The sequence below is a fragment of the Bidens hawaiensis genome, unplaced genomic scaffold, assembly GCF_021521415.1.
Source record: "Bidens hawaiensis isolate Kalapana, Puna unplaced genomic scaffold, B.hawaiensis_p1.1 tig00021644_1, whole genome shotgun sequence".
Lineage (NCBI taxonomy): Eukaryota > Viridiplantae > Streptophyta > Magnoliopsida > Asterales > Asteraceae > Bidens > Bidens hawaiensis.
This window is the reverse complement of record NW_027493362.1, coordinates 148808-292986: the sequence shown is the minus strand read 5'-3', so window position 1 is coordinate 292986 and position 144179 is coordinate 148808. Positions and strand designations below refer to the sequence as shown.

General features: G+C 39.1%; 1 protein-coding gene across 1 annotated transcript; it reads left to right on the top strand.

Annotated features, from left to right (window-relative positions):
- Positions 1-134843: 134843 nt before the first annotated feature.
- Positions 134844-137740, top strand: LOC143563917 (glucan endo-1,3-beta-glucosidase 11-like). The gene is made up of 3 exons (XM_077051343.1): positions 134844-134925; positions 135408-136447; positions 137294-137740. Exons 1-3 carry the CDS (start codon positions 134859-134861, stop codon positions 137363-137365), a joined length of 1179 nt encoding a protein of 392 aa, XP_076907458.1. The 5' UTR covers positions 134844-134858; the 3' UTR covers positions 137366-137740.
- Positions 137741-144179: the final 6439 nt, after the last annotated feature.

The window sequence follows — 144179 nt, the reverse complement described above, 5'->3', positions numbered from 1 at the left end:
GTTTATGGAGTGAAATGATCTGTGGATGCTACAGGGAAGCAAGCCAAGGATCAAACCCACCAGGAGGCAACTACACCGCCTATATCGCCATAGAAAAGTGTTAAGGATCCTATCATCCTCGAAGACACCCCTCCTGGTAAGGGTGAACCAAAGGGGGCTCCAATCAACTTCAAGGAGCCTCTCGTCTCTTCGCCTCCTGAGTCCCCTTCTCACATGGCTGGTCAAGAGCGACCAAGTGTAGTAACTAGTGGTCCTCATGCTTCCACATCCCATCGTGAGGAGGATCTCCTGGTATACCGCCCGCCATGGTCATTGCTTCCGGATTCCACGTTTGCAGATACTGACGTATGTCATGAGTATCTGCTACGAGGAATTCCTCCCATGGAAAGATAACGCCAACGCGGGCGCCCTCACTCTGAGCTAGTAAACTCATATGCCTATACCCTAGTGAACTCCATATCTACCAGTATAGAAATATATCGAGACTGGCTAGGTATGAATGACGCCTGGGAAGACTTGGAAGCTAAAGCGGTAGCGGCAAAGGAATAGGCGGAAGAGGACAAGAAAAAAGCTGAAGAGACTCAAACTACTCTCCAACAGCAAGTGAGTGAACGCGACGGGCTTATGTCTTCTTATTTGGAAGAGATAAAAACTTTAAAAGGTGAAGCATCCGCCAAGGATGAACGCCTAAACAACCTTGTTGCCAAAGGCAGGGAACAAGCCTTGGAATGTGCTGGGCACAAAATAGAACTTATCCGAGCCAAGGCTGGCAAAAGATGGTTAATGGTGGAAGGAGTTCCCCAGGTCAATTCTTTCCCCTTAACTCTTCTTGTAATGAATTCTACCTTTTACTGTTATCTTATATTTCCCTTGTTTCAGGTTGTCGAGCACATTCGTGAAGGTGCCGAACTTGGGAACTGTCTCGCAGCCTTGCTTGTTGCATCTTCACAAGCTGGCCACCAAGCAGGGTTCCATGAAGGCGTGAAATTCGCTGAGGATAAATGCCCAGTTGAAGAATTAGAGCTTATAGGCCTAGATACCGCCAAGATATACGCTGAATAGACAGAAGCTTTCGACAATCTTAAGTTTCAGATTGAATAAACTATGTCGGAGCTTGCTGATCAGGATGATGGCGTGGATCTCTTGAAGGCCTATTTTGCCTAAGATGATAAAGAGAATCAAGAGGATGAAGACACGGGTGGGGATAGTGAAGATCCGCCTTTGTAATTTATGTATTTTTGTAATCCACATGTATTCATCTTTCTTGTAATTGTAATCACGTTTGACTTAAATATAAGAAGTATTCCTTCACACTCTGTCTTATGTATATAATATAAGTGTTAGACTTGTAGGATCTTCTTAGTTGTCAATAAAGTATTACATGTATTCTTGTTAAGGACATGCGGGTCCTTTATGGTACGTGGACCAGGAAGTGCTTGTTGCTCAGTAATTGTAGACAAATGTAGACAAAGGTTTTTTTAATAAGGAAGGCTGCAGGCCAACATATTACAAACTTGTGACATTAAATGTCTTTCAACTAGTCTACTTGGGCGCGCAGGCGAAAATAAAAAATAACTGACAACAATCTTAACTCAAATGTAACACTTTTTCAACTGTGCAACATTCCAAGCTCTGGGAATCTCAGTCCTATCCAATTTTTCTAACTTGTAAGAACCCTTGGACAATACTTATTTAACTTTATAGGGGCCTTCCCAAGTTGCGGCCAACTTGCCAGGGGCTCTTGGCCAGATGCTTCGTTATTACGGAAGACGAAGTCTCCCACATTAAAAGTGCATTTTTGGACCCCCGCGAGTTATAATACTTTTGTAATTGACGCTTGTAGTTATGCTCGCGAATCAATGCTAACTCTCTCCTTTCTTTAAGGAGGTTCAGGTTCATCTGCAACTCTTTGTCATTGTCATTGATCATCAAAATTCGTGCGGATGGAACCCCTATTTCAGCCGGGATCATGGCTTCAGTGCCATAGGTTAAACTGAACGGCGTTTCAGAATTGCTTGAATTCTTCTGGGTGCGAAACGCCAAAAGAACATGAGGCAATTCATCGACCCAGCCTGTTCATTTGATTCCTAATTTGGCCTTAATCCCTTCTTTGATTGTTCGGTTGGTCCTTTCTACTTGACCATTAGCTTGCGGATGAGCTACAGATGTGAAAATCTGAGTGACTTGAAGCTCTTTCAGCCACTCTTGCAACCCGCTATCCGCAAACTGAGTCCCATTGTCACTCACAAGTTCTTGCGAAAGGCCAAATCGACAGATAATGAATTCCTATAGGAATTTCTTGACACTTGATGCCGTAATGGATTCGACTGGCGTGGCTTCCACCCACTTGGTGAAGTAATCAATGGCCACAATTAAAATTTTGACACGTCCCGGGGCTTCTGGGAAAGGTCCCATGATATTAATAGCCCACTTTTGGAATGGCCAAGTGGACGTTACAAGTACCAGCTCGTTCTTCGGACGCAGCGTATTGGGAGCATGACGCTGGCAAGAATCGCATTTTCTAAATTCTTGCATAGCATCCAAGTGCATCCCTGGCCAATAGTATCCAACGTTCATGAGTTTTGCTACGACCATTCTTGGGCCCGTGTGTAGACCACAGATACCTCATGAACTTCCCGTATCAAGTAATTCGCATCCTCGGCGTCTACGCATCTCAGGAGTGGGCCGATGAAGGATCTTCTGTACAAGACACCATCTTGAATTTGGTAGTTCAAGGCTTTGTGTCTTATTTTCCGAGTCGTGGTCTTTTCTTCCGGTAGAGATCCTAATGACAAGTAAGCCATGATTGGCGTCACCTAGGATTCAACACCTGTTTGAATTACTAGCACTTGATTCTGCGAGAGGGATGGTCGATCCAAGACTTCGACATGAATGTCTTTATCAAAGTGTTCAAAATTGGTTGAAGCCAACTTGCTAAGAGCATCTACTGATTTTTTTTCGCTTCGTTTGATGTGAATGACTTTGCATGAAGATAATTGAAGGATCAAGTCTGCCACTTGCGATAAGTACGAAGCCATTACATCGTTTTTTGCTTCATACGTTCCATTAATCTGTCCCGTGATCAACATCGAATCCACCCGCGCTTCCATGTGTTTTACCCCAAGCTTCTTAGCTATCATTAGGCCTGCTAAGAAGGCTTCATATTCTGCCTCATTGTTGGTACATTTGAAGTCTAACTTAATGGCGTAAGTAACTCATGACCTTCGGGATTGACTACCCTAAGGCCAGCGCCAGATCCCTCGTTGCTCGAAGCTCCGTCAGTGAACAAAGACCAAACTTGCCCTTGTTCAGGAGGTGCTTGGGGTTGCTATTCAATTAAAGATTCTTCTTCTTTGTGTTGCGGAACTTCTATGACGAAGTCCGCCAACCCCTTTGATTGATGTTCTGGGTTAATATTCAATTTAATGTTCTCCCAGTTCGATGGCCCATTTCACCAATCGCCCGGACAATTCTGGCTTGCTTAACACATTTTTTAGTTTATACCCTGTCAGCACATTTATGGGATGGCCTTGGAAATATCTGCGGAGACGCCTGGCAGCATAGACCAGTGCTAGAACCAGGTTTTCAAGCATTGAATACCTGGTTTCTGGCCCGGTCAGCGTCCTACTGACATAATAAATAGGAGTTTGAACCTTCTTTTTGTCTGTCAGTAGCACGGCTCCAATGGCGATATCAGACGCTGACAAGTATAATGTAAGAGGTTCCCCCACTTGTGGTACTATTAGGGTAGGTAACTCCATTAAACACTATTTGACTTCTAGGAATGCTTGTTCAGCCTCCGTGGTCCATTTGAAGTGTGCCTTCTTGAGGCAATTTCTCAGAGTCGAGACAAACGGGTGAGACTTAGCCGCATGATTGGCTAAGAATCCGTTCAGTGCCACCAGCCTTCCATTGAGTGTCTGTACTTCCTTGAGAGAGAAAGGTGAAGGCATGCAGGCTACTACCTGAACCTTATCTGGGTTGGCTTTGAAACCTACGCCTGTTACAATGATACCCAAAACTTTTCCCTCCTCCATTCCAAAGGAGCACTTGGCTGGATTCAACTTCATGTTTATCTGTTTGAGGGTCTCATATGTTTCCTCAATATCTCGGAGCATCTGATCTTCCTCAACACTCTTAATTACCAGGTCATCCATATACACCTCCAGGTTTCGCCCAATTTGTCCCTTGAATGCTTCGTCCATCAATCGTTGATTCGTAGCACCCGCGTTTTTCAAACCAAAGGGAATCATCTTGTAACAGAATGTGCCTTGGTCTGTGCGAAACGTTGTCTTGTCCTCATCACCCGCCGCCATGCGGATCTGATGGTAGCCTTTGTAAGCGTCGAGGAAACACTTAAACTTGAATGGGGCTACCGCATCAACTTTGAGGTCGAATTCCAGGAGTGGATAACAGTCTTTTGGACACGCCTTGTTCAGATCCTTGAAATCTATGCACATTCGCCATGTCCCATTGATTTTGGGGACAATGACTGGATTGGCGACCCAGGTCTGGTATTGGATTGGGCGGTTGATTCCTGCATGTAAGAGGTCTTGAACTTGTTCGTTCATTGCTTTGGTTTGTTCTGGACCCATCTTACGCTTCTTCTGTACAATTGGAGTAAACGCTGGGTTCACTCGCAATTTATGCTCTGCAATCCTCCGCGGGACACCAGTCATGTCCGCGGGTTTCCTTGCAAAGATGTCTATGTTCCTCGTCAATAGTTGCTTCAAGAACGTCCTCACTATCTCAGAGATAGCGGGCCCAATCGTTACAGTTTGATTCGGGAACATCTTATTCAACACCCATTTTTCTGGCTCGGTCCTTCGAACTTGCTTTGGAACTTTACGGGGTTTTGAACTTTCTGTCGTGAAGTAGTGGCTATTAATGCAAATGATTGCCACACTGGTGCGAGTCGGAACTCCCACCGCACTGTGTGTTGTAGAGGGATGGTCATTAAAGTCACCAATCGCCTCACGACCTAAGATGATGTCATGCTTTGATGTCACCGGTAGGACCAAAAATTCGACATCCTCCGTTCTTGAATGAATCCCATCACTAAAAGTGATTGGGAACGATATTACACCCCGCGGATGCATCACTTCACTTCGAATACAGACACAGGTGCATGAGTCGGTTTCAACCTCACCTTGTCATCTTCGTCCAATTGCTCAAAGCACTGTTCGTACATTATGTCTGAGGTGGATCCCGTATCAAAAAAGATGTAATGCGAACGATAATGGCCAATTAGGGCGGTGATTATCAAAGGGTTCTTGTTAGAAGGTCCTCCTTCGATCCGCGGAAAGATTACTGGCACATTTTTTCATTCCTCATCATCAAATTCTCTTCTCTTTCCTCCCACTTTGTATCCACCTTGTATCATATGGACATTCAGGTCTTTAACTTGTTTCTTGGGCGGGCCCTAGCTATCTCGCGAGGGAGCTTTACCAGTCCCTGGTCTTGCACCTTTGACCAAGTGTCCAAGTTTTCCCTATTTCACAGCCGCCTCAATTTCATATTTCAAAGCTATACACTCATTCGTATTATGACCTATGTCATCATGAAACGAACAGTGTTTCATAGCATCAAGGAACGATCTCCTTGTAAGTGGTTGCGGTTTCCTAAAGTTCAAGTTTTCCTTGGTGCGGATTTCAGCAGGAGTCTTCGGCAGTGGGGTCCAGTTATTATTGACCCGTGCTGAAGAATTTGCTTTGTTTTTGTTGCCAATCAAAGATCTGGTATCGAATTACTTTGATGATTCTACAGAGGCTTGGAGCCTTGACCAAATCGTCCCTTTGGCTTGTCTGTTTGGTCGTGGAGTTTGAAACTCCGCTTTTGACGTTTGTTTCAGATTTACAGAACTCAAATTCCTTTCGGTTCTTGCATACAACTCTGTTGCGGACATTATCTCGTCCCATGTTTTGGGCATTCCGTCCTTGCCAGTCAGTGTTTGGATCAAACCATCACTTTTAACATTTTTGCGGAAGGCTCCTCGCAGCATATCTTCGATGATTCCGCCGATATTGAGACTTTCATTATTGAATCGAGTTATGAAGTCCTCGATGGATTCGTTGTTTCGCCTCATCACGTCTAATATCTCGGAAGTATCGCGAGTATGCTTCTTCTACTGACTGAAATGCTGGGAAAATCTGGCTACAAAGTCATCCAAGTTCTTAATTTTCCCGTCTGGCAACATCTCAAACCACTCCCGTGTTGTGCCGGTGAAGTTTAACGCGAACATGTGGCACCAGTAGGGAACAGTCCAACCGCTGACTCCTCCTACAGCCACAAAGTTCAGTAAGTGATCGCTGGGATCAGTCATCCCATCGTATTTCCCTACGGATGTTGAGATTTTCGCATTGAATGGGAATGGGCATTTGCAATACGTTCAATAAACTTTGATTTTTCAGCGAAGGCTGCAGGACGATACGGCTTGGTAAAGTCCTCCTCCGCGTCACTATGGTATTCAGCATGGCAGACTGTCGCACGCGGGCTACTAATCCCCTCCCAACCATGGAGTCTGCTGTCTCTGCTGTAGGAGCTGACCGTACTCGGTTGATGACGGATCGAAACTTTCCAGTTCTTCTCTGTAGGAAGGTGGACGTGTAATCATGAGAGGATAAACACGTCCTCTCCTAGTCAACTCATCTTCCAGAAACCCCTCAGTTTGAAGGCTTCCTCGTATTTGGCGGCTCCTCAAAGTTGTAGGAGAAGAAAGGGATCTCCTAGGAGATTCATCATAATTCAGAGTACGAGCACGAAGTCGTTCTTCACGCACCATGCGCTCATACTCTGCTACAGCATTCGCCTGCTGAACACGTAACCATTCATCAGGAGAGAGAATTCCTTCGGTTCTGGAATTACGATGAGGAGTTCTCACCGACCCAGAACTATCGGGTTCGTCTTCCAAACCCAATTCTGTACGGGTCCGGCGAGTCTCCACCGTGAGACGTCCTAAGTCACCTAGAGTAGGACCTCCAGGTTCTGTGACACGTCCCAAGCCACCCGGAGTAGAGCCTCCAGGTGCTTCAACATCAGCAGTACGTCTAGCAAACACAAAAGTTTCCATCGGTCCTTCCGGAAGCTTACTCATATCATACGAACCAAAAACCGAAAGAAAACTATTGCAGTTCTAACACCAATACGGATGGTGCCAATGAAGAAACAGTGATCCAATCCCCTTAACGGGTCCTGGATCCAATGAGTCCAAAGGGTAGGATGCAAATAACAACCAACTACGATATGAGCACAACCTCCAGGAGTCCAGTGACAGAAACCTGCAAAACAAGCACGTGAGCTCGTTACGAGAAGGACAAGAGGGGGGTCTTCCCGTAACCACCCTCCGGCGTGAGAATAAATACAGTTCTGATGGAGAGAAAATACTTAAGTATTTTAAGTAGATACTGGGGAGTGAATATGTTACCTCATGAAGATTGTGAAGTATTTATAGCCGAAGAGTGTGGGAATGTGATTGGGCCAGCTGTCCCTTTCTAGAAGATGCTCTTGTAACCGCCTGGACATGTGTCCTTATGTGATAGGTTGAGCTATACGTCCCATGTACATGGTTATAACAACCTGGATACGTGTCGTTCTATGATAAGGCAAGATATATCTGGCCATGTGCACGGTTATAAAACCTAGCCAGCTGTCCTTTATTAATTGGTTGATGGGTCATGTATTCTCCAAGAAAGGATCTTGGTAAATCTTCTAGAAGGTAGTTAGTTAATTACAGTTGTCCTATGACACTGTTTTCCGGTCATCTTGGTGGGTTAGGATACTACCATGCGGATGACTTCTGAGGGTGCCGGGATGCTTCCGAACATAAACTCAAGGACGTAACCTTGTTCTTCCTTTACTGAGTCATGTGGGTGATTTGTTTGTCCCGTGGGTAACATATAAGGAGTTTGACTTTGACCCGCGAGTGACTTAAAGGTATTTGGGTATTTTTGTTATCATACCTCTATAATAGTGAATCGGGGGTATACCCATCATCTAACAGTTAAATATCATATTTATCCCTTTTAATTTATTTCGTTATAAACAAATTAAATATGACCACTTTACTCATTTATTTAGAGATTATGTATATACACACATTTAAAACTTTCGTATTACGTCTAACTCCACCACATCATTCTCAGAACCACAAACTCTTGATTCCGTCATAATCATATGCGAACCTATTGCAAAAGTGTTGTTCATTGCATATCATTTACGGTTCTCAAAGGTCTAGCCTATGTTGTGTTGGGCTCCGACTCAGTAACTTCGAGCATCAATAAAAAAATGAATGGCAAACTATGGCGAATCTGATAATGCGATCGGATATGATGGCTAACTGAGTGGTTTATGGACGATGTGTCAGTTGGTTCGCCACTTGTAAATTACATGGCATATTTATATTCTTTTATCCATAAACTTAATATTGGCTGTGTGTTACCAACGCCACACACCTTCAAAATGGGATGAAGTCCCTTTAAGTGCTAGCTGAGTAACGCCAAAGCTCTCACCATAACAATCGGTCTTACAAAACACACTGCCCCAGACTTGGCTCCGGGTCGTGTGCCACGGGTTGATATTACACAACACAGCAAAAAGAGATTAAATAGCTGAAATCTTGATTTAAAAGAAAACCTAGCGAGTTCTAAATTTCATGAGCACAACTCAAAAATTCAATGCAAGTAAAAATGATTGACACAATTTACAGATTTAACAAATAACATTGTACTCCAAGAATAGTTAATGTGATAGTTACATGTTATTTGAGGAATCTTAATGCATACTTATCTATATTACATTATAAAACATATTGACAACTTTTCACCTTCCTATACTCTCTCTCTTAAGACGCCGTAATATTAATGGTTCCCCCACCGGTCTGCAACTTCATCCCTTCTATCCTTCGGTAACGTATTATCCTCCGGCGACTTTCATTGCTCCTTTAATTTTCTTAATTGCTCCTTCAATTGTTTTCAATCATCCGTTCACAATGATTGGCGACTTTCATTGCTCCTTTAATTTTCTTAATTGCTCCTTCAATTGTTTTCAATCATCCGTTCACAATGATTGAATCCTCCATTCAATAAGGTTCTTCAATTAACATCAAATATTACACTCCATTCCTACATAATACATACCCCCACCAGTCAGTCATTAGTATTAGTTTTCTTTCTGTAGGGTTTTAGTTCCTGCCTCAACACCACCCACGAACAACTGAACCGATTGATTCACGGGTAATAGGGTTTTGTGGGTCCCTCTTTCCATTTAGAATTATGTTTTCTTCATTGAATTTTTATTTGTAAGTTATCAATCTGTAATTCCCCTAATTTCAGTCCATGAATGCAAAATTTCAGTGTACAGCTTTTCAAATTGACCATTTATCTTATTTTGTTGTAGGTTGAAACAAGTTATAGTGTAAGACTTTTGGTGTTTATGATTCATATAGTGGTAAGAAAATTAATTACATTTACAACAAGATTTTTTTTATTTTTATTTTTGTAATTTCAAGTATTATTTCGATTGAAATCACAAAACATTCCTAATGACAGTTTATTTAAACATGTTAATTGTGTCATATTGTGTTGTGTAACCCGTTTATTAAACATTCCCAATGACAGTTTGTTTAAACATGTTAATTGTGTCATGTCGTGTCTAACCAGTTACGGGCCAGTATGAAACAAATCATTTTTAATACGGATCTACACCCTTACAACCACTCAAATTTTGACTTTATATAATTTTCAACCCTCGTGACTTGTTTCTCTTTTATCTATTTCTTAAAAAAACTAACTTGTTTAACACAACGAATCAAATGGGCCCTACTTGAAACGGGCCATTTTTAAGTATGGGTAATTTGTTGGTACAGGTCGAATTGGGTTGACTGGTCAAAGCGAGTAACACTTGATTCCATAAGACATTTGTTCTAATTTTACAACTTTTTAGAGAGTCGGTTTATAAAATACGATTATGATAATGATCTTTTTTCCAAGTTTAACGAGGCAGACCACCTATATATAGAAACGTATTTCTTTTATTATTTAAGTATATTCATAATACTTAAATAATATATTTCTATAACAATGAATAATCTTATCTTTATATATATATTCATATATATATATATATATATATATATTATCTTTCTTTTCTTTGTTATATATTTCTTTCGTTAATCGAGAATAATATTAACTTAGGGTATTGAGCCCTTTCAATATTTTATTATTATTTTGGTCGGGCATTATGCCTACCTTGCTTAGCTTGGCAATACCCTAGACACTTGGGCAGTACTTCGACGTCGCTTGCTTATCAACTTCTACTTGATCAACACCTTCTTACACTTGGCACGCTGTTCGAGACGTCAACACCTTTGGCACGTACTTCGAGAAAATTACCGGGTCTTCGGGCAGTACCTCCTTCTTGTTCGGGATGTCGGGTAGTGGCACTTATATCGAGGTAATGGGCACGGAAAACGAGGTTTGGGGCACGTTTATCGAGATGGATCAAGGGCACGCTTTACGAGGTAGTGTGAGAGTTTAGAGAGAGAGTATGTGTGTGATTTTTGAGGTGAGAATTGCATGAACCCGTAACCCCTATTTATAGTGCTGATCTTGGGCCCCATCGCGGTGCGCGATGGGTCTCTGAGCTGGACCGTAGCGTACCGCGACGTAGGCCTGGCGAGTCAGACCCCTAGACCTGCCACGTGTCAACACGTGGCAGGCGCCGCCACACGTGTCAACACGTGGTGACACGTGGCAGCAGACGCTGCCACCGTGTGCCACGTGGCACACGTGTCAATCCGTATCAGACATCCCATCGCGGTACGCGATGGGTGTCTTTCTTGACCCTGTCGCGTAACACGATGGGTTCGGAAAAAAGAATTTACATTTTAGTCCCTGGAGTTTGGAAATTGACAGAATTGGTCCCTTGACTTTGGAAACTTGACATTTTTGGCCCGAAATTTACGTGATGTTACATCCTCCCCACGTTGAGATAAATCTCGTCCTTGAGATTGCTTACGAGTATAAGTGGGGATATTTCTTTCTCATTTCAGACTCGAATTCCCAAGTATGCTCGGGTCCTCTTCGGGAATCCAATCTTACCTTCACTATTTTCAATGTTCGTCTTTTAAGTCTCTTTAGTTTTGAATCTTCGATTTGGATGGGACGTTCTACAAATTTTAAATTCTCATTGATTTCTACGTCTTTTAAGGGCATTGAAAGAGATTAATCGGCTAGACACTTTCGTAGATTTGAAACATGGAATACGTCATGTATCCCTTGCATTTCATCGGGTAGCAGCAAACAGTATGCGACGGTACCAATTCGTTCAAGTACCTCGAAGGGTCCAACGAATCGAGGACTTAGTTTGTCTTTCTTTCCGAATCGGACTACGCCTTTCCACGGCGAGACTTTTAAAAGAACTTTGTCACCGACATTAAACTCTAACGGCTTACGACGGACATCGGCGTAACTCTTTTGGCGATCACGTGCTGTCTTAAGTCGTTCACGAATTTGAAGAACCTTGTCGGTAGTTGCTTGAACTATCTCGGGTCCAGATAATTGATTATCTCCGGTTTCAGACCAGCACACGGGCGTTCTACATTTACTACCATACAACGCCTCGAATGGTGCGGTTTGAATACTCGCATGATAGCTATTGTTATACGAAAATTCCATTAGGGGTAAGTGGTCATCCCAACTTCCACCTAAGTCAATCACGCAAGCGCGGAGCATGTCTTCCAACGTTTGGATTGTCCTTTCGCTTTGCCCATCAGTTTGTGGATGATAGGCGGTGCTAAGGTTTAGCTTTGTGCCGAGAGCTTGTTGGAAGCTTTTCCAAAAGTGAGACGTAAAACGACTGTCTCGATCGGAGATTATAGACAGCGGTACTCCATGCAACACAACAATGTTGTTTACATAGAGACGTGCTAATCTATCCATTGAATACGACTCGTTAATAGGTATAAAATGTGCTGACTTTGTCAAACGATCCACAATTACCCATATTGCATTGTGTTGTCGAGTCGTCTTTGGGAGTTTGGTTATGAAGTCCATGGTTATTAATTCCCACTTCCATACGGGAAGTTCGGGTTGTTGAAGCAATCCCGAAGGCCTTTGGTGTTCGGCCTTGACTTTCAAACAAGTAAGACATTTCGCCACATGCGAAGCGACATCCTTCTTCATTCCGTTCCACCAATAATTCGCTTTAAGATTTTGGTACATTTTGTCGCTTCCGGGATGCATCATATACTTGGACTTATGGGCTTCGTTTAAGATCTTTTCGCGCAATCCTCCAACGATTGGTACCCAAATTCTATTATCAAATCTTAGGATACCATCGTCACCCTTGACTAGTGATTCAATGGTGCCGTTTCGTTTTTCTTCAGAGATTTGGTTTTTGTTAATCGCTTGAGTTTGTGCGGATTTGATTTGGTCAATAAGATCAATTTGAAGTTCTAGCCTTAACGCTCGGACTCTTTTTGGTTTTTCGTGCTCTTTACGACTTAAGGCGTCGGCCACGACGTTGGCCTTACCTTCGTGATAGACAATTTCGCAGTCATAGTCGTTTAGAGTTTCCATCCAGCGTCGTTGGCGCATATTTAGCTCTTTTTGATCGAATATGTGTTTTCTACTTTTGTGATCAGTGTACAAGACAAATCTTACTCCATAGAGATAGTGCCTCCATATCTTAAGTGCAAAGATTATGGCGCCTAACTCTAGATCGTGAGTTGTGTAATTCTTTTCGTGCACCTTAAGTTGTCGAGAGGCGTAAGCTATAACTTTCTTGCGTTGCATCAACACACATCCCAATCCGGAATGTGACGCATCGGAAAAGACCACGAAGTCTTCAATACCTTCTGGGAAAGCCAGTATAGGAGCTTGGGTAAGCTTTTGTTTAAGTATGTCAAACGCCTCTTGTTGCTTTGTTCCCCATTCATATTTAATGTTTTTACGAGTTAGAGAAGTTAAGGGAACAGCGATTCGGGAAAAATTTTCGATAAACCTTCGATAGTAGCCGGCCAATCCCAAGAAACTTCGCATCTCGGTTGGCGACTTTGGAACTTCCCACTTTGAGATAGCTTTAATCTTAGCGGGATCTACTTGAATTCCGTTAATGTTTATTATGTGACCAAGAAATTGCACTTCGTGTAACCAGAACTCGCATTTTGAGAACTTGGCGTACAACTTCTCGGTTCTAAGGATTTCAAGTAAGGTTCGAAGGTGATTCTCGTGATCATCCTTAGATTTAGAGTAAATAAGTATGTCGTCGATTAAAACGATTACAAATTTATCTAAATAAGGCTTGCAGATACGGTTCATCATATCCATAAATGCGGCTGGCGCATTAGTAAGTCCAAACGGCATGACCGTGAACTCATAATGGTCGTACCTTGTTCGGAAGGCAGTTTTAGGAATGTCTTCGGATTGAACCTTAAGTTGGTGATAGCCGGAACGAAGATCAATCTTGGAAAAGTAGCTAGCACCTTGAAGCTGATCGAACAAGTCATCGATACACGGAAGTGGATAACGATTTTTGATGGTAACTTTATTAAGAGCTCGGTAATCAATGCACATCCGCATGGATCCATCTTTCTTCTTTATGAATAGTATCGGCGCTCCCCACGGTGATGAACTTGGTCGTATAAAGGCTTTCTCGAGGAGCTCGTCGAGTTGTTTCTTCAGTTCCTTCATCTTAGTTGGCGCGAGGCGATAAGGTGCTTTAGCGATCGGAGCAGTTCCAGGAATAAGATCAATTCTAAATTCTACTTCACGATCGGGTGGAATGCCGGGAAGTTCATCAGGAAATATATCGGCATAATCAGAAACAACAGGAACGTCTTTTATTTCTTTGGGTTTCGATTCTTTGGTGACGTAGGACATGAATGCTAAGCATCCTTGATTCAAACATTTGTTAGCCTTTATCATGGATATTAGGCTAACTTGGTCAGTGTCTTTGTCCCCTTCAATTCGTATAGTACGTTTATCAAGGGCTTGGAGTTCAACAGTCTTGATATTGCAAAGGATACGTGCATGATTGTTGGATAACCAATCCATACCCAATACAACATCAAAACCAGCAAGAGTCATGGGTAACAATTGAATAGGCAAAACATAACCGGCTAACAAGATTTTTCCGTTTTCTAAAGCTTCGGAGATTTTAACAATGTCGCCATTACCGGTTTCGACGCTTAGAGTTTTATTAAGTTTGATTAAAGGTTCGTTTAATAGACTACAAAATTTATAATCTATAAAACTTAAATTGGATCCTGAATCAAACAAGACTCTAGCATAGGCGTTGTTAACAAGAAACGTACCGGTTATAGTTTCCGGCATGTCAGCCGCTTTCTTTGTGTCAAGGACAAAGACTCTTGCGTTGCCCTTCTTGGGCTCATTCTTCTGACCGCTACCACCCTCACCACCAGTCGCGGGTTTATTTTTAGGACACTCGAAGCTAAGATGTCCCATCTCTTTGCAGTTATAGCAGGTCATCTTCTTTTTCCAGCAATCGGTCGTGGCGTGGCCGGGTCTATTACACGATTCACAGACTCGTGAGGCGAAGTTGCATCTACCCCGATGATACTTCTTGCAAATTTTGCATTGAGGGATGCCGAGATTGGAGCTAGGCCTTCGTTGGTCAACCCCTTTACCCTTGAAGCAGGTATCTCCACCTTTTCTCGAGACATGTGCTGGTACAACCTTCCTATCTTCTTCTTTATTGCGGATCATTCCGCCCATCAAGTATCCTGCTAACTCTATCGCGGAATCAGCAGTTTGTGGTAAGTGTGATCTTACCATATCACGAATTTCGCGAGGTAGTCCCCATATGTAACGTGTAACTTTGTTAGACTCGGGTGTGACTAGTTGGGGCACTAAACGGCAATACTCATGGAATTTTGTGTTATACTCACGAAGATTTGTTCCGACAACCTTGTGAGCTAAGAACTTGGTTTGAATTTGATCTGTCTCGTGCATCGGACAGAACTTCGACATCAGTAACTCTTTGAATTCGTTCCATTTCAAACTATACATTGCTTCTCTTCCCCTACTTAAGAGTAATGCGTTCCACCATTCGTGTGCTTCGCCTTTGAACATCAAGGCAGAGTATTGTATCTTTTCTTCTTCCGTAAACTTGCTCATGATCACTATTGTTTCCATCTCTTCGAGCCACCTTACGGTATTGATGGCTCCTTTGTCACCGTAAAACTCTTTCGGTCCGTAATACTTAAAACCTTTAAACGAGCAACCACTTATCTTAAGTTTCTTAAATTCTTGCCTTACGCCTCCATCGGAATTTGATTCGTGCATGCTTTCGTCCATGTGGGAAGGTCTGGATCGTGGTTTGGAAACAGACTTTCGAGAAGGATTTTCAGAATGTGAATGTTTTGTTTGGGATCTATTTTCAGATGCTTCTTTAACAGCTTTATCAATCATTTGTTGTATTTGGTTCATGTATTTTTCGGGAATCGGATCCTCTTGTGCTTTCTCGGGACCTTTCCCTTTCGCTTCTCGTTTCTCAGCTTCCTTTCGGGAAACCTCACGATTATCACTTTGTCTAGACATTTTCTTTTAAATCTTTTTATCTTTTATATTCCTTGATCTGAAATTAACACATTTCTTTTTTTATTATACAAGTTTTTATTTATTTCACATTCATATACATATCATAAATGATATGTATATCTTTTTACAATACACTTTATATATCGTTTAAAATGATATATAAGATCCTATCCTTATTACATAAGTTACATATCACACATATCATACAAACTATTTTACACACAAACTTCGTCGCCTATTCCATCATCTTCTCAATCTCTCATAAACTTCTTCACAACTTTGGTGAGTTTGGTGTATTTGTGAAGTAGTTTATTTCCCATCTTCTTTTTCTTCTTTCCATCAACATGAATTTTCTTCCTCAACTCATCAGTCTCTTGTAGGACTCGATCCAAATGCTCCTCCTGTGACTGCGGTATGTCAGTAGGATACCCATATCTTGGTGGTGGATCACGGTAACCCATCATCACAATGTCGTAGTGGTTTTTGGGATCTGGGTATAGTGATGCAGTCTCATCAGAAGGATAATTGAAGAATGCATTAGCTGCTTCATTCTGTTCACGGATTTCATTGGCCTGTTCTTCAATGGATGGAATCTCGCCTTGATAAGGTGGGATACTTGAAGATGCTTTACCCTTAAGTTCTTGAAGAAATTTCATGTACGGATCCACGGACCCATAAATTGGTGTTTGTTCTTCCTCCGGTGTGTTTATTTCATTCGGGTTGTCCGGGTACTGTTCCTCTGGGTCGGTTTCTTCCATAGGTTCTTCTTTGGTCATTTCTGGGTCAGTTTCCTCTTCTGGTTCTTCCTCCAGTTCTTCTTCCGTCATTGCCGGCATGTGAATCTTTCCGTATGGCATAATCATCCTCATCTTGGGCTTGTGGGATTGCCCTTGAGAATTGGCAGTATCCATGGTTGAAGTGCCGGTATGCCACCTCCTTTGGTCGGAGTGACATTTCATCCATTCGGAAGATGGAGATTTGGATTCCTCCTTGATTGGTAAGTTTGCGAGGAAATAATATGACGGGTGTGGATTTGGTGGCACATATATTGGATCTGAGTAATGGGGTGGAGTCTCCATGGGTTGATAAGTCGGAATTTCGGAAGGATAATATGTCGGTACCTCCGATGGTTGATACGTAGGTAGACTTGTGGGATGATAACTCGAGTGTCTCGGTGGTTGGTACACTTCATGTGGTGTATTGTCCAAATGATAGATAGGACTTGGTTCCATGTTAAGATGTTGGCTAGGTCCTTCGTTGGAGTTGAAAAATGACTCAAAGTAATCCTTGCTCATGATGTCATTGGGGAATTTATAATACTTCCTTGCTCTTCTTGCTTCATTATCATAATACTTCATTAATTCTTCGTAAGACATCTTTGGGTGGTTTAGAATGTAGAGAGGGAAAGAAAGGGTTACCAACCAATCTTATCCCTATTCAAATAAACAAATAAATATTTCCTATGCTTGAATCGAAGCTTGGGTATTGTTTTATGATACCCAATTCGCTAAGATCGATGGCTCTGATACCAACGTGTCACACCCCCAATCTAGGCCTAGGAGTGTGACCCACAGTTGGTATCGTGTTTGTAAATAAATCAGAGTTGCGGGTTTAAGCGGAAGACTTTATAAAAACAAAGGATCGATATTATAAATATTTACAATACAAAAGACGAGACGAAAGTCTCGTTTGGTTTTACTTGTTTATACGTTTTACAAAACCACCACGTTTTAATATTTACATAAAAGTTATCCGAGCCATCGGATACTTGAGCTTCTTCGTCCTTTCAAGCTCTAATCCTGATTACCTGCAAAATGTTAAATAAAATACGTCAGCAACGTATACTGGTGAATATGCTGACGCAAAAACATTTACTTTACTTAATTACCCCTCGAGACTACATAAGCCTCGGCCCATCATGGCTTAGGAATAATCAAGTTAAACAATCATCATAAACTCGAGTCTCTGCACTAGGTCACCTCAGCGAAACACCGCAGCGTTTATGACATAACTTAGGTACCATAAATATACACATGGCCATTCCCCTCTCGGACGTAACTTAGGTCCGGCCCATCGTGGCTGGAGGTCGTGACCAAGCGTGGTGTGATGTGCCTACTGCGTTCCACATATGTAAGGATCCAGACAAACGTATACCATAGCCTGAGGGCTGGCTTATACTCTTATTTACAATGTTTTTAGAGAAACATAGCCTCATGTAAAGTTTTACACATAACACGTTTGTTTGTTTAAGACAAGTTTTGTAAAAGTGGGGTGTATTCACCTTTCAATGGGATCGGCTTCCAACACCGTCCGTTAGTTCTTCCTTCGCTATCTCTCACCTATAGTACGAGTATAACATTCATTAGTCGGATACACGATCCGGCTTAAGACCTTTAGTCTTATCATCTCGATGAACCTTTTGTTCATTCTTTTATTTACTTTAAAACCTTCAGTTTTAATATTAATTTATAAACCTTTAGTTTGTATTGAAAACCCGACGTTTCTTCTTCAAGAAACGTATTTCTTTTATTATTTAAGTATATTCATAATACTTAAATAATATATTTCTATAACAAAGAATAATCTTATCTTTATATATATTCATATATATATATATATATATATATGTATATATATATATATATGTATATTATCTTTCTTTTCTTTCTTTTCTTTGCTATATATTTCTTTCGTTAATCGAGAATAATATTGACTTAGGGTATTAAGCCCTTTCAATATTTTATTATTATTTTGGTCGGGCATTATGCATACCTTGCTTGGCTTGGAAATACCCTAGACACTTGGGCAGCACTTCAACGTCGCTTGCTTATCAACTTCTACTTGATCAACACCTTCTTACACTTGGCACGCTTTTCGAGACTTCAACACCTTTGGCGCGTACTTCGAGAAAATTACCGGGTCGTCGGGCTAGTACCTACTTCTTGTTCGGGATGTCGGGTAGTGGCACATATATCGAGGTAACGGGCACGGAAAACGAGGTTCGGGGCACGTTTATTGAGACGGATCAAGGGCACGCTTTACGAGGTAGTGTGAGAGTCTAGAGAGAGAGTATGTGTGTGATTTTTGAGGTGAGAATGGCATGAACCCGTAACCCCTATTTATAGGGCTGATCTTGAACCCCATCGCGGTACGCGATGGGTCTCTGGCTGACCCGTCGCGTACCGCCACGTAGACCTGGCGAGTCAGACCCCTGAGACCTTCCACGTTTCAACACGTGGCAGGCGCCGCCACACGTGTCAACACGGTGGTGACATGTGGCAGCAGACGCTGCCACCGTGTGCCACGTGGCACACGTGTCAATCCGTGTCAGACATCCCATCGCGATACGCGATGGGTGTCTTTCTTGACCCTGTCGCGTAACGCGATGGGTTCAGAAAACAGAATTTACATTTTAGTCCCTGGAGTTTGGAAATTGCCAGAATTTGTCCCTTGACTTTGAAAACTTGACATTTTTGGCCCGAAATATACGTGATGTTACAGGCATGTAGCGTTAAGTTTGAGCATGCAAAAAAGCTAAGGCTACAAATATAAGTTTACAAGTATGTGCGTTTGTTTATTTATGCATAAGTAAACATATTTACCAAGTTTCTTTTTTTTGGTGAAAATTATTCAACTTAAGTGCTGCTTGTTTTAGGTGAAAAGAAAGCCTCTCATGCTGGAATGTTTGATATTGGCAAGGCACCAATATAGACCAATTATACAAATTGATGGCTGGCATCCGTTGTCTCTTTCATGTAAGTTTTTATTTTTTATTTTTTATTATTCATGGAAGTTTGCATCGCATGATAAAAGTTAATTATTTAGCCTGAACTAAATGAGTTTGGGTAGAAATTAGCATTTTGAGTATGAATGGGTCGATTCATGTTGTATTATATGTCCAAGTTTAACAGAAATAGGTTTAACAGAATGATTTGGATCAAAAGTTTGACAAAGAAATTTTATTATGCATAGAACTTAATAAGCCATATTATTACAAAAAAAGTTGAAGCGGTATATATTTATGATTTATTTGAAACACTAATTATTTATAGCAATTAATTTTTACAAAAATATGTTTTAGATTGACCCGGTTTGTAAAAAAGATCACGTGTTTGACACAATACTCAATCTGTCACAAATCTAGAACGAGTGTGATGTCATATAACCAGTGCATTGGAATTTGTACATCGTGTTAAATTTACCTGTCTTGTTTCTACAAATTAGTTGTGATCGTGACATAGTTTGACCTGTCTAAATTACTAATGTTGGAAAGGGGAATTACACTAGCCAAGAACATTACAACTATTATATTATGATTGTTCATGTACTAAAAGATAACTGTAGAATAAACCATTGCTATAAAAGAATTTGCTGCACATACTTGTCTAATCAAGGTTGATTGCTTGTATATGAGTAATGAATCAAAGGTAGGCAAGGCTAGCCTTGGTATTTGTATTAGTATATTATAGCAGAACGGGCTGGCCCGGGGTTTGATTTTCCCTGAACATATATTTTTTTTTATGTGCAATTGGAACTAAATAATTTGATAAACTAAATGCTTGGTTTTCATGTTGTTGGAAGAACACAACCATCATAGCCTTCCTTTCCTGTATTTAACTTTTGTGTTTACTCATCTGAATATTTTGGATCTCTTTGTATATATACAATCGCCTTTCACTGGCAATTATTAACGGATCCATTTTACATGGCCAGACTTTATTAAATAATAACATATTAATGGATCTTGTGCTTTTACATATACAAAAAACATTGATACAAATTTCAAATTGTTGATAATAGTGTACCATGTTCAACTAATACAACCCCCTTAACGTTTTTTTTTTTCAAATAATTACGAAATACTTTGTAGTCATTTCTCATTGAAAGTTGTTATTGTGAATTGCTATGTAGTTTATTAGTAACTTTTTTTAAAAACAAATGCATATTGAAACTAATTATTTATATATTTGTTAATGTCAGTAACCTATCAGTATTTTCTACAATAGGGCATAGCAGATACGGCGGTATCTTATTTGCTAAAGGATGGTCGGTTGCTTCATGGATAGCACAGTCTTTTTGGGGAAACATTTCTTATTATGGCATCTGTAGATGGGTAATATATTTAGTTTCATACTTTTCAGTTTATATGCTTGATGGTCTATGTTGACTTTATTGACAGAATGACGGTGTTATGCATCCTGGTGCAGACCTCAATGACATCAAGATGCTATGACCCGGTTAGTTGAGCCTTTGAAGTAATGAATGGACTCAACTTAATGGCAAAATACATATTATTTGGACCCTGCACGTCTAATTAATTGGTGTGGTTTGGTTTTTGTTCCCATACTATTGCATTCATTGTGAAAGCATTTAAAAGGAGTGGAGTTACAAAGAGGAATGTGAACAATAATAATTTTAATGCATCATCTATTCCACATCCATTGGCTTCTCATCTGCCATATCCATTGGCTTTTCATCTATCATGGATGCTTCCGCCTTTGCTCAAAGTAAGTTTTTTTTTCCAATACCGTCTTATTTGCTCAGTTTTTTTTTCTCGAATAGAGCAACCCTTACGCTTAAATATTTGCTAGATATGGAAATTTTGACCCACTTAAGTTTGAAACATTAGTTTGGTTCGGATTAAAATGGGGTTAGCCAAATAAAAGTCTGGATGAGAATAGTGGTTTTAGAAAAAAAATTGTTAAGCCATACAAGAGCTGTTATACGGGTTAAAAGATGTAACCTAATACTAATGGAAGCCAGGGGCAAAATTGTTAATTTACTGAAAGAATAGTTGAATAACGTCAAGGGTAATTTGGGTATATTAGAAAGTATGTTGGTGATTCGGTGTCTGGTCATTATGTACTTGTTTTGTCAAGTTTGACTCTTATTTTTTGGTCAACTTTGCATTCTCTTCTAGGATCAAAAGTGATTTTGGTCAATTTTAACTTTTTTGAGTCAAAATTGATGAAGTAATTATCATTGAGTGCTTAATTTAGACTTTTGTGTGTAGAATTCTTGAGCACACAATTCCTACTTTGATTTCTTATTTAAGTTATGACAGAAAAACATACATCCACGGTTGTCTGAAGAAGCTACGACTGAGCTGAAAAATGGCTATGTTACAATGAAAAGCAGAGGAAGTTTTCCTGAAAGTAGTAAAAAGGTCCTTAGACCTCATTACGTAGTTAACATTTGCCTGCACAGGTGATAACGGCTACTCCGAGACCACTTGAAAGTGTTATGCGCCTCAGTGAGGCCCTTGCCCGAATTCGCTTTTCAGAAACGGTTGAAAAGAAAGACGTTTTAGAGGCTTTTAGGCTTCTAGAAGTTGCCCTGCAGCAGTTTTTAACAGTTCCTGCTAATGTTAAACAACATAAAGATAATATATGTTGATGCTAATTGTAAACACCTAAAGACAGTAGAGCATAACAATAGTAAACAACTAAAAGAATGAAGCATAAGATGGAGCAACTTTAGAAGTAGTAACCATGTTGATGCTAATTGTGGATGTCATTGGAATTTTAATGAATCAAAGTGAAGCATTAATTTATATTTGTTAGAAGTTAGTTCCAAACAAGAAAATATAGCCTCAATCCAATTGTTGAAGATTTAATTAATCAAACCATACACGATAAGCAGCAGATCAAACTACAACCGGTTGCGTTGACTCCCAACATTATTATGGAACGATGTAAATTCTCTAATTGACGTGATTGCCAATTTTGTAATTTTTTTACGTGTGATCTTTTTCCTTGTAGTTGTATGTATTTGGTTAAGTAACATCATTCAAGGATAGAATTACCATTGTTTGTAATTTTCTTGTGGGTTTATTAAATCTGTTGATTGTTAATAGTTCTTCATGCAGTTATGTAAGTGACTAAGCTTAGGTTATGTTACTGAAATAAATAATTGGTTAGGTTAATGATAACAAATCAAAACGATGGCTACCGTCTTTTTGTTGCGTCCCCGTCGCAACGCGCGGGCTCTCCTACTAGTTTATATATAACATATGAACGTGTCATCTTCCAGCATAACCATCACTTCACGAGCATACAAGAAGAATATGTTTTATAAATTGATTTGCTAAATACTATAAAATCGCAATAAGTAGACTCTGTTCACATTCATAGGTGAACTTAAAAACTGAAAACAGTAAGTACTTGTTCATGTAATCATGTAGCAGATAAAAATACTCAATTTTCTGTACACACCCATCGCAAAACAAAACATATACGATGCTAATTTCACAAAAGCTATCAACCAGTAGACGGAGATCAATTTCTATAAAAAATAGATCTCACAATACCTTGAGGCCCTAGAAAGATTAAGCAACTGTGGGCGCAACTGTCGACACAACCGCGCGTCTTCTTTGCTATAACTTACCAACTCGATTCTTACTGTCTTCAACACATTTGCATTCCCTAACAAGAATTTTAGAAAGGGTATATCACACTTCCGCCACTTGAAATTCAAAACATGATGGTTGTAAGTTTTTCTAGCATGCAAGAGGGAACCAACTTTGTTTCAATCCAACGAGAACCTTGAAGCTTTTGTCATTAACACAAACAAGTTAGACAGGTATATTCTCAATATATAAATATATATATTTGAAATCTTTGCAAAAAAAATCAAGCACCTTTCCGATATATATATCTTTTAGCTCGGGAGAACTTTCAAGAAACTTTGGTATTATTTCAAAATGCCAATAACCTTTCAACTCCAAGCTCTTCATATTCGGAAAGACAGGCAGAGATGAAGCGGATATGATCTTAAGCAAAGATGAGTCTTGAGACTCTGTATATCTTACCTTATTAATTGAAAGTAATTTAACTTCACTAATTCCATTTAGAAGCTCAACCCAGAGATTATTAAATGATATATTATTAAAGGATGCCTCAACCAAAGACGACACATTTTCCATTACAAATAATGAGTAGAGTGACCCATTAAAAGAAAGATATTCAAGATTAGGGGCGCGTAAAACAACTTTGTTAGTATTTTTTAGATAAAATAGCTGTAGTTTGAATATTTTCAACGTAGGTATATCAAATATGAAATCTTCTTCACCTTGGTGCATTACAATCTCCAGCGACAAATTTTCAAGCATCGGGGAGCCATCGATTAGTTTAAATGTAGTGTCAAAAGGATTGGAGAAATCCATAACATCAAGAGTTTTTAGACGACGAAGGTTGACCACAGACTCACACACCCAAAAAGGTCAAGACATATTTTTAGCTTTGTGAGTGTTGTGCAAGTTAAAAGACTTGGAGGTAACTTCAAAAGCTCAATCTGTATGTCAAACTCACGAACGTTTAACATGATTGCCTTATCAATCCAATTTAATACACTCGATTTTTGAACATGGACTCTAGTAAAGTCTAACCGAAATGATTCAATTTGAGACGATCGGCAAAACCCTAGCACCCGATCCACAGATGTTTCCATGTCACTGAAAACAACGGGTGCTGTATCTTCAAAGTCAAGTTTTGTGATGCTCATCCAAGTGTACCTCCATCTTTTAGATAAAACGCAGCTTTGCACCGTGTTGCTACAACAAAGATAAGACCATTGATAGTGAATAGACATGTTAGGCTAAAAGGCTTAAAGGGTTCAGGTTAGCCTAACGCAGGTCGTGGTGTCCCTCTATGTTTGCAAAACGTAGAAGGAGGTTCACTAGTTAGTTGTTTGTTGTTATAGCTCACCGATGATCAAGAACCGTGATGTTTGGGATCGGTTTTGGAATGATGTTCTTGGTGAAGCTATGAAGATATTGAAGTAAGAAAGAAATAAGCTAAAAGCATATTTCTCAAAGAAGAAGAGAAGATTAGGGAGATGATGTTATCTGCCCAAATCTGGTGTGTTCTTGTTTGTGACTAAGCATCTCTTATATAGGTGAAGAGATGTAAGCCTTTTAGTCCAGATGTAACTAAACTAGTTAACATCTTGTTTGCATAGAGAGTTGACCATTGTTAGGCGGGAAGCTTTGGACCGCTGGTCCATAGATAAAATAATATTACTTTATCTGAGTATGTCATTTGCTCAGAGGGGACAATGATGTGAACAGTGATGTGACATCGTACTGTAGCATGTGGGTACTTATTTACATAAGTTTGGGAGGGATTTGAAGCTTTTAACCTTTTAACCCTTTTAGCGATAATATGTTCCAGCCATTTTATTATATCCTTGGGCTACCCCGTCATCAGCCCCCCAAGTCAGAGGTATTTGAGGAGTATGCTCAAGGGCTTCTGACTTTTGCGCATATTTTGTTTACTGCTTAAAGGCTTCCAGGCTTGAAGGCTTAAAGGCTTGAAGGCTTCAAGCTTTGTTCAGTTGTGGTTGTTTTTTTTGAATTATTGATGTGACAGTTGATGTGATTGTAACTGTCAGAATGCGGTTTCCAAAGAACTGCTTTTAATTTATAGTTATTAACTAAATAACTATTCATTTTCTTCTACCTTTTTTCTTTAAAAGTTTCCATCATAAACACTTACAATTTCCTTCAATCTTCCAACAGGTTAGTCTCAATCCTTCATCTTTCTTTCAAAATTATGGTTGCCAAAAAAGATCTTTCGATCAGATTTTCCCGATTAACCCAAGAAGAGGTTGAATCGTTCTGTATTGAATGGGGAATAGGGTTAAAGTTCAAACCGGTTGCTCTGCCGGTCGATTGTTCGATTGATCGTTGTCCGGCGGGCTTCATTGCTTTATATTGCCGTCATTTTGAATTTTCTAATCTCCGACACCCGTTTTCAGTTTTCGTTTTGAATGTTTCGGAATATTACCGTATATCGTTTGGTCAAATCCATCCTTTAGGGCTTGCTAGGGTATTGCATTTTGAGGTTTTATGTAAATCCCTCGGTTATGACCCTTCTTTACTGAGTTTTCTCCGTTTCTTTCGCTTAGCGAAAAATGGTGATTGGTACACGTTTGAACACACAAAAGTTGAAACATGTTTAGTTTCCTCGGCGGTTACAACCCTTGGTTCTTGGAAGGACCGTTTTTTCTTTGTTTCTGATTCCATTCTTCCATTTAAACCCGTTTGGAGACAACCCGAGGCCGTTCTAAATGAGCCTGAGCCGGCTGAATCGGATTTGAACGAATTGTTTTTGAAACGTATTAGGGAGTGTCCATCACGTCTTCGTCCTTTTCCTGAACACCTTCTTGTGTTATTAGGAATTAGCAAACTTTGGGATAAGCCTAATCGGGATCCTGTGCTTATGAGGATGATAAGGGTATGCATTTATTTATCACGTACTTGCTTTATTTTGTCGATGAGTTAGCTAATGATTTTTCTTTGTATTTTGTAGTTATGTCTGCCTTAGACTTTTTGAAGAGTGATGACACTTCGGATGTTGGGTTTACTGATGTTGCGGCTACTGTTGGGGAGGACTCGGTTGTTCGAGGGAAGGAGGGTCGATTTGAGGATGCTGAGTATGCTGGGGTTGCAAACATTAAAGGGTTCACCAAGTCCTCTGTTCCGAAATCTTCTACCCGTCGTTCCACACGACGTTTGCTGAAGTCTGTTGGTACTTCATCTTCTCGTGAACCAGTTGAAGTTAGTGACGATATTCAGGTTTCTGAAGACCAAGGTCCGGTTATGGAGGTTGAGAAGGAGCAGGGGTTGGTGATTTCTAAGAAGGGGAAATCGGTTGGGAAGAAAGCTGCGATGTCTGTGGTTCAAGGGTTGGATGGCAATGTTGTTTATGTGCCAGAGTGGAATAAGGTTGGGGATAGCTTCAAAGATCCCGAAGTGTGTGCTGACGCGTTAGCCAATTTCCCTCCTCCAGGGGTTCGTGATACTATTTCCAAGATGGAGGGTGATTCCCTTTTGTCCAGGTTGATTTTGAATTCTTGTAACGTTTCTGCCCTTTTGGCAGAGGGTGTTACTCGTTTTCGAAAAGGGATGGAGGAGTATGAGGAGTTTATGAAGAAGAAGGAGGGGATGAAAACTTCCATGATGGAGATGAAAAAGGAGATTGAAGGTTTTTCGAGGAAAGAGGAAGGATATGTTGAGAAGATTAATGAGTAATCTCGCAGTCATGAGATTGAGCTGGCAGGGTTGAAGAAAGCCATGGAGGCTGACAGGGCTAAGTTGGATGCTGACCGGGAAGCCTTTGAGGTGCATAGAAGGGCCTTTGACATGGAGAAGGAAGGCTTAAAGGCTTCGGTCACCCACACCTCTGATGACAACAAGTGGCTGATTGAACATGGGTTTCAACAGGTTGTGGCTTATTTGCTTCATTCTAGTGAATTCAACTCGGTGTTGGGTGGTGTGTACACCAGGCTGTTGGCCCACGGTAAGCATTTGGGCTTCGTTGCTGGTTGTAGCTATCACAAGTCTGGCAAGCCTATTGAGAAATCTCCCTTGTTCAACCGCGATGCTTACAAGCTTTTTATGAAGTCGGTTCATGCCATGGAAAGGCTCACTTACCCTTATGTGGGTGAAGTGTCATCATGCTTTGGTAAGCCTCTTTCTGTGTTGCAGGGTTTGAAGCCAGCTGGCCTCGATGAGAAGGTTGTTAAAGAGGTGCTCGAGTCCTTGTCGAAAAAACGCTCCCGTTCAGGTGACAGTGAAGAAACTCTATCTGGAGGCAGCGACGGGTCTCATGTTGCAAGCCTTGAAGTCTCGGCTGTTGCTGATGTTGCCACACAAGTCAAGAAGTCCAAGAAGGGTAAAAGTGTTAAGGGTGGTAAGGCTAGCACTTCGAAGCCCGTTTCCGATGTTTAAATACTTGATTCGTAGCTTTCTTAGCACCTTAAAACAATGTTATGTAACCTTAAACAATGTAGGTTTGGCATGAAACTCTTAAAGTTTCTGCCTTGTGGTTGTGTTTGGCCTTTACGGCCTTTGAACATTTTCTTGGGAATCCTTGTGGTTTCCTTGTTTTAGCCTTAATTGGCTTATGTATGGATGATATGGCCTTAGAATGGCCTTGTTTATGAACTTGTGATGTTCTATGTGTTTGTGTGTTGATTGTTTGTCTTGTTAGTTTGATATGATTTTAGCAAACCTTCCTTAAGAAGTTTTAGTGCTGCAGTCACTTTTAGCTTCAAGGCTTCGTAAGGTAAAAAGCACATGTTGGATATCCTTTATATTACAACTTAGTGTATGTTTTTGTTTTCGTAAACTTTTTTAAAGTTTAAGGAACGAATTGGTGTAGGCTGTTCAGACCTGTCTATGAGATTAGTTTTAGTTAAAAAAAATTCTAAGTCTCATGGAGTTGGATTGATATAGGTACTCACCCCTTATATAGGTCCATTTAACCCTTGAACCTATTGAGCAGTATGGCCTGGGAGCTCATCCCCTTACATGGCCCTTGCCATGGAGTTTCTTGCTAGGTTCTCAACCTGATTATAGGATAGTAAAGACAAGTTATGACAAAAACTTTATCTTTCATTCAAGAGGTTGATGTTCACAAAAGGGAGAATTATACATCTCTTGAAATACATCTTAAGACTTAGACTAGGCATGGAACCTTTTAAGGGTTTTGCCGTTCCAGTGTCTTGGAAACCTTTTGCCTTCTGCGTCGGCCAGCTTGTAGGATCCACCCTTGTGAGCTTCAAGGATTGTGTATGGCCCTTCCCACTTTGGGCCAAGCTTTCCTTGGTTTTCTTTCTTGTTGGCCTTATTGTTTCGGAGTACAAAATCTCCAGGCTTGAAACGTTCATGTTTCACTCTTGCATTGTAGTAAGCTTCCATTTTCTGTTTGTACTTAGCCTCTTTTATTGCGGCTTGATCATGAACTTCTTCAAGGAGTTGCAAATTCAACATGGTCTCATTGTTGTTTGATTCGAGGTCCATGTTGAGTGTTCTTTGAGTCACAACTCCAACTTCGGCTGGAATTACAGCTTCTGATCCGAACACTAGACTGTAAGGTGTTCGTTTGTGGCTTGTTTTTTCGGTTGTTCTTATTGCCCATAGAACATTTGGGAGTTCTTCAAGCCAATTGTTGTTGTGCTTTCCCAGCCTTGTTTTGATTCCTTCTACAATGGTCCTGTTTGTTCTTTCAACTTGGCCGTTGGACTGTGGGTAAGAAACTGAGCTGAACACTTGGGTGATTCTGAATTCTTTGCACCATGTGCTAAAAGGCTTCTCGGCAAATTGCTTCCCATTATCCGTGACTAACACTCCTGGCAACCCATAGCGACAAATAATGGTTTCCCACACGAAGTCGATGACTTGTTTGCCCGTTATTTTTGCAAGTGGTTTGACTTCAGGCCACTTGGTAAAGTAGTCAACAGCTACCTATCAAGTAGTCAACAGCTACTAGCAAAAATTTTACCCCACCCTTGGCCGGTGGGAATGGACCAACAATATCCATTCCCCATTTGTGGAATGGCCAAGCCGAGGAGATGGGTATTGGATCATGTTTTGGGCTTTTTGGAACCGGTGCATGGATTTGACAGGCTTCACATTTTTTGAGTTGTTCCGTTGCATCTCGGTGCATGGTGGGCCAGAAGTATCTGAGGTTCATTAATTTTGCAACCACCGTTCTTGGCCCAAAATGAGCTCCACATATTCCCTCATGAACCTCTTTTATAATATATTGGCTTTGTTTAGGGCCCACACATCTTAGTAGCGGTGCAAGGTAAGCCTTCTTATAAAGGGTTTCTCCTTGCAACACATACTGTCGGGACTTGATTCGAACCCTTTCAGCCTCTGTCTGGTCCAAAGGTAACTCACCATTTTTGAGGAACTTTTCTATGGGAGTCATCCAACTTGAACCTTCTTCAGTGATTACATCTTGGACCTCCAATTCTTGGATTGAAGGAGTCTTCAACCCTTCAACCAAAACTTTCTTGGTGAGGTGTGCAAATGTGAGGGATGCTAGCTTGCTTAGGGCATCAACTCTCTTGTTTTGTGATCTTGGGACTTGCTTGATAGTGCACTCTTGAAATGTGGTCATCAACCCTTTTGCCTTTTCACGGTAATTCTTCATGTTGGGCTTTTTTGCTATATAGCTATCATTGACTTGACTTGAAACAAGCAATGAGTCTGTGAAGACTTGTAGCTTTTGGATCTTCATCTCTTTGGCAATCTTCAGACCAGCGATCAATGCTTCGTATTCAGCTTCGTTGTTGGTGGTCTGAAATTCAAGTTGAATAGCATATGTAAATTCTAACCCTTCAGGGTTAATTAAAATGAGCCTATCTCCTGACCCTTCGATGCTGGAAGCCCCATCGGTAAAAAGCTTCCAGGCTTCAGGGTCAGAAGGTTCAGTGGCAGTTGTGCGTATTTCAGGAATGACTTGGTTCGGGATTTCTACAATGAAGTCCGCCAAGACTTGGGCTTTTATAGCTTTTCTTGGGACATAGGTGATGTTATGTTCACCTAGTTCCACAGCCCATTTGGCCAATCGGCCTGAATTTTCAGGTTTTTCAAGCACACTTTTAATAGGTTGGTCAATGACTACTTGTATAGGGTGTGCTTGAAAGTACCTTCGAAGCCTTCTGGCCGTTTGAATTAAGGCCAGAGCAAATTTTTCCAAAGGAGGATATTTGATCTCTGCCAGTTTTAGTGTTTTACTAAAGAAATAAACAGGTACCTGAACTTTGTCTCGTTCGATGGTTAGAACCGCGCTTAATGCTTCTTCAGCGATTGAGAGATAGACAGAGATCAATTCTCCCGTTTCAGGGGGTGCAATAGCTGGAAGTGAAGCCAAGTGTTGCTTCATTTGGTTGAAGGCTTCTTCTGCTTCTTCCGTCCACCTGAAATCTTTCTTGTTTGTGCGACCCTTTAACGTTTTGAAAAAGGGGAGGGATTTCTCAGCAAGCTTGGAGGTAAAACGCTTCAAGGCTGCAATCCTTCCGTTTAGGCTTTCTACTTCTTTTTTTCTTTGTGGAGATTTAGTATCAAGAACAGCCCTGACTTGGTTGGGATTGGCTTTTATGTTTTGTTTGCCCACAATGTGTCCCAAAAAATTGCCTTCTTCGAACCCAAATGAACATTTCCCCGGGTTGAGCTTCATATTGATCTTCCTCAAATTTTGGAAGGTTTCTTCTATGTCATCAAGCATTTGACGTTCGGTTTTGCTTTTGATCACCAAATCATCGACATAAGCTTCTAGGTTTCTGCTAATTTGGCTAGAGAACGCTTTGTCGATCAGACGTTGGTAAGTTGCACCGGCATTTCGTAGGCCAAAAGGCATCTTTTGATAACAGAAAATGCCCTTGTCCGTGTGGAATGCGGTTTATTCTTCATCTTCCACCTTCATGAGGATTTGATGGTAACCATTGTGGGCATCAAGAAAACACTTGAAGGGATGGCCTGTTAAGGAGTCAACCTTGAGGTCCATCTCGGGTAATGGGTAGCAATCCTTTGGGCATGCTTTGGGCAAGTCCTTGAAGTCGATGCACATCCTCCAAGACTTGTCAGGCTTTCGAACCATGACTGGATTAGCCACCCAAGATTGATATTTGACTTCACGCAGGATCCCTGCTAGGACTAGCTTTTCAACCTCTGGCAGGCTGCCAAGCTTCGTTCAGGGCCAAGCTCCGTTTCTTTTGGACGACAGGCTTGACGTCAGGTGGTATTTTTAGATCATGCACTGCAATGCTTCGAGGGATGCCTGTCATGTCTTCCGGGCACCAAGCAAAGACATCGTTGTAACATATCAACAGTTTCTTAAGGTGTGAGAGAGTTTCTTTAGAAAGGCTTGTGTTTACCCATACCTTTTGCTCAGGGTACTTTGGGTTTATGATCAAGCCTTGTTCTTCGTTTTCACTTTTTGAACTCTCCCCTTCAACCGTGTAAACATCTTGGGAAGGTTGAAGGGTTGCGATTCCCCTGTCAGTTGGGAACTTCACTGTACCTTGACCAACTGAGACAGCCATGTTGAACGCACACTGTCCCGGCCTTCCTCCTATGATCACATCATAGTTGGAAGGTTTGTTGATAACCACAAAAGTGAGTGGTTTGGTTTTCTTCATCCTGCCTTCACTAAAACAGACATCAAGGGTTAGTTGGCCTAGAGGCTTCAAGAGTACATCGGCGATACCTTTTATAGAAGACCCGGAGGGTTGAAGCCTTGAACGTTCTTCTTTGCTTAGTTGATTGAAGAACCTTTCATACATGATCTCTGTAGCCGCCCTTGTGTCGATGTAGGCTTTGCTTGTTTTGAGTGTTCCCACGTTTGCTTCTACTACCAAAGGGTTTGAGAGTAAGTCACCTTGAGGTGGTGGGAAGCAGACACACTGAAGCTCCCAAGCCTCCAAGCGTTGTCGTTTGTGGGGAACACTATCGTCTATATTCACCATATTCACCTCTTTGCTTTTTCTTTCAGCCATCTTGTCTTTGACCCCTTTCACCAAATGAGCCAATTCTTTAGACTTAAGGGCTTCCTCAATTCTTCTCTTGAGTTGAAAGCAATCGTTGGTGTGGTGAACTTTTTCTTCATGAAAATCACAGAACTGGGTTGAGTTTTCGTTTTTCTTGCTCTTGGGCAAGGGTCGAGGAGATCGGAAGTTGTGTTTCACCTCTTCTGTGGCAAGGATCTCCTGAGATGTTTTAGTTAAGGCTGTGAAGTTCACAATCTTTCCCCTGCTTGGAGGGTTCCGACCTTTAGGCCTTCGTTGATCTGAACTCCTTGGGTATTTATCATAAGGGTTGTAGTTCCCTTTCTTTCGGTTGGGACTGTTGCCTCGCCAACTAAGAGCTCTTTTTCTTTGTTCTTTGAAATCAACAGCCTTTTCACCTCGGATATGAGCTTCGGCCCGCTCAAGAGCTTCTTCAAGGGTTTTAGGTAGGCACTTGTTAAAGTCCCGTGTGAGGTATTTGGAGGTGATGGCGTTCATGAAACCTGCCACCCTTATTTTTTCGTCAGCCCCCACATATTGTAACCCTTCTTTTTTCGTCAGCCCCCACATATTGTAACCCTTCTTTTTTGTACATTTCGATAAAGTCTCGAAGGATTTCATCATCCTTTTACTTTATCTGGAAAATGACCGTGGCATCCTTGACATACCTCCTTTGTTGTGAAAAGTGGGCCAAGAATTCTTTGCTCAGATCATCGGAGCTTCGAACGCTTTGAGCAGGAAGGTCGTTGAACCATATCTTGGCTGATCCGACTAATGTTTGCATGAACATTAAGCAACTTCAGCGTGGGACCATTTTTCAATTCTGGCCGCCCCAATGAAGACCTGGAGATGGTCCTCGGGATCCTCGGTCCCATCATATGTTTTTATATGGGGTGGCATCTTGATCTTTCTTTGGGAGTCATAATCGGCAATTTGCTGGGAGAAACAAGAAAGGTTGCCAGGCTTGTAAGGTTTCGCAAGGTCTTCATCTACCCTTGTATCATAACTCGTCGTTCCCTGGTGAGTACCCAATTCTTGGTTGATGAGTTGGGTCCAAGGGAGGTGTGCCATCATTTGGGCTATTATCTGAGGCATGAGGTTGAAGCCTTGAAGGCTTTCAGGGGTTGCTGCTATTTGGTTTGTTCCCATGGGAGTGCTCATTGAGGCACTTCGAGCCAAGGGTAAGACCGACATGGCCTGCTCCTATGTAGTGGCTGTAGGGGGAACACTTGAAGCTGGTGACTGCCATAGGTGTAGGGAGATGGGTTAAAGGGTTGACAGGTTACACTTGGACCAGCCTCTAAATGAGAAGCAGCAGGTTGTGAGCTGGTTAAAGGGGAAGGTGGACGTCCGAGTGACAGTGAGGGTTCATCGTCATCGTACTCCAGCCTTAATTTTATCCCTTTTTCTCTTTCTTGGCTCACGTGGCGGTTAAGAAGATGTCTTAGTTGCAAGAAATGCCGTGACACACCTTCCATCTTCAAGTCGACACGTTCTGGGGTGTTCGTGACTCTTGCATGAGGAGAAGGAACCCCAGATCGTGAAGGAGTCGGAGTTCGAAAAGGTGAAAACTCGAGAAACAAAGGTTCCGTCGAGGTTCCTCCCGGAGTGGAGAAAATGGAGGTTGTTGTCGGAGTTTCTTGACCGGCGCTTGGTGTCGGTGTTCTTGACACTTGGTTAACTTCTTCGGGAGATTCACCTTCTATCATGGTGATTGAGCTACACTACTGGTCTTTATGATAAAGTAAGCGGCATAGCCCCACAGTGGGTGCCAACTTGTTGCTACAACAAAGATAAGACCATTGATAGTGAATAGACAGGTTAGGCTAAAAGGCTTAAAGGGTTCAGATTAGTCTAATGCAGGTCGTGGTGTCCCTCTACGTTTGCAAAACGTAGAAGGAGGTTCACTAGTTAGTTGTTTGTTGTTATGGCTCACCGATGATCAAGAACCGTGATGTTTGGGATCGGTTTTGGAATGATGTTCTTGGTGAAGCTATGAAGATATTGAAGTAAGAAAGAAATAAACTAAGAGCATATTTCTCAAAGAAGAAGAGAAGATTAGGGAGATGATGTTATCTGTCCAAATCTGGTGTGTTCTTGTTTGTGACTAAGCATATCTTATATAGGTGAAGAGATGTAAGCCTTTTAGTCCAGATGTAACTAAACTAGTTAACCTCTTGTTTGCATAGAGAGTTGACCATTGTTAGGCGGGAAGCTTTGGACCGCTGGTCCATAGAAAAAATAATATTACTTTATCTGAGTATGTCCTTTGCTCAGAGGGGACAAGGATGTGAACAGTGATGTGACATCGTACTGTAGCACGTGGGTACTTATTTACATAAGTTTGGGTGGGATTTGAAGCTTTTAACCTTTTAACCCTTTTAACGATAATATGTTCCAGCCATTTTATTATTTCCTTGGGCTACCCCCGTCATCACACCGCAAACTTTGTAGGCATTAAAGAGAGTATGTGTGATTGAATGTCTTTGGGCAAGCTGCTAAGCCTATCTACTTTCTTGGACTTCCTCATTTTTTGTTTTCTAAAATTCAAAACCAATAGTTCAAAATCCACCAAATATAAAGAAAAAATAGGGTTTTGTACTTTCATTATGCAAACAAATTAACATAAAACTCTCACCTGTAAATTCACAGACTAAGACCATGTGTCCATATTTAAAGAGAAATTTGGGTTCTATTATGCATACAAAATAACCGAATACTAGTAAACTAAAAGATTAAAACCTGAAAAGAAATTAAGCTTACAGAGATTACTTCCCAATCGCCTACACAAAATCAAATTTATAAATGAATGAAATAAAATATTTGAAGGTTACTTACGTGCCTATGTAAAGCGAATGAGACGAAACAATAGTCGGATCTCAAGGGATGCGTTTAAAAGCTGTACGGTTGTGGATCTTGGATTTGGGTGTTGGGTTTCAACCTTGTCATAAACCCTAACACATGCCACATAGACTTGAAGTATTTGTTTAATTACTTTTATTTAGCGATTTAGCTGTTTAGGGGGGGGGGGGGGTGCAAACACTTTAGACCCGCGAGACTTTGCTCTGGCCCGAACCCCTTTAGTGGTATCTTTAGAACTCGGGACCAGAACCTATATTAAATAATTGAGTCTGAATTGATCGGGTCTCGCGTGTCTTACCTGGTTTATATAAAGTGAAAGTATTCTAGCTCGAACCCTTTTAGAAGTATTCTTAGTTTAACCGAGCCTATTGTACATGATCAGGTTTGGTCTCGCATGTCTTACGTGATTTTTTCTATTATTATTATTATTATTATTATTATTATTATTATCATTTTTATTATTAGTAATAGTGGTAGTGGTAGTGGTAGTGGTAGTGGTAGTGGTAGTGGTAGTAGGGGGTGTGTTGGGTTTAAGGGGGTGTTTGAGGGAAGTTTTAAAATTGTTTTTTTATTTATTTGTTTTTTGAAAAACAAAAGTAACTTTTAAAAGCTCCATTTTGAAGCTTTTGAAGTTTTTTTACTAAATATCTTTTGCTTTTCAATAAATAAATAGCAAATAAGCAAGTTTTAAAAGTTCATCCAAACACCCCCTAAGTCTACTATCTCAGCCCAACCAACCAAAAAATTTAGTAAATAAATAATTAATTTCTCTTTTTTATCTATATACACCTAACCCAATCCTAATTTCCATGCACATTCACAATTTAACCCAACCCAATGATTTTATTATTAAAAATGCTTCATTTTTTATAAAATTTGTAACAAAATGTTCAACCTTTTCTTATAAATAAAATCGTGTTGTTACGGGTTTTTTTAAGTTAAAAGCTGTGTTTTAAAAGCCGGCTCATACCGGACGGTTGAACTGGTAGTACCGGGTTTTGCATATCCGACTGGTATCTTGAGCCTGACATTTTTGAGTGGTTTGATAGAACATTGAACCGATGTTTTTGTTTTCTAAAATACTGGTTTAAACCTGGAAACCGGTTCTAAACCCAAGCGGTTTTTGATATTTTGCGGCTTATATTTTTTAAAATATACTTTTAACCTAGCGATTAACAATGAAACGAGTAAACATCTAGATTATTTTTTGAAAATCGGATGCTTATGTATTACTTTTTTTATTATGGATTAACTTTTGAATTATATATTATTATGAAATTATATACTTTTGGGATATCGTTAAAAAATTACTAGTCTAATACAAGATTATTGGGTCTTCTATTCCACAAATGCTCGACCAGCTCATGTCGAATGTTGTCGTGTATCTCACGGCTCTTGATGATATTTAAGTTGTCGAGTCGTTGTTCATTGGTGATTGTCAATTCTAGTCTTGGAATATAACCTTGGTAGTTTTGACAAAAAGTGTGACCCCCGTCTTCTAGTATCATGTTATGTAGGATTACACACGTGATGACGACTTCCGTTATCTTCTCCCTTATCCAAAATCTTATTCGATTCGCCAACATTGCTCATCTATTATTTAGGACTCCAAACGCCCTTTCAATATCTTTTCTTGCCGATTCTTGTTTCTTCGTGAAGTACTTTCGTTTGTCAGAAAGTGGAGACGCATAAGCTTGAACAAGTGTCCCCCATTCATTGTAAATACCTTCAACTAGGTAGTACCCGTACTTGAAGTGTTCTCCATTGCAAAAAAAAACCTGAGGGGGTTCAACCCCGTCGATAAGGTCATCGATTATCGATCGATAACATTGAGGTCATTATTTGACCCGGCAACCCCAAAGAACGCATGCCAAAACCAAAGATCTTGTGACGCCACAACCTCAAGTACAATAGTAGGGCAAGGGTGATCACCTCGATGGAATTGACCTCGCCAAGAAGTAAGGACACATAGCCCAACCAACATGCATACAATTGAGGCTACCGAGCATCTCGGGGAAACCATGCCTTTCACCGTGCACCTCATATATGCGTTGGATATCATACATTGTTAGTCTATGTAAGTATCTTCGCTTGTATAGCGATATGACCTCTAAATATAATTATTAAAATTATATAAGTTATCTAAATATTTAAAATTATATACATAAATGTAAATGATAAAATTATATTAAAACTATATAACTATACAAAGGTGGTTAAGCGAATCGCGTCCGGTCTTTTTAGCCAGTTGTAGATACTCGTCCAATGTCCGAACCAACAACATATGCTAGTTGTCGAAGAGCGGCTGTAATTTTTAGGATTACCTCTAGCGTCATCCCTTTGTTGAAAATACTCAAAGTGCCCCGGCAAGTAATTTTCTAGACACATGAATAATCGTCTAGTAATTGAAAATGGGTTTTACAACTTTCCTCACCATATGCGGGATTGGGGCTATAATAGTGACGTATCAAAGTTTCATTAGGAGTCTTTCGATCACGAATACGTGGTTGCCGGAATAACGGGGCTCAAGGGCGTCTTTGATCGATCAAAACATTTATCTCGTTTGAACCGCTTGACAAATGAGTTCGTCTTCTTCGGAAGAATTGGAAGACGAAGACGATGAAGACAATGTAATTTATAAAATGGAGATAAATATAGTATTGGTAGAGGGAAAGTGTGGTTTTTGAGAGAATAAGAGAGAATGAGGTGAGTTTTAATTAAAATGGAGTGTCTGGAATGGTATTTATAGGTTAAAAAGGATAATTAAAAAAACCCAACCATCCAACGGTTCTTTTGAGCACTTTCACATCCCCAACGGCTATATTGCGTCTCGTGGACCGGCTCGCCCCGGTCGTCCGCGCCCCGTGGTCCACACCCCACTACCTTTAGCCTTATACACCTAACACGTGTGGTATTTTTTAGGATCCGAGACCAGAACCTATGTTAAATAGTTGAGTTTGATTGGTCCAGGTCTTACGTAGGGCTGTCACTATTACCCGAAACCCAACCAAAAAAAAACCGTACCCAAACCCGAACTAACCCAAATCGAAGAACCTGAACCTGAACCCGAGAAACAACTAACTTGAACCCGAACCCGAAGTAATGCGGGTTGGTCTTGGGTTTGATTTATAAAATTTTGGTCGACCCGAAAAACTCGAAGAAACTTTTAGTTTTGAAATTAAATATATTTTTATGTATAATAGACTAAGTTTTAGTCATTAAAGTTATCAGAATCTGGCTTTAATCGACTGTTGTCATTATAACTATTATTGATTGATTGCTTATTATTAATTTATGTTTTCCGTTTATTACTAATAACAACCGTAACTGACAACCAAATCACTCCCGATTGAATACGATTATGGTTTGAATTAGTTTTAGTCTTCTTTTGAATTGTTTTATCAAGTTAGGTTAGTTTATTATTTGATTATTTGTGTTATAAGCAAAGAATAATATGTTGTTTTAATTTTAACATTGTAGTTTTTAAAACTTCTTTGCTTTTTTGTTTTTTTAGGATACTCAAAACCCGAAAAAGCTGTGAGAGATTTGGGTTGGTTTCGGGTCAAGATTTAAAACTTTGATACACGAAGAACCCAACACGAAAAACCCGAAACCCGGAAATCACAAATCTGCAAAGGGAAATGTGAGTTATTCCTTCTATGTTTCTCCCCCTTTGGTCCCTTCTCAAGTCTTACATATGACAATCAATTGTTTCCCTCATATGTGAGACTATTGTTGGTGCATAATGTCAGTAGTTCATAGTCTAGTGTCTGTAATCGAGTCTGTAATGTTTAATTATGTTTTGTATGTTTAAGCGAAGTTACTGACAAGTTCGCTTAACAGGCGAACTTGTTAGTCAAGCGAAGTTATGGACAACTTCGCCTGAACATGCCAGGCGAAGTTGTCGTGTATTTATATACCTAGCTTACGGCTTAGTGTTAAGTAACAATTAGCTGTTCGTTTCAGTAGTTTATCAAGTTCATTGTAACGTGAGGACGAGAGTCTGTAATAGTGATATCGTATCACGTGTTTGAGTTATTATATAACGTGTGTTCGTTCCGTGTGTTCGTGTGATTCGTGTTCTATACTCGTAACGATCTACGCAGGGATTCCGCACCTGAGTTGATCGAGATATCTCGTGCGATCCGTCCAGGGAACCTACAATTGGTATCAGAGCTATTGCTCGATTGTGTGGTTTAGGATATTCACGCGGGTGTAGAAATCGTCCCGTTTCGACTATTCGCGGGACGTGTTTTCTGTGTTTTTGAGTCAATCTTACCTCCTACCATCGTATTCAAGCCTTTGTACCGTCAAAAACCTCGTAAAATCCAGATTTCAGATCTGCAAAAACGTCCGTGTTCATCAGGCGAAGTTGCCGTCAGGATACGTAGGGTTTCGGCGAAGATATAAGGTTAAGCGAAGTTATCCACAACTTCGCCTACCTTCTCAAGTTCGCCTAACTCAGCGAAGTTCTCTACAACTCCGCCTACCTCCTAAGTTCGCTTACCTTAAGCGAAGTTAATCATCTGCGAAGTTCTTCAGCGAAGTTAATCAGCGGCGAAGTTAAGGCTTAAGTGAAGTTATCCGTAACTTCGCGTACAGTACTTTTCAGAAAATTTTTGATTTTTTTCGGGTTTCTTACTTTTCGGGAAAGATGTCGTCGATTAACATCTCTGAGTTAGTGAAGATGGAAGTAGAAGCAGGGTCAGCTACTAAGGCCCCAAGGTTGCTGAAGGGAACCGATTTCGTTGCATGGAAGGATCGGTTCATACAATATGTCAAATACCAGGATGCGAAGATGTGGGTATGCATCCAGGATGGTTATATTCCACCAGTTATGGAGTATGAAGGTCGTGATCAAATCAAAAAGTATAGCAAAATGGAAGAAGAAGAGAAAAAGATGTATGAGGCCGAGAGCAAGGCTCATGCTGCTATTACTATGGCTCTTCCACAAGAGATCCTTCATACGTTTAGAAAGTATACGTCAGCAAGAGAGCTTTGGGAAGCTCTTGAGAACAGATTTGAAGGGAATGTAGGAATCCGTGCTTCAAAGATAAAATTGCTCGAAACCCAGTTCTCAGTCATCAAGTATTTGAAGAATGAATCTTTAGATGATATTATCACTCGATATTACCATCTGATGACTGAATTGAGCAACTATTCAATTTCCTACCGAGAAGAAGAAATAGTTGAGAAGCTTCTAGATGCTCTCCCACCAAAATGGGAGATGTACACTGTGCTGATGAGGGAAGACAAAGACTTTCCCACATATGATCTAGAAACGGCAGTCAACAAGCTCAGAACCTTTGAGCTTAACATGGTCAGAAAAGAGACACCTATGGATCAGGTTCAAGATCCAGGTATGCATGGAGCTAAAGTCAACAGTAGCTCAGGATCGAAGACTGAATCTGCTGCCTACTACTCGAAGGGAGAGTCGGGGGCAAACTCATCACATGAGGGTCATGTGTCAGTCAACACAAATGGTGATGTTTGCTATGTAGCAGGTGGATCGAGTGGTTCTCAACCCCAGGTAAGCAAGAGTAGTTGCTCTCCAAGTATTCCCAGCAACAACTACTCCAAGATGCCTATGAGTGTCAAGTCTGCTGAAGAGCAGTTTGGTCTCCATGCTTCTTTTATTGCTTCCTATGAGAACTACATTCAAGGGAAGATTGTTGATCCAGCTGTGTTGGATGAAGACTATGACCAGATTGATGCTGATGATCTGGAGGAAATGGATTTGCAATGGCAGATGGCTATGATCGTAAGAAGAGTGAAGCGGTTTATGAAAAAGACCGGAAGAAAGTTTGTCGGTGAAAAGCCAGGGTTTGACAAGACGAAGGTGAGATGCTACAACTGTCAGCAAAACAGCCACTTTGCTAAGGAGTGCAGGAATGAGCGTGTAGAACGTGGTCAAGGAAAGTCTACACAGCATAATGAGGGTAGAAAAGATTATAGTGCCATGATGTCCAGAGAAGATGGTGAATACAACTGGAACATGTATTCTAAAGAAACTTTTGAGCAGGCAAATTTGGCGAAGGTTGAAACTGAAGAAAGTGAGAAGGTTACCGGAGAAGAAAAAGCTTTCATGGCAGATGTTAAAGACCAGCTCTCCGAGGTATGTTCTAAACCTACATGTTCTAAATGTGAAAACTTGTCTGAGCAATTAGCAACTATAACCGATCAGTATGTTAGGTTGGATGCTGAATTTAAAACCCTAAAAGAAGATCATCATTTTACAAAAGCAAGAGAAAATAGCTATAAACTCAAAATAAAAGCCTGTGAAAAAGATGTTAAAAGTCTAAAAACAAAACTTGCTGAAAAAATTGAAGTGATTGATTTAAGCTATGAAGTTTTGGAAGAAAAAACCAAACTAATTGCTGATAGAGAAAAACAGATTGCTGATCACCAGGTAAAAGTGGTGGAACTGAATAGAAAACTAGAGCAGTTCAGAAATTCCTCTGCTATTCTTGATCACCTTGTTAGTGATCAAGGTTCCTCTGCTAAGAGAGGAGGAATCGGTTATCATGAGGTTCCACCACCTTATAATCACAATTACACTTTTAACCCTAGTGTTCAGAAATCTGTTGACTTTGAGGTTGCTCAGACAGTACCAGTTAAAGTAACTTGTAAAGAACCAAATGTTAGTGGAAGCGAAACAAGTTCGCCTGTTTCAAGTGTTAAAATTTCTGATCCAAGTCCAGTCTCATCGGATTCGGATAAGTCATCCGAGTCTGGTAAGGCAAAAGAGGAGGTGGTATTACCCAATGGTGGAGAGAAAGATAAGACGAATAAAAAGAGTACTCCACTAAACCCGTACGTCCCACCATATGTGAGACGAACGGGCGGTAATAAAGCCTCGACATCTAAAATACCGGTTGATAAAAAGGTTGAGCATAGGTGTTGTTTTAGGTGTAATCAATTAGGGCACCTAGTTGCAGATTGCCCTCTGAAGCAGCGATTCAGAGGTGTAAGGCCTACTAAAACTGAGAATAAGCCTAATAGTAATTATCATGCTGCTAAAAATGAAAACCATTTAAAATTCAAAAATGTGACTAATTCAGGTTTTCATAGAAACAAATCTCAGTTTTACACTGCTACTAACCAAACCACAAGCTATAATTCTTTCAATTAACAAATGTTTGGAAGGCCTCACAATCAATCTTCAAGGAGATATCCTAATAGGACTTACAAGAATTATCCAGAGACTAACTTTGGAAAGCCAAAGTTTGGGATGTATAGATCCAAGACCAATTGGTCTTGGGTCCCTAAATTCTAATCTTTTGCTTTATTGTGCAGGAACAGTTGAACATGGCTGCCAACAATCTTTGGGTTGTGGATAGCGGCTGTTCCCGGCACATGACGGGTAACAAATACTTGTTACACGATTTGAAACCTGTTCAAGGAGGGAGAGTGATCTTTGCCGGTGAAAGTGGAGGCAAGATTACAGGAATGGGAACGGTGTCGAACGGAAAGATGACATTGGAGAAAGTTAACTTTGTGGAAGAATTGAAGCACAATCTGCTGAGTGTGTCGCAGATCTGTGATAAGGAGTACACCGTTCATTTTACAAAGAATGAGGCGATTGTGTTGCAACCTGGTTTTCAGATACCAGAGGAGTGGATTGTGATGAAGGCTCCACGTGAAAGAAATACGTATATTATGGATATGAGGTCGACTGAAATGGCCACGGAAGAATCATGCCTTATGACAAAAGCGAGCGAATCGGAGTCCGAATTGTGGCATAGGAGAATGGGGCACATTCATCTTCGGAAGATGAACCACATTGTCAAGAATGGACTTGTGCTGGGCGTTCCCTTGAAGAGTTTCAATTTTGAAGATAAATGTATAGCGTGCAAGAAGGGAAAGCAGCACAAGAAATCCCATCTCACCAAGAAAGTCAATTCAATTGCCAGTACCCTAGAATTGCTTCACATGGATCTCTTCGGTCCCGTGAATGCAAAAAGTCTAGGAGGTACTTCTTACTGCTTGGTGATCACTGATGATTACTCACGATATTCGTGGGTATATTTCCTGAAATCAAAAGATGAAACGGCTCAGATGGTGAAGAATTTGATTACCAAAGTTGTGAACGTTATGGATAAAAGGGTTAAGTTCATCAGGAGTGACAATGGAACGGAGTTCAAGAATTTTGAGATGGAGATCTTCTGCCTTCAGAAAGGGATCGAACACCAATACAGCGCTCCGTATACACCGCAACAGAATGGAGTGGCTGAAAGAAAGAACAGAACGTTAATTGAAGGAGCCAAAACAATGCTGGCTGATTCGATGCTTCCTGTGGTGTTTTGGGCTGAAGCTGTTGCTACAGCCTGTTATGTTCTGAATAGAGTCTTAACTGTTAAAAGACTTGGTAAAACGTGTTATGAGCTTATGCATGGGAGAAAGCCCAACTTGAGTGGTCTTGAACCATTCGGGTCCCCTTGTTCGATTTTAAAGACAAATTCTAAATTTGGTGAAGTAGCCGATGAAGGAATCTTAGTCGGTTATGTTGTTGGGACTCCCAACAGACGTGTCTTTAATACATCGACCAGCAAGGTTGAGGTGGTGTGTAACACCGATATCACAAGTTACCAACCGCCAAAACCAAGCAACGGACCTGCTGAGTTTTTCGACTATGTTAAACTTTTTAAGTCTTTTAACATACCGTTTTTGGATAGTGCAGAAGAAGAAGAAAGACTTGCTACGAAGATGATCCTTGATGAGAAAGAAAACCTATTGCAAAGACAGCTGATCGATAAATGTCAACCTTCCTCATCAAATGCTATCGATACCCCTGCTGCCTCGACTGAAGAAGAATTTTTCAATCCATTTCACTCTCAGCATGAAACAACCATTGACGAGCTCTCTTCTAACTTGGAAGACAATTTGCATGCCGGTTCTGTTCCGACCACGAGAATTCATAAAGATCACCCTTTGGAGAATGTGATTGGTGATGTCTCCTCCGGTGTACAAACAAGACGTAGCTTGAATGAGCACACCTGTGTTTACACAAGCATTAAGGAGACAGGCATAATCAACGAATGCTTGTACACCTGCTTTATCAGCCAGATTGAACCGAAGAATTATCAAATGGCTCTCAAGGACAGCTCGTGGGTCGAAGCCATGCAAGAAGAGTTGGCTCAGTTCAAGAAAATGGAAGTTTGGACTTTGGTTGAAAAACCAAAGAATGTGCATGCGATAGGCACAAAATGGGTGTTTAAGTGCAAGAGAGACGAGAAAGGGATTATTATAAGGAACAAGGCGAGGCTAGTCGTTAAAGGTTTTAATCAACAAGAGGGGATTGATTATAATGAAGTGTTCGCTCCTGTGGCAAGATTGGAAGCCATTAGATTGTTTTTGGCATTTGCTGCTTATAAAAAGATGAAGGTTTTTCAGTTGGACGTAAAGAGTGCATTCCTAAATGGGAAAGTTGATGAGGTTGTGTATGTTGAGCAACCTCCGGGTTTTCCTGACCCAGACTTTCCAGACCATGTGTACAAATTAAGCAAGGCGTTGTATGGACTACATCAGGCACCTCGTGCCTGGTACTCAACTTTATCAGATTACTTGCTTGAAAATGGGTTTGAAAGAGGTCAGATTGATAGCACACTGTTTGTGAAGAGACAAGGAAGCGACTTCCCGCTAGTGCAAGTCTACGTGGATGACATTATTTTTGCTGCATCAAAAGTCTCCATGTGTCAAGATTTTGAGACCGTCATGAAGAAAAGGTTTGAAATGAGTGCTATGGGTGAACTAACTTTCTTTTTAGGATTGCAGGTTGATCAGAAGAAGGAAGGGATGTTCATTCATCAGACCAAGTATGTCCATGATGTGCTCAAACGCTTCAAGATGGAGAACAGCACTCCATTCGACACTCCAATCTGCGTCAATCACAAATTGGGTGCTGAGTCAGACGGTGATGCAGATGTGGACCCAACTCAATATCGGGCTATTATAGGTTCTTTAATGTACTTAACTCCTTCTATGCCTGATATAATGTTTGCTGTTTGTCTTTGTGCACGCTTTCAGGCAAACCCAAAAGAATCTCATTTGAAGGGTGCGAAGAGGATACTGCGGTATCTCAAGGGCAAGCCAAAGCTGGGGTTGTGGTACCCGAGAGGATGAGACTTGGAGCTAGTCGCTTACACAGATTCTGATTATGGATGGTGCAATCAGAGTCGGAAGTCAACAACTGGTGGATGTCAGTTTCTTGGTGGCAGATTGGTGTCGTGGCAATGCAAGAAGCAGACTTCAGTCGCAATTTCAACCTGTGAAGCAGAATACATGGCAGCATCCAACTGCTGCTCCCAGGTTCTTTGGATTCAACAACAGTTGCGCGACTATGGTATGAATTTCTTACTTACTCTTATTTGCATTGATAACACAGCTGCTATCTCAGTAACTAACAATCCCGTGAAGCACAGTAAAACTAAACATATTGACATACGTCATCATTTTATACGGGATTGTGCTGAGAAGAAACTGATTGTGCTTGAAAAGGTGGATACGCTTGATAATTTCGCTGATTTATATACTAAAGCGTTTGACAAAACAAGATTTCAAAACCTTATTGAGCTGAATGGGATGATCAATCCCGAGTAACCATGCTTTTTATGTTCGTTTAAAAAAAAAAAAAAAAAAACGTCACTATCGCTTATAATTATGTCGGTTGCCTCAGTTTGAAGGACATGTCTTAGGATATGTTTGGTCCTCATTTCTACTTGTAGAATATGCGGATAGCCATTAACCAGATGACTGAAAGTGACCGGGGCGGTTTATGATGTGTTTTCATTCTTTCGCTTAAAATTAGTCGATCATACTTAGTTAGAAGGACACATACTAGTATGTAGTCGGTCCAGCTGATCCATTGGATCTTCGGGATAGCCGTTTACCTGAAGACTTTGTTTTGGTTGGGGCGATTGATGTTAAAATTTTTCTTAAAGGGAAATGAAATTACTTTTCAAGTCTACTACTTCGTAAGAAGTTCGTTTGCTATGTTTAACAGAAAATTGATCCAACCTTCGAAAATGATAGATATACTGATTCTGTGTGCTTAACTAGTGAAGTTATTAGGCTTAAAAGACTTTAGGACAGTCATTGTATGTCATGGTAGCTTTTTATGGTGCGTAAAAGTAGATGTGATACAAACTAAATCTACTCGATTTTACGTGGAAACTCCTTACGAGTTTTGCATGTCTTCATATATATCTTTCCGAATGATAGGCAGAAAAGCGATTACCCAGTCATACACGAGCCCGTGAGTGTTCTGATTCCCGTGAAGATAGTGTTTCAAGAAACTGCAGTGATCCAGATTCGGGACTTGCAGTTGTTTACTACTCTGAAGTCTATGTAAATGTTCGTTTAAAAAAAATAAAAAAAAATAAAAAATAAATAAAAAATAAATACCTTATGAGTTATTGAAACATTTTAGAGCTAACAATGTCAAGACTTCTCAATCATGAAGTACGAAAGAGAGCGGGAAGCAGATGAAGAGTACTTACAAACTTAATCAGACACTATGGGTCGAGGTCAATTCGGGGTGACTTGGGGAAAGCCAAATACGCTTTGAGAATAGATATGAGGCATCATAATCTCTGAGTTGTTGCCCACTTAAATTTTGAGGCATAATTGAACCTAACTCGTATCACAGAAATGATGAAAACCATTTTAAGTTATTTACCTGCCTACAACCTGTTTCTTTATTTCATAATACAGCTAAACACGGTTCTATGTGACAGTCACGTAATTAGTATGATTCCTGTTCGGATCTTTTCTAAAACGTAGTAGTCCCTTGTAAAGACTGAAATTTGATCCCTTAAACTTTAATTGTTAAAAGTTTTCTTTTTATGTAGTAGTATGCTTTTATATCTGGTTACTTGGACTTGATCGTGTTATTTAATTCTTAAAGGGAAGTTTAAAACTTAATTGCAAAATGTCAAACTATAGGGGTTTATTTAGTAAAATCGGCGAACTTGTGATTAACTTCGCCTGCCCTAGGCGAAGTTATCCACAACTTCGCGTGTGTAACTCCGCCCCTATATAAAGGACTTTTTAAGGTCAACAGTTTCATTATTTTCAAACTCAGCGAACTTATCCTCCGTATTTATCGGCGAACTTATCCAGTTTTCCGGCAAACTTGTCGTTTATTCCGATTCCTTGTTCTTTTTCTCAGTTTCCGTTACGATTCACGGTTCGTGGTGTCATTATATCGTATAATCATTGCTCTCCGATGTTAATCAGTGGTCGTTTTGACCCGGTTATGGACCTCCGACCGTCGGATGTTTGAACCCTATTTCAAAACTTGTCTCTACGTGGTCATGAACGAACTTATCGTCCATATTGTCTTAACATCATGTGTTTCGGAACCCTCAATCGTCAAACTAACCTAAAACATCAGATTTTTCGAAGTTTGAATCTGCTTACTGTCGCCGATTCAGATTCAGGCGAACTTAGGGTTTGGGCGAAGTTATCCGTAACTTCGCCTGAGGCTTAACTTCGGCTGAGGCTTAACTTCGTCTGAGGCGATGTTGTGGTGAGGCGAAGTTATCATTAACTTCGCCTGGACCTTTTTACTTATTAGTTATTAGACGAACTTAAAGATGAAGCGAAGTTGTTCCCAACTTCGCCCCACCTTTAACTTCGCCTATACAGATTTCATCACAACTTCGCTCATGGTAACAAGCGAACTTGTGTTATGCCTTAACGTTTATCTAACTTAGTTCGTTTGTTGCAGATATGGCTGCTGTTGCTGGTGCTGGAGGTGCTGGTGGCGATGACGGGGGAGATAACCAGAGACAATTCTTCCCTGGGCACAACATGTACATTACCTTAGACCCAGATGCGAGTGGTGTGGAAGATTACCGCGAGATTATTACATTCCTCCTTCGCTCGCGGATATTCCACACGATCACAACTACTCTGCCAATATCCTTACCCAATATTGAGGATTTTTGGCAGACGGTGGAATACGATTGCCGCGTTGAGCCCCCGGTTATGCGATTCACCGTCAACAATCAAGAAGTTCAGTTCTCTTCTGAACAAATACGGGTGGCTTTACGTTTTGGAGAGGAGACTAGGGATGACCCTACAGAGTTTGTTGCTTCGTTCCGCGATGGAGCATTTCTACGAATGGGCTATTCTGGTCCATTGGGCGATACACAACGGAGGAAGGGTTTCCTACTTGATCAGTGGCGCTTCCTCATGCACGTAATGATTGTCTGCATGTCTGGGAGGAAGGCGGGCACTGATGGTATGGGTGCGACCATGCAGTCAGCAATGACTGCTCTGACTTATAACAAACGTTATAGCTTTAGTCAGATGGTCTTTTACGAGATCGATAGACAGAGAAGAGCGATGGCCCGTGAGAGGTTCATCATGTATCCAAGATTCATTCAGATGATCTTGAATCATGTTGCTCCCACGTTGCCTCAACGACGTCCAATACGATACGTGGAGAGTGTGAGCAAACGTATCTTCGCTCAATGCCAAACATCCAGTGCGAGGAGCAAGCCTGAACTGCGTCCAAGGCATACTCCACTCTTTGGGTACTTAATAAACCCGGGGTATGTGCCAGCTCGTGGGGATGAGTTCAGAGACCCGGCACCACAACAGGCAGGAGCATCTCAAGCTATACCTGCTGCTCCTGTTGTGTCACCGGAGGAGGAAGTGGACCTTGATGCAGAATTCGGAGGTCAAGGATTCTTCGATATGGATCGGGTGGATCCAGAGGAGAACGTTCAGATCCCAGTTGAACGTGTCTCGACTGTGCGTATTACTAGAGCAGCTACGACGGTGGCTGACTCAGATCTTGATGATGTTATGGATGAGGCGAGAAGGATGTTGGTGACTCAAGAGAGGACGTTTGGAAAGAGAAAGAGGACAGCTGATGATAGTGAGTCAGAAGAAGAAGAGGATATTCACAAGTTGATTAGACGTTCAAGACAGGAAAGGACAGGTGCAGGTATGGGAGATGGAGAGACTTCAGGAGTTGTACGTTTCGCTCCGCCCGCACTGTCAGGTATGTCGATTGTTCCTACATCACTACAGGTCACATGTTTAAGCGCCGCGGATGTTCCCGTGGTGGCTACATCATCAGCTTTCGGCATTCCATCTACTACTTTCCAGAGGACGACTCCGGAGATTGTGTCTTTACCACCTCCAACGCTTACTCCTTCAGAGGTGGTTGCACAATTTGTAGAGTCCACAGTCGTTGCAACTGCAGGGTTGTCGGTCACGATACCACCTGCGGTTACGTCCACAGCTGCTTCTGATATCCCGGTTTCATTCGAAATCCCTGCTGAGTATACTCAAGACACATCTCACATGAGGTTTGATTTCGATGCAACCCTCTCAGACTCGGAGAGAATAGCTGCACTTGAGCGGGTCGTGGCAGAACAATCAAGGGTGAGTCTTGTCCAGACCCAGGCTATTCAACGCCTAGTAGCAGAAAATCAACTACAGTCGTCCCTCCTGGTTGAACATGGGAGAATTATAGATGCTATGAAGGAGTTCTTGGCATCTCAGGGGGAGACAGGCTGTAAAGACGACGAGTTAAGGACAAAGAAGAGAAATGATATAGACGATGATCCCAATGCATCGAAAGGTGCAAGTGGTGAGTTGCCAAGAACTACTCAAGCTCTTGGGACTTTCACAGCTCAGGGGGAGTCTGCAGGTGCGGCTGGCAGTTCTGGTGGTGATGAAGTGGTGATGGTTGATGATGAAGAAATGGGAGATGATGTGATTGATGCTTTGAAAGAATTAGATGATGATATGTTTAGTGATGATGTGTTGTTTGATGATGATGTATTGCCAGTCGAAGAGATTGAAAAGATTGGTGCTCAGATTGTGATTGAAGAAGATGTTGAAGAAGGTGAAATAGTAGAAGAGAATGTGGAGCATGACATTCCAGGTGTGGAGAAAGCAGATATGGGTAATGAGACAGTAATCGATGAGACTGAATGGGAAGAGCAGCCTAGGTGGAAGGAAGGCTATGCTCAGTGGTTCGTCAAAACGAAGAAACCGGCGGTCCCTACAATGTTTAAGAAGAGTTACAATATTAAAGGCTATGCTGAAGCGAAGAAAGGGATTATTTGCTGGATCTATGATGAGCAGTTGAAGCTCTTTGTGATTAAACGATATGACGGCGTTCAGTATTTTAAAAGAATGTTAAGGTCGTTGAATACACTGCCGGAATGTGAAGTGAAAGACTTAGCCAGATTGGGGTTAATCAATCGAAATGACGATAATATGGCTAGAGTCATTGGGAAAATTGTATGGAAAGAGAGTATAAAAGAGAAGAAGTTTGAGCTGTTGAAACCGCAGAAGGGAAAACTTGTTGAAGATAAAGAAAGGGGAATGAGAGCAGATGGCAAGCCATGGATGGTGATGAAATACAAACTGATCCGATGCATTAAGGAGGTTCCAATGAAAATTATACCTCAAGATGTGTTGAAGAATCTTAGATGGTGGTATGTTGATTGCCAGACTGCTGAAGCCGTGATGGAAGACGAAGACGAACAAGAAGTGCTGAGGGTGTATGATCCGATGCATCTTGTTAATTTATCGAAAGCTGATCTGCAGGTGTTAAATGAAAAGAAGATATTTTATATTCCTGCTTGGAAAGACGAAGCGAGGAAATATCAGCGAGTAGTCACGGTATGTGTGAGAGAAGGAGTACATGCGTGAAGATACAGGGTTGAAGATTACAAGACAAGTGCTTAAAGATCAAGATATGAAGCTACTGCCAAGGGGGAGTCTGTTGGTGCATAATGTCAGTAGTTCATAGTCTAGTGTCTGTAATCGAGTCTGTAATGTTTAATTATGTTTTGTATGTTTAAGCGAAGTTACTGACAAGTTCGCTTAACAGGCGAACTTGTTAGTCAAGCGAAGTTATGGACAACTTCGCCTGAACATGCCAGGCGAAGTTGTCGTGTATTTATATACCTAGCTTACGGCTTAGTGTTAAGTAACAATTAGCTGTTCGTTTCAGTAGTTTATCAAGTTCATTGTAACGTGAGGACGAGAGTCTGTAATAGTGATATCGTATCACGTGTTTGAGTTATTATATAACGTGTGTTCGTTCCGTGTGTTCGTGTGATTCGTGTTCTATACTCGTAACGATCTACGCAGGGATTCCGCACCTGAGTTGATCGAGATATCTCGTGCGATCCGTCCAGGGAACCTACAACTATCTTACTCGATTTATGTAAAGTGAAATTATTCAGATTCGAACTTGTTTAATGGTATTCTTAGGACCATTGAACCAACCACATTGTCTAATATGTATTTCTCATTGTGTTCTACATTTCAAGTCATTGTGTTATATTTATTAGATAAATTTATTGTTATTTTATCATTATACTTAAATACTAAGATTACATATCGATATCATTTCACTACTACGTTTTTCAGATTTCATCACTTTTGAATAACAGAAAACACACAATGACGAGCATAAGACACAATGATGTGTCATAAAACACAATAACGAGTAGAAAGACACATTTTCATTACTAAAAAAAATTTGGATACATCTCTGAGAAGGCCACTATATCCTTAGATGTGTCAAACATAGAAAAAGAATCTCATAAATTTAAAACGGACATGTTTTCTAATAAACTAGTTGACACTTCACTGAATATATTTTCAAGTTCTTGAATTTGCATATCCAAAACCGTATTAAAAGCTTCAACCTCAAAATGATGATTTTGAGCATGTTTTCGTTTGATGTTTCTCGTTCAAACAAAAGAAAAAAATGGTTAATTATTTTTATTTGCTTTGGGCTATAAACTTTCTTTAGGCTTTATTTGATTTGAACTTTTAAAAAATGATGATTATGTTGAGCCTATTTTTATTTGAGTATGTTTTTGTTTGATATTTATCGTTCAAACGAAAGAAAAAAAAAGATTTAATGATTTTTATTTGCTTTGGGCTGTCAATGTTGTCCGGGCTTTATTTGATTTGAACTTTTAAATTAGTTGGGAAACAAATAGGGCTAACGTAATATTTTTTAAGGGAACACAAAATACGAAAACCGCTCAAAAAGAAAAAAAAAATTACATTATCGACGAAAAGTTGATGCTGCCCCAAGTTATACTATACATCCGTCACTGCCACAAACCTAATTTATTCAAATTATAACTGTGTCTAACTCGTAGAGCTGAAGAATTAATCCGTGTCTCGTAATCTCTTTGTAATTAGCTTGTATAAACTTTTAAGTTTAATTTGATGGTTTTATCCTTCATTTACTTAGATATTGATAGGTTCATATTGTATAATATAAGTAAACTACGATTTTTGTCATTGTGGTTTGTCTAAATCTGCAAGTTTAGTCCAATAGTTTCAAATTTGCAATTTTCGTCCATGTGGTTTCATTTCGCTTGCAATTAAACACGAATTCATTAACCTCGTTAAGTATGGGCGTTAAACCTATCGGCGTGCCCCTCACGTGAGGGGCAGTTATGTCCTTTTTCTTCCCAAATAAACCCATGCCCTAATTCGCAAGCCCCCTCAAGTGAGGGGTTGGGGTATATTGTTTGTGTGTGTGTGTGGGGGGGGGAGGACAAAACTGCCCCTCATGTGAGGGGCACACTGATGAGTTTAATGACCAGACTTAACGGAGTTAATGAATTCGGGTTAAACTGTAAGTGAAATGAAACCACAGGGACGAAAATCACAAATTTAAAAATATTGGACTAAAACCGCAAATATGGACAAATTACATGGACGAAAACTGCAATTCACTCTATTGTATATTTAAAACTTGTATAATTTGATATTATTGTTAATTATTGGTAGTTTGATATGGACTATGGAGTATATAAAGCTTGTATAACTAATCTGCATATTGTAATAAAGTAAAATAATTGTAGACACGTGTCAGTTTGCGCATCCTCACAATTTTTTTTCCTCAAAAACTAATGTATGGAATAATTAAATAATTATTCACTTTTTTTTACACTTCATTTATATTATATCTATTACATGATTAAATTATTCATTTTTTTTAAAATTTATTTATATTATATCTAGAAACTTTAAAAAAAAATATTTACTTTTTATACTATTATATATTGTTAGTATATATTTTACAACATACTTTGTGAAATCCAAAAATCAACAACAAATTGTGGTTGTTAAATATTGAAAAGATATAAATTTAAATGTTATCATTAACATATTATACTGTGTATATTGTTGAAGATTGTAAAGAAAAAAACAAAAAAAAAATACTTTAATATGCTTTCAATTTACAAAGTAATTTTTTTAATTATTAAATTATAAATATATGTTTAAAAGTTGATCCATTTTTTAATAATAAATCTATTTATCTATTGGTTTCCTTGTGAATTGTCATATAAATTTATAAATTATAAATATATGATTTAAATCTATCTATTTATCTTTTCGGTTAATTTAGTAAACAATACATATATGTGTTAAATTGTAAAGATAGTATATACCAATCACTTTCAAATATAATAAGATTTATCATATTTAGTTTCTTGGGTTTTTTATTATCAAAGATTACTTCGGGTTTTTTATGGAACTTAAATTTGATTGCTACTGGTTAAAAGTTTGTAAATAAATCATTTGGTGCAAATTAGCTACACATTGCTCAAATTTGTTACGGGTAAAAAATGAGTAATCTAAATATTTTTAAAAATTTGATAATGCAAATAGATTTATCGTAAAACTTGTTACGAGTTCAAAGTTTTGACTTGAAAATGTAAAACCAATGAAAGTTAGAATTTTAAACGTGATGGGTTTCAAATTTATTTTTAAGGACATTTTTAGAAATAGTTAAAAGATTCGTGATTTTGCACATTGAGTATTTTCCCATGACTATTAAAAATTAAGAAAACTGACAAACACTTCCGACATGCCACCTCCAGACCTATCAATGGTTCTAATTTTTATCAAATTAGAAACATTTGTTTCAGCATTGACATTTCCATGAATACTGATCAGAATGTTATATGTAAAACATGTCAAACCAAATTATACTCAAGTGAAGCAAAACACTCACAAAATTGAACGAGTTAACATGTTATTTTTTTTGTTAATGTAACGATTCCGACGAAACCAGGTATACCCTAACCGGTAGACGTTAGTTACGTCATATGTAATGTCGGGGACATGAGTTACCATGGTAATTATACGAGAATACATGGTTCATTGTATTGATTGTACGTGAATATATAATTCACCGTATTGAATATGCGATCAAACGATCGATAGTTATTGAAACCCGAATGAATCGAGGGTTCAATTATAGACGAGATATATGATATTTAGTGATGTTACGAAGTATTAAAGCTTCGGGATAAGTGGATTAAAGCACAGAAAAAGGATTTCGATTTAATAGTACGTCGGTACGTTAAACGAAACCTTTAATACCAAACCGAGCAAGAGACGATCGATCAAGCCGAAAAAGATGCACAATTATTAATACTATGACGTTTTAAGTTAATAAATGTCATGGTTTAAGTTTTAAATCGGTTTTATAATATATTTCATTTTTTTAAGCCGAAAAACGACCGTTTTAGCTTCGTTTTAAGCCGAATTAAACGTTTAACCGAAAAACGAACTGAACCAGATTATCCAAAACATTATCCGGATTACGAGAATCCAAATATGTGGCTTAAAATGAAGTTGTGGGTCCCACCCCACCCATCCAAAATTCCGATCGGACCATTAAGTCCACAATCCCATTTTCATTTTCTTTTTCTCATCATCCATTCAACAATCCTTCATCTCTCTCAACTTTAACATCCAAAAATCCGGAAATTGAGCAAGAAAACCGAGGTAAAAATCGTGTTATATACGTGTTCATCTTCGTTTCTTGAGTTTGTTTGCAAGAAAATGAGGTTTCAAAGATGAAAACTGATTCTTGCATGATCAAGTGATGTATACGGGTTATACAAGGGATCTTGGTCCAAGAAAGGAGTTAAACGAATCAAAAACGAATTTTTACGGTTAAATCTTTGTTTTAGTATCATAACCGTAACCATGAAGGAAATGGCTTGATCGTGAGTGTAACTTGCTTGGTATTGTGGTATGTTGATTGTAGGCTCTGTATTTAGTGGTAGATAAGGCGGAAAGACGAGTTTGTGGCTCGTAGTGGCGGAAAAGGAAAGGTATATTCGGTTATGTTCGGTTTTGGGAAATTTGGACAGATTGTTGATGCTTTATAGTTAGGTCATGAAATTTTACAGGGATATTCTACACATGAAAATAAGAGTTCTGTGAATTTTTGGTAATTTTTGGACAAAGGATGAATATTTGGTGAATTTAATGCTCGATTTTGGCCAAAAATGGTGAAAAATAGTTAAATATTATGAAAAATTCTGTAAAATTTCAGATAAGCTTTTTATATCATGTATAAGTGACACACATAATTTGAGGTCAGTTGGAGAAGTCTAAGTAGGCTTTTCGGTTAAACGAGTTCTAAGGTGTTCTAGCTCGGTTTTAGTAAAAATGACATGTAAATGAAGATTTTGGTTCTGGAAAAATTACAGGGGACTATGTGGATGTCAGGGGACATCCAGGAAAAATTTGGGATTTTTCTAAGATCGTTTGGTATTTACGACATATTTAGTGTTTAAATGGTGTTTAAAAATAGATAAATAAATTTTAAATACAAGAATTAATTCTGGAAATATTTTTATAAAATTCCCCACTGTTAAAAAGTGATTTGTGCAAAATTTCGAGATCCGAGAGTAAACGGATAAGTATTTGTGCTAATTATCAAACTTTTAATGTTAAAACGCGTAAACCGGTGAAGTTCGCTTAAGCGAGCTGACTGGTGTATAAAAACCCTAAAAATGGACTATTTTCATATAATTGAGTTAAACAAGTAAAAATGAATCATCCGAAAATAATTCGGATGATTTGGGTAATTTTAACCGATTTAACAGTTTCCGGTACGCCAAATACGGAAACGGGTCCCGCGGCCAATCGGGGCGTCTAAACCGAGCTCTAATTTCATCACTTTAATTAAATGATCAGTCAACGACTATTTTCGGGTCGTGTGTGACCAAACTCATTTTTGGAACGTAAAAACGAATAACCGTGCTAGGCACGCAAAACGAGAAAAACAACTAATAGTAATTATGACCATGGAACTCTAAACGACATCACAATCTGCGTCTGCAGAAGTGATTCTGGGTTATGGGTACAGTGCTGGGTTAACAATGTCCCCAGATGTACCGGTTAACTTGGTTAAAGTTATATTAATAATAAGCGTATAGTAACGATCGTAGGGATCATATTACAGATTGGACGTGTTAACTGATAATGATTGTTGTTACCTGCTTGCATGTGCTAAGGTGAGTTTCACGAGCCCCTTTTTACTGAACTGTTTGAAATATTTTCCCGGGGCGGAAAGCATGTTTCTATCAAAATGTTTAAGTACATGCTGATCGCATGGAAATGAATGTATTTATATAATGTTTATTGTACGGGAATCGTACGGTAATGTATTAAGATGGTAATTGTCTGAGTTGTTAACATTGTAAGGCCCGAAACAATGTTCTGGGTTAACAGTGTCCCCAGAGGTTATTAAATGGGTTTCTGGGTTAACAGTGTCCCCAGAGGGTATTAAATGTGTTTCTGGGTTAACAGTGTCCCCAGAGGTTATTAGATGTGTTTCTGGGTTAACAGTGTCCCCAGAGGTTATTAAATGTGTTTCTGGGTTAACAGTGTCCCCAGAGGTTATTGGATGTGTTTCTGGGTTAATAGTGTCCCCGGAGTGAGTACAGTACTGGGTTAACAGTGTCCCCAGATAATATTATATTATGATATGGATTTATCATGGTTTACTAAAATTGTGAAACTCACCAACTATTCGTAGTTGACCCGTTTTCTCACATGCTTTTCAGGTACAATTTAGATGAAGTGATTGCTTACGTGCTAAGTGCTTGATGTGTGTAAGATTTGTGTGCGGGATGTTAGGATACATTATAACAGATAGAATTATGAATCATATTGTGTGATGGGTGTATCACCTAGACGGTAATGAAAGATTAGATAATGTAATTTTGAAGTATATTAATGCATTCAGTTTTCTTTATAAACAATGTGGTTGATATCAGAGGTGTCTGTCGCATCCCGTTTACGTTTCCGCTGCGGTTGCGGGGTGTTACAGTTAATTAATTGGCAAAGTCGAGATGACCCTCAAACTTATTAAATTTTTTATGGTGTAGCTCAAAACTATTATTATATGAGGAGTAATCTCCAAAATTAGTTCGTAACCAAATTTCTTTCAATTATACATATATGATACTAAGCATAAATTTATAATGGATAAAGTGTTCTTGGGTATGTTTTCCATGTGCATTATTTTATTTTATTAAGTTCATTTTTTTGGAAAAAATTATTTTATGATATAAATAAAATCAATTTATGTATAGTGATACATGTATATATGTAATACATTTTTCTATATACATTATGTATTGCTTTATTTATAATTTAATTATTTTAATCATCCCATGTGTTACACGGGCTTTAAAGCTAGTTAGTATTAATATTAATTCATGAGACTTGTTTAAAGACCTACAAAAATGAAAATTTTATACAGTAAACCTAGTTATGTATGTTTTTTAATATATGTTTGTATGATGAACGCATGTATGCATGAGTCTACAAAGGATAAATAGGATGCACTAGATATTTTGGGCCCTCAAAATTGGGCATCAAGATGTGGTGCTACGCCCCTTATTGGACCCTCATTTTCCTTTCACAATGGCCTTTAGAATATAGAGGTGCGTAAGTTGGTTTCAAACCAGTTTGGGTTGGGTCAACATAAGTCAAACCAAGGTTCTTGCCAACCCGGTTTTACAGGAAAGGACCGTGGCTGACCAGTTTACCCTGTCCAGGTCTGGTTTGACGCATTCAAACATGTATCAATGTATTGGGTTACATAATCGATTTCAAACCTACACCTACGGGTCGGGATTCCATATCCGTTTTGTGCACCTCTATATATTAGATTGATGAAAATATAGCTTTATAAACTTTTCCTTTTATCAAACAATCAATTGAGGTAAGATCTCTTGTTTTATATTCTCATAAGGAAGATCGAAGTGGTGTTGCGATGTTGCAGGATTGGATAAAAAGTTGTTGGGTATCAAAGGGAACACTATATTGGTAATCCGGACTGTATTTAATAAATTTGTGAATGTGCAAGAACCTAAGTTAACAAGTCGGTGAATATGGAAGTTGGTCAAGTTAGTTTAGTTTTCTAATTGTAATATGATTAATATGGTAATGTCTTGGTAACCAATTTAGGGTTATCTATACTACTCTAATAAAAGGCTACTATATATTGATTGTTAACCTCTCATCACTTCTTACCTTTTTTAACCCATATTCATTAAAATGGTATTATTTTGGATCAACCCGTCCAACTAATGTTTTCTGGATCTGTATATTATTCAATCCATTTGTTTCCTCCTTCCAAATAAAAAACCCTACCGTTCATCTCCACCACTGCTATCGTTCATCTCCACCGTTGCTTCAGACCGTTCCATTATCGCTTACTTTTAGGTAATTTTACAATTTCATGCTTTAGAACTGTTGGTGCCTAACGTGAATCATGAGGTGGGATCAAAACAAGAGAAAATGACCTTTGAAATTGATTTGGTGGTGTTATCTAAAATGTTTGGTTGGTGTTGATTATTGTTGAATATGTTTATAGTTGTCACTTTAATTAATATATTATCAAGCGATAAATAGCATATATTATATTGTAATTGCAATTTTAATGTAATAGTAAGATGTTATATTGATAAGTGGTTATTCACTATCTTTTCAACTAATTTTTAAATTTTTCATGATTTATTATGCAGGTAATGACTCCAAATCCAGAACGTGTTACAATCGATACACCTATTATTGATGTCCTGCACCACATGCACGATGAAAAGTTTTTACATTTTTATGTTGTCGATAAAGGTAAAGACAGTGTTGTATGTTTCATTTTATACATTTGATATAAACATTATACATACATGTTGTATATCTAAATTTCATTTGGTTTGGTGCAGATGGAGTTACGGTTTCCATTGTTGATGTCCTTCACATCGCTCACGCTGCAATAACCATAGTCCCTTGCTGCGCCAAGGTATCACTTGGATTTCTTTTGTTTGTTTTTTTTAAAAAAAAAATATTGCAGCACGGTTCGTGTACTCGTGTTCCTGGGTTGGTAGGTCCAGCTAACCCGAAGACGACCCAAAATCTTATTATATTTTCAGATTCAGTAGCCGACATAATATTGTTTTGAATGTTTTTTTTTTAAATTGTTTCACAGTTCGTGTACTCGTGTTCTTGGGTTGGTAGGTCCAGCTAACCCGAACACGTCCTGAAACCAAATTATCGTACATATGAACTGAACACGACATTCGTATTTGTTGGTTAATTTATATTTTGCACCAAGATTCTATAACAAGTTTTGGCTTCTTTTGAACAAATGTTTTGACTTTTTAATATATTTTCAGATTCAATAGCTGCGTAAGATTTATTATGGTTCCGAAAAAATGACCAAATAACACCAGATGGTGGCAATTGATGCAACTTTACTATATCAACCTTTCAAAACTAAAGCACAGTCGACACCAAGGTATCACTTGGATTTTTTTTTTGTTTTCTTTATTCCCTTTTTTTTCGTTTTTAAAAAAATATTGCAGCACGATTCGTGTACTCGTGTTTTTAGGTTGTTCGGTCCGGCTAACCCGAAGATGATCCAAAACCTTATTATATTTTCAGATTTAGTAGGAGAAATAATATTGTTTTGAATGTTTTTTTTAAATTGTTTCACGATTCGTGTACTCGTGTTCTTGGGTTGGTAGGTCCAGCTAACCCGAACACGACCCGAAATCAAATTATCGTACACATGAATTAAACACGACATTCGTATTTGTTGGATAATTTATGTTTTGCATCAAGATTCTATAACAAGTTTTGGCTTCTTTTGAACAAAAGTTTTGACTTTTTAATATATTTTCATATTCAATAGCTGCGTAAGATGTATTACGATTCCGAAAAGATGACCAAATAAGACAACATGGTGGTAATTGATACAAATTTACTACATCAACTTTCAAAACTAAAGCACAACCGGCACCAAAGTATCACTTGAATTTCTTTTGTTTTCTTTATTATCTTTTTTTTCATTTTTAAAAAAATATTGCACCAGGGTTCATGTACTCGTGTTCCTGGGTTGTTAGGTTTAGCTAACCTGAAGACGACCCGAAACCTTATTATATTTTCAAATTCAATAGCCGACAAAATATTGTTTTGAATGTTTTTTTTAAAACCAAATTATATCGTACACATGAACTGAACACGACATTCATATTTGTTGGTTATTTTCAGTTTTGCATCAAGATTCTATAACAAGATTTGACTTCTTTTGAACAAAAGTTTTGACTTTTTAATATATTTTCAGATTCAATAGCTGCGTAAGATGTATTACGATTATGAAAAGATGACCAAATAACACCAGATGGTGGTAATTGATGCAACTTTACTATATCAGCCTTTCAAATTTAAAGCATAACCAGCACCAAGGTATCACTTGGATTTCTTTTGTTTTCTTTCTTTATTTTTTTGTGTTTTCAAAATTATTGTTGCACGGTTCGTGTACTCGTGTTCCTGGGTTGGTAGGTCCAGCTAACCCAATGACAGCCCGAAACCTTTATATATTCAGATTCAATAGCCGACAAAATATTGTTTTGAATGTTTATTTTTAAATTGTTTCACGGTTTGTGTACCCGTGTTCTTGGGTCGGTAGGTCACCTAACCCGAACACGACCTGAAACCAAATTATATCGTACACATGAACTGAACATGTCATTTGTATTTGTTGGTTATTTTCTGTTTCGCATCAAGATTCTATAATAAGTTTTGGCTTCTTTTGAACAAAAGTTTTTCACTTTTTAATATATTTTTATGTGCATAAATATTTTTTTTGTTAGTTTCATGGATAGATCCTCATTTATCTAGGGTTGGTATATACATGAAGAACCTTATTTGTCACATGGAAGAGTTATAAGCAGGCCTGTATGTTACCTTATCTAGAGTTACAACGAAACATGGACTAAAGATTTTGATTTTTGATAAACAATGTATACCGACTAATAGAATCACAAATGTAGTGTACAAGGAAGATTTTACTTATTTACAACATATTTGTGTAATTTTAATTATGTAATTAATCGAATTTTAATGTAAATTGTAATTATATTCACAATATATAATCATTTTGTTGACGGTATTTCACTTAATAGCTAAAGTTTAAAATTTTAATTAATTACCCGTGTAATACACGGGCCTCAAACTAGTATTATATATATAGGGCTTGGTAAGAGGTTTTAGATACGTGATTAATAGAGAATTATTGTAACGAGTTTTTCAATCTGTTATTCTTGCAATAATAAAATATTTGATCGATCATGCGCCTTGACACTGCCCCATCTCATTGGTACTGATGGATGTTTGAGACAAGTTAATGTCAATCTCGTTGGTCTCCTTATCTCATGGAGCATATATTGAATCTTAATAATCGCTATATATTTTTCCCTTTTCATGTATTTTGTAGATTGTTTAATTATTAGTGTTACGTCTATTACAGTTAATAAATCCAATCCCGGTTAAGTAAACGAAAAGCAAAAAGGTTGTTCACTTATACAGGAAATGAGTGAGGCATATGGGATATATTATTTTTCAAAATTGTAACAAGGTTTGTTCGTTTATACAGGAAAGGAGTGAGGTATGGGCTACAATATTATTTCTCAAAGTTGTAACAAAAGTTTTAGACATTATATATTATTTATAAAAGTAGAAGTATGAAAGTTTGGTTTTAATGGTTGTTGGGTTCGTTTATTTCACTTTTGTATTCAAACGTGGTCAAGATTCAAGAACGAAACCCTCATTGTAACAAGAGTTATCCGATTTTGATAATTGTAACTTTCATTTATTGGCCAGGATTAATCCATACTCAGTAAATGTTTATAGACAACCCAATTTAAACATATTTTTCTCCAGCAATCTCATAGTAATGAAAACTAACCACGTTAGCTTTTTAATGACATGGAAAATACTCGTTGGATTGTTGAAGGAAAAATGTAGAAAGTGTGAAACGTAAACAACACTCGATAATATAGGGCGGTTCGGTTACGATCTCATGGGGTGGCTTGGTGGAGATCAAGATAATAATTAAATTAATTATTATCATTATCAGATTATTTTTAATTGTTTTGTTTATCCAGTATCTTGTTTTAAATTTGAGTTATATTCTGATTTCTAGTTTGAGTAGGAGACTAAATGTAAGGGTACCTATATATAAACCCATTAGTTCTTTGTTTCAAGTAGTCGTTTTTCCAGTTCAATAAAAAGAAAGAGTCGAACAGTTTGTTCAAACCCTCGTGTTCAAGTCACCGATTGTTGCAGATTACCATCTTGAGATTTAACAAGTGGTATCAGAGCCACCTTTAAGGGCTCGTAGTAGAATCCGTTCAGGTCCGGAAGAAGCAATCAGAGCAGTAGCAGATTAGAAGAAGACTACGGTTCGATTGGGAGATACTATGGCAGATCTTCAGGTTACCGGTGGGATAAGGAAACTTAATCAGACGAACTACAACACATGGTCTACTTGTATGATGCCGTATCTACAAAGACAAGATCTATGGGAAGTTGTTAATGGTTCGGATACCGTCCTACCTAGAAACGATGTGAACGGGGCAATCGGAAAGTGGAGAATCAAGGCGGGTAAGGCGCTTTACGTTCTCAATACTAAGATTGAAGAGGAGTTGTTAGAACACATACGAGACCTTCAAACACCTAAACAGGCATGGGATGCCTTGGTAGCTTTGTTTTCCAAGAAGAATGATGCAAAATTGCAACTTCTTTAGAATGAATTGTTGTCCGTAAGCCAAAAAGAATTGACGATACCACAATATTTTCATAAGGTGAAAACCTTGTGTAGAGAAATCGGGGAGTTGGATCCGGAGGCAAGAATCGGGGAACCGAGAATGAAGCGAATCATCATACACGGTTTAAAACCCGAGTACCGGACGTTTGTTGCAGCCATCCAAGGGTGGCCAACTCAACCATCCTTAGTTGAGTTTGAAAACCTGCTGGCAGGGCAGGAGTCCTTAGCCAAGCAGATGGCGGATACGTCTATTGAAAGATCGGCAAAAGTCGAGGACACGGCTCTTTATGCTGATCGTGGAAAAGGTAAATTCCGGACAAACAAATGGTCTCGTCAGAAGAATTATGGCGAACGGGCCAAGAGACAAGAGTGGCGAAAACTGAATCATAGTCAAGAAAAGGAATCGAATGATCAGGGATCTGATAAGCGAAACAAGAAGCCATGGAAACAGTTCCCGTTTAATTGCCATAAGTGCGGACAACGAGGTCACATGGAAAAATATTGCAGGTCACCCTCGGCTGAAGAGGGTAATGTTGCGGCTGCCCAAGAAGAAGTTGCATGGGATGTTGAAGCAAATTGTGCTACCGTTGAAACCGTGTTGGCCCTTAATGCTAAAACCGTTGATAAAAACAAGGAAAAGGTTGAGTGGATTGTTGATTCGGGATGTTCGAACCACATGACGGGTGAGAAGAGTTAACTGAAGAACACGGTGAAGTATGAAGGAAACCAAGTTGTGGTGATCGCCGACAATTCCCATCATAATATTGCTCATGTAGGCGATACACGATTGTGCTCGGAAGGAAAGCAAGAACTGAGGTTAAATAATGTGTTTCATGTACCGGGGATGAAGAAGAATCTCTTATCAGTACCTCAAATTACCGCATCTGGGAGGTACGTTTTATTTGGACCGAATGATGTAAATATTTATGACAAGTTTGAAACTTCGTCTAAACCCGTAGTACAAGAAAGAAGGGCTGAAACGGTATATGTTTTATCGGCCGGAACGGCCTATGTTGAAAAGACGAAATCGAATCAAAATGCATATCTATGGCATCAAAGGTTGAGTCATGTGGGATATGATCGACTCGAAACAATGATGAATAGACGCCTAGAGGTCGGGTTGTCAAAGTTAAGTATACATAAAGATGTAGTGTGTGGAGGATGCCAATATGGAAAGGCCACTCAGCAACCATTTGAAAGCTCGAATCACAAATCATCAATGCCACTAGAATTGGTGCATTCGGACGTGTTCGGGCCCGTTAAGCAGGCTTCGTTATCAGGTATGAAATACATGATAACATTTATAGATGATTTTTCTAGGTACCTGTGGGTATACTTTATGAAAGAGAAATTAGAGGAGTTCACAAAGTTTAAGGAATTTAAGTACGAGTCGGAACGAGATGTCAAGAATTCACATCAAGAGAGTTTAACGACTATCTTAAAGAATGCAAGAGCAAGAGACAACTCAAGTGTTCAAATACCCCGCAGCAAAATGGTGTTTCGGAACGCAAGAACCGATATCTTCAGGAGTTGTTGGGAAGTATGATATATAGCAAAAATGTGCCGGGGCGTTTTTGGGCTGAAGCAATGAAGACGGCAGCGTATGTAAGTAACCGTCTCCCATAACAAAATATGCATTACGTATCGCCATTTGAAAAGTTGTTTAATCAGAAGCCGAATGTTAGTTACTTTCGTGTGTTTGGCTGTGTATGTTATGTCTTTATACCGAGTCATTTAAGACATAAAATGGAGAAGAAAGCAACTCGGTGTATTTTTGTTGGATACGATAACGAACGAAAAGGTTGGAAGTGTTGTGATCCTTCGACAGGGAAGTGTTACGTGTCAAGACATGTAATTTTCGATGAGGCGTCGGCTTGGTGGTCAATAAACCAAGAATCATTGCCTGATTCAAACGAACTAAAAGATGAATTAGAATCATATACCGTGTTAAAGTTTGACGGGGTTGACACTGTGATGGAAGATGAAGAAGAAACGGGCCCGAGTAACTCACCGCCAAGGAATAACCCTTGTGAAACCGGTGTCAACAGTGCACAAACGTTAAGAACAGAGACGGCCAAGGATACACACGAAGTAGATGGAGCCAGAAGATCAACCCGAACTCGAAAACCGAATTTGCGGTATGCAAATGTGGCTATTGCATAAACTGAATAAGAAACTGAACCAGAATGTTTTGGTCAGGCGAGTAAAGAACCGGCGTGGCAAATCGCCATGCAAGAAGAAGTAGATGCCTTATTAAATAACCAAACTTGGGAGCTTGTACCGAAACCAGGAGATACAAAGCCGAATTCATGTAAATGGGTATATAAAATTAAATTAAAGACCGATGGCTCGATCGATAGATATGAAGCCTGATTGGTCGCGAGAGGTTTCTCGCAACAGTACGGTGTCGACTATGAATAAACGTTCAGTCTAGTAGTTAAACTCACGACGGTCCGGGTAATTCTAGCCATTGTAGCAATTAAGAAGTGGAGTTTGTGGCAAATGAATGTGAGTAATGCTTTCTTATACGGAGATTTAGATCACGTAATTTAAATGGATCAACCGGAAGGGTTCGTGTGCTCGAGACGACCTGGGTATGTGTGTAAACTAAAGAAAGCTCTGTACGGATTAAAGCAGTCTCCTCGGGCTTGGTTCGGAAAAATAGGAGAGTTCCTAGAGCATAACGGGTTTACACCAACAACAGCAGATACAAGTTTATTTGTTAGAATTAAAGGTGAAAAAGTGGCAGTTGTGTTGGTATATGTTGATGATCAAATTATCACTGGAGATATGCTAGAAGAAATCAAACAACTTAAAGAAAATTTATGTACTAGATTCAAGATGAAAGATCTTTGGAAATTAAAATATTTTCTTGGATTAGAGTTGGAGTATAGAGCTACTGGATTGTTGTTTTATCAACATAAGTACACTGTTGATATGTTAGTGAAATATGGTTTAGAATGTTGCAAACCGGCAATGAATCTGATGGAGCCAAGCGATCAGTTTCGGGAAACCGAAGGCAAAGAATTACAAGATCCTACTATGTACCGAAAGGTAGTAGGAAGTTTAATTTATTTGACACTAACACGGCCTGATATCTCGTATGCGGTTGGTGTTCTAAACCGCTTCATGCAAGACCCGAGGAAGCCGCACTTGGAGGCGGTTAGACGAGTACTACGATATTTGAAGGCAACACCAAAACATGAAATAAAGTTTGAGAGGGAGTCTCGGGCTGAGTTGGTTGGTTACTGTGATGCAGATTATGCGCGAGACCGGGATACCCGAAGGTCGACAACGGGTTATGTGTTTATGGTAGGATCGGGTGCGGTGTCATGGTGTATTAAAAGGCAACCTACTGTGTCACTATCTACTACCGAAGCGGAGTATCGAGCAGCCGCAATGGCAACTCAAGAGTGTGTGTGGTTAAGACAACTAATGCAAGAGCTTAACCAAGAAGTTGATCAAAAAGTGAAAATATATTGTGATAACATGTCTGCTATAGCTTTATGAGAAAACCCGACCTTTCATGCGCGTACTAAACATATCGAAGTGCATTATCATTTTATACGGGAGAAAGTGTTGAAAGGTGAGAACGATCTGAAGCGTGTAGATACAGAAGATTAGGTAGCGGATATGTTTACTAAACTGTTTATTGGAGTAAAGTTGATCAAGTTTCGTGATGGCATTGGAATGAAGAAGTCGAGTGTTGAGAGGGAGTGTGAAACGTAAACAACACTCGATAATATAGGGCTGTTCGGTTAGGATCTCATGGGGTGGCTTGGTGGAGATCAAGATAATAATTAAATTAATTATTATCATTATCAGATTATTTTTAATTGTTTTGTTTATCCAGTATCTTGTTTTAAATTTGAGTTATATTCTGATTTCTAGTTTGAGTTTGAGTATGTTGCTACAACAAAGATAAGACCAATGATAGTGACTGGACTGGTTAGGCTAACAAGCTTCAAGGGTTCAAGTTAACCTAACGCAAGTCGTGGTGTCCCTCTATGTTTGCAAAACCTAGAACGAGGTTCACTAGTTTGTTGTTGATTGTTTGTAGTTCACCAAGGATCCAGAACCGTGATGTTTGGAACCGGTTCTTGGATGATGTTCTTGGTAAAGCTATGATGTTTGTGAAGTAAGAAAGAAATAAGCAAGGAGCCTATTTCTCAAGGAAGAAAAGAAGATAAGGGAGAGTATGATATCTGCCCAGATCTTGTTGTTTATGTTTATGGCTAAGTCTCATTTTTATAGAAGAAGAGATTAAGCCTTTCGTCCAGTGTACAAACTAATTTACCTCCAGTTTGCATAGAGAGTTGACCTTTGTGGGTGGGAAGCTTTGTACCGTTGGTCCGTGATTAAAATAATAATACTTTATCTGAGCATGTCCCTTGCTCAGAGGGAACAGTGATGTGAGTCTTGAGTTGACATCATACTGTAGCACGTGGGTACTTGTTTACATAAGTTTGGGCGGGAAATAAAGCTTTTAATCTTTTAACCTTTTTAGCGTTAATGTGTTCCAGCCATTTTATTATTTCCTTGGGCTACCCCCGTCATCAGCCCCCCAAGTCAGAGGAATTTGAGAGGTAAGCTCAAGGGCTTCTGACTTTTGCACACATTTTGTTTATTGCTTAAAGGCTGCGAGGCTTGTAGGCTTCGAGGCTTTGTTCAGTTTTGGTTATTTTTTGAATTTTTGACATGACTGTTGATGTGATGGAAACTGCCAGATTGCGGTTCCCAATAACTGCTTTTTCATTAATAGTTATCAATAGGATAACTACTCATTTTCTTCCAGTTTTTTCGTTAAAGTTTCCATCATAAACATATTCAAGTTCCTTTCATTCTTCTATCAGGTTAGTTTCGATCCTTCATCTTTCCTTCAAAATTATGGTTGCCAGAAAGGATCTTTCGGTTAGTATTTCTCGATTAACCCAAGAAGAGGTTGAATCGTTTTGTATTGAGTGGGAATAGGGTTAAAGTATAAACCGATTGCTCCGCCGGTCGATTCTTCGATTGATCGTTGTCCGGCAGGCTTCATTGCTCTATATTGCCGTCATTTTGATTTTTCTATTCTCCGGCACCCTTTTTCGGTTTTTGTTTTGAATGTTTTGTAGTATTACCGTGTATCGTTCGGTTAAATCCATCCTTTAGGGCTTGCTAGGGTTTTTCATTTTGAGGTTTTGTGTAAAGCCCTAGGTTATGACCCTTCATTGTTGAGTTTTCGCCGTTTCTTTTGCTTAGCAAAGAACGACGATTGGTATTCTTTTGAACATACTAAGGTCGATACGTGTTTGGTTTCCTCGGTGGTTACAACCCTCGGTTCTTGGAAGGACCGTTTTTTCTTTGTTTCCGATTCTATCCTTCCATTTAAATCCGTTTGGAGGAAACTCAAGGCTGTTTTAAACGAACCGGAGCCAGCTGAATCCGAGTTGAATGAAGCCTTTTTGAAATCGATTAGGAAATGTCCATCGCGTCTTCGTCCTTTTCCCAAACATCTTCTCGTGTTATTAGGAATAAGCAAACTATGGGATAAGCCTAATCGGGATCCCATGCTTATGAGGGACAATAAGGGTATGCTCTTGTCTATCCCGTATTTGCTTGACTTTGTTGACATATTTGTTAATGGGTTTCTTTTGTATTTGCAGTCATGTCGGCTTTGGACTTCTTAAAAAGTGATGACACTTCTGACGTTTTGTTTACGGATGCTGCGGCTGTTGGTGACGATGCTACGGTTCGAAGGAAAGAAGGTAGGTTCGAAGATTCAGGGTATGTTGGGGTTCCAAACGTTAAAGGGTTTACCAAGGCTACTGCTCCTAAGACTTCTACTCGTCGTTCTACACGACGTTTTTTGATGTCCCCAGGCCCATCATCTTCTCACGAACCTATTGAAGTTAGTGTTGTCATTCACGTTGTTGAAGATCAGGGTCTAAGTTTGGAAGGTGAAATGGAGCAGGGCTAGGTTATTTCCAAGAAAAAGAAGTCGACTGGTAAGAAGTTTGTGATGTCGTTGGTTCAAGGGTTGGATGAGAATGCAGTTTATGTGCCGGAGTGGAATGTGAAGGTTGGGGATAGCTTCAAAGACCCCTAGGTTTGTGCCGATGTGCTGGCCAATTTTGCCCCTCCTGGGGTTCGTGAAACGATTTCTGGCATGGAAGGTGATTCCATGTTGTCAAGGTTGATTTTGAGTTCCTGCAACCTTTTTGCCCTTTTGCAGAGGGTGTGACTCGTTTTAGGAAAGGGATACAGAAATATGAGGATTTTTCCAAGAAGAAGGAGGGAATGAAATCTTCCCTGATGGAGATGAAGAAGGAGATTGAAGGTTATTCGAAGAAAGAGGAAGGGTATGTTAAGAAGATTGATGAGTTGTCTCGCGGCCATGAGATTGAGCTGGCAGGGTTGAAGAAAGCCATGGAGGCCGATAGGGCTAAGTTGGATGCTGACCGGGAAGCCTTTGAGGTGCAGAGGAAAGCTTTCGAGATGGAGAAAGAAAGCTTGAAGGCTTCGGTTACTCAGACCTCTAACGACAACAAGTGGCTTATTGAGCACGGGTTCCATCAGGTTGTAACTTATTTGCTTCATCCCAATGAATTTAACTCGGTGCTAGGTGATGTGTACACAAAGCTACTAGGCCATGGAAAGCACCTGGGATTTGTTGCAGGCTTCAAACATCACGAAACCGGTCAACCTATGGAGCAATCGTCCCTGTTCAACCATGAAGCTTACAAGCTCTTCATGGATTCAGTTCGTGCAATGGAAAGACTCACTTACCCTTATGTGGGTGAAGTTTCGTCCTGCTTTGGTAAGCCTCTTTCTGTGTTGCAGGGTTTGAAACCAGCCGGCCTCGATGAGAAAGTTGTTAAAGAGGTGCTCGAGTCCTTGTCGAAGAAACGCTCCCGTTCTGGTGATAGTGAAGAAACTTTATGTGGGGGCAGCAACGAGTCTCATGCGGCAAGCCTCAAAGGCTCGGCTGTTGCTGATGTTGGCCCTGAAGTGAAGAAGTCCAAGAAGGCTAAGCAGTGGTAAGGCTAGTACTTCGAAGCCTGCTGTTGGTGTTTAAAACATTTTATTCGTAGCTTTCTTAGCACCCCTTGAACAATGTTATGTAATCTTTGAACAATTTAGGATTTAGCCTGCTCTTGTGGTTGTTATTGGCCTTTGTTGGCCGTTTAAACATTATTATGGAATCCTTGTGATTCACTTTGTTTAGCCTAAATGGCATGTTGGTTGTAGCCTTTCAAGGCTTTGTTTATGATGTTCTATGTATTGTATTATGTTTGCTTGTCTTGTTAGTTTGATGTGTTTTTAGCTAACTTTCCTAAAGAAGTTTTAGTGCTGCAGTCACTTTAGCTTCAAGGCTTCATTAGGTTAAAAACACAAGTTGGCTATCCTTTGTATCATTACTTAATGTATGTTTGTTTCGTAAACTTTTTCAAAGCTTAAGGAACGAATTGATGTAGGCTGTTCAGACCCGTCTATGAGATAAGTTTTTTGGTTGAAAAATTTTTCTAAGTCTCATGGAGTTGGATTGATATATGAACTCACCCCTTATATAGGTCCATTTAACCCTTAACCTATTGAGCTATGTGGCCTGGGAGCTCATCCCCTTACATGGCCCTTGCCATGGAGTTTCTTGCTAGGTTCTCAACCTGATTATAGGATTGCAAAGACAAGTTATGAAAAAAACTTTATCATTCATTCAAGAGGTTGATGTTCACAAAAAGGAGAATTATACATCTCTTGAAATACATATTAAGACTTTGACTAGGCATGGAACCTTTTAAGGGTTTTGCTATTCCAGTGTCTTGGAAGCCTTTTGCCTTCTATGTCGGCCAGCTTGTAGGATCCTCCCTTGTGAGCTACAAGGATTATGTATGGCCCTTCCCACTTTGGGCCAGGCTTTCCTTGGTTTTCTTTCTTGCTGGCCTCATTGTTTCGGAGTACAAGGTCTCCGGGCTTGAAACGTTCATGTTTCACTCTTGCATTGCAATAAGCTTTCATATTCTGCTTGTACTTAGCCTCTTGAATTGCGGCTTGATCACGAACTTCTTCAAGGAGTTGAAAATTCAACATGGTCTCATTGTTGTTTGATTCGAGATCCATGTTGAGTGTTCTTTGAGTCACAACTCCAACTTCTGCTGGGATTACAGCTTCCGATCCGAACACTAGGCTGTAAGGCGTTCGTTTGTGGTTTGTCTTTTCGGTTGTTCTTATTGCCCATAGAACATTTGGGAGTTCTTCAAGCCAATTGTTATTCTGCCTTCCCAGCCTTGTTTTGATTCCTTCCACGATGGTTCTGTTTGTTCTTTCAACTTGGCCGTTGGATTGTGGGTATGCAACTGAGCTGAACACTTGGGTGATTCAAAATTCTTTGCACCAAGTGGTAAAAGGCTTCTCGGCAAATTGCTTCCCATTATACGTGACCAACACTCCTGGCAGCCCATAGCGACAAATAATGGTTTCCCATACGAAGTCGATGACTTGTTCGCCCATTATTTTTGCAAGTGGTTTGACTTCAGGCCACTTGGTAAAGTAGTCAAAAGCTACTAGCAAAAATTTTACCCCATTCTTGGCCGGTGGGAATGGACCAACAATATCCATTCCCCATTTGTGGAATGGCCAAGCCGAGGAGATGGGGACTAGATCATGTTTTGGGCTTTTGGGAACCGGTGCATGAATTTGATAGGCTTCACATTTTTTGAGTTGTTCCGTTGCATCTCGGTGCATGTTGGGCCAGAAGTATCCGAGGTTCATCAATTTTACAACCACCGTTCTTGGCCCAAAATGAGCTCCACATATTCCCTAATGAACCTCTTTGATCAGATATTGGCTTTGTTCAGGGCCCACAGATCTTAGTAGCGGTGCAAGGCAAGCCTTCTTATAAAGGGTTTCTCCTTGCAACACATACTGTCGGGACTTGATTCGAACCCTTTCAGCCTCTGTCTGGTCCAAAGGTAACTCACCATTTTTGAGGAACTTTTCTATGGGAGTCATCCAATTTGGACCCTCTTCAGTGATTACATCTTGAACCTCCAATTCTTGGATTGAAGGAGTTTTCAACACTTCCACCAAAACTTTCTTGGTGAGGTGTGCAAATGTGAGGGATGCTAGTTTGCTCAGGGCCTCGGCTCTCTTGTTCTGTGATCTTGGAATTTGCTTGATAGTGCACTCTTGAAATGTGGTCATCAACCCTTTTGCCTTTTCACGATACTTCTTCATGTTGGGCTCTTTTGCTATATAGCTATCATTGACTTGACTTGAAACAAGCAACGAGTATGTGAAGACTTGTAGCTTTGGGATCTTCATCTCTTTGGCAATCTTCAGACCAGCGATCAATGCTTCGTATTTAGCTTCGTTGTTGGTTGTCTGAAATTCAAGTCGAAGAGCATATGTAAATTCTAACTCTTCAGGGTTGATTAAAACGAGCCCAGCTCCTGACCATTCGATGCTGGAAGCTCCATCGGTAAAAAGCTTCCAGGTTTCAGGGTCAGAAGGTTCTGTGGCAGTTGTGTGTATTTCAGGAGTGACTTGCTTTGGGATTTTCACAATGAAATCCGCCAAGACTTGGGCTTTGATAGCTTTTCTTGGTACATAGGTGATGTTATGTTCACCTAGTTCTACAGCCCATTTGGCCAATCGGCCTGAATTTTCTAGTTATTCAAGCACACTCTTGATGGGTTGGTCAGTGACCACTTGTATAGGGTGTGCTTGAATGTACCTTCGAAGCCTTCTGGCTGTTTGAATTAAGGCCAGATCATGTTTTTCCAAAGGAGGATATTTGATCTCTGCCATTTTTAATGTTTTACTAAAGAAATAAATGGGTACCTGAACTTTGTTTCGTTCGATGGTTAGCACCGCGCTTAGTGCTTCTTCAGCCACTGAGAGATAGACAGATTTCAGTTCTCCTGTTTCAGGGGCTGCAATAGCTGGAAGTGAAGCCAAGTGTTGCTTCATTTGGTTGAAGGCTTCTTCTGCTTCTTCTGTCCATCTGAAATCTTTCTTGTTGGTGCAACCCTTTAACGTTTTGAAAAAGGGTAGGGATTTCTCAGCAAGCTTGGAGGTAAAACGCTTCAAGGCTGCAAGCCTTCCGTTCAGGATTTCCATTTCTTTATTGCTCTGTGGATATTTAGTTTCAAGAACAGCCCTGACTTTGTTGGGATTGGCTTTTATACTTTGTTTCCCCACAATGTGTCCTAAAAACTTGCCTTCTTCGAACCCAAATGAGCATTTTCCAGGGTTGAGCTTCATATTGATCTTCCTCAAGTTTTGGATGGTTTCTTCTATGTCTTCAAGCATTTGATGCTCGGTTTTGCTTTTGATTACCAGATCATCGACATAAGCTACCAGGTTTCTGCTAATTTGGCTAGCGAATGCTTTGTCGATCAAACGTTGGTAAGTTGCACCGGCATTTCGTAGGCCAAAGGGCATCTGTTGATAACAGAAAATACCCTTGTCCGTGTGGAATGCGGTTTTTTCTTCATCTTCCACTTTCATGAGGATTTGATGATAACCCTTGTAAGCATTGAGAAAACACTTGAAGGGATGGCCGGTTAAGGAGTCAACCTTGAGGTCCATCTCGGGTAAGGGATAGCAATCCTTTGGGCATGCTTTGTTTAAGTCTTTGAAGTCGATGCACATCCTCCAAGACTTGTCAGGCTTTCGAACCATGACTGGATTAGCCACCCAGGATTGATATTTGACCTCACGTAGGATCCCAGCTAGGACAAGCTTTTCAACCTCTTGGCATGCTGCCAAGCTTCGTTCAGGAGCCAAGCTCCGTTTCTTTTGGACAACAGGCTTGACATCAGGTGGTATTTTTAGCTCATGTTCTGCAATGCTTCGAGGGATGCCGGTCATGTCTTCCGGGCACCAAGCAAAGACATCGTTGTAACATATCAACAGTTTCTCAAGGTGTGAGAGAGTTTCTTTAGAAAGGCTTGTGTTTACTCGTACTTTTTGTTCAGGATACTTTGGGTTTATGATCAAGCCTTGTTCTTCGTTTTCACTTTTTGAACTTTCCCCTTCAACCGTGTAAACCACTTGGGTAGGTTGAAGGGTTGCGATTCCCCTGTCAGTTGGGAACTTCACAGTACCTTAACCAACTAAGACAGCCATGTTGAACGCACACTTTCCTGGCCTTCCTATGATCACATCATAGTTGGAAGGTATGTTGATAACCACAAAAGTGAGTGGTTTGGTTTTCTTCATCTTGCCTTCACTAAAACAGACATCAAGGGTTAGTTGGCCTAAAGGCTTCAAGGGTACATCGGCGATACCTTTTATAGAAGACCCGGAGGGTTGAAGCCTTGAACGTTTTTCTTTGCTTAGTTGATTGAAGAACCTTTCATACATGATCTCTGTGGCCGCCCCTGTGTCGATGTAGGCTTTGCTTGTTTTGAGTGTTCCCACGTTCGCTTCTACTACCAAAGGGTTTGAGAGTAAGTCACCTTGAGGTGGTGGGAAGCAGACACATTGAAGCTCCCAAGCCTCCAAGCGTTGTCGTTTGTGGGAAACACCATCGTCTATATTCACCATGTTCACCTCTTTGCCTTTTCTTTCGGCCATCTTGTCCTTGACCCCTTTCACGAAATGAGACAATTCTCCGGACTTAACGGCTTCCTCAATTTTTCTCTTGAGTTGAAAGCAATCGTTGGTGTGGTGACCTTTTTCTTCGTGAAAATCACAGAACTGGGTGGAGCTTTCGTTTTTCTTGCTCTTGGGCAAGGGTCGAGGAGGTCGGAAGTTGTGTTTCACCTCTTCGGTGGCAAGGATATCCTAAGGTGTTTTGGTTAAGGCTGTGAAGTTCACAGTCTTTTCCCTGCTTGGAGGGTTTCGACCTTCAGGCCTTCGTTGATCTGAGCTCCTAGGGTATTTGTCAAAGGGGTTGTAGTTCCCTTTCTTTCGGCTGGGGCTGTTGCCTCGCCAACTAGGAGCTCTCTTCATTTGATCTTTGAAATCAACTGCCTCCTCGCCTCGGATATGAGCTTCAGCTCGTTCGAGAGCTTCTTCAAGGGTTTTAGGTAGGCACTTGTTGAAGTCCCTTGTGAGGTACTTGGAGGTGATGGCGTTCATGAAGCCTGCCACCCTCATTTTTTCGTCAACCCCCACATATTGTAACCCTTCTTTTTTTGTACCTTTCGATGAAGTCTCGAAGGCTCTCGTCATCTTTTTGCTTTATCTGGAAAGTGACGGTGGCATCTTTGACGTACCTTCTTTGTTGTGAAAAACTGGCCAAGAAGCCCTTGCTCAGATCATCGAAGCTTCGAACGCTTTGAGCAGGAAGATCATTGAACCATATCCTGGCTGATCCAACTAACGTTTAAATGAACATCAAACAACATTCAGCATGGGACCATTTTTCGATTCTGGCCGCCCCAGTGAAGACCTGGAGGTGGTCTTCGGGATCTTCAGTCCCAACATACGTTCTTATATGGGGTGGCATCTTGATTTTTGTTTGAAAATCATAATCGGCTATTTGTTTAGAGAAACAAGATAGCTTACCGGGTTTGTAAGGTTCTGCCAGATCTTCATCTAGCCTTATAGCAGGGTTATGACTTGTTGATCCTTGGTGAGTACCCAACGCTTGGTTGATGAGTTGGGTCCAAAGGAGGTGTGCCAACATTTGAGCTGTCATCTGAGGCATGAAGTTAAAGCCTTGAAGGCTTTCAATAATTGCTGCTGTTTGGTTTGTTCCCATGGGAGTGCTCAATGTTGCACTTCGAGCCAAGGGCAAGACCGACATGGCCTGTTCCCATGTAGTGGCTGTAGGAGGAACACTTGAAGCTGGTGACAGCCATATTTGGTCGAGAGTGGCCTCGTGTCCAAGGGGTTGTGAAGTAAACAAAAGGAAAGCCGTTGGGCTTGGCCTTGCATAGGTATAAGGAGATGGGTTAAAAGGTTGGCATGTTACACTTGGACCAGCTTCTAAATGAGAAGCAGCAAGCCGTGAGCTGGTTAGAGGGGAAGGTGGACGCCCGAGTGACAGTGATGGTTCCGGGTCGTCATGCTCCAGCCTTAATCTTATCCCTTTCTCTCTTTCTTGGCTCACGTGTTGGTTAAGGAGATGTCTTAGTTGCAAGAAATGCCGCGACACTCCTTCCATCGTCAAGTCAACACGCTCCGGGGTGTTCGTGACTCCTGCATGAGGAGAGGGAACCCCGGATCGTGAAGGGGTTGGATTTCGAAAAGGTGAAAACTCGAGGAACAAAGTTCCGTCGAAGTAACTCCCGGGGTGGAAAAAATAGAAGTTGTTGCCGGAGTTTCTTGGCCGGCACTTGGCGTTGGTGTTTTTGACACTTGGTCGACTTCATCGGGATATTCACCTTCTGTCATGAAGATTCTGATGAGAATGGAGCTATACTACTGGTCTTTATGATAAAGTAAGCGGCGTAGCCTCACGGTGGGCGCCAACTTGTTGCTACAACAAAGATAAGACCAATGATAGTGAATGGACTGGTTAGGCTAACAAGCTTCAAGGGTTCAAGTTAACCTAACGCAGGTCGTGGTGTCCCTCTATGTTTGCAAAACGTAGAAGGAGGTTCACTAGTTTGTTGTTGATTGTTTGTAGTTCACCAAGGATCCATAACCGTGATGTTTGGAACCGGTTCTTGGATGATGTTCTTGGTAAAGCTATGATGTTTGTGAAGTAAGAAAGAAATAAGCAAGGTGCCTATTTCTCAAGGAAGAAGAGAAGATAAGGGAGAGTATGATATCTGCCCAGATCTTGTTGTTTATGTTTATGGCTAAGTCTCCTTTTTATAGAAGAAGAGATCAAGCCTTTCGTCCAGTGTACAAACTAATTTACCTCCAGTTTGCATAGAGAGTTACCTTTGTGGGCGAGAAGCTTTGGACCATTGGTCCGTGATTAAAATAATAATACTTTATCTGAGCATGTCCCTTGCTCAGAGAGAATAGTGATGTGAGTCTTGAGTTGACATCGTACTGTAGCACGTGGGTACTTGTTTACATAAGTTTGGGCGGGAAATGAAACTTTTAACCTTTTAACCTTTTTAGCGTTAATGTGTTCCAGCCATTTTATTATTTCCTTGGGCTACCCCCGTCATCAGAGTAGGAGACTAACACTGTGTTCCCGAGTCTCATTTAACGAGGGGAGGGGAAGGAAAAGAGAGAAAAATATAAAAAAATCATGTTCCTGAGATTTTTTAAGAAGGGGAGGGGAGGGGAAAGGAGGGAAAATGCTAGAAAATATTAACATATTATCATCCTCCCAAATTGGAGAGATTATGAGAGAAAATATTTATGTTTAATTATAACTTTTATCAATTCCTAAATTACCCTTATATCTAACTCCATATAATAGTTTACTTAAAGGGTATAATAGGAAAATGTATCTTTCTTTTCTTTTCTTCTTAACTCGGGAACACCTAAAATGTTTAATTTTCCTTCTTTTCCTTCCCTTTTCATTAAACTCGGGAACACAAAATAAAGTCACACATTTTCCTTCCATTTGCTTTCTTTTCTGTCATAATTCCCCTTCCCTCCCATCCCCTCGTTAAATGAGACTCGGGAACGCAGCGTAAATGTAAGGGTACCTATATATAAACCCATTAGTTCTTTGTTTCAAGTAGTCGTTCTTTTTCCAGTTCAATAAAAAGAAAGAGTCGAACAGTTTGTTCAAACTCTCGTGTTCAAGTCACCGATTGTTGCAGATTACCATCTTGAGATTTCACAGAAAGATACCTAAAAATGACTTTATTTCCTGAATAGTTTCGAATGGCACTCCATTTCTTAACTAATAACCATTTTTGCCTCTTGTTTATTTAATTATTGAACCTACTCATCTTATCCAATGATCTTTTTTAGTTAAGCTTTTGGCCAAAACACCGTTCACCAAACCATCTTTAAGGAAGCGCACACGTCCTATTGTAACTCTAGTGTGAATGCCTAAACATCATATACATGATACAAGTGGTCATTGGTCAATCTTGGCTAGTCTAAAATATTTTGCAATGACTTTGAACAATTTTAAACATCACTCTAGGGTGCATCGGAAGTGTCACGTTTAAATGATTAAGGTAAAAATTGTGCTCGCATTTTCACTCTTTTTTTTAGATATAAGCTGAGGTCTTAAAATTCGTATCGCTTAAATATCTCTATAATTAGTCATGTTGGTGAATTTAAGATTGAAAATTTTCAATTTTGTTGGTATTTTGAAAGTTCAATCGGATACTTCTAAGAGTACTGAAGAACGAATATATAGAATTTGTTATGAAAACCTATGCTAAAATTAGAACAAAAATCTTTCTTATTAGGGGACGAGTCATCATAAAGTTTCAGTCGACAGTTATAACTGCCTATAGTTAGACAATTCCATCGGTGGAAAATCATCAATAGAAACTCTAACAACAATATTTTAGTTACCATTGATGCTCGGTTTATCACTAATTAATTGCCAGCAATCCTACTTGCCACTTAAGCACCAAACCGAATAGTTCCAACCAAGATCATTAACAACTTGCTACTTATAATAGATGGTCTTTTTTTTTTTTTTTGAAAATTGACTTTCATTAAAAACAAACACAACCAACGACTATCACCAAGACGGAGAAAGACGCCGAAAGCCAAAAACCAAAAACAACAATCACGTTACATCAAATAAACACCATCTTTTCCAATCCACTACCCCTATCTTAGATCTATTTTTGTACCAAAGAAAACCCAAAGATTTTATATCCGCAACCATTTCTACCACCTTAGTGTTCTTGCCCGAAAAAATCTTTTAATTCCTAGCCCGCCAAATCCTCCAACAAGTAATGATGACAATGCCATGAATAATCAATCTCTTGTTCCCCGTCGCACCACTAACCTCATGCACTTCCACCAAATCATTGACATGGAAAACAAAAGATCTAGGGATGTTGCACCATGAATCAATCGCATTCCAAACGGCCATAGAAATGAAACACCCGGTTAACAAGTGCTCGAGCGATTCCTCATTACTCTCACATAAAGCGCAACTATGATCATCACAATGCAAATGACGTCTAGCTAAAGCCTCCTTGGTTGGAAGACAATCCAGAACGGCCCTCCACATAAAAATATTACATTTTTTCGGGACCCAATCGATCCATTGAAAACCGAAACTCCCAGCATCCACAACGGACCGCACCATCCATCTTTTAATCGACGAAACCTCGAACTCTTTGCAGCTACCAACCGCCCAAGACCATGAATCTTCACGGTCAGCCATCACCACCCCTTGAAGGAGATCTTCCAACTCTTGCTTCTCGATCACCTCCTGTTGGGAGCAAGGAGCTCTAAGCCAATCCCACACAATGCGACGAGAGGATCCAGTGACCACCAACCGATCTGCTAACAAGACATTTTTATGTTTTTCTACCGCATATAAGGACGGATACTTGTCCATAATCGGCGCCGAACCCAACCACAAATCCATCCAAAACCGAACTTGGCGACCATTCCCAACTGTGGCCCGGATCACTCTATTAAAACCCACACCATCAACCTTAAATTTGTTCCAAAACATAACACAATTCTTCCAAACCCCGGGAACCCCATTATTAACCGGAGCAAGCCCCCAACAGCGCGAGGACCCGTGAATAGACAACACTACTCTTCTCCACATCGCGTGATGATCGTTTAGAAATCTCCCAAGCCATTTAATAATCAGCGCTTGATTATTAACCTCTAAACGAGCGATACCTAAACCCCCTTCTTTTATAGGTTTGGTGACTACCTCCCAAGCCACCCATGACATCTTCCTCACTTCATCCGAACCACCCCATAAGAACCTTCTCATTAAAGCTTCTAAATCATTGATAACCTTCTTGGGTGCCCTTAAAAGCGAAAAATAATAAGTGGGAAGACTATCCAGTACCGATTTAATAAGGGTTACCCGACCGGCAATAGATAACGAATTAACTTTCCATTTAGAAAGCCTCTTCTTGAACTTGGACACAACCGGTTCCCAATTAACCACCCTATTCATGTTAGCACCAACCATAATCCCTAGATAAGAAAACGGGATTCTACCCGGCTTACAACCCATGAAACCAGCTTGGATATCGATCTCACCATCTTCTACACCTACTCCAAATAACACTGATTTATGGAGATTAATCTTTAGCCCCGAACACAAGTAAAATATGCGAAGAATACGTTTCAAGTTATCAAAATTAAAAGAAGACCACTCTCCCATAATCATAGCATCATCCGCATAAAAAAGATGGGATAAAGTAGGACCTTCATTAGGAAGAGTAATACCATGAAACGCACCTATATCACAGGCTTGTTTCAACATACCTGAAAAAGCCTCCATCAGAATAATAAAAAGAAAAGGCGATAGCGGGTCACCTTGACGAATGCCTTTATGACACCCAAATTCGAATGTAGGAGATCCATTAACAAGAACAGATGATCTGGTTGCCAACAAAATACCACTAATCCAATCACACCAGACCGAAGGAAAACCCATCTGAGAAAGAACCGACAACAAGAACTCCCAATTCACATTATCATAGGCTTTATCGATGTCGATCTTGAACATAAAAATTCTTCTCTCCCTCTTCTTAGCCCAAGCAATAACCTCATTAGCCACCAAAGGGCCATCAAGAATATATCTCCCGGATAAGAAAGCCGACTGATGCTCTGAGACAATCTTATTCATAACCGTTTTGAGTCGATTCACTAACACCTTCGACACAGTCTTTAAAATACAACCAATGAGACTTATCGGTCTAAAATCCCCCAAAGATGACGGATTGTTTACCTTAGGAATTAAGGTGATAAAAGACGATCCAACCCCCGAGCAAGATGACGTGAAGCAACCTTAACATTAGGAATTAAGGAATTAACATCTTTTACATATAATAGATGGTCTGTTACATACAAGATTGATTCTCCATGCAAGATGACGTGGAGCATACTTTCATGCTATTAATTAATGGTTTATCATTGTTATATTGAACATGATTATTTAGCTAAAATGCTAATTCTTAAATTACATGAACCTGATACCTAAATGTTAAACGTTGAACCTTACTTGAACTGTTCTTTACACAATGTTTAAGTGTAAGATTAGAATCCTCATTAATTTCCATAACTCCATAATTATATCATTATTAGCAGCGACTCATTTGACAAGTCTATTTTGGATTGACATGGATGTTCCGACAATAAACAACACCCTCCAGCAAAACCAATACAAACAAACTGAAATACATTGATTGATGATCATGATACCCCCTGGGACAACCTTTTTATCAAATTCGTGAACATTAAATCTTTGTAGTTTAGTACTTTTTTTTATCATAAAAACACCACCTTCCATGTGGGTGGTTCTTTCTTTATACAAGTAACTCCCTTTAACAAAAGCAGGTATAATTTTCAAAACCGTTTCAACGCTACCTTTATCCATATATTTTGGTATGTCATTGCATAAATAAAAGTTTCTATTGAACCAATAAATGGTAGCTATAGAAGTAGGGTATTAAACCCACCATTTAACAAGTATAATACCCAAATCAAGCGCGAACAGAGCGCTGGGCGAAACACACGGAGAGAATAACTACCACGTGCCAAAGATAACACATGGCGCTAAAGTGGTTCATTAAAATAATACACATTCCCTGGCGCATAGGGAATGGTACCGCGAAGGTCTCAAGCATGGGACAAAAAGGTACAATCTACATGGGAATAAACGTCCAACCAATGGGGACCGGACAACACACAAAGGACAATACAAAATAGAACAAAACATCCTTGTCAAAAGGCCATGATGCCTACCAACTTCCACCAACCTCCACGATCACACGAATGGAGAATATTATTGGTGGAATGACATGACAACGTGGTTGACCATCATCTCTCTCCTCCGGCTATAAATACTAGTGCACCTCCGAATGATAGAATGGACTCTCTCATACTCACTAAATATATTTCAGACTATCAAGTACTGATTCTCATGCCGGAGGGTGGTTACGAGAGAATCCCCCTCCCATTCCTCGTAACGGGCTCACGGTGTTCTGTTTTGGAGGATATACTCATCTGCACCTAGAAGGTTTTATAACCCATCATGGGGAATATTATCTTAACTCCTCGGACTAACGTGTAAGACCTTGAGGGGTGGAATTGTGTTTCTTCATTGGCGCCATCCGTGCATATAGCTAGAACAGTTACCAAACAATCACTCCGTTCTTGACTCAGATGAGTGGCAAGACCACACCAAAAGGGGTTGGCCAAAACCCAAAGGCCAACCAAGAAGGAAACATATAACCTTTGGACATCACTGGTATGGGTGAAGGTTTCGTTAACACGTCCACCATTCACCCTACCGTCACAGACAAAGAATAAACCAAATCACGTCCCAAGGCAACCATGCCGCTAGACATCATGGCTTGGTTGGAAGCGGAACAACAAAAACTAAGGGATAAGTTCCAAGAAAAAATGGTGTTCTTTGTGAAACCTAGAACGCTGTTCGACACGGCCTCTAGTAGCAACGATGAGGAAGAAGAGTACGAAGAACATTCAACGCCAGTTCGTACGAAAGCACCAACCAACAAGTCACTACTTGCTCAGCAAAATAGCAAGGCGGATGAAAAGTCACATCGGTCGCGTCTTGAAGTAGACTCGCGTCTAGACGATCCAGACTATGAAGAAAGTTGGAAAGGCCTAGACACCAAGAAACTGGTGAAATACCACCCAGACGCAGTAGAAGATTTCACAGTTGCTGGACTAGTGTCAGGGTGGACCATGCCGTTATGGTGCCACATTTTTACACTGACACTAGTCGGAGCCGCCAGATCATGGTTCGAAAGGTTGCCTGATAGACAGATTACAAGTTGGGAGGACTTAGCCAACAAGTTCACCCAACAATTTAGCTAACAATGGCGCCACATCAGCGACCCAGCAGTCATTCTGAATGTCGTCAGAAAAGATAATGAAACACTGGAAGACTTCATCACCAGGTTTAACCAAGAAGGTTTGAACATCGGCGACGTGAGTGAAGAATTGATGCGGGCAGCCTTTCGCCAAAACGTAAAATGTGACGACCTCATTCGGAACCTTACGGGCAGAGATGGCATGCCGCGGCGATGGGCTGATGTTATGACCGCGGCCAAGAGGTACGCACGAATGGAGAGAATTCTGGGGAGAGAACTGGCGAAGAACGACGCCAGAAATGACATCAATAGAGCCCGCCAAGGTAAAAGAACATCTTCCGTCTGGTCGAGATTGAATAATGAAAAGGAGCCCGCGGCGTACGAATCTTTCAAAGCTAAACAGAAAGGTCAGACAAACGCCTTCACCAAAATTTGTCAAGCAAGTACCAACACTTAACGGCCATTTAGTCGTGCTGAACAGATTTTTGTCTAGTCACGCTGAGAAATCATTTCCATTCGTCTCAACCTTGAGAAACTGCGTCAAAAAATCCCAGTTTCTTTGGACAGAAGAAGCAGAAACGCCATTCCAAGAAATCAAATCGCGCCTAGCAGAACTACCAACGCTAACAGCCCCTAAAGCTGGAGAGCCGCTGATAGTATACCTAGCGGCGTCAGAAAGAACAGTCAGCGCAGTCTTGATGGTGGAAAGAAATGGAATTCAAAAGCCTATTTATTACATAAGCCGCACCCTAGAAGATGCGGAAACTAGATACTCCACCTTGGAAAGGCTGGTCTTATCCCTGGTTCAGACGACACGATGCTTGAGAAGGTACTTTCAAGGCCACCCGATAAATGTTCTCACCAACTTTCGCCAACAAAATGTACTGAGCAAGCCAGAATTGTCTGGGAGGCTTGCAAAATGGGCGATAGAGTTGGGAGAACATGCCATTGAATATAAACCAAGGCCAGCGATTAAAGGTCAGGTTTTGGCTGATTTTATCGCGGAAATTACTCAAGAAAAAGAATAAGAATGCCGAAGAGAGATCGAACCCCCTGTTGATCAACGAAAAGATGAAGTATGGAAGTTGTTTACAGACAGAGCTTCTAATGATGAAGGTGCAGGCGCGGGCCTAAGAATAACCAACCCGGAAGGACAACACTTCACGTACACAATCCGCCTAGAATTCAAAAGTACAAACAATGAGGCGGAGTACGAGGCGTTGTTGGCAGGGTTAAAATCACGAAAAAATTAGGAGCCCGACACTTAGAAGCACACGTGGATTCAACGCTAGTGGCAAACCAGATTGAAGGATCCTATTATGCAAAAGATGACAAAATGGTGTCGTATTTATCACAAGCCAAAGTGCTAATGGCAGCCTTTGATGTGCTTTAAAATATACATATTGTTATATAAATATTTCCTACATTTTTAAGTATATTTGAGGTTGTTTTAATTATATTATACTCGTACATGGTTCATATTCAAAGTTTAAATGTTTTAAAAGACAATGAACTAAAACGAGAAAATTGGCGCAACAATAACAACTAATGATATACTTATATTGTTTGTAATCATCTCATAGAAAATATAATGTGTTGAAACTACAAATATATGCACTCAAACAATTTAACTCACTTATCTATATTTATTATTAGTAACTTTAATTAATAAAAGAAATCTATTAAATTAAATGATGAAATTTTGTTGAATTGCATACAGGAGATAAACGTGATTATGGTGGGCTTCACCTAATAAACTATGTGGACTTGAGCTTAACTAACAAAATTATACAAGTCATGGAATTATTATAAAAGGGGTGCAAGGCAAAAAACAAACCTGACATAGGAACTGGAGGTTAAACGCATAGGGGGGGCGGCCCTTGTGAGGCCACTGTTCGGAAACGGGAAACAAAAGAAAAGATTGAAGCAGCCAAGCACGTCAAACAAGCTCGCACACACGTCAAGAATTCAACGGCCAAAAAGTGAATTAATTTAAGCTAGCAGGCTGCTCAATTAATTTAACCAGGCTAGTAGCTCAATCATATTTATTTCTTTTTACGATGAACCGTAATATATATATTTAATCTTTGTTTCAGTCGTAATTATGATTGGCTAAACTATTAGACTGCCTGGGTTTGGATGATTACTTTGTAGACTCGTTTTATTTTTGGTCTTGGATTATTTGAGTGGTTCATGTTTTGGTAAAGTTTTTATTTTATTTGGTTGTAATGCGTATGCGTATTTGGTATTAATTCATTATCAGTTTTTGTTCCATATGCGTCTTTTTGAACGTCTTTCATGTATGGATGCATATTAGGTTACTTACTGTGTGTCTGTAACTAGTTTATGGTTTATTGTTAACCTATTCCATAGGAACGGTAATTGAGAGTTTAGAGATACCTAGTATTCTGCCACTTGAGAGACCGGGAGGTGATTAAGTGTCGTCTGTTTTGGTCTTTTGCAAGTTTGGGTAGTGATTGCACGGAAGTGAGTTACCCTAGATTCCCTTAGATTCTTATAGATCCGAGTTATAACCGAATTTAATAAGAATACCCCTTACGCCTTAGGGTGTTTTGTGATTAGAGAGACTGAAAAGTAATTTAATCTTTGGGTACCTTAGCATAGTTAGGTGATGTAAGACCGGGAGGTGATCCGAACCATTAAACCGTTGAGCTTACATGATATTTGGGGTTCTTAGGTATTGTTGGTGAGACCGGGAGGTGATCTAACTTACTATAGTTATTCCTTAAATTTCATATTTTTAGAATTCGGTACAAATCATAAATCCAATTCCGAGAGTTTACGAGTTGACTAGTAGAATTCCTTGCCTAGGTAGTTGTTTCCCCTATTTGAGTTTTACCCTTATTTGTTCGTGTCAGTTTTAGTTTAAGCATTATTTAATTTATAGTTAATAATAAAAAAAACACAAAAATCAATTAAATCTATTTATTTAAGTTATTAGTCAGAGTCTAGTTTAGGTGTCGCTAGTGTCCTGTGGGTTCAACATCTGGACTTCATTAGGCTTTACTACAGTTGATAGGTACACTTGCCTGTCTAGTGGTCTAGCATTAGGATAGTCTAGATTTATAATTTAAAACTAGAGTGTCTAGGTTAGGTTATATTTTAATAGACCGTTTCGCACATCAAGTTTTTGGCGATAGCGAAACTAGCGTTGATTGAACTTAATTGATTAATTGGTCTTTTGTGTATTGAGTTGTGGTGTGTCTTGAGAGTCTGTGTCTTAGATTAAGTGTGTCTAGTCGTGTTTAGGATAATTTAGTTTGTGTTTTATTTTATCGAGTCTAGTTAATATGTTTAATAGATCGAGTCAGTTTAGGAGTATTTTATATAAAAGATGTTGGAAAGAGATGATGTTGGAAAGAGCCGAACAAGAGGAATGCGAAATATTCCAAACGATTAAGGCATTGGAAGCCCGGCTTGATAAATTGATCGAAAAAGAAAGACTCCGTAAGATAGAGGAACTCGAAGCTAGGTTAGAAAAGATAAGTGCTAGAATTCAAAATGAGAGTTTTTCTTACAAGGAGCAGGAAGCCTTCTATGAAACAGATGATAACTTCTGGAATAATGATGATGAGGGCGTGATAGAAGAGATGGAGTTTAAGCGTTATTTAATTTATAGTTAATAATAAAAAAACACAAAAATCAATTAAATCTATTTATTTAAGTTATTAGTCAGAGTCTAGTTTAAGTGTCGCAAGTGTCCTGTGGATTCGACATCCGGACTTCAATAGGCTTTACTACAGTTGATTGGTACACTTGTCTGTCTAGTGGTCTAGCATTAGGATAGTTTAGATTTATAAATTTTAAACTAGAGTGTCTAGGTTAGGTTATATTTTAATAGACCATTTCGCACATCAAGTTGCACATCAAACGAAGCGAGAACAAGCAGGTAGACGCCTTAAGCAAATTGGCATCGGTAGGGTTCGATATGGTTCGAACCTCTCGCAAAAGACGTCCGTATCGAAGTTCTGAAAACACCTTCAACAATGAACAGAGAAGTTTTCGTGTGTTCAGTGGCCGAGACAAGTTGGATGACACCAATCATCCACTATCTCGAGAGGGGTATTTTGCCAGAAAAGAAAGAGGAAGCCAGAAAGATCCGCCACAAAGCCCTGAACTACACAATCCAAGATGGCATCTTGTACAGACGATCGTACTTAGGGCCACTTCTCATATGCGTAGATCCGCAGGACGTAAATTATCTGTTGAGGGAAATTCACGAAGGAATATGTGGTGTACATGCAGGTACAAGAATGGTGGTCGCCAGAATAATGAATACGGGATACTATTTGCCAGGCATGCATGTAGATGCCGAGAAAGAACTAAGGAGATGCAACGCGTGTCAACGCCATGCACCAAATACCCTGCGCCCAAAAAATTCCATGATCCCAATAACATCCTCTTGGCCATTCTAGAAATGGGCAATTGATATAACGGTACCATTTCCAGAGGCGCCAGGGCGGGTGAAGTTTCTCATTGTGGAAATCGATTACTTCACAAAATGGGTTGAAGCAAAGCCGGTGGCAACAATCAATGCAGCCAGTGTTAAAAAGTTTATACTGGTGTTCATCATCTGTCGTTTTGGACTTCCCATGAATCTAGTAAGCGATAATGGAACGCAATTTGCTGATCAACACATCCAATGATGGCTAAAAGAGCTCAATATCACGCAAACGTTTACTTCCGTCGCTCACCCACAAGGAAATGGTAAAGTAGAACACGCTAACAGAACTATTGTGAGCGGAATCAAGAAAAGGTTGGCAAATCACAAATCAGGATGGGTTGATCAACTACCCCACGCCCTATGGGCCATACGAACGCAAAGAAACACAAGCAACGCAGAAACGCCGTTCAGCCTGACGTATGGTACTGAAGAAATGATTCCTGTCGAAATCGGCGTACCGTCACCAAGGGTCACATTGCAAAACGACAATGAAGCGGAATGACGCCTGGACCTAATGCTCTTGGAAGAACGTCGAGAGTTGGCCGCAATCAGAGAACAAAATTACAAGCGCCAACTACAAAAATACTAAGATGCGAAAGTAAAAGTGTGTGAGTTCAATGTCAGAGATTACGTCCTTCGCAACAACGAGGTATCAAGAGCGTTCGCGCAAGGCTAACTAGCACCATATTGGGAAGGCACTTATCAAATTAAAAAAGTATTGGGAAAAGGAGCCTATATCCTGATGCAACTCGATGGCTCACCAATTCTTAGAACATGGAATGCAGCACAATTGCGAAGATGTTATATGTAAATCGATTCCAAATTTGTAAACACAGGCCAAGGGTCAAAACAAATTTGAATGGAAACGATACTCCGCATTTCACAAAAGAAAAAGTTCATTGAATTTATATACAAATAATTACAAGCGGGTACCAACATCCGCGAAACAAAAAAAATTATTACAATTATACAACAGAGATAGCCTAGTCAACATCATTAATGTTGCTGCCTGACTGGTCAACAGCAACAACGCTATCTCCTTGGTCACCACCAGACGTGGCGGATGGACCAGCCAATGAAGGCTCTAGCAGCTTCCTTAACAGCTGCACGCCATATTCTTCCTTAGCGTACCCAGCAACCGCTGAAAGAATGGGAAACGTAAGAGCATCATATTCCGCCTCAGCGGCGGCATACTCCGCTTCCACATCAATAGCTTGAAGAACATAGGCTTCAGGAGGAATATTATCACGCAGATGCGTCACCGCATCATGAAAGCCGATTTTGTGACCAAGTTGCCGGGAAGCAGTAACACGGGCTCCAACGCATCGCGTTAAGTCATCATCGGTGATGATACGTTGGGCAACCTACATAATAAAAACGTCAATATAACGGAAATAAAGATATAAATATATCAACAGCATACCTTGCAGATGGCGTGTTTCAACAACCACTCGCGGTCGGCAGCGGCACATTCAGCAGTTAAGGCTTTAATGGTCTCCTCATTAGAGACCAATGTATCAGCCAACCTGCCCCCATCCGCCTTCCTTGACTCAGCTTCCGCCTCCAACTCTTCAATACGCTTGCGAAAAGCAGCGTTTTCACTCTCGATTTTGGCGGAAGCCTCTTTGGCAGAAAGAGCACGGTTGCATGCTTCCGCAAGATCAGCGTTAGACTTCTTGCAAGCAACCTCAAACTCCTTATAACGAGCAACCCGCTCGCAGATAGATTCCGCCAACTCTGCCTCAACTTTCGCCAATTTTGCTTCAGCATCAATCAGAGGTTGGCATTGCTCGGATGACTCTTTATCCATCTTCCAGGCGGCAGCCTCAGCATCTTTCACCAGTTGCTCCATCTCTCTCATCTGGGAACTTGCATCGATCTTCTCCTCATGAAGAGCACGGTTCTCGCGCAACAATTCAGCGAAAGTGGAGAAAGCTTGGACTTGGTGAAAAGCAGCATCAGAATACAAAGTATTCCGAGGCTGGATTTTTTGCGAGCAATGCGCTCGCCAGGAGGAACAACATGCTCCAAAAAATCTGTACAAATGGCCAGGTCATCAAAATTGGCGCCGCAAGTAACCTTCCATCGAGGGCGAAAAACTTGATTCGCCTCCATAGAGTCACGGGGATCCATATCTACATTCAATACCCCACCACTCAAACCGCCACTAAACCCGCCACTACTACCGCCAGAAAAATCAAAAAAATTACCTTGTACCGTCGCACCGATAGTAAAAGGTGGCGGCGGCACAACCTCATCACCTTCAAGAATGTAACCCTTATCCGGTGAAGACTGCCTGACTTCATGAGATCAGCAAAAGAAATACCAGCTGAGTCAAGACCAACCTTAGACGATTCGTCCACAATCGCCTTCATCGGTCCAGTAGACGACATTGGCTGAGAAACGAACGGAATAGAAGATTCTGTCAGTGCGCGTATAGTCGTCACAATGGTTTCGGCCTCAGACGGGCCAACCACACCCGTCATTATCGGCAAACTCAGCATCTGTACAGAAGGCATTGCCTCCGACAAGTCGCCAACACTTGTCATCATTGGCAAACTGGAAAAAACAGTCGCCAGTGAAGATGTAGTGGCAGAAGCAGCAGTCGATGAAGAAATCGCCAGGGTCCCTATAACAAGGATTAAAGGAAAATTAAAGCGGATCGCGTCAGAAAAGCTTTCAATTACAGTTACAAAAATCGTACCTGGCAACTTAACAACACTGCCCCCCCCCCCCCCCGCCCCCTTCACGAAACTGCCAAGCCAAGGCTTTTTGAAGAGGCGGTGTACCTCTTCATCATCTTCATTAATCACAGGGGTGGGTCCCGTATTATGTGGAACAGTGAACGCCACACCCGCTGCGGAGGAAGAAAAAGATGAACTTGTAGATAAGAATTTTGTATCCACATTAGTTCCAGGAGCTGCGGCTGCAGAAGACACAAGATCTGTTGCCACCAAAATTGGAGTAGCGACAACCAGACTTGTGTCCAAGATAGACACAGCAGTCACAGGCTGCAAGACTGAAGGCAAGGAGAAGCCAACAGAAGCCTGTGCGGAGGTGGTTGGGAAGAAGCCGCGGCATCACTCGAACCGAGTGCTTCAAGCAATGTCGCGGACGAAGATACCGGAGCCCCAAATGAGACTGCGGAAATGAGCACGACATCGTCATCATCATCCACGGCGTCTCTCGCGGCGGTATCTATCGGAGACGCAACCATCTCCCCACCACTGCGTTGGGGGCTCCCACTACTGCACTTAGGAACACGAGCAACGTTAGGACGTCTACCTGAAAAACAAGTTGGAACGTTAGCAAAAGAATCAAATAAACAACTAGGCTCAATAAGAAGTAGATAAAAGCTTACCCCCTGAGGGTTAACAAAGCTGGGAGGCGGCAGCGGTCGCGGAGCAAGTAATTGCCTCATAGGAAGAGGAAACACAAAGTTCCGGGCGGTCTTTGTAAGGATAGGCTCCTCACGAGGACCCTGATCCCTCCGCCTCAACAATTTCACGCCCTTAGCCGCTGTTAGGACATGAAATGTCATATATATGTCCCCAGTTCTATCAGGGTAGGTCGGCGTGAGACTAAAGATAGTGAAACCTAGTTAACGTATTGTAAATGTCAAACGAAAACTGGTTCGATCGAACAAAAGGTTGATTCGATCGAACCAGGCTCATTCGATCGAACAAAGCTTCACTCGATCGAATGAGAGACTCATCCGATCGAATGAGTCTTCGATATATAAACGTTACTTAGGGATTTTCAGAAAAGAGAGCACACATAACACACATACACAGCCGACCTGTTCCCCGGAAATCCTCTCTGCCCGTCAACCCCTTCGGTCCTTTCCTCCGCACCTGGTCGTCATATCATCCTAGGAATTGCTACCGTTTGTGTCGTTGATTACCACCGAGTCGCCGTGTTAGTAGGATTCCGCACTCTAACACGTTGCCCCCGAGAATCGTTGGGAAACTGTCTCCCGATCGGTCCTAACAAAGTGGTATCAGAGCCTTTGGTTCTTGATTCTCGGTAGATTCGTGGTAAAAATTGCGTTTTTAGAGTCAAATTCGTTATTTTTACGTAAAATTTCCGGTAAAATCTTGGTTTTTGGTCTTGTGTTCATCGGTTTTGTGTCAAAAACAGTTAATATTGTCATATTTTGGTTTTTGATCAAAGGATTTCGTGTTAAAATTCGGGTTTTCGTCAAGAACGTTCTTCGCGTTCTTCGTGTTCTTCGAGTTTTTGGTTGTTTTGATCCGTTTTTGGGTTGGAATTAAGTTGTGTTTATGTTATAAGTTTAAAAATAGTCATAAAGTGGTCCTCGATCGTCAAGATTTCTTGTTTTTGTTTCAAAATCCGAATTTTCGTCAAAATCTTCTAATTTTGGAAAATCCAGATTTCACGATCGAATCAGTCTATTTTTGGAACCCATTCGATCGAATAGCCCTCCTATTCGATCGAACAAGTTTAAACGTTGACCGAACCAGCTTTTCCCGCCTCAACATACGCTCCCTTCGTTCGATCGAATAAGTCCCAATCATTCGATCGAACCAGTACCCAACCGATCGACTTAGTCACCCATTTGATCAACCCATTCGATCAGTGTCAAATTCGATTGTCATAACCCATCCGATCGACTAAGTCAACATCAGAACCGAACCAAGACCCCATTCGATCGAACTAGTTCCCAATCGATCGAACAAGATACACAACCCGTTTCGTTCGAACCAGATACTTATCCGACCGAACCTAACACCCTATTCGATCGAAAAAGTTCCCATTCGATCGAATCAGCCTCATAACACCAGAACCTTAACCCAAACAGACATTCGATCGAGTCAGCTCACACCCGATCGAATAGACCACTCATCCGATCGAATACAACACATTCGATCAGCAGACTGTTTTTTCAACACTTAGCAAATTTTAAGTGTTTTTCAGTCTTCTCGGAGTTAAGCAAACATGTCTTCAAGTACAAGCACAACCAAGAGGATCCAGTCAATCCTCGAAAGTGACTCGGGATCGGGAAGCTATAACAAGCCTCCTAAGCTAATGGCGTTAAACGAGTTCAACACTTGGAAGACTAGATTCCAGATTCACATAACCGGTGTGAATCCTGGATTATGGGAAGCTGTTCAAACAGCTTGGGTTCATCCGACCAACGACGATGGTGAAGCTTTAAGCTATTTCAGGCTGTCTGATGAACAGAAGACAGCATTTGAAGCTGAAAAGAAGGCTTTCTCACTACTATCACAAGCCCTTTCCAGCGATTTGTTTCACCAGTTCAACCAATTCACTACAGCGTCAACACTATGGAACGCCTTGGTTGAAAGATGTGAAGGGTCGGATTCACTGAGAGATATTCACGCTAGGGAACTAAAGCGTGAATTCGATTTGTTTGGTCCGGAATCAGGAGAAGATATCGAGTCACTGCTGTCGAGATTTTATCATCTCATGTCTGAGCTCAAGGCCTACAACGTTAGAACTACTGGCACTGAGAAAGTGAGATGTCTAGCACAAGGTCTCCCACCCAGTTGGAGCACCTTTCTAACGGTGATGAGAAGAAGTCACCAACTCGAAACAATTCTTCTCTCTGATTTCATTAAAGAGATCAGACAAGAGGATGCTGAACTGAGAGCCTCCTCAAGAAAGCCAAGATCAACACCTGACAAATCGTTATACATGTCAAAATCTCCGTTGTCAGATGTAAATGATCATGCACCGATCAAGACTGCTTTCGTCTCCTCAGTGTCGAATTCAAAGGGGACTGAAACAAGATCGTCTGTTCCACCACCGTCAACTCCCGGTAATGCAAGTACAAACTCCGGAACCAAGCCCATGGAAAAAGCAACGTTAAATACAGAGGGCTTGGGAGCTGTAACTGTTGAGGTTGCCAAAGAACACATGGCAACTCTGGGTACGATTATAGAGTCATACAGTTTGATGGTAGCTGGAAAGTTGGGAAATAGTCATCTGGACAGCGATGACTACGAACAATTGGATGAAGACGACATGGAACGCATAGATATTATGTGGGCACTTGGCAGTGCGTTCCGAAGGGCCAAGAAATGGACAAAGAAAACCGGTCAGGCCCTCACTATCAACAACAAATCCAAGTTCGGCTTTGACAAAAACAAAGTCAAATGTTACAACTGTGGTGAACTTGGTCACTTCGCCAAGGAGTGTTCGAAGCCCAGACGGGAAGGTCATCAATACCCTTTCCGAACCACTTCTTCAACATCCACTCCTACTGCTGCTGCTGCAAATGTCAATCTTGAGAGACAACTGGTCCCTCAAAACCCAACAGCAACAAACAACATCAACAATGAAACTGCTCTTGCAGTTCAAGGAGATGAGGGTGAAACTTGGAACTTCAACATAAATATGGCTGATCTAGATGGAGACTCAGATTCTGGGTCTGTGGTTTCCTCGAAAAACGAAGCATATATAGTCGAGGAACCAGCTACTGAAGTTCAAGTAGTAGATGCAGAGGCTGAAGTGGTAGTTACGGAGATGAAAGAGGATCATGAGAACGAGTCAAACACTCCTCAAACATCTCAAAGTTCAACAATTCACAAGGAGACTGCTAAGGATGAAGAAGTCAAAGAAGCAGAAATTAAAGTAACTTCTCCATCGTTTTTGGGTAGAGCGGGGAAACTATGCTCCGCGTTCATGGCAGACACTTCATCAAATGCCAAGGTAAGTTCTAACCCTTCAACTCCTAAATCTGTAAATGTTAAATGCTTAAAATGTGAGTTGTATGAACAAGAAATTCAATCTCTAAAAGAGAGAATTGAAGATCTCGAGGCTTACAAACAAGCAGCCTCAAGATCTTTAATGGAACTGACTGACGCGCTTGCACAGAATAAGGCTTGGAAGCAGAAAGAGTCTGTTTTTAAAGAAAAGATTGATGGCCTTAAGCGTCAGAACAAGGAACTTGAAATATGTGTTCTTAATCAACAAGATTCTATCAATTTTCACATAAATAAGAATAATGTTTTGAAAAAAGAATTGGAAAACTTGAAAGCTGATTTTGAATCATTAAATTTCAAATTAAAAAGTTATTCAAATTCATCTTATTTATTAGAACACATTATTCCCGAGTTCCGAGGCAAAAAGGAAAAAGGAGTGGGATACAACAATGTCCCACCCCCGATCCTGAATCAATTTGCAAGCACACCAGGAGCTGTGCCGGATGATGAATCAAATGATTATATACCCGAGGACACAAACCAAATTTCTAAGTCTAAGGGTAAAGAAGTCATTGACCCGGCTCCTGAGTCCAAACAAAATGTTGATGCCACAGACTTAGGTTCTACAACTAAATCGGGCCCACCACCATCTAAGTCAAAGGCAACAACAACAAGAAGTTCTCAGAAGAAAAAGTTTAATCCTAAATCTGAGAAAGTCTATGTGGAACATAGTACCCAGTTTGTAAAGGAGGGTAACGTTAATGAAAAACATAATTTCCCAAAACACCCTCCTAGACAAACTCCACCCCAAAATGTCAAATCCAGGGGGTACTATGATAACAGACAAAACCAGAGTTATTTCTCTCCACCAAGTCAAAGGGGGAGAAACTACTGTTTTTCGTGTGGAGAGGTAGGGCATATAGCAAGATTTTGCTATAAGTACACGGATCCTAAGCAGTACATATCGACTCCGGATCCGAGGTATGTCAAGTCACCTCCTAGGAGGAGACCGACCATTGACATTCAAGGTCAAGAACGGTTTCACACACCGAGGTCGGTTTCTCCTCGGAAACCTCAGCCAACCTCACCACACCAATTCCCAAACCCCTCAGATCCAAGTGTTTCCACTTCGACAAGTGAAACTCAGTCTTCAACCAGCTATCTCAAACATGCTGAGAAGAAGACTGACTTTTGGAAACCAAAGAAAACTAACACTGTTGATAACAACGTCAAATCTGAAAACAGTGTTAATGAGGGTAAATGGATTGAATTGTTCATTCGTGATGAAGATGGAAAACCCAAGACCTTAAGGGCTTGGGTTTCCAATGATATTTAAACCTTTTGTCTTTGTGTGCAGGTTGCTCTATATGATCCAAGATTCAACATGTGGATCATAGACTCAGGAGCTTCCAGGCACATGACTGGAAACATGAATCTTCTTTCAAATGTCAGACAAATAAAAGGAGGTGCAGTTTCCTTTGCAGGAAATCAAGGAGGTTTTATCACGGCCCAAGGAATTGTGTCTAATGGGCGAGTTTCGTTTGAGAAAGTTAATTTCATCAAAGAGTTGGAGAACAACCTGTTGTCCATAAGTCAAATCTGCGACAAAGGTTTCAAAGTAATGTTTGATGAACGAGACTGCCACATCTTGTCTAAGGACGTCAACTTTCCTGAAGACAAAGTTCTAATGTCAGCCGCACGCCAGAGTGATCTCTACATTCTGGATATGGCTAAGGCAGGGTCATCATCTCCAACTGCAACATGTTTTGTGTCCAAGGCATCCGAACGTGATACTGTCATTTGGCATAAACGGATGGGACACATAAACGTCAGGAACATGAACAAGCTGGTGCACAATAGAATGGTTGAGGGAGTCAATCTAAGAAGTTTTCATCTCCCTGATTCATGCGTTCAGTGTAAAGCCGGAAAACAACGAAAAAGGTCCCACAAGTCTAAGAGTTTCCACTCCATTGATATGCCGTTGGAACTTCTACATATGGATCTTTTTGGCCCAATCAGCGTCAAAAGTATTGCTGGGCACTCATACTGTCTAGTGGTCACTGATGAATATTCAAGATTCTCATGGGTGTTTTTCCTAAAAGCGAAGTCTGAAACTTTTGGGTGTATTAGTCTGCTAGTCACGACTCTTGAGTCGCAATACAAGCTGAAGGTTCGAAGAATTCGGTCAGATAACGGTACAGAGTTTAAGAACGCAAACGTTGATACTTACTGCAAAGAAAAAGGCATCGTTCAAGAATTCAGTGCTCCGTATGTTCCACAAATGAACGGGGTTGCTGAAAGGAAAAACCGTACGTTAATCGAGACAGCAAGAACCATGTTAGCTGACTCAGTGTTGCCAGTCACGTTTTGGAATGAGGCAATTGCCAACGCCTGTTTCACACTGAATCGGGTTGGCATTGTCAAGCGCCACGGCAAGACTAGTTTCGAGCTTCTTCAACGTCGAAGGCCTAACTTAGAGCACCTGGAACCATTTGGGGCTCTTTGCACGTTACTCAAAAGGCAAGTTGATAACAAGTTCGAGGAGAAGATTATTAAGGGTTACTTTCTGGGTTATAGCGTTCCTCTCAAAAGGGTCTACAACCGATCAACAAAATTGGTTGAAGAATGGTACCACGTCGATGTTCAACGCTACACAGAACCAGCCAAAGGGACAGGTGAAGACTGGTTGTTTGACTTTGACAAATGGGTCAAGTCATTCAATCTGAATGATGTTGCTATTCAAATGATGTATGAGGCGCAAAATGCACCTCCTGATGAATCACAGCAACGCTCATCTCATCCTGGTCCGTCAACGTCTTCTTCCACAGAGTCAACAGAACAAGTTCTTGAGTCATCTGATTCCGAATCTGAAGATGAAACACCAACAGACTTTGTACGACCGGCACCGACACATGTTATTTCACAACCGTCCTCGTCAAATCAAGATGTGTCTATCACAGATCCGCCTCTAACGTCTACTTCAGAGGCAGCACCACAAATCGCTCCAGTTCCTGAGCTGAACACAAACAACATGGAACAAACCGCTCCAGTTCCTGAGCCGAACTTAACTAACTTGGAACAAAATGTTGTCGTTCCTGACAATCCGGTTGTTAGGACTGAACGTGATCATCCACAAGACAACATTATAGGGGACATTCAACAGGGTGTCAAAACTCGTCGACAGCTGAATTTTGGTCTCTACACAGAAATGATGGAGTCAGGATTAGTTGCTCTTAATGCCCATGAATGCTTCTTAGCACAAGAAGAACCACACAGCACCACCGATGCGCTGAAAGATCCCAACTGGGTCACAGCCATGCAAGAGGAATTATTGCAGTTTAAAAGACTTGGTGTGTGGAAGCTGGTGGATCTCCCCAAAGGTCAGAAGAAAATTGGCACTAAGTGGGTACTAAAATGTAAACGTGACGATCGTGGAGTGATTGTTCGCAACAAAGCCCGGCTGGTGGTCCAAGGGTTTAGGCAAATCGAAGGCCTAGACTACAATGAGGTATATGCTCCGGTTGCTCGTTTGGAGGCAATCCGGATGTTCTTGGCGTATGCATCTTTCAAGAAATTCAAAGTATATCAGATGGACGTCAAGAGTGCCTTTTTGTACGGTCACATCGAAGAGACCGTATATGTGGCACAACCTCCAGGTTTTGAAGACCCATATCACAAGGACAAAGCCTATCTGCTCAACAAGGCTTTGTACGGTCTTCACCAAGCCCCGAGAGCTTGGTATAAAGAACTATCCAAACACCTTCTGAACAACGGGTTTAGAAGGGGAACCATTGACTGCACGCTATTCACAAAAGAAAAAGAAGGAGATCTAATTATGGTACAAGTGTACGTGGACGACATCATCTTCGGGTCCACGAATAAAACACTTTGTAAGGAGTTCGAACAAGTGATGAAAGAAAAATTTGAAATGAGCTCCATGGGTGAGATGAAGTTCTTCTTAGGACTTCAAGTTGATCAAAAAGATTCCGGTATCTTCATTCACCAGACAAAATACGTCAATGACATCTTGAAACGGTTTGAGATGTTGAGTTCTTCTTCACAGAGAACTCCTTTAGAGGTTAATCACGGGATTAATCCTGACGAGAAGGGTGAATTGATCAATCCAACTCACTATAGAGGGATCATCGGATCTCTAATGTACCTGACTGCTTCTCGGCCAGACATAATGTTTGCTACGTGTCTCTGTGCACGTTACCAGTCAAAGCCGAAGGTCTCCCATCTGATTGCAGTCAAAAGAATTTTGCGTTATCTGAAGGGTACTCCAGATTGGGGTCTTTGGTATCCTTATGATGACAACTTTGATCTTCATGCGTATAGTGATTCGGATTATGGTGGTTGTAAACTCGATTACAAATCAACAACAGCAGGATGTCAGTTCTTTGGAAGTCGTTTAGTAACGTGGCAATGCAAAAAGCAGACGTCAGTCTCCACTTCAACAGCTGAGGCGGAATATATTGCGGCTGCCAGTTGCTGTTCTCAAGTTATTTGGATTCAGCAACAAATGCGTGACTACGGTATTGAATGCTCTACTACTCCCATATATATTGATAATTCTGCTGCAATTTCAATTACCAAAAATCCGGTTCATTTTAGCAAAACGAAGCACATCGAAATTCGATATCACTTCCTTCGTGACTGCTACGAAAAGAAGTTAATCGATGTGATAAAAATCCCCACTCAGGAACAACGCGCTGATCTCTTCACTAAAGCATTTGATAAACCACGGTTTTTATATTTACTAGAGATCAACGGCGTTAAACGTATATCAGATGATGTTCCTGAAGATATCATTTAAATTGTTTTCATTTTTCTTTTCTTAAAAATTTAAAAAAAAAATCCAAAAAGATTTTGTTTTTTATAAATTCTAGGGGGAGAAAAGGTTCAAGAAAAACCAAAAACAATATAAAATACAAAAACCCAAAAACATTAAAAAATTTTTCAAAATTTTGAGAAGTTGATCTTGTTACAAGAAAGGTGATAGTACACAGACGCTATCATACTGAGACATCAAAAAGATTTGCTATTTCTGTACAGCTTATTTTCATTTTTCTTATATTAAATTTTTATACATCACTATCGCTTAAAATTATGTCGGTTACCTCAGTTTGATGGACACATTTTCGGATGTGTTTTGGTCCTTATTTCTACTAGTAGATTATGAGGATAGCCATTAACCAGATGACTGAAAGTGATCGGGGCGGGTTTTGATGGTTTTTATTCTTTCGCTGAAAAATAGTCGGTTGGTCGTCCACCTCTAAAAAAAGAATAAGGGTTATTATTATATACAAATACTTAAGAGCAAGAAAGAGTTACGATACTAACCTTGACCGCCGTTACGGATGACCGGCACCATATTTGCATCCTCCCAGATGCGACTCATCCCAAACAACACCAGCGCGCGCTCAGAATAGTGACAGAGTGGGGAAAGGCTGGCATGTAAAGTGGTGTACCAGTCCAAACCAGAATAGGGAGCCACCTTAGGCTCAGCAAGGTCCTTCACATCCGTAAAATGCATGGAATGAGGCACCACGCGCGCAGAAACGTAGAAGAACAAACTCTTCCACTCGTGCAAAATCTGCGGTGCATCCAAAGCAATCGCTTGGTAATTGGAGCGAGTAAACAAATTATACCACCCCGGGGAGAAACGCCACCGATAAAAGGCCGATAACTTGTCAGCCATAGGCGTAATACCAAGGCAATGACAACTATACTCAAAATGGCGAAGACGAGCCATTCTGAGTGGATGAATCTGGCTGAGATGAAGCCCAAAAGCATCCAAAACATCCAACAACAAGCGAGTATGGGGCAATCGGAGGTTGCCCAAAAAAAATACTCCCTGTACACGACAATCTTACCAACGGGAGCCTCCCGAGCCGTCTTGCCAAACGCAAGCAATTCAGGCTTATACTCAGGGCCAAGGTTATAAACCTTGACTATATTATTGAAGTCGTCAGTAGCCATACAACAACCGACCAACTCCATGGTGTGGTTCTTCTTGGTCTTAGACGATTGGGAAGATTTAGCCATAAAAGAGAAAAGATTTAAAGAAGAAAGGAGAAGAAAATATGCAGAAAAAGTGGAAACGTGATTTCCAAATGGAGTAATCCCGCCTTTTATACTAATCGTAATTAATAAGGGGAGAGGGGTGCAAAAAGGATAGAGGACACGAGGTCCAATAATAAACCGCCATGACAACAAGACGCCAGTGGAAATGTGTTACAGCTGGGCGCGTCACCGGGATTCTTGCCCACTCGCCTGACACAGACGAAAAAGCTGAAATGCAGAGCAACCGTCGCCAAACTGTAATATCCGACTGTCGTTTCGCTGACTCGCATTTAATTCACCCCCTCACGCCAAATAACACATCATCAACGAACAAGAAAAATAACAAGTGTTGCTAAAAAAAGGCTCCGCAAAGGGATGATTTTCAAAAATCACCCGCCAAAAATAGGCTCCGCCAAGGGAGGATTTTCAAAAATCACCCGCCAAAAAATAGGCTCCGTCAAGGGATGATTTTCAAAAATCACCCCGCCAAAAATAGGCTCCGCCAAGGGATGATTTTCAAAAATCACCCGCCAAAAATAGGCTTCGCCAATGGATGATTTTCAAAAATCACCAGCCAAAAGTAGGCTCCGCCAAGGGATGATTTTCAAAAATCACCCGCCAAAAATAGGCTCCGCCAAAGGATGATTTTCAAAAAATCACCCGCTAAAATAGGCTTCGCCAAGGGATGATTTTCAAAAGTCACACGCCAAAAATAGGCTCCGCCGAAAGATGATTATAATCCACCCGCCAAAATACAAAACCACGACATTCAAAATATCGACCGATGCTTGTTAACCAATTGTCGGGAAGAATGGTTTCCGTTAACCAGACACCCAAATAGACAATATTGATAAAGACGAGCGGAATATGAACGGCTGCAAAATATAATAAAAGCCAAAAGCCCATGATAAGTCCACAGCCCCCTTTAGAAAGGGCAACTATGGGCTAGGGGGACTTGTAGAGGTAGGGTGTTAAACCCACCATTTAACAAGTATAATACCCAAATCAAGCGCGACCAGAACGCTGGGCGGAACACACGGCGAGAATAACTACCACGTGCCAAAGATAACACATGGCGCTAAAGTGGTTCATTAAAATAATACACGTTCCCTAGCGCATAGGGAATGGTACCGCGAAGGTCTCAAGCATGGGACAAAAAGGTACAATCTACATGGGAATAAACGCCCAACCAATGGGGACCGGACAACACACCAAGGATAGTACAAAATAGTACGAAACGTCCTTGTCAAAAGGCCATGATGCCTACCAACTTCCACCAACCTCCACGATCACACGAATGGAGAATATTATTGGTGGAAGGAAATGACAACGTGGTTGACCATCCTCTCTCTCTCTCCTCCGGCTATAAATACCAGTGCACCTCCGAATGGTAGAATGGACTCTCTCATACTCACTAAATAAATTTCATATTATCAAGTACTGATTCTCACGCCGGAGGGTGGTTACGAGAGAATCCCCCCATTCCTCGTAATGAGCTCACGGTGTTCTGTTTTGCAGAATATACTCATATGCGCCAAGAAGGTTATATAACCCATCGTTGAGAATACTTATCTTAACTCCTCGGACTAACGTGTTAGACCTTTAGGGATGGATTTGTGCTTCTTCAGTAGCATTTTTATATTTTTGTCTTTGGGTTCACATTAAGAAAAGTAGATAATTAGTTGGACAAAAAGCAAAAGAAGGAATGAGGTCAAATTGAAAGTGAAAGTTGTAGTCCCAGCAATAGCAAGAGATGCCTCCGATCTAAAGTGTTAGGAGGGGCTAGGAAGAAACCATTGCAGTTGCAAGTGTCTTTTACTTTCCTCATAAGACTATTGGGTAAGGATCATACGTGGCAGGGAATGAGAAGAATGAGAGAAAGGACCCCCCCCCCTCACACACCCCAATGGTCACGCGTGAAATGACGGGAATGAGGGTGGTCACGGGTCATTCCCCACTCTCTCCGGTCAAAAATTTTTAATTTTTTTTATATTCCCATTTTTTATATTATTAAATAATATAATGATAGAGAATGAGATATAACATATAGGTTGAATGGCGTGGTTGAATGATGGAGGAAAAATTGAGTTCGCATGTGTGCGAATGATGGAAAAGAAGAAGAATGAATCATAACACATGATCTAAAAGTGCAGGGTTAACTTATTATAATTTCGGTTTTTAAATAGGATTGTGATATTTATTAGTTTAAAAATAATGCTACAGGCGATTAAACTCACTAGAAATGTTTACTTTTAAGTTCTAGGAAGTTGGTGTTTGAGCAACTATCTTATAGATTTGACGTAAATTGAGTTTGCGCCATTAATTATTAATTATATAAGGTTATTGGATTTTAATAATCACAACTTTTACTTGTTTATTGGGATTAATTACAAATAAGAAAATGTTCACAAGGAGTCCCAAATGTGAACGCATTTCCCTCTAGCAATTCAATACTTATTTTTCACATCATCAAAAAGCTAACAAGGTTACAATTAGGTTAGTATGAGATTGTTGTATGAAAATAAGTTTAAAATTAAAATTGTCAATAAACATTTCCTGAGTTGAGATTAAACATGGATAATAGTGAAAGTTAGGATTACTATAGTGAAAGTTTAAAATTAAAATTGTCAATAAACATTTCCTGAGTACACGATCAAGGAATCTTCCAGATAGTGATATGGCTGATCTCTCACACTTGCTCTGTTGCTGATAGAGTAAGACTTCTTCCATTTTCGCCTTGGAGCTTATGAAGCTTCAGCAGTGGTAGTTTGAGATTGAGCAGGGAGAGCCACCACAGTCTCATCACGAACCAGAGTGTTCGGGTTCGGAGAGTAATTGATCCCGTCATCATCGTCTTCATTATTTTCAAGCTCCACGGCTTCTTGAACTGGTGAGCTGGTATCTGCAAAAGAAGAAACATTAAAGATAGAGGCTATGTCAGCCTCCAATGCAATATCAGCTTCTATGGTTCTTTGAGCTTCATTTGGCGAGCCTTGAGGTTGACTCGCCTTATTTCCACCAGTGGCTCAATCACCGCCACTGTCATCATCATCATCACTACCGCTCTCACTGCACGGTTCATTGAAACTGCCAAAAGGATCATCATCCTCATCATCACCTTCATTCTCACCTTCATCATCATCACCATCCGAGTCATCATCATCGGACTCTTCGTCATCTGCGTCATCACCATCATCACCATGAACAACTTGCTCTTATAAAATAGGAGCAATCAGAAGAGCAGCTTGAGCCCTCACTTGTGCAACCAATGTAGCTACAACAAGTGCAGAAGTCATTGCACCATTCTGACTAGTGCTAGCAGTAGTAGTAGCAACAACCTCAGTGCTCTTGATGGTTCCAACAGCCATGACTTGCTCCTCAACGCCAACATCAACACAACTTCCTCCATCTTCCTTCCTTGAGACTTTAGGGATGATTCCATGAAAGTCACTTTGAGCTCTGACCCTTTCGGCGTCAGCCACAAGTTCAACAAGAGCGGATCTTCTTTTGTTGCTCTGCTCTGTCCTTTGCTCGTTGCCCTGTACCAATCCCCTAAATGTCTCCATCAGTCATGTTCTCAAATTATCAACATCTTCATCAGTCATCCGCACCACCTCAATAGCAGCAAGATAACGGTTGACGAGAGACTCATTGTGTGACATTCATGAGAAAACGAGGTACACCATATTCACTACATAGCGAGTGCCGCCACACACACACACACCCCCCTAGATATTTTAGTTGAAATATCTCAATTAATTTATCCTTTTTCATATTTGAAAAAAACAACAATATTAGCAGCTATGTTCTTCACTTCCTCCAGCTAAAACCTTTGAGGTATGATGCAAGTTAAAAAGTTTTAATCTCCTTTTAAACTAGTTATATTCTCAATAACATATTTTGATTAGTATAAAACATGTTTAGCCATCTAAATTCTCTTAAAATCACCTAAAATATGTTTTTATCTTAAACATGATTACATACCAGAAACATGTGTTTTTTTGACCAAAAACACGGATTTGAACGTTTTTATTACGTTTTTACGGTTTGAAAAATCGATTTCAAACCTTAATCAAAAACCCTAATTGATAAGGCTTGTTGATTGATGTTGGATGCTTGGTTTTGTGTTCCATGGCCTGTAGGTAAACTAACTTGAGAATCAAGAACCCGGAGAGGCGAGAAAAAGACTAAAACTCTCGGAAAAACCGCGAAGGTACCGAATTATCGTTTAGGGTATGTTTAAGAATAGATTGTTACGTGCTTTTTGTTAGCCTATGAAACTTCTCAGGGACATTAGGGAATATATAAGAGAGTTCCTTTCCAAATTTGGTAATTTTTCGATAAAAGTAGAATATTTGTCCATTTTATTACCTCTTATTGAAGATTTATTATGAAAAATATTTAAACTGATGGAAAAATTATGAAATATTTTGAACAACTTGAACATTTCATTTTTATATTATAAACAAAATTTGGAATCAATTGGAGAAGTTTAAGTATGGTTTGTGCATTTTCGTTTAAGCGAGTTTTAACAGCCAAATTATGCACAAAAAGATTTTTTAGCCAAAGATTTAAGTTCTGGAAATTTTACAGGGGTTTTTTATGATATTTTTCCATTCATAAAATTTATCGGGTTTTTTGGGAATCGTTTAGTATAAACAGGTGATTTATTGGTTAATTATAACACATAAAATGAATTTTTATAAATAAATAAACATGTGTAAAAATTCTATAATTATTTTTATAAAATTCTACATATTTTAAATGGTTAGTAAAAAAAATCCCATAAATTTTATATATTTATACAAATAGTTATAATATTTAAAGATTTAAATTATATATGTTTTGACTAAATCGGCGACATTATGTTTAACGAACTGACTAGTATGTCAAAATGTCAAAAGTGGTAAAATGTCATAGTTTTGAATGAATTTTATAAAAACGAACTTTTTAAGAGGTTTCCGGATAATTTGGGTAAATTGTACGCGTCTTGTACAATCAAACCCGTATGAAAACAAAAACGAACCCTGCGACCAATCCAGATACTGAAACTCTAATTTTCTTTTATAAATTGAACAATTTATTAAAGAGTATGTTTACTCAAGTTTGTGTGATAATACCTATTTTCGGAATGCGTAAACGACCAACTTGGTCGTTTACGCAACGTCACAATCTAAGACTACTGACATGTTTTAGGCGTAACATACTGGTAACAGTGAAACTGAGCCAATATTGGTTTTAAACATTTTATATCGTACAACGTCACAATCTAAAATTACTGACATGTTCTGGGCGTAACAGCCATACACAGACTAGATATATAGCCCGATTCAGTTTGACGACTCCTAGTGTTAACAATGCAATACCGATTATAGGGATTGAGCTATAATCGAGGCATACCACTTATGTCAGTGTGTTACCGATACCGTGTTACGAAATGTGAGTTTCATGACCCCACTTTTTAAACTTTACAAACATTTAAGGTGGAAAGCATGTTTATATATACCTATTTATTTTGAAGCGTTTTATGATGTGAATTATATAAGTGCTAACACTTTAAATTCCTCACACTCAAGTGATTAACTATGAGCGAAAGGCATGTGAATAGTACTATTGGTTTGACAAACTCAATTGACAAGGCTAGTGGGGTATGCCGGAACATGTTTTACAATTGCACATGAGCATGCGAACCTTTTGTAACATGCTATGTGGTGTTAGACATAGTACCTGTTGGGGCAATAGGGTCAATGCGGCCATAGGAAATGCATGGGCAGTGGAGGCCACGTATAGAAGCTAGTCAAGGATTTACTCGTGACTTAGTATAATTACAACGCATACATACAAAAAATGAATACTACGATTACGTATACTGGTTTCGTTTAAACTTGTGAAACTCACCAACTCTTTGTAGTTGACCCGTTTTAACATGATTTTTAGGTAAGACAAAGTTGGAATGAATTGCTTATGTGCTTTGTGCTAAGAATGAGACTGACACGGTGTAGATAGATGCAAATATACTAATAAAGAATAAACAGCTAGGAGAACTGGTTGTGTGTATTTCACCTAGTATGTAAAATCAGTACAAAACAAAGTAACATGATGTGAATTAGTTTGTTAATTTTCTTTATAAAAAATATTGTTGATACCATTGGTGTTTGCTAAATTCTCGTATTACGCTTCCAAAATTACCTAATCGGGTGTGACACATTGTCACGGTTCTGACCCTTGTTGGAACCTTGTTGGTCTTCAATTACTTCTTCCAATTGCTCGATCATAGATCGCAACCTAACACTTTCACCCATCAACCTATCCACGTTCCTTGAGGAACTGGGCTCACTCTCCAACAAACTTACCCGTGCATTAAGACCTTTAAACTCAAGCATGGCCTTGTCAACAGTTGAATCTAACACCCTCTCAAATTTTGTGCAAAGTTGAAGGAGGAAGGAAGATCAGTTATAGATGAGAAACTCTTGATTGGAGCCTTGCAATTTCATCATGTTCTTTAGCGTTCATAAACGAGTTTTGATTGATCAACTGTTGCTGATTATCAATTCTTTTCTGTAGGTTGTGAATCCATCCTCTCTGACTCTCAATCCGAGCTCTATCCAGCTCTCTATCTTGCTCAAGTTCAGTTACATGAGAGGCAAGTGCATCCCGCTGTATTATTACCTATTCATTGATAGCTTGCTGATCGTTGACTAACTTAATCAACAAATGTTCTCTTTTTGCCCGATTCTTGTTTGCTTCCTCAAATGCTCTAATCCTATCGAGGATAGGATCTCGAAAGATAGGAGACTTCTTCAATATACCACTAGAAAGGGGTATGGCTGCTATGATTGGACTTTTGATTGTGGAGGGAGGTGTGACTGAGTAGGTTGGTTGTGTGGTGGTTTGGATAGGCATGGTTAGGCTTGGGCAGGTAGGGATGTGGCAATGGTTAATGGTAGACTAATGGGTTCGGTTGTATTAGGTAAGGCTTGTGAGATGGTTTGGGAATGAATTGAGGATGTGAAGGTAGAAGTCTAAAAGGATGTTCCCTTAATAGGTGAGGTGAATTGATATGTTGGTGAGATTAAGGGTGAGGTGATCCTTGGTGGTGATAGGGTTTGGTGTGTTGGTTTGGTCTCGGATTAGGTGATGGTTGTGGGAAGATTTTCTAAGAATGAGGGCATGGGTTCATCTAGCCTAGATGGTGAGGTCTCGGGTGGTGTAACGAGTTCGTCTCTAAGGGTTCTAGAGGATGTGGATTTTGATTTGCATTGGGCTTTGGTAAATTTTATTTGTTTGGCCTTCAGTCTCTCTATGGTTTCGGCAATGTGGTAGGTGAGGCTATGTGAGGTGTTAGTGCACGGTTTTGTGACTGGTGATTTGCAGTTAAAGTATTCAAGGTTAAAGTATTCGATAGCTACGGAAAAGGGGGTGTCTGTTAGTGCACGGTTTTGGTGTCCCTAGCGATCGAATAAGTTATAGGTTGTTTAGTCTTTGAATTTAATGTATATTTATTGTGAATTGGACTTTGGCCTATAAATAGGTAGATGATGTTCATAATTAAGTGAGAGAGCTAGTGTACATAGTCTAAGTTATATGCTCTCCATAACTTATTATCCACCATAATGTATTTACTCTAAATTGTCAATAAACCGTATTTAAAGTATTAATCGTTCTTGTGTATAATTGATATATCGACGCGGCTAGATCCGAGAAGGGTTCAAATAGTGGTATCAGAGTAGACAGCTGCTCTCGGTGCATTGATTAAGGTATGAATCTGGTCAATTCGTGTTCTTCGTGTTCATCAGGTTTTGGTCAAATCTAGAGTAAATTAATGTGTTATTGGTGGATTTGTTGGTGAATTCATGTTTATTAATGGAAGATGAAGCTTCCTGTGTAATTTGGTGTTAAGTTATGGTGTATTGACGAATCTGTCATGGAAGAGCATGGTTATGGTTTGATTCAATTTATGATGATTTAGTGATTGTTAAGTTAATTGGATGATGGATTTGTGTTTATAATTGAAATCCGCATGTTTCTGTGGATTTTGGTGGTTAATTATGGTGAATTGATGATTTCACCATGGAAGAGCATGTTACGGGTTGATTTATTTGGTGTTGAATCAATGGTTATTTATTGAAATGGTGGATGGATTCGTGTTTAGGATGAAAATCCGAGTATTCATGTTGCTTTTCATCGTTAATTATGATGATATGATGAATCCGCCATTGATGAAGTTCAAAAAATCCAAATTCCGGCCATATCTACTTTTTCCGGCCACTGTAACTTAATTTTCCGGCGAAATTCGTTTTTCCGGTGAACCGTTCAGATCAAACAACCTAATTCATTATGTTACTGTAGTTAATTCGTTAAGGGAGTTTAACGAATCTACTTTAGCAATTCGTTATGGAAATTTAACGAATTATGTTACTTCGTTAAGTTAAAGGTAACGAATTAAGGCAATTCGTTAAGTTAATTCGTTAAGGTATTTGTAACGAATTAAGGCAATTCGTTAAGTTACTTCGTTAAGTTAAAGGTAACGAATTAAGCTAATTCGTTAATGTGGATGACGAAGTGGAAATTCTAACGAATGGGAAGCCATAAGTGTAACTGTTATAACGAATGAGGTTTGTTATAACGAATTGAGAGGTGATTCGTTAAAAAAAATTGAAAATTTTGGTGGGAAAATTATTATTGCGCGAATTTTTCCTGAATACTCCTCGTGATTGAGATTTCATTCTTGAAAATTTTGGCGATGATATTTATTTTTCGAAAATTTTCGGTGAATTTTTCGCGGGAAAATCGGAAAAATTTTCTTAGTCGAAATTTTTCTGGGATGTTCCTAATGTATTGGGTACTCTTCTCTCAACTTTTGGTAATATATTTTCCGGCCGACTTTTCACGCGTTTCAATTGGCTGAGGGGAGCCCGCGAGTAATTTAAGGAGGAGTTTGTTTATGAATTTTGGAGATTATTCAAGACCTTGCTGAATTTGTCAAGAGAAGGGGGAGATAAAAACTTCCATATGAGTTTATTTGACTTGCATCTTCCTACGTTTGCAAGGTTTCTTGAAAAATTACTGTAATTCGGGTGGTAATTCATGCTTGCAAAGCTACATTTGACTGAGTTCAAGACTGCAGTTGTTCTTTGATTGTTGATTGATTTGTTCAAGATTGAAACCTGACTATGTGGGATACGAGTGTCTGTTCGTTTACTTGTTTCTGAGGGACTTGATCCTGACTATGTTGGCTACGAGTATACGGCGGATTACTTCTGTTGAGGGGGACGATTCTCAAACGAGTTGATCTTATTGAAGAATATACGAGTCTTGTCATTGGATTGAAGAATTTGATCATTTGGGGTTTATTAATGGAGGTTGGAACTCTGAATCTTATGCCCAAACATTAGTGCATCTTTGCGAATGGGATGTGGAAGAGCTTGAAAGGGTATATTTGGGATACACGTTATCAAGAGAGGGAAAACCAAAGTGAAAGATGTTGAATGATCGAGTGGTTCATGAAGATGTGTGACAAGGTTAAACGTAAAGATATGTTTTTCTTTACCGGTACATACGGATAGCTGATGACTTGTTGCTAATTGTTAAAATATTGAACCATATCATACGCCAATGGATGATCGGGATGATCTCCAAGAGTTGCTCATTATGAGGGGGTGATCTGATATGAGAGGCTACAAGTTGTTGGTTTGCTGAAAAGATTTAAAGATTTTCTGTCTGCACAAGCCTGAAAATCATCAGTCAAGGGGGTGTCTGTTAGTGCATGGTTTTGTGACCGGTGATTTGCAGTTAAAGTATTCAAGATTAAAGTATTCGATAGCTACGGAAAGGGGGTATCCGTTTGTGAACGGTTTGGTGTCCGTAGCGATTGAATATGTTATAGATAGTCTAGGTTGTATATTTAGTGTAAATGGCCCATTCGCTATGGATTGTATAGCGAATGAGGCCCATTCGTTAGTTAACTGGGCTAGTTCGTTAAGGTATAAGCCCATTCGTTATGAAGGCATAACGAATGAGAGCTAGTTCGTTAAGGTATTACCATTCGTTATGGAAGCATAACGAATGGAGTCTAATTCGTTATAAAGATATAACGAATTAGGCTTAACTTAACGAATTAGATAATACTGCCTATAAATAGGCTAATCCATGCTCATTTGTGAAGTGATCACACATATGAGAGATGTGAGAGATCCTAGATCTAAGTTATTATCCTCTCCATAAGTTATTATGTATTTATCTCTTATCTATCAATAAAGTATCTATTTAAAGTCTTAATCGTTCTTGGGTTTAATTGATGTATCGACGCGGCTAGATCCGAGACGGGAACAAACATGAGGGTCAGCTAATGTGCTAGGTGGTGTGATAGGTAGTGTAGTCGGTGGTGGTGCTGTAGCTGCTTGGGATTCTGTTAACATAGTTGAAATTGAAAGAAAATAACCTTTAAGGAAGTAGGCACCTTTGCAGACGAAAATTTCTTGGAATCTTTCATTCTTTTCAAACGCTTTAGAGGGCGCTCAGGCTCCTCTTCTTCAGCAGCAGATGGTTCTAGAACGGGTGCATTGAATGATTCACCGGCTTTTCGTTTTCCTTTGTTGTGGAGCTTTTTATTCCTGTGTTCACCCTCAACATCAGAATCAACCTCAGTTGCCTTAGGCTCTTCATGTTCTTCCTCCTCTCCATCATCACCATTCCTAGTTTAACCATCATCATCATCGTCATCCCCATTATCTTCTTCTTCATCAGCCTCATCACTCTCGGGTTCGGTCTCAGCAAATTGACCAAACTTTACACCGGGTTCTTGACCCTTGTACTTGTATACGCTTCTTCCTGTGAACTCCACAATTGCTTTAACCATTGTTTGTTTAACCATCTTTGCATGATGAGGCTCAGATGGCTCGACAACATCTCCTTTATCATCAACTTCTCCTGGATACTCGGGTCTTGGAATATTTTGTAGTAGATCGTCCAGAATAAGTTGAACAAAACAAGGATACGTCTTTCTTGGCTTCTTTCCAAGCACACTAGATTGCAAGTGCTTGAAGAACAACCTAGAATAGTTGTACTTCGTTTGATGAGTGACGCAAGACATGACTCCAACCCAATCGATGCCCAGTTTGTCAAAACCACCCTTCTGTGAAGACAAGTAGTGGGCAACAATATGGAACAATAATTTCCAATAAGACAACATATGCCTCTTCCCACACGTACTCCAATCAATATCATACCCAATCTCCTTGAGATACTTTGCAATATCTTCTTTCCCAAATTTATCAGATGGATCATCAGGACCGTCTTTGATATGCAGTGCCCTCCTTATAACCTTTTATGTAACAATTATCTTCTGGTTTGCCACCTTTGTAGTGATAGAGGTCCCCTTCTTCCGTGTCTTTGCATTTGCCCAAAACTGTTCAACCCAAGTATCATGAATCTCCGGGTCGGCAATTTGCAATCCTTTGATCATAGAGGTAAACACCTTTTATTTCCTCTTGTTTGGAAGATCAAGTGGACAAAACCTGTTTTGTTGCTACAATAAGATACAAAAGAAAATATAAGAGTTAATCATTGAGTTTCAAAATATAAAATTATATTTTATACAATTCAAGCAAAGTAAAATAAATAAGAAAAAAATTAACTAAATTAAAACTTTACAGAAAAAAGAAAGAATTCAAAAAATTATATAAACTTGTTTGAAGATGAACAAAGAAACTGCCAAGTGCAAGCCATTCTAATAGAATGGTAGATAACTTCCTTTTAGTTGATATGTTAAGTTGATTAGTATTCTAAGTCCCAACTATTCTAATCAAGTATGAATTAGATTTGGGTACTTTGTATCTATTAAGTACAAAATTATCCAAGTATCAACTATTCTAATCGATTCTGAAACTAATCTAATCTAATTTCAATCTAATCTAATCGAATGGCAATTCGATTAGAATCGTTTAGAAGTAGATTCGATTAGAATCATAATCACTTGAAACTTATCTAATCGTATTTCAAACCAATATAATATAATGGCAATTCCATTAGAATGGTTTTTGAATTCGATTCGATTAGAGTCAAAATTCGATTAAAATTCATTTAACCAGTGTATTCGATTAGATTGTCTTGTTATTGGGAAAAATTGTGAGATCCCATTTAATTCTAATCTAATCCATATTCGAAGAGAATGGTTTATACGATTCGAATAGAATTCTTTAAACTATTCTAGTCTAATAGAACGTGCAAGGCCAATAATTGTGACTTGCGATATCACATTGCGAAATTCGTTATTTATTAATGGTCAAGTTAATAATTAATGCCGACGAGAAAACCGGACACGAGACGAGAGCTTCGGGACGCGCGTTTAGCTTCAATGGGATAAGACTTCTAGAATGTTTATTGTTTAGCTATAAATAGGGACTTTGTTGTCTTTGTTTATGTGTGTGTTATGTATGGTGTAAATCACCCACCCAATAAGAGCTCACCTTGGGTGAGGTCGGTTCATTTATAATATGTTTAATCCTTTGAAACCGACAACGAGATCAATCACTATCCTTATTATATTTATATTACTTAATCGGTCGTTTGATTTCACCGCACCGTCTCGACACTTTATCAAGAGAAAAACCATTTGAGTGATTGTTTGGGACCTACAATTGATATCAGAGCGGGTCAAATCTTATGATTCAAATTTGATCTTGATATTCGGGTTCTACTTCAGCTATTACCCGAACTGAGACGTTAAAACCCCCTGTTTAAGTTTGAAAATAAATTTTCTAGACCTAGAACTAAAGTTGGAAATAAAGTGGGAAATAAGCGTGTTTGAAGCATTCTCCTTGTAGATCCGGATGTTCGGGATCTATAAGCGCCTGATCCGGGCGCTTCGGAAACCCTTCCACCATACGTCGAAAATCCGGTGACCCTACGGTTCTTCCCGGCGACGATTTCGAAGTAGAAGATGTAATAGCAAACTCCGATACACGGTTGTCGGTTATTTCGAGTCGTAGCAATTGTTGGATAAAAATGTAACCTACGGGTTTGCCAGTATTTGCTGCCGGTGGTAGATGGTGACTGTCCGGGTTTCAAGTTATATATAACAAAAAGAAATAAAGAAAGAAAGAAAATGGCCGGACTGGTTGTGAACGACAAAGAATAGAAAGAAATGTAGAAGAAGAACACAACGGCGGCGGTTGCCGGAATCATTTTTCCGGTGGCCGAAAGATTGAAGATCGTTTTTTCGGCGTTGTGGCCGGAATAAGTTTTTCCAGCGACCTTTTTCTTTCCAACGATGATTAATTGCGGCTGCTACGAAGAAGATGGTGTTTCGTGAACGGTGGTTGAAGATTGTGACCGGGGTTAGGGGATGGCGGAACAAGGCGGCAGCTCCGACATTTTTCTGGCAGCCGACCGGTGACCAGAATCTTGTTTCCGGCGCCGGTTGGGCTGGGTGACGGCTGGCTAGGATGATGGTGGCTGCTAATATTATAACGTGCGTGTTGGTTTGTGCCCTAATTTAAAAGAAAGATGGAGTTGGGCTCAAAATGGGTTCTGGGCCAGCTTTTCAATGTACTTGGGCTTCTTGGACAAATTGCATGGGCTGTTCTACTATGGGCTGGTTAAATATTTTGGGCTGTTGGGATTAAATTTTGGCCATGATTGAACAAAGATAATTTTTGGGTCAAGAAATAATTGTCGTTTGGGGTTGACCAAACTGAATAAAGTCAAATTTGCTCGGGTTTTTGTCATTGTTGGACTGTGTTCAAAGCATGTTATTTCTATGTTATTTTCGAGGCGTTCGAGAAGGTGAGGAACTTTGAACAAATTGGATACAAATTTGGACTTAAAGAGAAAATAACAAGGTTTGTCATTTGATCGTTGTCCCCGGTGGATAATACGTTTAGAGGGTGTTTGAAGAGGCTTTGGCTGTACCAGGTTGATTCGTGAATATGCGAGACACGATTCAACAAAGTTTTTTGATATCATAAGTCAATGGGGGTGATTGTAAGGCCAATATTTGTGACTTGCGATATCAAATTGCGAAACTCGTTATTTATTAATGGTCAAGTTAATAATTAATGCCGACGAGAAAACCGGACACGAGACAAGAGCTTCGGGACGCGCGTTTAGCTTCAACGAGATAAGACTTCCAGAATGTTTATTGATTAGCTATAAATAGGGACTTTGTTGTCTTTTTTTATGTGTTTGTTATGTATGGTGTAAATCACCCACCCAAGAAGAGCTCACCTTGGGTGGGGTCGGTTCATTTATAATACGTTTAATCCTTTTAAACCGACAACGAGATCGATCACTATCCTTAATATATTTATATTATTTTGTTCGGCCGTTTGATTTTACCGCACCCGTCTCGACACTTTATCAAGAGCAAAACCGTTTGATTGGTCGTTTGAGACCTACAGAACGCGGAATCGATTAGAGTATAACAACTTGTCCAAATAGTTTTTCTCTTTTTCTGGGTCCTTGTATCCTCGTCTAGGGTTTCTGGGTAACTTAAACCCATCTCCAAACAACCCTTTCTGGTCAATTGAGACCCATAATGTCCGTAAAACCCTAAAAGCTAAAAACAATGCAAACTACAATTGAAACTCAATTAAATCAGTAGATATGCTCCTTACGATGGCGATAACAAGATTATCACACCAAAATGGATCAACAACGCTACATAATATCACCTTGGGATATGAACAGTTCCGTCAGGAATTGTTCGAAGAACAAGAGCATGAAGAAGAAGATGAAGATCATGAAATATATATTACCACTAGTGGTGTATTCATCTTGATGATTTATCTGTTGGACTCGGTCTGCCCAAGAGACATATTAAATTGATGTGGCTAGTACGTTATGATCCAAGTCGGGTCATACCCAATAACAAGCTAGACAAACACCGATAATATTCGTTCATATATGATGTGATCATAACAAATGAATATTAACACTTGAGTTATTTGGAAAGGGGTTTCTAAATAAAATGTACTTGTGTAATAAACAAATCATATGGATGATTTATGTTTTATGAAAGAACATTACATAGTGTTATTTAAGTTGGTTAAATAACAATATGTGAATAAAAATAACCAAGCATGTCTCTTAACATATAATAGGTTTTATAAGTTATAAGTTATAAACTTATAAAAGTGTATATGTATGGATATATATATATATATTTTTAAAGTTTTATAAAAGAAAAAGATAATAACTCTTTCAAATATATTATTTTTTTTATTATTGAGTGGAGACATGCAAAGGGTTTGATTGGTGGAGAGAAAGATGGCTTTTAATAAAACCAAACTTTTCTCTTTCATTTTTCATATAACACACACAACATACATGCAAGTAAACATCAATTCTCTCTTCCTTTCTTTCTCTTGATTTCGGCCAAACTAAGGTAAGGAAGAAGGTGTTAATCAAGTGTTTAAATCCTAGCTAAGAAGGTGTGTTGTTGAAGCTTGGGGTATACTATCTTGAGGAGCTTCCATATTCAAGTTCTTGCCTTTCAATCATCATCGTTTTCACACTTCTTTGGTTACTTGAAAGGTAGTTTAACATGCATGAACTTATAGTGACATGCATGTGTATGATAGTGTGTAACTCGTATTTGGATCCGGGTTTGGGTTTTGCATGTATTGAATTGGTTCTATACACTAAAACTAACAAGATTTAAAACTTATATCCGCTGCGTTTTTGGTAAAATAAGGATTTTATCACTTTGATAATCTTGTTAAAACCCAACAATGGCATCAAGAGCCGCTTATACGAATGCATGCTTCATTAGACCCAAAATTTTTCGGTTTTATGGTGGGTTTCACCATTTGGCCGAATATTTTAGGGGTTTTGGTTACCCCATGGTTTTTCAAGGTTATACTTTACATGCATGTGATAATCTTGAAAAACCAAGTCATTTGGATGATTGTTTAGTTTGTTTGGACAAAACCCGAAACTTTCGATTTGCTTAAGCTTGGCCGAAAGTTTTGAGGCAAAAAGGGGAACCATTTTGGTCTTGTATTATTGCATATTTGGATGTGTAATAGATGGTCATAACCTAGCCATGGCCTTGTGTTTGGTTGAATGATTGTGTTGGTTGTTTGTTCATTCGATTTGGTTGTAATATTTATTTGGGTTTGTAATCTATTTATTCATTCATATGGCTTGTAATAATAAGTAGATTAGATGTATTTCTTTTACTAGAAAAATGTATTAGGATATATTTTGTAAAAGAAGATGCATGGATGGAAGCCCAAATAAAATGATGAAGACCACAACACCGGGAGTAAACACTTGGAGCATATGGATGCGGAATCAAGTGGGAGTTCACCGACACAAGTGCATGTTCTTTTGGGTCCCTTAGGAGAGACTTTTTGACACACTTGTCTTCGGTCAACAAGTGTGGTCAACATTAGGAGGCTATGGTTATGAACTTGTGGTTGTGTATATTTTATGCTTGCATGATTGATATACTTATTATTTGCAATATGGTTTGCTTAACAACTTAAAATCAACTAGCATAAAATTGGTTCCTTAGAAATCGTTAGGTAATAAAATTGGTTTTATTAATAGCTAATGATTTCATAATAAAATGGGTTTTATTAAAAGGAATTTTGAAAATGGGTTTTTCAACTAAGTACCATACATTTGAATGCATGCAATTGAAAGGTACAATAAATAGTTTTCCAATCTAGAATTTAGAAAACTAAAATCCCTTTTAAAAACAAGTTAAACACCATCCTTTTATACGACACTTAGTCACTTGTAGACTTGATAGTGTGTTAGGATCACCTAAGTACTTTTAAGAAAACTTGTGATCTTAAGGTGATTTTACAAATACTTTTGGCATTAGGATCACCTAACCACTTGTATGAGTAAACTCACACGTGTGTGTAAGTAGGACAACTTGATTTGGAAACCATGACTATAGGGTCACCTTAACATGGCATCCAAAGGTGTTGATGGGATTAAACATACCAACTAAACATATGATGTTTAACCGATCCCATAAAACTAGAAGTTGCAAAGGGTTGCAATCGTCAAACGTTGACTACCTTGTTAATTCGGATAGTAGGATAAAGGTCACCTAACTACTATTTGAATGAAACGTTGGGTTCTAGATTTTAATCAATTATTGTCTTGGAGACATTTAAAGGGTATTAAAGATTAAAATTTTATTAATATCGAAAATACTAATTTGAACTTTGTTAAATTCTTTTAGATGGCCGCAAACAACGCACCAAACGCAATTATCCCACACGTGCATAATCTATCACTAAGATCCATTCTGGATAAAGATCGTTTAAACTTTAACAACTTTATGGACTGGTATCGAAACTTGAGAATTTTTCTCAAGCAAGAAAAGAAGTCCTATATATTAGACGATCCTATTCTCGATGAACCCGATGTCAACAACTTGGATGCCTATGCGGATTGGCTGAAATACAACGAGGATTCGGTGCAAGTTTCTTGCCTCATGTTGGGAACAATGATTCCCAAGATCCAAAAAGATTTCGAGAATCATGGGGCGTATGACATGATTACCCAGCTTAAGGAAATGTTCCTTACTCAAGCTCGGGTTGAGCGATTCGAAACGGTTCGAGCGCTTCATGCATGTCATATGGAAGAAACCCAATCTGTTTCATCTTATGTACTTAAGATGAAGAGCCACATTGATCGGCTTGAACGGCTTAACTGTCCCGTCTCAAAAGAGTTAGCCACGGATTTGATCCTAAATGGCTTAAGTAAAAGGTTTGAGACATTCGTCATGAACTACAACATGAACGGATGGGACAAAAGCATTGGTGAGCTTCACGCAATGCTTAAGACAGCCGAAGCCGGCATAGGTAAAAAGGTTTTACCCGTTCTTGCCATCAATGAGGGTGGCTCAAAGAAAAGGCATCACCCGGAACCAAAGGCAAGGGTTGCCGTTGGCAAGGGGCAAGTCAAGAAGGGGTTCAAGGGAAAGGCAAAGGCGGAACCAAAACCAAAGAAGCTAAAGGTTAGCGCTGAGGATCCGTGCTTTGGTTGTGGTGAGATAGGTCATTGGATGAGAAACTATCCGACCTATCTCAAAGAGTTGAAAGCTAAGAGGGATGCGGGGCAAACCTCAGGTACAACTTTCATGATTCACATTGATCTTAATATTATTTCTTCTAATACATGGGTATTGGATACCGAATGTGGAACTCATATATGCAATTCATTGCAGAGGTTCAAAAGAAGAAATGAAGTGAAGAAAGGAGATATAAGTCTTTTCATGGGCAATGGAGCAAATGTTGATGTCCAAGCCCGAGGAGATTATGTTTTAAAACTTCCAAATGGTTTGGAAATTATTTTGAAAAACATTTTATATTCCCCTAGTTTGACTAGGAATATTATCTCTGTTTCTGTATTAAGACAATCTGGTTATGACTTTAAGTTTGTTGATAATGGTATTTATGTTTTCATGGATAATGTTTTTTATTTTAAAGCAATGCCGTTTAATGGCATTTATGAATTAATTCATGATGACTCATACATTGATAACTCGTTGTACCAAGCTAACACTAAAAGACTCAAAATGGATTTGAGTAATACTTTTCTTTGGCATTGTCGTGTTGGTCACATAAACAAGAATCGTATTCATACACTTCGAAAGAATGGTCTTTTGAAATCAAATGTTGATTCATTTGATGAATGTGAATCTTGTTTATTGGGAAAGATGACCAAAGAGCCCTTTAATGGAACAAATGAGAGGGCGAAAAACTTATTAGGTATCATACATTCGGATGTATGTGAACCTTTTAGGACAATGACAAGAAATGGTGAAAGATACTTCATTACCTTTACCGATGATTATAGTCGCTATGGGTATGTGTTCTTGTTAAGACACAAAAATGAGGCCTTTGAAATGTTCAAAGTCTTCCAAAATTAATTACAAAATCAACTCAACAAAACATTCAAAGTACTACGTTCTGATAGAGGAGGTGAATACCTCAATGATGCGTTTCTAGAACATTTTAGGAGTTGTGGGATTGTCTCACAACTTACTCCACCTGGAACACCACAACATAATGGTGTGTCCGAGAGGAGGAATCGAACTTTATTGGACATGGTTCGATCCATGATGGCTAGAAGCTCATTACCTCTATCATTTTGGGGTTTCGCTGTGATCTACGCTGCCCGTATTTTAAATATGGCACCAACCAAGAAAGTGGATAGGACACCTTTTGAAATATGGCATGGAAAGGCTCCAAAATTTTCATATTTAAAGGTATGGGGTTGTGAGGCTTATGTTAAGATCTACACCCCTGACAAACTTGAATGTCGATCCACTAAGTGTATATTTGTATGATATCCCACGGATTCGATGGGATATTATTTCTACAATCCAAGCGAGCATAAAGTGTTTATAGCTCGAAAGGCTAAGTTCTTGGAAAGAAGGTTCCTTATGGAAGGAACTGATAGAACTGTAGAACTCGAAGAGGATCGAGAACTACAAGCCGATACACGTTTGGTTGACACTAGCAATCAACAAGAGGTTGTTGAGGATGATCAAATGGTTGATCAAAACACACAAAACATTCGCAAATCTGGTAGAATTAGCATTCCCCCAGAGAGATATGGATTTTTCATGGATGGATGCTACGTGGTAGATTCGGATTAACCCACCACATACCGAGATGCAATGTCGCAATCTGATTGTGACAAATGGCTAGAAGCTATGAATGTTGAGATGCAATCCATGCATGACAATCAAGTATGGGACTTGGTTGCTCCACCTCTAAATTCCAAGCTGGTTGGAAGTAAGTGGGTTTTCAAGAAGAAAACTGATATGCATGGAAACTTGGATACTTATAAAGCTAGACTTGTAACAAAGGGTTTCACTCAAACTCAAGGGGTTGATTATGATGAAACTTTCTCGCCCGTGGCGATGCTAAAGTCTATAAGGATATTGTTTGCCATAGCCGCATATTATGACTATGAGATATGGCAAATAGATGTCAAAACTGTTTTTCTAAATGGGCATCTTAATGAAGATGTCTATATGGTTCAGCCTGAAGGTTTTGTCGATCCACAACATCCTAACAAAGTATGCAAGTTGAAGAAATCAATCTATGGATTGAAACAAGCATCTAGGAGTTGGAATCACCGTTTTGATGATGAAGTTAAGAAATTTGGATTCATCAAAAACGCTGATGAAGCTTGTGTGTATAAAAAAGCTAGTAGGAGCATCATTACCTTTCTGGTATTATATGTCGATGACATATTACTGTTTGGAAATGACATTAAAACCTTGGAAGGTGTGTAAGCCTGGCTTGGAAGCTGTTTTTCCATAAAGGATCTTGGTGAAGCCGCCTATATTCTAGGAATAAGGATCTATAGGGATAGATCAAGGCGGTTGATATGTTTGAATCAAAGTGCATACATTGACAAGATCTTGAAAAGGTTCAAGATGGAAAACTCTAAGAAAGGTTTGGTACCTATTCAAAGAGGAACGATGTTGAGTGCTTCTCAATGTCCAAGCTCAAAGGATTAGCAAGACAAAATGAGTGGTATCCCATATGCATCTGCTATAGGATCCATCTTGTATGCCATGATTTGCACTAGACCGGATGTGTCATGCTCCTTGAGCATGACAAGTCGATACCAACAAAATCCGGGAACTAGCCATTGGATGGCTGTTAAGAGCATATTGAAATACCTTAGAAGGACTAAGGATATGTTTCTAATATATGGCTCTGGTGATGAGGAACTCGTTGTAAAGGGTTACACTGATGCGAGTTTCCAAACTGATCGAGATGATTCTCGATCACAATCGGGATATGTTTTCGTTCTCAATGGTGGTGCTGTCTCATGGAAAAGTGCAAAACAAGATGTGGTAGCCTTATCCACCACTGAATCAGAATACATCGCCGCCTCATTGGCAGCTCAAGAAGCTGCATGGATTAGAAAGTTCATTACCGATCTAGGGGTAGTCCGTACCATTCAGAACCCTCTAGAAATCTTTTGTGACAACGAGGGTGCGATTGCTCAAATCAAGGAACCCCGCGCACATCAAAAGACTAGTCACATTGAGCGGAGATTCAACTACATAAGGGATGAAGTTGAAAAGGGAAAGATATGTATTCGCAAAGTTCACACTGATCAAAACATTGAGGACCCACTCACGAAACTCCTTGAAAGGCCGAAGCATGAGGGTCATACTTGCGCCTTAGGACTTCGATATTCTAGTTATTGGATTTGATCAAAATTTATATTTGGATATTGGAACAATTTTATTTTAAATCAATCATATGGTTTTGGTTATGGTCATGTTCTTGAGTTATATTCCATTTTAGTATGTTTAAATCCGTGAATAATTTGAATTATTCTAAACGTCCGTAGTCGTTCATATTTGTGGGGACAAATGTGAAAGTAAGACTATTATGAACCTGGATTGGTAGATATTCATGAGGTATGAATATAGCAAAAGGTTGCTGCCAAGGTTCATAGATATTTAAGGGATAAATATTGGACTGACCCGCTCTCAATTTTACTGCATGGAATCCTTGGGATTTGTGATCATAAGAAAATTTGAGTAAAGGCGAACTTCATAGGATCCTCCGACCTGAGATACATATTGGGTCTTGATATTCATCGACCATTATGCTTTGACTTAGTTATTCGCTGCTCTGAAATATGTCAGTACATAAGGCTAAGCTCAAGTATAGTACAAGGTGATAGTGAGAGACGTATGTAGTCAATAAGGGATTTGTCTCTCTTATTCGTTGAGAGTTAAATGTCTAAGGCCTGAAAAGTTAAATCAACAGAGAATGATCACTCTGTGTCTCTGGACTTAACATGACATTTATAGCAAAAGGATAAATGATAGTTTCACCTAAATCATTTTCAAGTATGGGACTTGAAAGGGATGATGTTATTGAATGGCACTTCGTCATACGTATTAGGGGTAGTAAACCGTAGTTAGGCGGTATTTGCTACTTGCATCAATCTTCTATGTATCTTGTGCAAGTGGGAGATTGTTGGACTCGGTCTGCCCAAGAGACATATTAAATTGATGTGGCTAGTACATTATAATCCAAGTCGGGTCATACCCAATAACAAGCTAGACAAACACCGATAATGTTCATTCATATATGATGTGATCATAACAAATGAATATTAACACTTGAGTTATTTGGAAAGGGGTTTCTAAATAAAATGTACTTGTGTAATAAACAAATCATATGGATGATTTATGTTTTATGAAAGAACATTACATAGTGTTATTTAAGTTGGTTAAATAACAATATGTGAATAATAATAACCAAGCATGTCTCTTAACATATAATAGGTTTTATAAGTTATAAGTTATAAACTTATAAAAGTGTATATGTATGGATATATATATATATATGTTTAAAGTTTTATAAAAGAAAAAGATAATAACTCTTTCAAATATATTATTTTTTTTATTATTGAGTGGAGACATGCAAAGGGTTTGATTGGTGGAGAGAAAGATGGCTTTGAATAAAACCAAACTTTTCTCTTTCATTTTTCATATAACACACACAACATACATGCAAGTAAACATCAATTCTCTCTTCCTTTCTTTCTCTTGATTTCGGCCAAACTAAGGCAAGGAAGAAGGTGTTAATCAAGTGTTTAAATCCTAGCTAAGAAGGTATGTTGTTGAAGCTTGGGGTATACTATCTTGAGGAGCTTCCATATTCAAGTTCTTGCCTTTCAATCATCATCCTTTTCACACTTCTTTGGTTACTTGAAAGGTAGTTTAACATGCATGAACTTATAGTGACATGCATGTGTATGATAGTGTGTAATTCGTATTTGGTTCCGGTTTGGGTTTTGCAGGTATTGAATTGGTTCTATGCACTAAAACTAACAAGATTTAAAACTTATATCCGCTGCGTTTTGTAAAATAAGGATTTTATCACTTTGATAATCTTGTTAAAACCCAACAATGGCATCAAGAGCCGCTTATACGAATGCATGCTTTATTAGACCCAAAATTTTTCGGTTTTATGGTGGGTTTCACCATTTGGCTGAAAATTTTAGGGGTTTTGGTTACCCCATGGTTTTTCAAGGTTATACTTTACATGCATGTGGTAATCTTGAAAAACCAAGTCATTTGGATGATTGTTTAGTTTATTTGGACAAAACCCGAAACTTTCGATTTGCTTAAGCTTGGCCGAAAGTTTTGAGGCAAAAAGGGGAACCATTTTGGTCTTGTATTATTGCATATTTGGATGTGTAATAGATGTTCATAACCTAGCCATAGCCTTGTGTTTGGTTGAATGATTGTGTTGGTTGTTTGTTCATTCGATTTGGTTGTAATATTTATTTGGGTTTGTAATCTATTTATTCATTCATATGGCTTGTAATAATAAGTAGATTAGATGTATTTCTTTTACTAGAAAAATGTATTAGGATATATTTTGTAAAGGAAGATGCATGGATGGAAGCCCAAATAAAATGATGAAGACCACAACACCGTGAGTAAACACTTGGAGCATATGGATGCGAATCAAGTGGGAGTTCACCGACACAAGTGCATGTTCTTTTGGGTTCCTTAGGAGAGACTTTTTGACACACTTGTCTTCGGTCAACAAGTGTGGTCAACATTAGGAGGCTATGGTTATGAACTTGTGGTTGTGTATATTTTATGCTTGCATGATTGATTTACTTATTATTTGCAATATGGTTTGCTTAACAACTTAAAATCAACTAGCATAAAATTGGTTCGTTAGAAATCGTTAGGTAATAAAATTGGTTTTATTAATAGCTAATGATTTCATAATAAAATGGGTTTTATTAAAAGGAATTTTGATAATGGGTTTTTCAACTAAGTACCATACATTTGAATGCACGCAAATGAAAGGTACAATAAATAGTTTTCCAATCTAGAATTTAGAAAACTAAAATCCCTTTTAAAAACAAGTTAAACACCATCCTTTTATACGACACTTAGTCACTTGTAGACTTGATAGTGGGTTAGGATCACCTAAGCACTTTTAAGAAAACTTGTGATCTTAAGGTGATTTTACAAATACTTTTGGCATTAGGATCACCTAACCACTTGTATGAGTAAACTCACACGTGTGTGTAAGTAGGACAACTTGATTTGGAAACCATGACTATAGGGTTACCTTAACATGGCATCCAAAGGTGTTGATGGGATTAAACATACCAACTAAACATATGATGTTTAACCGATCCCATAAAACTAGAAGTTGCAAAGGGTTGCAATCGTCAAACGTTGACTACCTTGTTAATTCGGATAGTAGGATAAAGGTCACCTAACTACTATTTGAATGAAACGTTGGGTTCTAGATTTTAATCAATTATTGTCTTGGAGACATTTAAAGGGTATTAAAGATTAAAATTTTATTAATATCGAAAATACTAATTTGAACTTTGTTAAATTCTTTTAGATGGCCGCAAACAACGCACCAAACGCAATTATCCCACACGTGCATAATCTATCACTAAGATCCATTCTGGATAAGGATCGTTTAAACTTTAACAACTTTATGGACTGGTATCGAAACTTGAGAATTGTTCTCAAGCAAGAAAAGAAGTCCTATATATTAGACGATCCTATTCCCGATGAACCCGATGTCAACAACTTGGATGCCTATGCGGATTGGCTGAAATACAACGAGGATTCGGTGCAAGTTTCTTGCCTCATGTTGGGAACAATGATTCCCGAGATCCAAAAGGATTTCGAGAATCATGGGGCGTATGACATGATTACCCAGCTTAAGGAAATGTTCCTTACTCAAGCTCGGGTTGAGCGATTCGAAACGGTTCGAGCGCTTCATGCATGTCATATGGAAGAAACCCAATCTGTTTCATCTTATGTACTTAAGATGAAGAGCCACATTGATCGGCTTGAACGGCTTAACTGTCCCGTCTCAAAAGAGTTAGCCACGGATTTGATCCTAAATGGCTTAAGTAAAAGGTTTGAGACATTCGTCATAAACTACAACATGAACGGATGGGACAAAAGCATTGGTGAGCTTCACGCAATGCTTAAGACAGCCGAAGCCGGTATAGGTAAAAAGGTTTTACCCGTTCTTGCCATCAATGAGGGTGGCTCAAAGAAAAGGCATCACCCGGAACCAAAGGCAAGGGTTGCCGTTGGCAAGGGGCAAGTCAAGAAGGGGTTCAAGGGAAAGGCAAAGGCGGAACCAAAACCAAAGAAGCTAAAGGTTACGCTGAGGATCCGTGCTTTGGTTGTGGTGAGATAGGTCATTGGATGAGAAACTATCCGATCTATCTCAAAGAGTTGAAAGCTAAGAGGGATGCGGGGAAAACCTCAGGTACAACTTTCATGATTCACATTGATCTTAATATTATTTCTTCTAATACATGGGTATTGGATACCGGATGTGGAACCCATATATGCAATTCATTGCAGAGGTTCAAAAGAAGAAATGAAGTGAAGAAAGGAGATATAAGTCTTTTCATGGGCAATGGAGCAAATGTTGACGTCCAAGCCCGAGGAGATTATGTTTTAAAACTTCCAAATGGTTTGGAAATTATTTTAAAAAACATTTTATATTCCCCTGGTTTGACTAGGAATATTATCTCTGTTTCTGTATTAAGACAATCTGGTTATGACTTTAAGTTTGTTGATAATGGTATTTATGTTTTCATGGATAATGTTTTTTATTTTAAAGCAATGCCGTTTAATGGCATTTATGAATTAATTCATGATGACTCATACATTGATAACTCGTTGTACCAAGCTAACACTAAAAGACTCAAAATGGATTTGAGTAATACTTTTCTTTGGCATTGTCGTGTTGGTCACATAAACAAGAATCGTATTCATACACTTCGAAAGAATGGTCTTTTGAAATCAAATGTTGATTCATTTGATGAATGTGAATCTTGTTTATTGGGAAAGATGACCAAAGAGCCCTTTAATGGAACAAATGAGAAGGCGAAAAACTTATTAGGTATCATACATTCGGATGTATGTGGACCTTTTAGGACAATGACAAGAAATGGTGAAAGATACTTCATTACCTTTACCGATGATTATAGTCGCTATGGGTATGTGTTCTTGTTAAGACACAAAAATGAGGCCTTTGAAATGTTCAAAGTCTTCCAAAATGAATTACAAAATCAACTCAACAAAACAATCGAAGTACTACGTTCTGATAGAGGAGGTGAATACCTCAATGATGCGTTTCTAGAACATCTTAGGAGTTGTGGGATTGTCTCACAACTTACTCCACCTGGAACACCACAACATAATGGTGTGTCCGAGAGGAGGAATCGAACTTTATTGGACATGGTTCGATCTATGATGGCTAGAAGCTCATTACCTCTATCATTTTAGGGTTTCGCTGTGATCTCCGCTGTCCGTATTTTAAATATGGCACCAACCAAGAAAGTGGATAGGACACCTTTTGAAATATGGCATGGAAAGGCTCCAAAATTTTCATATTTCAAGGTATGGGGTTGTGAGGCTTATGTTAAGATCTACACCCCTGACAAACTTGAATGTCGATCCACTAAGTGTATATTTGTAGGATATCCCACGGATTCGATAGGATATTATTTCTACAATCCAAGCGAGCATAAAGTGTTTATAACTCGAAAGGCTAAGTTCTTGGAAAGAAGGTTCCTTATGGAAGGAACTGATAGAACTGTAGAACTCGAAGAGGATCGAGAACTACAAACCGATACACGTTTGGTTGACACTAGCAATCAACAAGAGGTTGTTGAGGATGATCAAATGGTTGATCAAAACACACAAAACATTCGCAAATCTTGTAGAATTAGCATTCCACCTGAGAGATATGGATTTTTCATGGATGGATGCTACGTGGTAGATTCGGATGAACCCACCACATACCGAGATGCAATGTCGCAATCTGATTGTGACAAATGGCTAGAAGCCATGAATGTTGAGATGCAATCCATGCATGACAATCAAGTATGGGACTTGGTTGCTCCACCTCTAAATTCCAAGCTAGTTGGAAGTAAGTGGGTTTTCAAGAAGAAAACTGATATGCATGGAAACTTGGATACTTATAAAGCTAGACTTGTAGCAAAGGGTTTCACTCAAACTCAAGGGGTTGATTATGATGAAACTTTCTCGCCCGTGGCGATGCTAAAGTCTATAAGGATATTGTTTTCCATAGCCGCATATTATGACTATGAGATATGGCAAATAGATGTCAAAACTGTTTTTCTAAATGGGCATCTTAATGAAGATGTCTATATGGTTCAGCCTGAAGGTTTTGTCGATCCACAACATCCTAACAAAGTATGCAAGTTGAAGAAATCAATCTATGGATTGAAACAAGCATCTAGGAGTTGGAATCACCATTTTGATGATGAAGTTAAGAAATTTGGATTCATCAAAAACGCTGATGAAGCTTGTGTGTATAAAAAAGCTAGTGGGAGTATCATTACCTTTCTGGTATTATATGTCGATGACATATTACTGTTTGGAAATGACATTCCAACCTTGGAAGGTGTGTAAGCCTGGTTTGGAAGCTGTTTTTCCATAAAGGATCTTGGTGAAGCCGCCTATATTCTAGGAATAAGGATCTATAGGGATAGATCAAGGCGGTTGATAGGTTTGAATCAAAGTGCATACATTGACAAGATCTTGAAAAGGTTCAAGATGGAAAACTCTAAGAAAGGTTTGGTACCTATTCAAAGAGGAACGATGTTGAGTGCTTCTCAATGTCCAAGCTCAAAGGATTAGCAAGACAAAATGAGTGGTATCCCATATGCATCTGCTATAGGATCCATCATGTATGCCATGATTTGCACTAGACCGGATGTGTCATGCGCCTTGAGCATGACAAGTCGATACCAACAAAATCCGGGAACTAGCCATTGGATGGCTGTTAAGAGCATATTGAAATACCTTAGAAGGACTAAGGATATGTTTCTAATATATGGCTCTGGTGATGAGGAACTCGTTGTAAAGGGTTACACTGATGCGAGTTTCCAAACTGATCGAGATGATTCTCGATCACAATCGGGATATGTTTTCGTTCTCAATGGTGGTGCTGTCTCATGGAAGAGTGCAAAACAAGATGTGGTAGCCTTATCCACCACTGAATCAGAATACATCGCCGCCTCATTGGCAGCTCAAGAAGCTGCATGGATTAGAAAGTTCATTACCGATCTAGGGGTAGTCCGTACCATTCAGGACCGTCTAGAAATCTTTTGTGACAACGAGGGTGCGATTGCTCAAATCAAGGAACCCCGCGCACATCAAAAGACTAGGCACATTGAGCGGAGATTCAACTACATAAGAGATGAAGTTGAAAAGGGAAAGATATGTATTCGCAAAGTTCACACTGATCAAAACATTGCGGACCCACTCACGAAACTCCTTGAAAGGCCGAAGCATGAGGGTCATACTTGCGCCTTAGGACTTCGATATTCTAGTGATTGGATTTGATCAAAATTTGTATTTGGATATTGGAACAATTTTATTATAACTCAATCATATGGTTTTGGTTATGGTCATGTTCTTGAGTTATATTCCATTTTAGTATGTTTAAATCCGTGAATAATTTGAATTATTCTAAACGTCCGTAGTCGTTCATATTTGTAGGGACAAATGTGAAAGTAAGACTATTATGAACCTGGATTGGTAGATATTCATGAGGTATGAATATAGCAAAAGGTTGCTGCCAAGGTTCATAGATATTTAAGGGATAAATATTGGACTGACCCGCTCTCAATTTTACTGCATCGAATCCTTGGGATTTGTGATCATAAGTAAATTTGAGTAAAGGCGAACTTCACAGGATCCTCCGACCTGAGATACATATTGGATCTTGATATTCATCGACCATTATGCTTTGACTTAGTTATTCGCTGCTCTGAAATATGTCAGTACATAAGGCTAAGCTCAAGTATAGTACAAGGTGATAGTGAGAGACGTATGTAGTCAATAAGGGATTTGTCTCTCTTATTCGTTGAGAGTTAAATGTCTAAGGCCTGAAAAGTTAAATCAACAGAGAATGATCACTCTGTGTCTCTGGATTTAACATGACATTTATGGCAAAAGGATAAATGATAGTTTCACCTAAATCATTTTCAAGTATGGGAGTTGAAAGGGATGATGTTATTGAATGGCACTTCGTCATACGTATTAGGGGTAGTAAACCGTAGTTAGGCGGTATTTGCTACTTGCATCAATCTTCTATGTATCTTGTGCAAGTGGGAGATTGTTGGACTCGGTCTGCCCAAGAGACATATTAAATTGATGTGGCTAGTACGTTATGATCCAAGTCGGGTCATACCCAATAACAAGCTAGACAAACACCGATAATATTCGTTCATATATGATGTGATCATAACAAATGAATATTAACACTTGATTTATTTGGAAAGGGGTTTCTAAATAAAATGTACTTGTGTAATAAACAAATCATATGGATGATTTATGTTTTATGAAAGAACATTTAGTGTTATTTAAGTTGGTTAAATAACAATATGTGAATAATAATAACCAAGCATGTCTCTTAACATATAATAGGTTTTATAAGTTATAAGTTATAAACTTATAAAAGTGTATATGTATGGATATATATATATATGTTTAAAGTTTTATAAAAGAAAAAGATAATAACTCTTTCAAATATATTATTTTTTTTATTATTGAGTGGAGACTTGCAAAGGGTTTGATTGGTGGAGAGAAAGATGACTTTTAATAAAACCAAACTTTTCTCTTTCATTTTTCATATAACACACACAACATACATGCAAGTAAACATCAATTCTCTCTTCCTTTCTTTCTCTTGATTTCGGCCAAACTAAGGCAAGGAAGAAGGTGTTAATCAAGTGTTTAAATCCTAGCTAAGAAGGTGTGTTGTTGAAGCTTGGGGTATACTAGCTTGAGGAGCTTCCATATTCAAGTTCTTGCCTTTCAATCATCATCCTTTTCACACTTCTTTGGTTACTTGAAAGGTAGTTTAACATGCATGAACTTATAGTGACATGCATGTGTATGATAGTGTGTAATTCGTATTTGGATCCGGGTTTGGGTTTTGCATGTATTGAATTGGTTCTATACACTAAAACTAACAAGATTTAAAACTTATATCCGCTGCGTTTTTGGTAAAATAAGGATTTTATCACTTTGATAATCTTGTTAAAACCCAACATTATCAAGTGTGATAGGAAGGGATTTTGTCGTTTGATCATTAGATCTAGGGTTTGGAAAGAAGGCGGTGGAGAAGAAGGTAGAGAGAGAGAGAGAGTTGAGAGTGTTTGTGCTTTTGAAAGTGAATGAAAGTGGATGATATTTTGGTTTGCCCTATTTACGGGTCAGCCTATCTCGCGATAGGGTCAAAGCATATCAGGTTTTAAACGATTTTACACTCTCGACCCCCGAACTCTGAAAAATATTACCAAATTTAAACCCGAAAAATATTTACCCACCGAATCCAAACCCTTTAAATATATACAAGATATATTTTAGTCGGTCCGACACTTAACAACTTTTGCATAAAATACCTCGTTATAAACCCATAAACCTTTCATAAAATATAAGATAAAACTATCTCTAAATTGAAAGTAATATTAAAAATAAAATAAGTTTAATTAAAATAAAATTAAAATTAAAATGTACTTAATATATTAAGTTGAAAACAAAAAAAAATGAAGTAAAGATGAAATTAGTATTATATTAATTGTATTAAATTTAAATTTCAATAATTTATATAGTTTGGTGAGAAAGTTCACGACATGAAATCACATTATCTGTTAACGTTATATATCACACTTCTATTTGGATACTATTTTGGCAATAACCCAAAGTCAGTTGTAGATATAATTTGTCCACTTTAAACTTAACAAGTATTTTGATGTCAACGTGATCTGTGAAGGTATACGTTAAGCATGGCACTTATGTGGTCCCCATTTAATCCGATGAATTAAAAACTCCATCATACCTCAGACACAGTTTGTGTTCATCAGTATCACCCTGAATTGACTCCGACACCCTGATGATTGATCAAAACATTTTAACGCTTATTAAACTTTTGCAAACTTTTCAAACAATAAAGGTTGAACCATGGACTTACTTGTCGTACGGACTTACAAGCCTTCATATAAAGTGTTTAGCACTTATTTGTTTGCCCCACGTTACGTGGTTATAATATACCCCTTTTTTTATTACTTATCAACATTTTGTTGTTGATTTTAAATACATTTAAGGTCTTTGTAGTTTTCTGCTTTATCATTTTGATTTTCAATATTTTTATTTAAAAGCAAGAATGATTTTTATGGTGATCAATCACTAACGGCCTTGTGTATGACTGATTAATGAAATTTTTGCCTTCATCGATATGACTTATATTGGAGTTGTATAACTGATTGATAATGGTAAAACCACAAGCATAGGCGGATGATTTAATTTTATATCACTATGACACTTACTCATATGTTAAGTTTATCTACACATCAAGCGATGATCTTGTTAGCTTTTGATCTACTATTTTAATGTCATAGGATCATTAGAGACAATTTCTTATCATTTTTCAAAGGTCGGATCTATTTTTCAAAATTTTATAATTTTTTTTAATATCCGACTCCCTCTAAGCAGGAGCTCCCTCTAAACGAGAAAATATATTTTTGAAACTTTTTCTGATTTTCTTAATAAAATATAAAATATTTTCGGCAAGTCAAATGACTCATTTTTGTTTTTCTTAAAGTAAAAAATGAAAATCTTTTTGGTGAAACCATTGTATTCACTTTAGGCTAGGGTTTTGTGTAAACTAACTTTGATTAGATTCTATGTTTTGAATGAATATGAACTTGATTGAATGTCTTTAATCCTGTTTTACATTAGAATTGATTGTTTAAACAGTTTATGATTTTGATTACCATACTTTGCATCACTTTTATGGTTGTGTTCATCACATGTAGGGTTAGCTCCTATGTCATTGAACTAGTAATCGCTAATTATTTCTTACAATTGGTTTTCATACATTAAACTAGTAATTGGGTAAACCAGAGTTCAGTTGTGTCAACAATTCGGTTAGGGTATCGTTTGTCCTCACAACCCAATTGTTAGTTTTAGTAATTATTGCACAATTAATCTTTATAAATCTGTGATTAGTCGGTTATCACTTTACCTGAACCTGTAGTGAATCATTCTCTTATAATTGCTTACAGTCTACTTAAATTAATCATGTTTTATTAAATCATCTTTTATAAACCAATTAACATCGTTTGTCCGCCTAATATAATAATTAATAATTATGAACTTTACTTGCACTTTTCACTGATTCCTTGTGGAGACGACCTTACTTACCCGTACTAGTTATAGGTATTTAATCTTCATAAATACTTTTTTTATTAGAGCATGACATCTACATCAATCATCACTTAACATTTTTTTGTCTTCATCATCATAGGATATCACAGGCTTGGGAACTTGGTCATCAACAATAGTAGTCATGGGAACATGTGGACCAATCTCAATGGGTCTAAGAAAAGCATAATTTGTGATTCTATTGTAGTTCTTAAAACGCCATTTTAGTTCTTCAAATTTATTGTCCTAATTAAGTTGTTTAGGTGGTTTATTGGTTGTCCCAGCCTCATTCTCAAAGATTATGAAGCTCTTTATCTTTTTGTTTTTTCAGTAGTCATCGTTTAAGAACAACCCTTAAGTCAAACAGATTCATCACAAATTCTGTGAAAAGTCACAAGTCCAAAGTAATCGAATTGGCAGATTGATTTAATCGAATAGAAAACTAATGGAATGGACAGAGTAATCTAATCGAATAGCAAGACTAATCTAATTGAATTGAAAACTAATCTAATCGAATAGAAAACTAATCTAATCGAATAGCAACCTAATCTAATCAAATAGAGCTTCGATTAGAATGGGTTAAGAAATTCTATTAGAATGGTTTTTGGATTCGATTAGAGTGCTTTCTAGGATTCAATTAAAGTACTTTGAGAATTCGATTAGAATGATTTGAAGTTGATTCGATTAGAATACTATTCATAATTTGATTAGAGTAGTTTGTGGATTTGATTAGAATACTTTTCATCTGTACTTTCCACATGTATTTTCAGACTTTTCCTTTTGAGGAAACTCAAATCAATCACTTCAACACATGTAGATCTAAGAACCATTCATTTTGAAGACTTTGAGCACTTAAATCTTGTATTTTAGCAACTTTAACACCACAATAACACCCAAACAAACAATTTTTCAACCTGGAAGCTAAGAACACTTATACATTCAAACTTGTAAACACACTACTATCAACTTGATGAACTTGTAAACCCACAAAACGCTTGAAAACCCGTCTTTAACACACAAACAAGACTAAAATCCAAGGTTGTGACCCAAGATCTACAACTAGTAGAGCTTGAAAGCTCTGATACCAATTGTAGGTCCCATGGACGGATAAAACAACAACAAACTAGTTACTTGGATCAATCTCAACACTAGCTAGCAGAAATCACTAGTGAGGAACCGAGTTCTCAGATCTTGTTTGGTATATTATTTCCCGAATTAGAATGGAAAGGGAGAGAGGAGTTGGTGAATGGATAAGATCTTGACAGAAGGTTATGTTATGCATGAGTATGCTCAACCTTATATAGGTTGGAGCATATCATGCATTGTTCCATAAATGGGCCAAGTGGGCTTTGTTTACATGGCCTTAGGCCCAAATATACAAGGAAATAAACCAACAAGCTAACTAAGATAAAACGTTTAGAGTACGAGTAAATACAAAAGGCTAACATACAAAACGGTACCCTACGTTGATTATTACATATAGATTAATTAAACTACGACACAATGGGGAGATTCCTCAAAGTCTCTCCGTGATTACGATTTATTACCACTTGTAGTTAGCATGACCATCTAAAAATCAAGATGATATTGTCAAACCAATTATCAGAAGGAGAGGCAAGCAGAACCAAAGTCGTGTTCTGTGTGAGACGGCTTAATGAAGAAGGAGAGGAAAGCGGAACCAAAGTCGTGTTCTGTGTGAGACGACTTAATGAAGGAGAGGCAAGCAGAACCAAAGTCATGTTTTGTGTGAGACAACTTAATGAAGACCAGATACAATGTGAGAAACATTGTAGTTAAGGTCGGATTGTGGAGTTGTGTAATTTGATTAGGGAGGTGTACGTTTGAATCAGTATACACCAAGTTCGTAGTCTAAGAACAGTGGATCAATGCAGTGATCATTTGACTTAGTTGGAAATGAGAGTTCCTAGTCGAAGAACAACGGGTTAGATCACTCGATTATGTTTTAATCACATCATATGTGAGGTGTGACCAGATTTCCCGAAATAATTAAGCTAGGATCGTGTGTTCTTTCGAGCAGATTAATAAAAGGTGAAAGAAAGATGAAATTCATGATGACTGGAACTAATAAGCTTGAGAAGAATGAAGAAGCAAAATTAACAAGAAGACATGAAAAGCATGTGAGTATTCTCTTATCATGTTCAAGAGACTTTAGTGGAACAAATCAAGATTAAGGGGTAGAATGAAACACTGATAAAGATAATCAAGAAAAGAGAAAACATAATGATGGTGTTAGTTGTAGAGATAATTGCTAAAGTTAACGATAAATTATATTTATTTATTTTTTTTGAGAATTATTAGGGGAGTTAGAATAGAAAACCTGGTTATCATTGTGTGTGCTCGATCTAATTAGTTATAACATACATATATAACACCAGAGTATAAAAAAAACAATACTAATTAAATTACATCCAGGAAAACCCAATGTTTCTTCTCAAGTAAGTTTTCAATCCAAATGTATCTTTTGTACTGTAGCTTTTACTTGATCCATTAGTTGGATTCATTTCACTCTTTTGAAATACTAACATATTAAATATTTATATGTAACTAAATAACTTTACCAGCTTATATGAAAATTTTCGATTCCTTTTATGTGAAGAAAGAGATGAGGGTATATTTGACAATGCACCAAAAACTTTGGAAGCTTGTCTTTTTGGACGAGTACTTAAAGAGGAAAGAGAGCCCCCCAACCTCAAGTTCAAGGCAACTCGATCTCTTAAACTCTTCATCGCCCTTCAATTTCTAACAAGTAACGAATTCCCACTGCAAAAACCATATATACATATATATTCAACCACCCTTTTCTCTTTCTAAATCTTTTTTTCATCTCAGTAAAATTAAATATGGAACTTTGTCTTAGAAAAGCCTGCACTGTGCAATTTATTCTTGGAATTATTCTTTCTTTATCAGGTTAGTTTAGTTCTCATGCATGGGATTCACTAATCATAGCTCATAATTTTAGTAGCAATCATTAATGATTGATTGTGTATTTGTGTTCCTTATAAATGTGTATCATAAAATTTTAAATAGAAAATCTCCCCTGGCCTCTAAATTTTTGGCAGCTTTCGTAGGAAGATATTGCCTACGAAAACCCGTCAGTAATATGTCTGCAACTGAAAATATAATTTACGACAAGATTCCATCTAGGCTTTTTTCGATGTAGTAATCCGCCAGTTCTCCATCAGAAATCAAAGTACTCAAAACAAAATTTCTGACGGATATCACCGACAGATACTAGTTGGTACTTGGTACCAAGTTACCAACAATTTTACAATGGAATCGTTCCTCATTGATATACATGAATAATTACTACTTAACATTAAATTCATGGTGGTTTTGCATGTTTTTTTAAAACTTTTTGATTTTGATTTTTTTTTTTTGTGTGTTCATAGGGTTTGTATTCGTTGAATCACTTGGCATAAACTATGGTCAAGTCGGAAACGATTTGCCACCGCCGAGCAAAGTTCTCCAGCTTCTGAAATCACTAAAGGTCACAAAAACTCGAATCTACGATACAAATCCGGACATCTTAACCGCATTTGCGGGTTCTGGTGTGGATATTATCGTGACAGTGGAGAACAATATGCTAGCAACATTAATGGACCCTCAACAAGCGTTACAATGGGTGACTACACGTATAAAACCCTATTTTCCAGCTACTAAAATCACTGGAATCGCGGTCGGAAATGAAGTTTTCACAGGAGATGATATGTCACTGGTGGATAATTTGGTTCCAGCAATGGTTAGTATACAACAAGCCTTGACTCAGTTAGGGTTACAACAACATATTCAAGTGTCCACACCTTCGTCACTCGCGGTTCTTGCTAACTCGTATCCACCATCCGAAGGTATGTTCGTGCCCGAGCTCACAACGATAATGACACAATTGTTAAAGTTTCTTTCGACGACAAAATCGCCATTTTGGATCAATGCATACCCTTATTTTGCTTACAAAGATAGCCCTGATAAAATATCCCTAGATTATGCTCTTTTAAACCCTAATTCGGGCATGATCGATCCGCATACTAATATGCATTATGACAACATGTTGTACGCTCAAGTTGACGCTGTTATATTTGCCATGGCGCGGTTAGGGTTTGGTGGGATTGAAGTTCGGGTCTCTGAGACGGGTTGGCCGTCTAAAGGTGACCCGAATGAAGTTGGTGCAACACCGCAAAATGCGGCTGTTTATAATAGGAATTTGTTGAGAAGACAGATGAGTGGTGAAGGGACACCGTTGAGGCCGAAAATGAGGCTCGAGGTTTACGTGTTTGCGTTGTTTAACGAGGATATGAAGCCTGGCCCGACGTCAGAGAGGAACTACGGATTTTATAAGCCCGATGGAACGATGGTTTATAATGTTGGGTTGGCGGATTTATCGACGAGTACAACGCCTTCGGCTTCGATCTCTCTTACTTCCATGGCTACCAAGGTAAATACTTTTGATGTATTTATGATATGATCACACACTTTACATATATATAGTTACTAGTATCAAGTGTTAAATTATCATGCAAAGGTGGTGTACCATTGAGCAAATAAAAGGTTTAGAAGGTGGGAAACAAATAATGTTACCATTGAGCAAATAAAAGGTTTAGAGGTTTGGTTAAATTATATTTTTAACCAAATATGGTAGGCTTAGGTTATTCAATATTGTCTATAATTGCAGGTATATGAGGTCGCATTTTGCCATTGAGTTACCTCATGTTTCAAGACTTTATTCGTAAGTCGTTTAGAAAAAAAAAAGGTTTTTAAACGATTTAAAAGCCTAAATTGAATAGGAGATTGAGATGTCACATAATCACTTGATTATGGTTTATGTATATATATAGCCCATAATTTGATGATTATTATATAAGAAAACAAACACGTTGAATATCTTATTAATTAATGTAAAGTTTAGTAGATCTCATCTCAGATATCCGCTTATATAATATTTCATAAATACATAACTAGTTTTAACATTATAATTACAAAGTAATTGAAAACAAATTGATTAAATATTATATTTTCACTAGTACGATACTAGCCACTATTTATTTTTTAAGGGTGACATACTTCACGCTTTGTGCTTTTGTTGGTGCTCTATAGAATCTGGTACGCATGTGAGCCCATATGTGCACCTACTATACAAATTATATACATTTGACACGTCACACGTCATAGTTTTATAATCAAACTTTCTTGATATAGTGATTCGTCCTAGTTGTTCAATAACATATGTTCAAAATACACGTCTCATCAATCGCCTTTTAATCGAATATTGTTAATGTTACAGAGAGAAAGAACGGGTCGCCAACAACATGTAGCATGCTGGATTTTCGTCTGTATGATGGCAATTGCTATATAGACATCGACATTGGTAGTTATAAGTTTGAAAGCCTATTGTGTACATACTAAATGCTCTATCGCGCTCTAAGCTTCAAGATCTACCACATGATCGTTAATATGTGCCAAAAGCATTGGTCCTGCTCTGACCGGCTAGTCCTAATTTGTAATCTTACAAATCAACCAATTATTCTTTTTCATGACGGTTACGTATTGTCATGGAAAACCTAATTAATTAGAAGTTGAGAATTGTTGCCAAATTAGTTGGTGAAAAAGGAACATTAGAATATCATAACTAATGTAATTAGTATCATGTGTATTTTAGTATTTTTATTTTATTTTTCAGTATGTTGAATGAAAAAAATATTAGAAATTAATGATATATATTTAGATGTTATGATGATTGGATACATAGAAAAGTATATACTAGCTTTTGAAGGTGGAATCCATGATTGTTCGCATATATAAAAATTCATAAAGGTTTACGCTGACAAAAACTCAATTCAAATTATGCCATCAAATGGTTACAATACTTTTGAACTTTCTTTTTATTGACTAATCTTAACCATTCCAAATATCAGACTACCTTGTCATTACCATCCACCACACAAAAAGTTTGATAAACACTAATCATTTGTAAGAGTTGGTTCAAATAAGAATCTGTAACGTATCAGCCCATAAGAATCAAAACTTTGTTTTTAGTCGGATGGAGTTTGCTATCCAAAAGGGGGTTGCGGCGCAGCTTGTTGCCCGCTTACCTGCCACTTCATTATAAATCATTTGGATGTTTCTATAAATATAAAAGGAGCCAATAAGAAAAAAAAATAGAAATTATTCTAAGAGTAAACACATTATTTATAAACATGTTGAACTACAATTCTTTTTTGATTACTTGTATATAGAAATATGTAGCCAACTATAAAAAAAATAAAATTCCTAAATATTTAATTAACGAACTTTCTTGCAAGTGCTAATGATAACTCGTATACACATTTTCACTCACATACACCAAATTTATGTGCATGTTCTCTCTTTATATTTTAATATCATATTCATGAAACTTTAGATAAATCTATATGATATCTCTAATATCTGCAATAGAGAATCAGATTATAATAAACACATGACCTCAAATATCACACACTTTTGTTTGCCGTTTTGGCCACACGTGAGAGGTTAACGAGACATTTAAGTGTGCTATAAGGTTAAACAAATTTTGGAGTGGATAACTGCACAGAAAGTTTTCCTTGGGTAAACAAAAAAACAAAGTTATGAGCTCATAATAGTCATGACGAATAATATTATTTATTGTATATGAGGGGTTGGATGCACAAATGGTATTTGTCACTCATATTTTTGTTTATGAATGTGGGGAAAGCCTAATCGAGGACGATGAGCCTTTAGGTAGTATGGTTGTGACACCTTAATTAGACAAAGCACACATAGTTCATCGATGAAATAGTTTAGGTTGCAAGGAATGTTTGCCCTCTAATACCCCTAAACACAGTTTCAAGGTGCTAGTTGTGGATACGAGGCGACGTCCTTGGAAACAACCACCCAAACTAATTACAAAGCTATGAGCTACAATGTGTTGGTAATAAACAAACAAGTATCACCGACAAAGCGACACCCATATCTAAAGGTGGTTACCGACAGTTTCAATTGTAATAATCGTCAAAATATAGTTTTGGGTAATCTCATTTGCAACTGATTACGGAAGAATATTTTTTATGATAACCTAAGGACTATTTTATTGACGAATCACTGATAACCATTATAAGGGGGTCCAAAGTGTTAGTTCTGCCGAGGTATAAACAGATGAATTAGCAACGAATAACAAAAAAACATATTATCAACAGACTACTATGGGATTTTCTGAAGTTGTACCTACAACACTCTCCCATTTAACTTTAATTTAGTTAGAAAAATGATTTTAACTTTTATTGAAATGGAAAATGAGATAAGAGTATAAGTTTTTAAATTTTAACTTGATTAAAAAAAGTACAATAATTAATATATACATATATATATATATATTAAAGACAGAATTACAAATTTTGTTCTTTAAACAAAGCCAATTTACGGTTTGTGTCCTTTATTTGGTTTTTTGTAGCCGGTGTCCTTTAAACATTTTTTCTACACGTTATGTTCTTTACGCTAACTGGGTTAGAAAAGTTCAGTTAAATATCGTCACGTGAGTCGCATGTGAGGGCATAAGTGTAGTTTCAAATATCTTTTTTTTACTAATAAACTCTCTCTCTCACCTCCCTCTATCTCTCTCTCTCTCTCTCTCTCTCTCTCTCTCTCTCTCTCTCTCTCTCTCTTCATACTCTTTCTCTGTATACCACCATCACAAATACACAAACCAACACCACCACCACCGTCACAAACCACCGCCAACCCAATCCGGTTCCACCATCCTTTCTGGCCCCACCATCCCACCCACCTTTCATATTCATTTAACCCACCAACCACCACCACCATCCCGCACATGAAAGGACCACCACCACCACCCAACTCACCAAACGAACCATTGCACCACACCATCACCATTGCACAATGTTGTTTGTTTTCTTTTACCACAAAATCAATACACCCTTCTGTAAATCCGGCCGTAACCCTCTTGTTTAAAACCCCCATCAAAACCCTAGTCGTAATTGGCCATAACCACCGCCCACCCAAATCTTTAACCCTAGTCGCCGCATCAAAACCCCCATCACAACCATCAACCAACACCTTACCGTAACCCTACCATTTAATTGAATTGAACAACATCCTAGAACTTGAATCATAGATTAAAGACTTTGATATGTGTTTCATCCTAATTTTGAATCGAAACCCTAGAAAGCTCCTACTCGTTACAACTTGTAGCTGATGTTGCTGGGTGGTGGCTTGGTTAGCTAGTAGTGATGTTGGTGGTCACAGGGTGGTCGGATTTAATGGTAGACAGAGACGTGTTGTTTTTTTTGGGAGGGGGGAGAGATTTGATGGCTTGTAGTGGTGATGGTGACACATGTTGGTGGGGATAATCGGTGGTGATGTTGGGTGTTGCAGCCTTGCAGATGGTGGTGGTGGTGACGGTGGCCGGGAGAGTGGTGGAAAAAGAAAGAGTTTGTAGGTGGAATGGAGATGAAGATGAATAGATGGGTTGGAGAGAGAGAGAGATTATTTTACAAATATTAAATATTAGTTATTAAATATATTTGAATCACTTCGTTGAAAAGACCAAAATACCCTCACATGCGACTCACGTAACGATATTTAACTGAACTTTTCTAACCCAGATAGCGTAAAAGACATAACGTGTAGGAAAAAAATGTTTAAAAGACACCACCTGCAAAGAAACTAAATAAATGACACGAACCGTAAATTGGCTGTGTTTAAACGACAAAATTTGTAATTCTGTCTATATTAAATAACAACTTTCTTAAGCTTTAGTTGTTGTATACTTAGTTGATTTTATTGTACATTGTTTAATAGAGTTTTATTTGTGATGTGCATTTTTTTACTTAATCTGATTGTGATCCACATGTTATAGCCGTTTACACGTGTTTGATCCTTTCATTGACTCATCAACGTGTCTCTTAGTTGTATCTCTTTATTCTCATAGCTCTGTGTCACCACTCTTTCTTCCTCATCACTCTCTTTGTTCACACCACTGTTTTCCTCCATACACCACCGCATAACTATTGGTGTCACATTCCTTATCGATGACAGTGGTGGTCTATTTCTTTGTAAATTGGTTGTGGCATTGTCAGGTCCCGATTTAGAACTTTTGATAGCGTCGAACGGCGATTTGTCATGGCTCAGTGGTCATGTGGGCGTATTTACCGCCCTAGGCACGGTGATTGCGTTTCGTGATGGTTGGCTTCAGGTTTGTGGTATGAACCCTAAATGGTATGTGTATTTTACGTTTTCTGGTTTTGATTCGGAATCCTTGGCGAAGCCGTAGTGGTGATTGAGAACCGCCTGTGGATGTTGTGTGGTTGTTCAGTGCTTAGGTGGGCTTTTTCAAGCCCTAGACGTCGTTGGCTGCTGGTGGCGAGTGCCCTTCGGATTGATTGGTGATTGCGTTTTGTCACTGTGGTAGGCTTAATTTTCCATGCCTAATTTGATCAAACACTTGCATCTGTTTAAACCTTATCTTACAACATAATGAGGCTTTAAATTTGATTGTGCAAAACCTCCTGCCCCTAAAATGGCGACATTTACTCGGACAAAAAAATTCAGTTCAAAGACAAGGACATATAGGCTACTCGTAGTTAACCCGTCTCCTATCTTCGTCGGATTCGGTGCGTCGTGGTTGCAGTTGCCTTTTTTGTTTGTTGATTGATTGTCATATATTTGTTTGGTTGATAGCAGTTATGATGATCATGTACTTCAGCCTTTGATGATTATCGTCAAACATTTTCGGGTCCGATTCGAAACTCTTGGTGGCATGGACTCGTTGTGGCAGTAGGTTGTTGTGTTTGCCGGTTGTTGTCTTCCGTTGACTGGCCTGTGGCATTACGACTGTATGTTTATTCAGTTTGGTTGCTATGTGGTCTATCGTTTACTGGCAACTAAATAGTCCCCATTTTATCCGTTTGATTACTAACGACAATGATGATCACAGTCACGATTTGATTGGTTTGGTTACTAACGGCAATGATGGTTATGTATTTGAGCCTAAGAAATGATCATCTATCATTGCCGGGTTTCGATCAATTGTTTTCCGGGAAGTTGTGGTTGTTGTTTTTGATTATATATAATATGTTGCTAAACAATTTTAGCATGCATTTGTTGTTTAAATCCTTTGTAAATGTTTTTAAAGATTATAATTTTTTTGTCTGTAGAGATGACTCCGAGACAGTTTAGTTGACAAGGACTGTATTGATAATGTATTTAAAGTTTGAACCTATGGATGACATATCCTTTAGTTAAAAACGACTATGTTGATAAAGTATTTGAACCTATGGAATCGACCGTCCGGTTTAATCAATTTGCTAGATCTAAATCGTCACTCTCAAACGAGTGAAACTTCAACTAAATAGAGGTTGCACGTATTAATTGCTTATGACACAATAAACCAACAAAATCACCTAAAAGAATGCAAAGTTTATATAATCTTTGTAATTAAATCATGTATGTTTGTAAGAAGTTGTAGAAATTTGAAATAGAGTAACCTAATAAACATAAAGCAAATTTAAGTAGAAAAGAACACAACAGATTAAGATTCAAGAATATGGTTGGAATAAGACCTTATGTCACACCCCGAAATAGGCCCTAGGTGTCTGACCACAAGATAGTACCTGTTTTTTAAATATATCAGAGTTATGAGTTAATTTTAGCGGAAAACTTTAGTTTTGAATAATATTAATTTACATTGAAAATTTACTTGGGAATTAAATACCCAAGTATTCGGTTTACAAAATATTTGTTCATAATACAAGGGTTTAATTTATCAAAAATGGAGTCATCTTGTAACGCGTTTCTATCTTCTTAAGACTCCAATCCTTGCTATTTCTACTTATGCTTAATTACCTGCAATGGGTTGGAAAAATACGTCAGCTATATACTGGTGAACACGTATGACTCTATAATACATTTGAATGACATTACAATACAAATATATTTTCTCGACAAGCTCACATAAGCATTTCTACTTCTGGTATATGTACCACTGCCCAACACACACAATTATTCCCGAGCCACGTAGCCCTTAATGGGAAACTAGTTATGACCGTTAGCCTGCGGCCACGTAGCCTTTGACTGATTAGGCTGAACAATTATGTTTGGATCCAGACACATGTGTAATCGGTCTGAGATGATTTTATTTTCTACTTTTTATTATAACGTTTTAGAGATCATGTAATCTCATGTAAACGTTGACTGACTCTTTAAGTCAAACACCCGTTCATCTCATCGAGTATAAATATGTTTTGACGGATTTGTAAAGGTTAACGTATTCACATGTACTGTCGGTGTTGGATAACCTTGACTGTGAATGAGAATGATATTTAACCTATACATAAATAGGTTTGTATAAATATCTGAATGGTTTTTTGATTAAGCTATGATTGCTAAGCTTAACCTTGAAATCGTTTATCTTTGATTGTGAATGAAAACACTTAGTTTTTATGTGACGTTTGATGTAGCATGCTTTGTCTTAATAGATTATGACATGTTGGTAAGTTTCTCCAGGTAAGTAAACGGGTCACTCGGTTGATTTGGATTTGTACGAATTACTTTTCCTTAGGAAAGAAACTTATTACTAGTGATATCACCCTTACAGTTTACTACATGCCCATCAAAATATTTCTTTGGTTAACATTACATTGCTATGAAGTAATGTTTATGAAAACTTGTTTATGAATGTGAATGTTTACAAAATACTTTCGAGGTTAAAGTCCATAGCCTCGATTGATATCTAAGTGATAATTCAAATAACTTAAACATAATTCCTACCTTAGTATGGATACTTAGAATGATAATAAGAAAAAAACAGGATCTTGATATACTCGCTTATGAGAATGTTACTCGATTATGACTTCTAAACTTGCACGAACTTCGAGAAAATGGCACGTTGGCTTGTTACGACAATAGGGCACACATTTCTATGCTATGTGTGTGAAAATAGAGGTGTGATGGGATGAGAATAGCTCAATACCCGTCACCCCCTTTTATAGGTAAAATCCACACCCCATCGCGATACACGATGGGTTCCTTACTCCCACGTCGCGTATCGCGGCGCCGCAATTATAGTCGCCTTACCAGATCGTGACACGTGGCATGTCATATCGTGCCACGTGTTGACACGTGGTTGGACACGTGTCCATTGTCTCAGCATGGTCATC

Excerpts from the sequence above, each read along its gene's own strand:
- LOC143563917 (XM_077051343.1), top strand. The coding sequence starts at position 134,859 with ATGGAACTTTGTCTTAGAAAAGCCTGCACTGTGCAATTTATTCTTGGA. Across the intron at positions 134,926-135,407 it reads AATTATTCTTTCTTTATCAG|GGTTTGTATTCGTTGAATCA; the intron begins GTTAGTTTAGTT and ends GTGTGTTCATAG. Across the intron at positions 136,448-137,293 it reads TTACTTCCATGGCTACCAAG|AGAGAAAGAACGGGTCGCCA; the intron begins GTAAATACTTTT and ends TTAATGTTACAG.